Here is a 114,694-nt window from a genome sequence, read left to right as displayed (position 1 = left end):
CCTTTAAGCATATGGGCATTGAATTTGTGGGAAGAGAACCGGAAATAAACCAACACCCACAAAGACGATATATGGGAAGTGTGGATGGTTTTGGTTGTTTCTTACTTTCTTTAGGTACACTGACTTAAAGATTGACTTAATCTATGAGCACTAAGACACTGTCTAGTTGGAAAGGCAAACATTGAACTAAAACCTTCCTCAATGAAAATGACCCTTCCCTAACTTTCTCTCCCATTTCAATATAAAAAAAAATTAAATTCTTATTCTTTTCCTTATTATTGTTATTTTTTAATTTACTGGGCTCTCTTTTTGATCAGTCAAATTGATGTTGCACTTTGCCATCAATGTGTCTGAGGATTTTGGCCCACATTACTGTGACCCCCTAGTGATGTAACCCATGAGGGGCCATGAGCTAGCTGCAACTGCAAGGGTTTTCCCACCATATTATATGTATGTATGGGCTGCTCACAGGCTCCAATCATTTAGCAACCCAAGCTTGACTGTATCTCAACTTACACGCCCAATTCCTTCTTTTTAGGTCACAACATCTATCCTCGTCCCATAACAACATCAATCAGATTGAATGATGAGACTGAGTTGGTACCTGAAGGGATAGGTGCAGTTGTAATCAGATTAAAGCAGGTGGGTGTCAGGAATAAGGGTATTGGTCAGATGTGGGAGGAGCAAGGGAAGGGGAAAAAGGGGATGATTCTTAAGGTAGCTTAACCGATGAAGGTGGATTCAGAATAATTCCTTCCTCCACCATAGCACATAGAGAGATGGGCATCTACATAGTTGGGAAATTAGTGTCTTTCTTGATTCAACTTATGGAATCACAATAATTTGGTCCTTTGCAAGATGGGCACAAAAGTGCCCTTCAAATTATGCTCATTGTGACCACCCATGAAAGAGAATTTTTCCCCCTTTAATCCTTTCTTTTCATGGGTCACCATTGTAAAAGATGTATGGCCTAACCTACTATTGGATAAAGACTGTTTGAAATGCCCATTGCTTGACCACTTGCTGGGTACTGGGCCAAACAAAGTAATCCAATGAAAGTCAACTTATGATGTGATCAGATCAAAATGGAAGACTCCCCTTGTTCATGACTTCATGCAGCCAACGATTTTCATTCATTTTTTTCTATAAACTTTGGAGCTGAGGAAAAGGGACTTGATTCGCTTTGTTGATTGCTGGGTGAGTTTTGATGGGGGTGGTGTCATGTGTACTTCAAATTAGATTTGGAAGTCATTCAGAATGGGAATATGCGAGAATATTTCATACCCTTTTTGTTCCTTTAATGTTCATTTTCTGTTGGACAGGTAGTTATGCATTAGGAATCCAACATAAATATAATAGAAAGAAAAAAAAAAGAATATACTTGAGTAGGAGAAGCATATTGGGCATTATTGACTTTACATGATGTGGGAAAAGGCTGTCTAATAAATATTTAAATTATATGCCACTAACAAGATGTTGTGGTCCTTGGAATAGATCCTCAAATTTAGAAACTATGCTTACTTTCTTTCAAAAGGAAAGAAACCCTAAAACAAGATCACAATGATAATGATGGTGATGATGATCAAACACTACAACAGGGGAAAGGACAGTAGAGATTGAAGATATGAAGATGAATCACAGATACTTCCCCTTTCTTGTTACAGTACTAGTTTGAATCATGGAAGCATGAAATGCAGCATTCTACAGAGTGGGTTTTGGCATTGAAGTGGTATCTAAGGTGAAAGGCATTTTGTAGATTATTTCCAAATTGAGGATGAGAGCCAGCTTATCTTTATTCTACTATATGGGTTGTCACTCATTGTTTTGTCTCATCCCTTTGGTGTAGAGCTTCTCATGGGGCTTGCAATTCTAAACCTTCCTACACCTTTATGTTAATTATTTGATGCCGTCCAATATGACTTCTAACCCTCTTCCACTGGGAAAAGAAAATTCAGGGGAAGGTGCAATGAAGGCCACCAACTTAGACCATGGCATTTCATACCCATTATAGTAATGATAATGAGAACAAAATTATAAAAGTGAAAAGGGTTAACTATTCCATTCTACCCTAATACAACCCTATAAGTTCTCTCTAATAGTTTACTTAGGAGAAGAATCAACATCTAGGAAAAAGAAAAAAGGAATATCAATAATGTGTAACAGTCTTAGTATGAATCTACATGTATTGAAAGAGAGATTAAAGAAGTAATTAAATATAGGGAGTTAATGGAGATTGATTGGGGAAGGTTGAGTCGTGGTTAAGTGGAGGGACTATTGTGACTATGAATTCCATTAGCATAAAAATATTAAAACATAAGTGGAGCACTCAAGGGAGCATATAGAAAAGTTTTGGGGTATAGTTTAAGTAACAAGGGAAGAGGTGGCAGGAAAGTGAGGCCACTAACAAATCCCACAAACCACATGGAGGAATATAAGACTTACAATGAGGAAAGGAAATTCATTAGGGGTGGCCCTGTCTAAGTCACCAAATTTGCTGTGGACAAGCTCCAGCTGTCTGTTGGACATCATTATCTCCACTCACCCTCCCCATATTTGCCAAATTTTATTTGGTATTTCCAACTGTTCTCTCTCTCTCTCTCATTTCACAAGTCACACAACACAGAGAAACACATAGATGATAAATGACAAACACTAAAACATGCATAACATTGATAGCAATAACATGCACCAACTTTGTAGTGGGTTCCAAGGTTTAACATGCCTGGCATGCATGGGGGGTCATGGAAAATAAATAAACTAAATAAAGAGGAGGAGACAAAAGTGAAAAGATTCATCTTAATCCAAGTTCTGGGTCAACCCAATAGACACATGCACTCTGCTGCTGTTTGCTTCCTGCATTCACACCACTCTTTCATGATCCAAAAGGGGGAGAGTGGATGGGACAGTCTCTCACTATTGTTAGTTGGAGATGGTGGAGATGGGGAGTGCTTTTTCATTGTCTCTATCCATACCATTCACTGTTCTAGATTTGCATAATCATGTTCAGAGTAAAAAATTATAACCAAATTTTCTGCTTGTCTTCTCATCAATCACAGTTCAAAGACAGAACACTTTGACTGCTTGAAAATTTCCATCTTACCAGCAACTGAGGTGCTGAAATGGATCAAAATAAGCAAACTTCTACAATGTCCAAGCTTTGGTGATTGAATAAATCTCAAACAATTCTATTCAAACTTGGCTTATGAAGGTTTGCAAAGCTCAAGTATTCCTCAACTGGTCTTACACCTTATCAAGGAAACAAACAGTGTTTAGAAAGATGTGATGCATAAAAGTTGTAGATTCACAGGACATGAACCAACTTTGAGTTCCATATCCATTCACTCTACACATGGGCTAGGTAGAATACCAAGAACCTTGTGCTGCACAAATAGGATAACTGGTTTCATCAAGGAATTTATGATACACAGCCATACGATTATAACAACCCCGTTTGATCAATGTTCTACCAAGTACTTGAATGCCATTTACGGACCAGTCAGTTCCATTTATGAGAAATCCACTAGACCATGCAACTTAAAGTTCATTGCTCATAAAGTTTGACCCTATCAGAAATTAAAAGCATTTCAAAGTTCCATATCACATCTTCTTGAGAGTACGGCCAAAACAATCTATATACTCTTCAATAGCTTATGACCCCTCATGCTAAAGCTCTTTATAGATGATCTAAAAATTCCAAAAACTTCTATGGTAATCCAAAATAAAGTGTACATGAGAAACAATTCAAAGTATAATATAACCCCGCAAAAAGCAGCCCTCCCTTCAGTGAGTGAAACATTCTAGAGATTGTGGCTAGAGTAATACTCTCGAAAAGATTATGACCCTTCATGCTAAGACATTCTTAAACATTCCAAAAGCTTCTAGAGTAAGCTGGAATTAGGTGGAAGCAATCATGAACATTCCAAATGCTTCCGGAGTAATCTAGAGAGTTAAGTGAAAGTCTCTAGAGTGGTATTTATATTATTCCATGTGTAATATAAACATTTCTCTATTCTCCCATATTCATATATAGATTTAGGAAGGCTCTAAGGAGTCTCTTGAAATGTGAGATTCTAGATCATTAAAACCCTCATTTAGGCAAGACATCAATCTTGATGGCATGGAGCCCCAACAAAGCATTTTAAGTGCAATAAAGTTTCAATTTTTTCAAACTCTCCCATGTGATTAAAGCTTCCTTGTTGCAAACTCAAGAGGCATTTCCTTCATTTTTCCCAACTTTCAATTTGCATGGAGAAATTTTCTTTGATCCTTTCTAGCTTTCAATTTCTCTAGCTTTGCTTGGCACATCTAATATCGGATCGTGACAAGGCTATAGAATGCCCTAAGTTGTCTAACTGCCACACAAGTGCAAGCTAACTAAAACACAACGTTTTAAAAGGCGCAAAGTGCATCTAATGTGCACAAGTCTCCTATGGCTTAGGCGCGGCATAAGACGCACGCTTGAGAGAAATGAAGGCTATTTATGATATATAACAATTTTATAAAATATCATCTAAAATTTAATCAAATCAATAAAAAAAATTAAAATTTCAAACATTTAAAAGAAATATTCAACAAAAAAAATATGAAATTATATAAATTTTAATATACAATTAAAAATTCAAAGAATAAAAATGTTCTGAAAAGGAAAAATAAAATAAACCATGTGCACCTCTTCAACAAGATGTAAGGAGAAATTGAACGAAAATGTTGAAGCCTTTTTATTTCTTTGTTTTTCATATATTCTTCACACACATCTTTAGCTGAACACCATTAGGTTTTATATACAGTGAACCAACTTGCAGCTGTGCTTTAACTGATCGCCTAATTGTATAACTGCTGAACTATCTTTAACTAACAGTAGAGAAGCCATTTTGTAACTTTCTTTCAGCTTCAGACACGACTTCTTGAATGGTCTTCAGGTGTAGTTTCTGGTAGACTATCAGCTATAACTAAAAGTGGTTTGTGCCTTGATCATATGGGCACTTTAAGCACACCTTTCACAACTATGCTACCACAAGCCCTGCGTTGTCTAATTGCCACATGAGTGCTTCCTAATTCTTAAAACCTAAGTGTGACATTAAGCTCACTAGCTTTATATCCAAGAAGATTCTATGCAGAGTATACCATTTCCAAAGTATCTTGCATGTAGTTGCAACCATATACATAATCAGAATAAAAATTCAGTAAACGTTGGAACAACAAAAAGAAGCAAAGGGAGGTTATATTTCAAAATCTGGAAATCTTCTCACTAGGAACAAAAGAATGATGGTACTTAAAGGTGTCAACAAGTTAAAACTAATAAATACAAACTCAAATGATCCAATATATCAATCCTACAACACTAGAATGGTTGGATGACATAATGCCAGATATGACATTCAAAAGGTACATTAACCAAGTTAGAAATGAGATCATGCTCACTTATATAACACCTTAAAGTCATAACTTGAAAGGTATATAAGCATGAAAAGCCATTATTGATCATATGTAACCATGAGGAAAATCCCCCACTAAGCTGCAACTGCAACCTTTTGTGGCTTCTTAAGAGCAGCCTTTTCAGACTTCCCAACCTCTGGAATTTCTGGTTTCTCGATTCCTTGAATATCAGTTATTCTCAACCTGGTCAATTCCTAAAAAAGATAACAAGAAGTTAGAAACAATCAACCAAACAACTTATATGTAGCATAGTAAATTTGTCTAGATGATTTATAACATACCTGACGGTGTCCTTTGGTTCTACGGTAATTTTTTCTTCTTTTTTTCTTAAATATGATTACCTTTGCATCCAATGCCTGCAAAGAAAGGAGAACAGGAAAAAGAAGAATCAACTTTAAAATGAGAAACACCACCATAAATTGATGCAATGGATTACAGAGCCTATAAAAGTGTCATTAAAAAGAGAAAATAGAAAAGATAACTAATGTATAGAGGATGACTTTTTTCTTCTTTATTGATAGGTCTAACAAGTAGAGGAAAATAGCATCTAAATCACAACTAAGTCCATCAGTCTCCATTCTTGTGATATAATCCTAGTGTGGAAATAAAAGGACCATGCTGACATGGAATAACTTCTTCACAAGGACAACAACACTTTTACATCTAATGGAGCTGCAATTAGAGGCCCCTTTGGGGTTACTTGTTAGAGAAAAGGCCCTCACGGAATACCATTTACAGGGCATACAAAGAGAAGCCATAAATGCTGTCCAACACTCAAATTTATTTATTTATTTATTTTGATAAGTAAGCACATATAATAACATAAGGCAAAAAAGCCGCAAAGCTTACAGGGAGTATACGGGGCAACTATGGCCTCCCAACCAAAAAGAACAAAACATCCCAACCCCGAATTGGAGGCTAACCACTCCAAGAAACCTATTAGGGAGTTCGACTCCATACCAATGTACACTTTAGCCCAACCCCAAATATTACACACAAACAAAGTTTTTAACTTCTGAACTGCTAACACCCCCCCCCCCTAAATGCTAGTCTATTCCTCTCCTTCCAAATTGTCCAAAAAATGTACAGAGGAATGGACTTCCACAATTTTTTCCCCACAAAAGAGCCCTTCCAGCTACATAGAACCCCTCCTTTACAGATTCTGGAAAGACCCACTGAACACCACACAACACAAGAATGATATCCCACAAACTTCTGACCACTGCACAATGAATTAAAATATGATTAATTGTTTCCTCTTCACACCCACACAAGAAACAACGGCTAGGAAGTTGCCACCCTCTTCTCTGAAGCCTATCAAGAGTGAGGACCTTCCCCCATGCGGCTTCCCATGCAAAAAAAGCAATTTTGGTTGGAACTCTATCCACCCAAACATTGCTATAAGGGAACTCGGCGACAATAGGACTTGCCAACACACTGTACGCTCTCTTGACTCTAAACAGCCCGTCTCCTCCTTCCTTCCAAATCACCGAGTCTTCCTCCAAAGTAACTCTATACTCCCTCAACTCAACCAACAAGTTGCCCACCATATCCAACTCCCAGTCATTAAAGGCCCTTAAAAACCTTAAATTCCACCCTCCTTGACCAAAATTCTGATCCCATGTTTCCTCCACTGTGACATTCCTTTGGGCAGCCATGGAAAAGAGGTTCGGGAAACTTTGGAACAACACATTATTCCCGCACCAAGGATCTGTCCAAAATCTGATTTTATTGCCTTTTCCCACCTTGAACACCATATTTTCTCAACACCAAGCGGACTCCTTCAAGATCTCCTTCCAAACTCCTACTCCAAACACCCCATTTGCCTTCCTTGTCCTCCATCCAAAGTCCTCTTGCCCATACTTTGCCTCAAGCACTTTCTTCCAAAGATCCTCCTTAGCACGCGCAAACCTCCATATCCATTTGCCTAGAAGGGCTTCGTTCAAACAAGCAAGCTTCCTTAAACCCAACCCTCCCTTTTCTTTATCTGCGCACACCACCTCCCACTTGACTAAGGTGGTGTTTGTTTTTTTTACTTAATTCTAAATAGAACCTTAATGCTTAATAGTGTTAAATATTAGGTTGTTTGTTTTTGTAGTATTTTATTTCTATTAAGTATTAAAAAGTAAAAAAAACCAATATGTTATTTTTTCTATTTAGAAAAAGCTACATATTTTAGTTTTTCCTATTTAGTAAAAAGTTTATAATAAGTCATAAAAAAGTAGAAAAACAAACAATCTAAATTCTAAAACTAAATTGCTTTCAGCAAAAAGCCAAAAAAATAAACACCACCTAAGTGTGCTTTTTTCCCCCCATTGGCCTCTCCCCACAAAAAATCTCTTTGTAGCTTTTCAAGTCTCCTTGCCACTGATTTTGGCATACGGAACAAAGACATTTGATACAAGGGAATGCTGGCCAACGTACTCTTTATAAGAGTGATTCTCCCTCCTTTGGATATATATTGGCGTTTCCAAAGGGCAAGCCTCCTCCTCACCTTCTCCTCCACCCCATCCCACATGGAAATGGCCTTATTAGATGCCCCTAGAGGCAGCCCCAAGTATACAGCAGGCAGTTGTCCCACCCTACACCCTATTTCAACAGCCATCTCGTTCACCCCTTCCACCTCCCCTACCGGAATGACCTCACTTTTGTCCAGATTAATCTTTAACCCTAAAGCCGCTTCAAACCAAAAAAGAATCCAGCTCAAATACGTTAAGAACTCTTTCTTTGCCTCACAAAAAACTATTGTATCATCCGCAAAAAGTAAATGAGATATATTGACAGTCTGCCCTCTTCCTCGCCAGATGCTACACCCAGAAATAAAGCCCCCTTCAACGGCCCTCGTGATAAGCACACTTAGCACTTCCATTCTCATGACAAACAAGTAGGGGGAAAGAGGGTCCCCTTGACGTAACCCCTTCGAACTTGAGAAAAACCCAGCTGGCACACCGTTCACCAACACTGAGAACTTGGCAGTGGATATGCAACTCCACATCCATCCCAACCATTTTGGCCCAAATCCCATCTTTTGCATAACCTTTAACAAAAATTGCCAATTGATGCTATCATACGCCTTCTCAATGTCCAATTTACAGATTAGGCCTTTCTCTCCCCTTTTTTGCCAAGAATCTATTACCTCATTTGAAATTAGGGAGGCGTCAAGAATCTGTCTCCTCTTAATAAAAGCATTCTGATCGGAAGATACCACCTTTCCTATCACTTTTTTAAGCCTGTTGGCCAGCACCTTAGCCAACCATTTGTACAATCCCCCTAGCAAGCTGATAGGCCTATAGTCACCCATGTCCTCCGCCCCTCCTTTCTTCGGTAACAAGACCAGAAAAGTATGATTTAGGCTCTTAATGAAGGAATTCTGCTCATGGAACTCCTTGAACATATCCAAAACATCCTCCTTAACAGTCTCCCAGCAGCTTTGCCAAAAAGCCACCGTCAATCCGTCCGGACCCAGGGCTTTGTCCCCATTCATCCCCATTAAGGCTGCATGAATCTCTACCTCAGAAAATGGGAGCTCCAGGGCTTCCGCTTCTGAATGACTAATCTGCTTCAGCAACAGACCCCCTATATCCGCCTTCCAACCCGAGCTTTCAGAGAGCAGCTGCTGATAGGCATTTGCAATCCATTCCCTCACTTCTTGTTCCTTTGTAAGCCTCACCCCATTTAGCTTTATTTTATCTAGGGCATTGACTCTCCTATGGGCATTAGCCATACGGTGGAAAAACCATGTGTTCCTATCCTCTTCCCTTAGCCATAATTCCCTTGATAACTGCCTCCAGTGTATTTCTTCCAGCGACACCCACTTTGCATAATCCTCCTTGGCTTCTTTTTTGCGGCATAATTCCTCCTCTGTTAAGCTTCTCTCCCCTTCCACTAAATCCCAGCGCTCCACCTGCTAAGGGGCTTCAGCTTTATTTCTCTCCAAGCTTCTAAACAACTCCTTATTCCAGATTTTTAGATTTTGTTTCAATCCCTTCAGTTTAACAGCCAACCTGTAGCTAGGGCTGCCTCTAACCTCTATCCCTTGCCACCACCCCCTTATCAGGTCTTTGAACCCCTCAGCTTTGAGCCACATATTTTCAAATTTGAAAGGGGAAGGACCTCTTCTTAGCCCTCCCCCCTCAAGAAGAACCGGGAAGTGATCCGAGGTTGGGCAGGGAAGTCTTCTTTGAGATACCCTACTGTACTGGTCAAGCCAACTGGGAGTCGCTAGAAATCTATCCAACCTAGCCCATAAGTGATTGTTGAGCCCCCCACTCCAGGTAAAAGATCCCTCTTGCAATGGAAAATCAACTAACCCTAAATCATCTATGATCTGGGCAAATCTCCCACATTTTTGAATCTGCAGGAGATGGAAAATTGGCCCTCTTCCCAATCCAAAATCTCCAGTGATCTTTTGTCCCAGCAAATCAAGACACCCCCTGCCATCCCCATAGCATTCAAGACCCTCCAGTCTAGGAATCTCCGCGGACCTAAGCTTCTCACCACCCCTTCAGTCATAACTTGCATCTTTGTCTCTTGAATACAGAACAAATCCACCTTTTGTTTTCTGACAACGGACTTAATTACTTTCCTTTTGGACATATCATTCACTCCCCTCACATTCCAACTCAATATTTTTAAATTCATTGGGCAACTGCACTCTGGTTCCCTCTACCCTGAGTAGGGCCTTTCTTCTTGATGTCCCCCTCATAATTAATAGAGCACTCCAACCTCTTAAGCCCCTTTTCAAATCTTGAATTCTCTAGCAGACCTTTACCATGTATCTTCTCCCTCCTTTTCCTGATTTTGCCCAAGAAACTCAAAATTTCCTTCTCCAACCCTTCGGTTGAGAAACCTAGAAAATGACTGAACTTAACCAGACTATTCTCCTCCCAATTAAGCTGTTTTTCCTTCCTTCCCTCTTAGGTTTCAGTCTGGCCTAAAGTCCACCCCGAATTTCTTTCCAAGGGATCGACACTGTTGACCTCTACCAAGTCCCAACAGCCATCCCCTCTCCCGACGTGTTCTTTTTCTTTTGGTCTTTGTAACCCACTTCCTTCCTAAATGTCCTCCCTTCGCGCCCCAGAATAGTCGTAAAACTCCCTCTCCGAAGTCCGACCAAAATAAAAGAAGTTAGAAGAGGAAGACCCTTGTGCCCTAATTCATAACTAATTCATACATCGCGGCTTCTTCCTCTAGCACCCTATTTGCCATTGAGTGGTGTAAGTTCGGCTGCTGCCTTCTCCCAATTTCTTCTTCTCTGAGTCTGACGAACTCTAACTCTAGGTTGCCACCCTTGCTATGGCCGGTGATAACAGTGGGGTAGGCTTTTAAAAGGAGCCCACTATCAATGTGATGGGCCTGAGACGGGATAGACTTCTCCTTATAAGAAGAGGCCAGCCCAGAACCTATAGCCCACCTCGAGCTCCTGGGATGCAACGGCCCAAACATAACCCCCTTTGAGGCTTCACCCTCTAGGGGCAGAGAAAGCCCATCAGCCCAATTCAAAGCCAAGCCTGATGCCGATGGCCCAGCATTTGGGCAGGACCGTTGCAGCAGACCCACTTGCGCTTGGAAGCCCATCGCATCGGAGCCCACTTCCTGCGCCAATCGTCCAATCCCATCCACTGACTGGCACTGCTCCTCGAACCCCGCACACGCCATCTCTTCCACTCGCGACCCGGCGCGTGCATCCGCATCACCCTTGATCTCCCCACTTGGATGACTCCACAACCCATGCTTCCTCCCCGCTTCCTGCCTTAGCGACGGCACCGCCTCCCACCATAAAGTTAGGATATAGGTCGCCTCCTCAACCCCTATCTCCAGCGAACCAGGGAGATTCTCGCTGTCCGATTTTACTAATATCCTAGCCCACTGTAGTTCCTCCATACTCTCCGTCTGTGGGTCAATGTCTAGGAACCCACCGCACGCATCCCCCACCCTTCTTAGCACAGATGGGACCCATAGCGGGATTGGGAGACCCAAGATCCTCACCCAGACTTCCTTTCTTACCTCGCCTTCTTCCAAACACCCCGACCTTGGGCTCCATCGCGTCAAGTCCAACTGAACTCCTACCACCGCCTTTTTACCAGAGATGAGGACCCGCCTTGCTTCTTCCACGAACTCTAACTCCAATAATGCCCGTCCTTTTTCCAAGCTTGTCAAACCCATCTTGCCTTTCAACTCCCAGGACTTTGCCATTTCCCAACCCAAACTTTCCAAGTCCTCCCCTTTTGCATCGCTAAGGATCCAACTACCAATCAAGCAATGCTCCAATCTGCTAAGATTTCTATTTATTTCCTCCCGTTCCACCTCCACTCGAAGGGTGTTAGAACCCTTATTCCACGATCCCTTCACCGTATCCACAAACGTTCTTCCCAATACCCTCACTTCTTGTTGTTGTTCCTTTTTATCAAAACTATTATCCAGCTTACGAAGAGCCTCCACCATCGCCAGCCAACCCCCCTTATCTCCTCTGCCCTTCGGGATACATATACTGTATCTCTTCATCTCCAAATCAACAACCCCTAATCGCAGGAAACAACCCGCCCTATTAGCATCGTGCACCAAGGAGAAACTTCTCCCCATCTCCTTCCAACCCTTTTCCCATCTTCCTTCCTTCACGTCCTCAATGCACTGATGCAGACCTTCTAGGAAAAACCCTACACTAGCCAACCCCATACGAACCTATGACAACACCCCTTTCTTACTTTCCATTATGATTACTTGGGATTTTCCTCCCCTCTCCACCATTTCCACCTCAAAGACCTTCGACTCCACCCCAAAGCTGCTCGTCTTCCGTTTTCTCCGGTACTCAGCGCGACTGACACTCTCACCGCTGGCAGTCTCTCTCACTCTCTCGCTCTCTCTCATCGCGCTCTAGAAATCATCTATCTTCTTCTTGTTTGCTGTCCAACACTCAAATTCATTCTCACAAAGTAAGAACTTAAAAAAAATAAAAAAAAAATACTAGGTTTCTTATAAGTTAGCACCTAGGGAAATATAACCATGATTTAGCTTATGAGTCTAACCAAACTTCTACATATGAATGTATTAGAGTTTTTGAGGTTACATGTGAATCTCCTCCTCTACAGGAAAGTGACCTATACCAATCTGGGAAGTAGATAATTTGGAAGGATTAACTTCAGTGTTGTGTTGCAGGGTGGAGAAGCAACCCACTACCTACTAGGGCCTTCCTTTGGGAGCTCCTCATAAATCATTAAGGGAGTGGGATGCGGTTGCCAGTAGCGTATGTTTGGTATTTGAAATGTCTTCCTAGTTATATCGCAAATCACCAATTAGTAGATAAAATGATTTCCTTTACTTTTGAATCCCAAACAATTCAATTGAATCAATATTACCTCTAGAGTCCACTTCTTCTCCATACTATGAGTGAAAGAGAAAATGTAAAGATTGAGCTTAATACAAAAAGACTATTGTATGTATATATTTTGGATAGATACATACTCATCTAAATATACAATACAAAATAGCAGAGATTTCAAAAAAGTTTGGTAGTGTTGATGAGGCAATATCCGTCTAAAGGAGGGAAGACTTACTTTGATTAAAAATACATTATCAAGTCTTCCAACTATTTCTTGTCTATTCCTCATTTTGTGAAGGCTAGATAAAATTTAAAGGGACTTCATATAGGGTAATGGAGCACTTGAGAAAAGGCCTTACTTGGTAAATTGGTCTATTGCCTACTTGGACAAAAAGCATGGGGGCCTTGGTTTTGGTAGTCCATCCACTTTTAACTAGGCCTTACTTGGTAAAAGGAGTTGGAGATTCATAATTGAGAGAGATTCCCTATAGAAATGGGTCATAATAGGAAAGTTTGGAGAAAATAAAGGGGGATGGTGTTCGAGGGATGTGATGGCTATGAGGTGCAAGCCTAGAAAGCAATTAGAAAGAGGTGGAAGGCTATTAAAAGGAAAGCTAATTTTATAGTTGGGAATGATAGAATTATTGGAAAGATAGATGATGCAAAGACATGTCCTCATTTTATTCACTATAACAATTGTCAAAGATGATCAGGTAGCAAAGGTGTGGGGGTAGGTTGGGGAAAGGGGTTCAATGGAGTCCTTGCTTTTCAATATGTTCAATGATCGAGAACTTGAGGGAGTGGATATGTTTTTATGAAAATTGCACATGATTTCAATTAGAAGCAATGAGGATAGGATGAGTTGGAAGGAAACTAAGTTGGGTAAGTTCTTTGTTATATCTCTCTATGCTTCTGTAGCCAAGCAAGAAAAAGAGTCTTTCCTTGCAAAGGTAAGCTTCTTTGAATGGGGCATGACATGGGGAGGGATTCTAATGCTAGATCAGCTTAAGTGGAGATGATGGATTTTGCCAAATAGATGTTGCATATAAAAAGATAATGATGATCCAATTGATCATTTACTCCACCATTCCAAAGTAAGCATGCTGCAGCGTCTGGTTTATTCTCTATTTACATGGTATGATTGACAAACTGTGCAGTTAGAGGGAATCTGAGTGGGCATGACTCATTTGTGGGGAAGAAGTAGAGGAAAGTTTGGAAGGTTGCTCCCTTGTGATTCTTTGGACATAGAAGGTCCTTCAGTGACATCAAACATTCGAATCCAACAATTAAATCTCATATTATGTCTTTTTTTTTTTTTTGGAATCAAAGTGTACATAGAGGACCACTCAATGTCCATAATAGGCTTTATAGATTGGTTGAGTTTCAAGTAAGGAGACAACATTTTTTCTTTTTTCCTTTCCTTTGATAGCCACTTGGCACAACCTTGGTGCATCTTCTTTTAGGCGTAATTAGTTTTATTTTCTTTTATTGCCTATATATATATATATATATATATATATGAATCTTCTCCTCCTAATTTGCAAGTTGGAGTAAATACATTCCAGCACAAACTCTGAACTTCCTCACTCCTGTTCCATTGGATTAGCATAATAATCCTATTTTCCAGATTAATGGATGTCATAGCTTCCCTTTTTTCTTTTTCCAAATAGATAAGCATGGTTATTGTTCCATTTTATTAAAAAAAAGTAAAAAATAAAAATTGTCCTTACTTCATACATGTTCTTATTAGCCTTTTTCCTGCCCAATTATAAAATGTTTAACTCACATCAACACCGTCTGTAGGTGCGTTTACTCCTATTTTAGAAATGTCCAACCATCTCAATAAGCTTTTCTTCAATCTATAACTTTTTGGAGATATTTCTAGATTTCCCCAAGATGTGTTTGTTTTGGGCTTCACTATTCTGAATCTTTCCACTTGCCCATCCAACATTTTTATTTTAGGCTAAATGTTATAATGAGTTTATTGTCAACATTTTGCCCCACAAAGAAAGTCTAGTATCATTTTTATTATTATTATTTTATAGGTAAAATCAGGAGTGTATATATAAAAAGAAAGGGGTGCCCAAAAGGCATCCCAAAGCATACAGGAGGTAGTATCATTTTTATTAATGATTTCCCTATTAAATACTTGGTGTACATTGCCTAAAATAATATAATGTTCATAAAAGGGAAGAAATTGAATTTGCTCTGTTTTCTAATTCCTTTTTACCCCTGAAATCATTTCAAATTTAAGAACATAAAAAGAATCAACTTTTTATAGTTTAAATCATAAGACGGATATTGAGTTTTTACCAATTAGAACCTCTAAGACCCTGTTAAGAAACTGATTGTGGTTAGCAAGAAAAAAAAAAGGTGAAGAACTTACATGTTCCTCAACAACTGCATGAACAGCCACATCTGGTAATGTCGGCCTACCAACAATGGTCTGACTAGTTGAGCCAATCAGGAGAACCCTGTTCAAGATCAACTGTAATTGACACCAGTCATGTTAGCATCAAATGAAGCTTAAATTAATTAATTAAACATAAACTAAATAGGCTATCATCAAATTGTAAACAATCATGGCAGCAAAAACTCGAAGTAAACTTATAACCACATCGATGGCATCTTAGTTGCCAAATTGCTTTTGTTGTATCTACTTAGGTAAGCCAGTGGAAGACATTAATTAAAAATCTATTAAACTGGAAGCCATAATGAGCAAGAATATAAGAATGACAAAAGTGGTTACAAACAAGGAGATGTGCAGCATAAGGCAAGTCCAAAGACACACATATAGTTTGCCCCTTTCCCTTGACCACACAACACCAGGTGAGCAGTATCACACCATCCTAACAAGCAGGAAAGTAGTAAGAATTTTTTGCCATACTACTGCCCACATACAAATTGCCACTTTTGGAAGAAGCCAAGAAATGAAGGAACCCCATACTTGATGACCATAAGGTTGACATTTCAATTGTGAATCTACCATTTGTAGGTCCTTTACACATTACCATGTTGCCCTGGTACTTAATTAAAATATATTGTCCTGTGGTCATTTTTTCCATGTGCATTTCTTTTTTATTAATTTTTAGGAGTTGTATTCCTTTGTGTTACTCTCTTTTCAAACTAGCAGGCTGTTGCCTTGTACAAGTTTTGCATACATTGGATGTAAATGGGGGCATGCCTCTTTTGGCAGCATTTTAATGAAACTAATAGCCCATTAAAGAAAAAATGGTTTAGCACCTAGAAACACATCCAGAGCCTTTGAGAAAAAGGAAAAATAAGACTATGCAGGAGTAAGTAGAAAGAAAGCAATTACACTTCTGCAGAGTACTAATAAATCTTAAAGGAAAAAAAAAAGTATATTAAAACTTAACCACTCAATAATACAAATCAAGTTGAACTCTCTAAACAAATTTATACATCTAAATGGGAAATGCAAGCTTCCAAGAGCATTCTTGGAGACAGTAATTCTACCTCCTTTGAGAAATATAGCTTTTCTTCGAGCGGCATGCTTCTCAAAATTGCAAACTGACCCAGAAAGATTCTTTAGAAACTATACGACCACGAAAGTACAAGGTGTTGAAGCATTAATACCAGTATATATATATATATATATATATATATTGATAGGTAAAAGCAATTGTATTACAAAAATAAAAAGTATACACGATGTATACAAAGCAACCAATAAGCAAAAAAGCGCAAATACACAAAAACTAGTATATAATACAGAGGCCACAGAACAAAATAACTAAGCCTTGATATTGGTGCTCAAAATGGTTGTCAATATGAATAAATTATAATGTTCAACATGGCACATGATAATATGAGCCTTCAAATATATTTCCATAATGTTACATCCCAAATTGGAACAATTAGTCTCAGGGCTGATACTATGAACGGAGAATATTGATATTACAAGTTCTAAAAGGAGCACTAAAAAGTGACAATTATTCAAGTCAAATACAAATGCTTAGATGCACACCCACCTTTCTTCTGCGGAGCTAAGACAAGGATGCTGTAATCAATCGCGGAATGTCACATTTTGCATTTAGCAAACAAACTCAGTTTGATACTACAAACATGAATTAAATTTTATTTTAAAAGTGCATCAATAGGGAATACAGGTGAAATTAGAAGGGAGATCTTAGTAGATTTTTCAACAGAAATTATGCATTCTCTACAGAATTAGCTGCTATGATTCTTTGTAAGCAAATTCATGCACAACATACCCTGTCATTGACCTCGCAGAATTTCAACCTCTCCGTATAAATGCAATCTCCGTTGCTCACCTTGAACTGGTGCGAACCAATCTACACATACAAATTCACATTTATCACAACCGATCACAGCATCACAGTGCCAATGCGCATTCTCAAATTTCAAAATAATCAATCCAAAATCGAAATCGAACCTGCACAACAGCGAAGACCGGCTCGTAGGGTTTAAAAACCCGATCAGAAGGCTGGAGAGGCCCCACCACTTTATACCCAATAGCGGCCGCCTCGCGTTCTTTATCCTCCGCCGAATACACACGATTCGACACCGAAACCTTTTCACTATCACTGTTCTCGCCCATTTCTTCATCATCGTCCTCCTCCTCGTCTTCGTCTTCGTCGTCATCTTCGTCTTCTTCGTCTCCGGAGCGGGAGGAGAAGTGGCGAGGATGTGGGGGCCAAGTGGGTTGTGGGATGCGGAGAATGTGAGAAGGTTTTGAGGGGAGGGGAAGGGTGTGGAGGTACTGGTGGTTTACGGTTTTGAGGGGTGACGATGGTGGTGGTGGTTGGAGGGATGGGGTTGAGGAGAAGACGGCTGAGTCATGGCGAGTTAGGGTTAGGGTCAGGGTTCGAAGGCATCGTCTGTTGGCCATAGTTTTGCCACTTACTACAGCGAGAGAGGTCAGTAGTGCTCTAGGGTTTAGTGACACGGTGGTTAGTGCTCTGGGGTTTTACGCTTCCCCAATTTTATTTTTTTTCTCACTTTTTTTTTTTTTTTTCTCATTCTTAAAACAGTAAAACTTAAAAGGCATTTATTTTTTCTCAATAATAAATTCTGAAAATTTTCAATTTCAGGAAAATAAAAACATTCATTATATTCATTTTTGGAGACAAAACGGAGAGAATGAAACGGTGTCGTTTGCAAAGCAGAGAAAAAGAAAAAGGAGAAAATTACACGATGTCGTACGATTTTAATTTTATTTTTCCTACGTTTTGATTCAGAATTCCCATTTATTTGATTTTCCTACATTTTCTCAGCAACCAAATGGAACCTATATGGCTGTATCTTTTCAATCCAATCCAATCCCATTAAAACACTCCCCCATTGTTTTTTGAAAGTATGCTCTTTCCCCCTTTTCGTTGCAGAAATTGAAGCTTTGGCAAAAAGCATTTCCCTACCATTTGATTCATACAGCCGCTTTGCTTTCTGGTTTCCTGCCTGCACACTCAAGCACCCTAGCATTGTGTTTTCCTCTCTGAATTTTTTCCCCATCATTCTCTACTTCCTCAGGTCTTTACCTCTTTCTAAAGAAGCAAGCTACTATAAGTTCTGCACACAATCTCAAAGCTTTGCTTAGAAGATTTGAAATTTCCTATAAAAGCTAATCCGTCCACTATAAAAACTAAGCCCATTTGTAGATTTGGGTAGCTTGCCACGTTTTGATTCCATTGTTAACCTTATGCCAATCACATGATCAATATCGATCAGTTGGATTATGTTTATAGAACATTTCTTTTCCCGGAAAATCCTGTAACATGCATTTGAAAAGTTCACATGTTCTTATTAGGAAGACAACAATTTTAACACATGACTAACAATGGCAGTCAAGGTTAAGATAAGGTGCTGCTGACAACTATTCTTATCGTTTTCTAATATTTAATGGCTTATACAAATAGTTAACATTTTGCCTCAAGAGCCAACAGGACATAAGGCTTTGGGCTAAAGAACAATGGGAATTCGGTTTATGTTCTATAATCAGAGTCATGAAGAAGTTTGATCCAAGTCACAGTCTTGAGATTCATTCCTTCTTATAAGAGTATTACACGGCAATCATGTCTATAACTGTATAAAATTTTGAAACTAGGCTTCAGTCCCTCTTTTTTCTCTAAGCATTCACATGCAATTTAGCAAGAAGGAAGATACATATTTCCCCATTATTGAAGATCCCTCTATGTACACTCTACCAAGTTCACACTCAAGGATTACAGGCAGGACAGAATCACACGACCTCGACAGCAGTACAATGCATATTAGGCAACTTCTCCATCAAATCTACAGTCAACATGGAAGCCTTTGGCTTTGGCAACCGGCCGGAGTCCCCGGACAGCAAGCTGGATGTTGATGTACTCCTTACGCATGTGCTAAGCCATTTGGCTTGCATGTACCTGTGTTTCCTCCATGGACCCATGTGCATTTTCTTCTCTTTCATGCACTTTTTGGCAGCCATACACAAGATCTTAACTAGGGTGTGTAATCTTTCTACCTTTCCCACGAATACTTCAGGGAGTCTGCGGATTAGTCGGTTGTATTCTTCACTGGCTCTTGCCATCTCGAATTCAGCTCGAAAATTCAGCTCAATTATCACCCTCACCTCTCCTTTCTTGGCGCTTGAGTTGTGGACCACATCCAAGAAGGTGTGTTCACCTGCAGAAATAATCGATTTTGAAGCTTTAATTCTTAGCCTTGACACCAAACATAATCTTATTTTTTATGGAGATTAATCACATCTTCCATGCATACCTGATGGGATATTTGGTGAGCTCCTCCATTTTGACTTGCAGATAGCACTGTTGTAGCCAGCATTTCGAAGACGGTCGGAGACTTCTCTCAACAGACAACTCCGGCAACCACCAACAACTGGTCTCAGGCAGACGCAGACGTTGTCATCCATTTGTATTTCCTTCAATGCCTCCTTGGTGGCATTCCGAATCCCTGATTCTAGAGAGCTAGTTCTGCATAAGGTTGTCTGCAAAATTCATGCACATAAATTCATTCATTATTCACGGTGACCGGAATGTTCGACCATGTAAAGGGCACTGTTTGGTTGAATAGAAAATCCTCAGAAAAGAAAGAGACAAAATATTAAAGTCATCACAATTAATATTTAGAGAGTAAAAAATTTACATGTAAAATCTGGTGCTGGGACTCCCAAAAATTCTTGTTCTCTTCCACACTACTAGAGTTCTTCTCCTTATCATCATCATCTTCGTCATCATCCAATGCTCCATTTTCACTGCACCCACCAGTACTGCTAAAGCTCTCCGGCCACCCTTCGCCGTCCTCAAGAAACCCGAACGCCATGTCCGACAAACTCGCAGCTTGTCCGGCGGTAAACCCAAGCTCAAGATTAGCAGACAAAAAGTTCCGGTGAATGGCCGGAATTCTCGCCGTCGCTCTGGCCATGGGCTCCTTTCTGCGAAGGGGTGATTAAGCTCACGTGTTCTCAAAAGGTGTGGATTGGGTTTAGATCTTGAGGACAAGGATTTTATAGTGAAAAGATTTTGACCACGGGGTGGGGCCATGCCTGCCAACGTGGACGAACGAGCCGCCGCGGATGGTCGGGCCCAGATGTCTCTCTTCCGACGTGGCTGATAGTAGTTGGGTGAAGTGCATCAAGACATTTCTAAGGCTGTGGTGGGTCAGGAGTGGTGGACCAGACAGCAAGGATCCACGTCAGATGGCTTCAATGATCTCATCTACTAAAATTATCTGGATATACTCGAATATTCGGAAATTTTATTTTATTCTTTTTACGTATTCGCGCTTTTCTTCCCTATACTTTCCATTATTACAAAAAAACCCCAATTCAAAATCCGCAAATGCAAATTTTTCATAACCGAATCCAAAATACAGAAGAGAAGCATCCGGCGCATATCCATTGGTGGGGGGCGGGCCGCGGGTCCACCGGAAGAGTGATGATACAATGAAATGTCTTGACTCTCGACAACGATGACGACGTGGTAGAATTCGGGACGTCGGAGGGACCCGCAGATGTTGCCTACCTACCGCAATGATTTTGTACCTTATAAAGAAAAATAAATAAATAAATGAAAACAAAAGAATGAGATTAACATGAAAATAGGGAAGTCAGTGAAACGCGGCGTCCTGAGGCGGTTTTTGTTAATGAAGGGGAAGAATCCAAAACTCACATGGGTAGTTTGGTAATTTGGGGGAAGTCACTTCAATTATTATTGGGATGAGGCCATCAGGCCATGGGAGTCAGAGTGAAGTGATGAGAAAAGCGACAAGAGAGTGGGTAGGTGTCTACGCTGATTATGCTCCATTTGCCACATCTCTCTATGTCCATACAAAATGTCCATTGCAAAATTGAACATGTTGTGACTACTGAGTACTGACTAGCCTGAAAGGGACGAATAGGACCAGACCATGTGTGATTGATATATTGGTATGTCGCCATGATGTACTCATTAAAATGTTGCCATCACTGACCATATGATATAATTTGGATTTGATAAGATTGTAAGTAGAGAAAACAAACCCAAGTTCTAATCTACTCTATGCTAATGCCCACATAAATACAAATTAACACAGCTGTGACCTAAGATTCCCTTAATTTTGAGTTTGTAATTTAATAGAGGGGCTCAGCCTATGAACTGTAATTGTGGGTTGGTTCAAAAGATAGAAAGTGGTGGAGGCCTAACTCACATGAACACATGAGGAGTGGTGCTTCAAATTTGGGTTTGGACTTTCCTCTCTCCTAGCTTTCTACCCAGAAAACCTTCCCCTTATTAGGCTCATATCATTATATTTGAATCACAGAGACGATTGTAAAACCCTTCCTAGTTTGGCAACACTCTACCCATAAAAAATGCATACAAATGGATGAGAACAAGGGATAGTGTACATCAATACACATGTTTCTTTATATAATAATCACAATAATGATGGCCTTTGTTCTTCCTAATCCAAATCCTCATCCACTTCTTGTACCTAATCTCCATGGGTTACTCCTTTTCCATAAGAAAATCATTGTGGCTAATATCTTATTACAACTACACCATCTCCTTCTAGATCAGCAGTTCTGTTTTACTCTTCTGGGATGATATTTTCCAAGTCGTCCTCACCAAGTCTCCTTCCCATCAACTCTCAATCACGCTGCATGAATTATTTAAGAAAACCTTACCCATTTAAATAATAAGAATTTGATATTTTAAGATACTTTTGATAACTTAAAGGCCTTTGTTTATTTCCCTGATCAAGACCTAAAGGAAAAGAAAGGAGAAAGTGTTGGTGAAAATTACAACTGCCCACCATGAACACAACCCATTAATTAAGTAGAGATGTTAGAGAAAATTTAAGGAAAAAATCATTTGGGCTGATGTGTTATATGGATCGAGTTATTTTCTGGGTGAGTATGGACGAGAACATATGCACATGGAGGGAGGAGGGTTGAGACAAAAGCCTAACCCCAGAAGATAAGAACAAAATTCAAATCGATAAGGGAGATTATAATCCAAAAGGAAATGAGAGGGGGCTTGACGATAAATGCATGTATTTTTATTTCTACCTTCTGCCTATAGTACGTGAGACTCTTTCTTCCTAAGCGATAACTGATAACACATGACAAGACGTGTTATCTCACAGATGGCTTCTTTGATACTCTCTAGTCTCTAATGGCTTCTGATAGTTGAGTTGCTTGTCCAAGCATGAGAAAGGTAGAAACATGAATCATATAAGTTATACACCGCCTCATGTCACCCATGCGCCGTAGCCAAAAAGTCTACGCAACTTAAAATTATGTCTACATCAATGATTTTAAGGTTTGTGAAAGAAGTTGGTGAGGGGGTAAGATGTGAAATTTAGTTTAGAGAAAAACTGGTATCAAATTGTTTGCATAGCTTAATGGTACGTAATTATCCTTTTTTTTTTTTTTTCTTCAAATCTCGAGTTAAGGAATTAGAATCGATTTCTTATAAATAATTTTTCCAAAATTTCTGCACTTATATTTCACATAAATTCAAACTATTCAAATTTCATAAAATAAAAAAATAAAAGCAAATACATCTTAAATGTCCAACTAAGATTGTGTTTGGTTTTTAACTGAACATAAAAAATCAAAATATTTAGCTTTTTATATTTAGTTAAAAATAACTTGTTAACATCATTCAATATAACTAAACTTAACTTATTGACAATAAATTTACTTTAATTATTTTGACTTTTTCTATTTAGTAAAAAACCAAACACCATCTAAATTTATATTTATTAGAGTTTATCAAGAAAAGTACCTACTAAAATTTGCATTTATTTTTCTAAGAAATCTTCTTGAATTATTTAATTTGTAAAAAAGACAAATTATTAACATTGATAAGAGATATGGGTATTAAGTATTAAGTTTTAAGTATTAAGTCATCAAACTTGTGTTAATTGTGGCATATGAAATTGAAGGAAGGGTGGTTGTAATTTTGTGGAGAGAATATTGAAGGAATTAGAGAAAGATTCTAAAATAAATATTTCTTCGTAGCATTTGAAGACAAGTTCTTAGCCAAATCCATAGCCCCGAAACATGACAGCTGTGACCTGCAACTTTATTAATAGAATGCCTGTCTCTTCCTTTTGAGAAAGATACAGCAAAATACTATTCTTTTTTAAAAAAAAAAAATTATTTTAATACATATTGCCAGGTTGCTCTCTCTTTTTCATGTAATTATCATATTGTTTTTTTTTTTTTTAAAAAAATGGTATCATATTGTTTGCATAGCTTAATGGTACGTAATTATCTTTTTCTTTTTTCTATTTCTTAAAATCTCGAGTTAAGGAATTAGAATCGATTTCTTGTAAAAAAAATTTCCAAAATTTCTGCACTTATACTTCACATAAATTCAAACTATTCAAATTTCATAAAAAAAAAATAAAAAATACATCTTAAATAACCAACTAAGATGGTATTTGTTTTTTTTTTTTTTTGCTGAATAGAAAAAATAACAATATTTAATTTTTTCAATTAAATTAAAAGTAACTTGTTGACATTATCCAACATAACTAAACTTAACTTATTAATAATAAATTCATTTGAATTATATTGGATAATGTCAATAATTTACTTTAAAATAAATATAAAAAATCAAATATTTTGACTTTTTATATTTCGTCAAAAAATAAATATTATCTAAGTTTATATTTATTAGAGCTTATCGAGAAAAGTACTTACTAAAATTTGCATTTATTTATCTAAGAAATCTTCTTGAATTATTTAATTTGTAAAAAAGACAAATCATTAACATTGATAAGAGAGATGGGTATTAAGTATTAAGTATTAAGTCATCAAACTTGTGTTAAGTGTGGCATATGAAATTGAAGGAAGGGTGGTTGTAATTTTGTGGAGAGAATATTGAAGGAATTAGAGAAAGATTCTAAAATAAATATTTCTTCGTAGCATTTGAAGACAAGTTCTTAGCCAAATCCATGGCCATGACAGCTGTGACCTTCAACTTTATTAATAGAATGCCTGTCTCTTCCTTTTGAGAAAGATACAGCAAAATACTATTCTTTTTATAAAAAAAAATTATTTTAATATATATTGCCAGGTTGCCCTTTCTTTTTCATGTATATTTTCAAACTCCACTTATTTTTGGACTATTTGCTCTTCCCCCACATGGGCCTCCCATACCCATAACCCATAACAGAGTCCTACCAATTTCCCCCCTACTTCCTATTCCTTCTTGTGTTTTGATTTTCTTGGGTCTTGTCCAATCACCAAAAAGCATTGATGTGTCAATGGGTTTAAAAGTCAAAATAAGGATGAGACAGAGGAATAGGTAAAAAGTTTTTAACTAAGATGGTGGCTGTAGTTATGTCATGATATCTATATAAATAATGACTTATCATCAATTAAAATATTTTGTGATATGGTCATGCCCCCCACTAAAGTAATTAAAGGCCACCTCAACCTCATGGGCCATGGCTCTCGATCATATCACCTAGTGGCCAAATCTCTAAGATGTAGTAGTTGAGCGCCAAAATGCCACATGCAATAGAAGAATTGGGCGGAATTAAGGATAAAATCTTTAGTCAAAAGGCAATGGAATACATTAGGGTTGTAGTATGACATTGAATAGTAAATTTTTTTATAAGCATTGAAAAGATATTATTTGTGTATATCTATATTTTTTATAATTCTTTTTCTCGGGTTCTTCACGTAAGGGAAAACATTTCTTTTATATAGCGATCATGTGTGGAAAGCAAGAAGATCCATGTCATCACACGTCGTTTGTATGTTCTTTTTTACTAAACGCTAAAAAAACAACACGACTTGTCAGGTGATAAGCTTGACTTAACTTGAAGGTGGTGAATCTAAAGAGTACCTCATCAGCGGTGGTGTCAAACCAACATCTTCCTATTTTGATGACATATTATGATTAAATATCCCCTTCCAAACCACTATTGATGATATCATGTATGTATATTCAAATTTTATTTTTATATATAATTTGATAATGTCATTCCTTAATACCTTATCTTTGTCTAACGACAAAGATTTTACCACAATTTAATAATCTGGATGGAGAATTTTATAAACACTAATTCAACACCATAGTATTTTCCCACATTTTTCGGCTCATTATCTCTACTTGAATCTCAACCCATAAATTATTTCATTTTAAACTTCATTCGAGGTATGTTAGGTTTCAAAAAAGCAATAAAAAAAGAAAAGGGTGTTAAAAGAAAATAGTTTTCTTATATCTAATTTTATTATAAATAAATAAAATAAAATTTATTTAATTAAAGATTAAAATAAGTTTAAATTACTTATAAAAATAACTAATAAATTTTCTATATATTTTTAATTTTTATTTTTTGATGAGCTTTAAAGCTCCTCTAGGTGTCCAGACCGACGCCAAAATCATGTCCTGTCAGTGACTCTTGAGGGGTGAATACAAACAAGTTAACGACAGTGGGGAATACGCGGCATCGACAAACTAACCTTATCCAATACGAAAATGGATCTTGAAAACAACATCAAACAATTGACTGATGAAAAACGAAACCAAATTTTGGATCTATTTGTCCATGTTAATCGAATATGCCTTCATCATGCCAATCAAATTCAACTAGAACTCTCTTACAAATTCAGAAAATCCAATATGATTTACCATCACAATCCATAAGCATTCAGCAACCAATAATCAAGGACACGTGCCTCTCTATTGACAAAGTCATTAGCGCCCTTAATAATCTCATGGGGCTTGTTTATCAGACCACAGCCCATCAGAGGCCATGCCAATATGGGACTTACAAATTTGGAGAAGACGTTAGTGATGGTTTTGAGGTTTGTCATTCAAGCCTTTGTCCTCTTGCTGTGGTTCTAAGATTCACACACTACACCAACTTTAATGTTTTTTGTTATGGGCTTGGAGCCAAGCCCATTATCTTTCTTTATAAAGCAAACCTGGCCATGGGCCCATGGTGTGTGATCCAACTAAATAAAAGCCCATTTTGGGCTCTCAACTAGGGTTCCAATTTTGACATGATGCTATAACACATTTGGAAACAATATGAAATTTAGGTGTTCTTAGGTAACTGTTTTTTAAAACAATTCTAAAAAATAGTTTTTAAAAATTGTTCTCTAGGATAAAAATTTGTTTGGGAACTTAAGATATTTTTAATTTATTTTTAATATTTTTAAATATGTTTTAAAAATAAATTTTATTTTTAAAACAATTATGAAAAAATAAGTGAAAATAACTGAAAAGAATTAAAAAATATTATCTAAAAATATTCTATTTTCTATTTTTAAGAACAATAAACAAAAAATAGTTTCTGGTTTTCTATTTTTTTGTTCTGAAAAACAAAAAACTGTTATAAAAAACAATGGTCAACAAATAGTCATATTTTGGTTTACTGTTCAACCCATTTAATACCTTCATTTATTCATATCAGATTCATTTACTTAACTTCGTCAAAGTGACTTATTTATAACACAATTCATTAATGATTCGTTAAACTCACATCAATTTATTATTTTTATATATTTAAAAATTATAAAAAATAAAAAAATATTTATTTTAACTAATGAAGTGTTTGTTTGGATGTACTTCTTATTTTTAGTTCTCTGAAAAATTATAATTTTTATGTAAGATACAAAACCTCTTAAAGGTTTGAATTAAAATTAAAAGATTTTAAAAGTTATTTCAAAACATTGAGAAGTCAAAAAATTTTCAAACACAAATTTAAAAATTTTTTTAAGTGATTTTTAAAGACATAAGATAAATCTTTACAAAATGTATAAAGTACTCTACCTTTTAAAAAAAGTTTCTAATTTTGAAAACAAAAAATATGAAATATATCAAAATAGATACAAAATAAATTTGGGTTAATTTCACCTGCTTTGATTGACTACATTTGTTGAAATTTCATCAAATATGTAACGAACGAGAGGTGAATGAAAAAAAAAATAGAAGAGGTATTTGGTGATATTTTAAACTAACGAGAATTAAGCATATTTAGTAAATATTTGATGAAAGTGAATGAAATTAATCCAATAAAAGTTTATATATTTATTATAAAAATTTAAAATATTTTATAACTAAAACATTAAATAAAATTATAAATGTATAAAATTAAAAGTTTAATTTATTTTTAAATTATACACATATTATAATTTAAATTTAAAATTTTAAGTAAATATTTATTATTTCTTATTCTAACAAGAAATGTAAACCAAAAATGATGTATAATTTTAATAACATGTGAACTTAAAAACAATTAAAAGTACATTCGATAGTGATGTTAGGAAGTGTTTTTTAGTCTTAAATTTTATTCTTTCAAACATTTTTTTAAAAAAAGTTAAAAACATTTTTTAGAATCATTGCCACAAAACACTTTTAAAAATATGGAAAATACGTTTAAAATCATTATAAAAAAAAAAAAAAAAACCACTATTGTAAACACCACTTCAAAGAATTATTCAACCAAAGATATGGCGGCATTTGAAAATCTAAAACCCAAAAACACATCGATGGGATTATTATTTTAGTGCTTCAAACATGGATCAAATCAAAGTAGGAAAAAAGCAGCTACCAAAAATATTAAATTTAGGGGTAAAGAAGCAGCATTCCATGCAAACGGGAGAGTTTGGTGCCCAAAATTACATTTGGACAGGGATATGAGCCATTGCAATGATCAAATCATGCCCCAAAGTCCCTCCTTCCCATCTCTCAAACTCACTCCTGGCTTCTTACAATGGACCATGGATGAACCGGAATTAGAAACAGAATTTTAATCATTTCCAACGCAATCTAAAATCCCGTGGAGTCTTTTATCATTACAGTGAATTTAATATAATTGTACATCGGCATATCTATCCTTCTGCAAACTTGGAAAAAAAAAGAGAGAAAAAATTAAAAAAAAAAAAAAAAAAAAACTCTCTACAAGACCCAACCCAATAAGCAGTAGGCATGAATGGTAAAATCGGTGCATCAAAATCTGTTTGGGTTCACCTGCCACCCAGAACTGAATCGGACCAAGAGGTCCAAGACGAGCAGGAAGCAAGAGACTGTCTGAAATCTTCAAATGTTGGGTGTGATCCGCGGCCAAAGGTGTGTGGATACTTAGACCACATGGATTTGGATCTCATGCTTTCTAGCAGATTCACATCCGTCTCCTCTCCCTCTGATTCACAAACCTCATTCCTTCCTTCTAAAATCTTCACCACTTGCCTCATTGTTGGTCTGGCACCTGGATCAGGGTATGTACACAACAACCCCAAATGCAGCACCTTCTCCACTTCCTCCTCATCCAATTCTCCTCTGCTCCTTAATCTCTCATCCAGTGCTAGCACTAATTCCCCCTTCCTCATCAACTCCCACAACCAATCAATCAAATGCGGTTTTCCTTCCTCCATTGGTCTTCTACCGCATAAGACTTCTAAAATCAAAACACCAAAGCCGAATACATCGGTTTGGGCTGAAGCTCGGCCGGTTCTAATGACTTCAGGCGCTAAGTATCCCACTGTCCCCACCACCCGCGTTGTGCTACCCACTTGGTCGTGGCCGTGCATGCGGGCTAAGCCAAAATCTCCTAATCTTCCGTTCATGTCCTTGTCAAGTAACACATTGCTGGCCTTAATGTCTCTGTGCAGTACTTTGGACTCCCAGCCTTCGTGTAAGTATAGCACCCCTGAAGCTACGTCTTTGAGAACCCTGATTCGATCTTTGAAACTCAATATTTTGCTCTCTTCACATTCGAACACCCTCTTGTCCAGACTTCCATTTTCCATATAATCATACACCAACATGAAGCTCCCGTTTTCCCTCTTGCACCACCCCCTCAATGACACTAAACACCTGTGCTTCAGCCTTCCAAGGCTCGAGATTTCAGCTACGAATTCTCTCATTCCTTGGTCATTTTCGTGGGAAATTCGCTTCACTGCGATCTCTGCCCCTCCTTCTAAAACACCCTTGTACACCTTTCCATTCCCCCCAGTTCCAATCACATTTTCCTCCGAGAAACCATTGGTTGCCGCCTCGATTTCCTGATGAGTGATTCTGTGAGGCCAGTACTCCAATTCCCATTCTTCCATTCCCTCCCTCCTTCTCGCTCTTAGGCGCTTCCATCTTATCAGAAACCATGAAAACACGGAGCAAAAGACTACACAGAAGAAAACTCCCACTGTGATCCCTGCGATGAACCCTTTGGACTGAAATATTGATTTTTTCGGAGGAACAAATGATGGCAAACCACTTGTAATCAATTCGCTGCTCAAGGAGAAATTAGAATTGCTAAAGCTCCAAGCCAAAATCCTGTGACTTTCAACTAATTTGCCGGTTGCAGCAGTGAAGCCAACATACATGTCATCCAGAAAAACATCAGAGAGATTAAGAGCAACACTCAGTAAAGGACGTTGAGGCCTCGTCTTGCCAGCCTCAGCCATGGTAACATTGATATGAAAATCCAAGTAGTCAATCCAAACTTGATAATTCTTACCATTATTCAGCTGCAGCCTCTTGAATGACTTCTCATCTTCCTCGCTACTGCTATTGCCGCCGCCGCTGCTGATTTTCCCGTTGTCGGGCCAATAGCCCGCCTCATGTGCGCTCATAGAAGTGAGTGAATTGACATCGATGCCAACATGATTATTGCTTATATCGTCGAACTCTTCGTTTTGGAAGACATCGAACTCTACGCCAAAGACATGGTTAATCGAATTCCCATTGTTGGTGTGGTTGAGAAAGCCTAGATTTTGAGCAGAAGTGGTCCCTTTGTAGGGAATTAAACCGAATTCCCAACCCGTGAGAAACAAAATTAAAGAAAACACACGCCAAAGAAAAGATAATCACACGCACAAGACAGTATTTACGTGGTTCGGCAATTTGCCTACATCCACGGAGTTGCAGGGATATCACTATTATCAGGGAAGAATTCAGAGTACAACCTAGCGGCTACAATATTCTCTCTATATATATAACACGACAACCCCACCACACTAAAAAACCCTAATCATAAAGGGTGGTTCCACAATGGGCTAAACGGCCCAACAGGCCTCAATAAATCTCCCATTAAAAAGCCATGCAATATTATTCGGGTCGGGTCGTCAAATTGGATCAAACAAAACTAGGCTCCACAAAGCCCAACAAATCTCCCACTTGGAGACTAGTCCAATCACCAACATCAAACCGCTATCCTCCAAGAAACAATCCCTCATCCCTACAACTTATCCTCCTGTCCTCAAGCTAGAAGACCAATTGAAGCTGCGCACAGCTTCAACTTCTCAATAGTGACACCCTTAGTCAACATGTCTGCAGGGTTCTTAGATCCACAAATCTTCTCAAGTATTACCAGTTTATCCTCAACAAGATAACGGATAAAGTGGTATTTTGTTTGTATATGTTTCGACTTTGAATGAAAAGCCGAATTTTTGGCAAGAAAAATTGCACTCTGACTGTCACTATGTAGAATGCCCATCTCCTGCTTCTTACCCAATTCATCTAAGAAACCATGTAGCCAAATCATCTCCTTTCCAGCTTCAGTTGCTGCAACATACTCGGCTTCTGTAGTAGACAAAGTAACAATCTTCTGTAGATTTGAAACCCATGATATAGCTGTACCACCTAGAGTAAAAACAAACCCAGTAGTACTCTTTCTACTATCAATATCACCAGCAAAATCAGCATCTACATAACCCTGCAATTTCAAACTTGCACCTGTGAAGCAAAGACATGTATTTAATGAACCCTTCAGATATCTTAGAATCCACTTGACTGCCTCCCAATGCTGCTTTCCAGGCCTACTCATGAATCTGCTCACAACTCCCACTGCATGTGCAATGTCTGGCCTTGTACACACCATAGCATACATCAAGCTACCAATAGCTGAGGCATAGGGCACCTTGCTCATATGGTCCCTTTCTTCTTCTGTCTTCGGTGACTGTTCTTTGCTTAGTTTGAAATGGCTCCCCAAGGGTGTGCTCACTGGTTTAGCTTCATTCATGTTGAACCTGCTGAGAACTTTCTTCACATACTCTGATTGTGAAAGCTTCAATGTACCATTAGCCTTATCTCTAATGATTCTCATACCAAGGATTTGCTTTGCAACTCCCAAATCCTTCATTGCAAATTGTTTGGACAATTGCTTCTTCAGATAATTAATCTTCTCAATGTCAGACCCTGCAATAAGCATATCATCCACATACAACAGTAATATGATGTAAGAATTGTCAAAAGACTTAACATAGCAACAGTGATCAGCTTCACATCTCTTGAACCCAATTCTATGCATAAAACTGTCAAACTTCTTGTACCACTGTCTAGGAGCTTGTTTAAGGCCATACAAGCTTTTTCTCAGTTTGCAGACTAGATTCTCTTGTCCCTGAACAATGAACCCTTTTGGCTGAATCATGTAAAGGTCTTCCTCCAAGTCACATGAAGGAATGCTGTCTTCACATCTAACTGCTCAAGATGTAAGTTTTCTGCAGCCACCATTCCTAGTACAAGTCTGATTGTTGACATTTTCACAACTGGAGAAAATATCTCTGTGTAGTCAATGCCCTCCTTCTGCTGGAACCCTTTAACAACTAATCTGGCCTTGTAACGTTTACTACCATCATGCTCATTCTTTATTCTGTATACCCACTTGTTGTGCAAAGCCTTCTTTCCTACTGGCAATTCAGTCAATTCCCATGTCTGATTCCCTAACAAGGAATCCATCTCATCCTTCATGGCTAACTCCCACTTGCTTGAATTCTCATCTTGCAAGGCTTCATCATAACACTCTGGCTCACCGCCATCAGTCAACAGGAGATAATTTAAAACAGGTGAATAACGCTGCGGAGGTCTAATGTTCCTGGAAGATCTGCGAACTTCAACTACAGGTGTACTCAGATCTACCTGTGAATTTACATTCTCCTTATCTTCTTCACCCCCCTTCTGGACAGTACTTTCAGTCAATTCATCTAAGTTGACAAACTTAGATTTCTTTTGATCTATCTTTGTAACATCTGACACTACAGTTGACCTGTCCTTGTACATAACCTGTTCATTAAATATCACATTTCTACTTCTGATGATTTTCCTGTTTTGTTCATCCCAAAACCTATAGCCAAATTTCTCATCACCATAGCCAATGAAAAAACATATTTTTGACTTTGCATCAAGTTTGCTACGAGCATCAGAATCAATATGAACATAAGAAACACAACCAAAAACTTTTAAATGTGAAAACTTCACCTCTTTACCGCTCCAAACCTCCTCAGGAAGTCTGAATTCCATGGGAACTGATGGTCCTCGGTTTATCAGGTAAGCTGCAGTACTAACAGCATCAGCCCAAAAAGTTTTTGGTAGTCCAGCATGCAACCTCATACTTCTAGCACGCTCATTGAGAGTTCTGTTCATGCGCTCAGCCACACCATTCTGCTGTGGTGTCCCAGGAATGGTCTTCTCCATCCTAATTCCCTGTGCAGCACAATACTCATTGAACCCTCCATCTATGTACTCTCCTCCATTATCTGACCTCAAACATTTTACTTTCAAACCTGTTTCTGTCTCAACCATGGCCTTCCACTTCTTAAAAGTTTCAAATACATCAGATTTATTTTTCAGAAAATAAACCCATACCTTTCTACTTGAGTCATCAATAAAAGTGATGTAGTACCTTGAACCTCCTAGGGATGCAACCGGAGAAGGCCCCCACAAATCAGTGTGTACTAGTTCCAATTTTTCAGCCTTCGGTGTCCTGCCAGTTTTCAAGAAGCTTACCTTTTTTTGTTTTCCTAAGATGCAACTTTCACACATGTCAAAATCAATGGATTTCAATTCTGGTAGTTTTCCTTTTGACAACAGCATCTTCATCCCTTTCTCACTCATGTGACCAAGTCTACGATGCCATAGGCTTGTATCAGTACTTGCATCAGCAACTGCAATTGTGTCTCTTGGACATGAGGTCATATACAAAGTACCAGTCTTCTTTCCACGAGCCAATACCCTAGCTCCCTTTGTAACCTTCCAAGTACCACCAACAAATAATATCGCATGTCCTTCATCATCAAGTTGTCCAACAGAAATCAGATTCCTCCTCAGGTCAGGAATATGTCGAACCTTCTCCAGTAACCAAACAGACTCATTAGGCAACGATATCCGGATGTCTCCCAGACCCACAACATCCAAGGCTGAACCATCAGCCAAATACACCTTACCAAAATCACCTGCAACATAATTCTGTATGATTTCTCGGTGTGGAGTGGTATGAAACGAAGCTCCTGAATCCAAAACCCAATCATCAAGTGGACTGTCTACTGCAAGAAGTAATGCATCCTGTACCTCTTCTGTTACAGCATTAGCAGAATCATCTTCATTCTTCTTCTTAGGGCTTTTGCATTGCCTTTTAAAGTGACCTGTTTTCCCACAATTCCAACATTGTACTTGTTGGCCTGATCTAGATTTGCTTCTGTTTCGATTAGAATTTCTGGAATTTGATCTACCCTGATTTGAATTTCTGTTATTACCTCTGCCTCTTGTCTCAAGGTTTAGGGCAGAACCAGATCCTGAGGTTTCTCCTGCATCTCTTCGGCGAATCTCCTCAGCCAGAATTAAATCTCGTATATCATTGTACTTGAGCTTTTCCTTTCCCGTAGAATTGCTTACTGCCATCCTCATTGCCTCCCAACTGTTTGGCAAAGAAGCTAAGACGATCAGAGCACGAATCTCATCATCAAAATCAATTTCTACAGACGACAATTGATTTGTGATTGTATTAAATTCATTCAGATGTTGTGCTACTGATGCATTCTCTGCCATCTTCAAATTAAACAATTTCTTCATCAGATGCACCTTATTGTTTGCGGACGGCTTTTCATACATACCGGACAAAGCCTTCATCAAATCTGCTGTGGTCTTCTCCTTTACAACATTATGTGCAACAGACCTAGACAGAGTTAACCTAATAACTCCTAGAACCTGTCTGTCAAGAAGCGCCCATTCCTCAGCCTTCATACTCTCAGGTTTTGTCCCCAAAAGAGGCAGATGCAATTTCCTCCCATAGAGATAATCTTCAATCTGCATCCTCCAATACGCAAAGTCTATGCCATCAAACTTTTCTATTCCAGACGCCTTTCCTGCTTCCTCTGCCATTGCTCCCACTCAAACCTAACCCTAGGCTCTGATACCAGTTGTAGGGAATTAAACCGAATTCCCAACCCGTGAGAAACAAAATTAAAGAAAACACACGCCAAAGAAAGATAATCACACGCACAAGACAGTATTTACGTGGTTCGGCAATTTGCCTACATCCACGGAGTTGCAGGGATATCACTATTATCAGGGAAGAATTCAGAGTACAACCTAGCGGCTACAATATTCTCTCTATATATATACACGACAACCCCACCACACTAAAAAACCCTAATCATAAAGGGTGGTTCCACAATGGGCTAAACGGCCCAACAGGCCTCAATAAATCTCCCATTAAAAGCCATGCCAATATTATTCGGGTCGGGTCGTCCAAATTGGATCAAACAAAACTAGGCTCCACAAAGCCCAACACCCTTCGATGCCGGTGACTGGTGCAAAGAGGAAAACGATGCCATGGCCGGGAATCATGTCCTTGTAAGGAGCCATGGAGAAGATGAACGAGGTGGAAAAAGGAACCACATGGGAGGAATTCGGGGATTTTGCAGGGACTTTCGATGGGTAAAGAGCTCTACCAATTGCGAATCTGGTGTGGTTTGTAAGAGTAAGAAAGCGAGATTCAATGTCGGCAACACCATAGAGTAGCATATCAGAGGAATTGAAGCCATTGAAGACGAAATCTACAGCGGATGCTAATCCGAAGAAAGTTGAAATGGAAAGTATTAGGAGCAGAAGAGGGTGGTGTATCCTCATATTGTAGCAGAGCAGAAGAATAACGAAGAAGACAAGATATGGCTCTCATGTATGATATTGATATCTGAATGGAGCAGAGACACACGTAGAGAGATAAGCTGAGATTCTGAAGGAGTATTTGAGTTTACTTGTCAAACATTTGAGATTCATGTGATTGTTCTTTTTCAAGTACTCCAATATTTACAAAGGTGGTATTTCCCCTTGTTTATGCTAAAGGGCCCTGTTTGGTTTCTTGAACCAAAATTTTAGTGTCTCTTATTTAAAGTTCGATAAATACCGATTCAACATTTTTGTGTTTTTCTAAATTTAAATATATATAGTCTTTTTGATAATAATTTTAGAAAATTTTATAATTTAAGTATTAAAAAAATTAAATTTTTTTTTAAAATCATATCAAACATACTCATAATATTCTTTTGGATATATTATATGTCATGCTCTTTCCATCTCTCCAAAAGAAAGCAAATAGTCATAATTGACCAAACTCCCACTATGATGTCATTACATAAATTGGGATCAATAAATAATAACTAACCGTTTATCTTTTGACTTTGAATAAGCATTGAAATATGATTTCTAAACCACGTGGGAAGAGTAAAATTAGCAGAAAGAAAGTATTTTCATCAAATATTATATATTTAAATGTAAGGATCCTTCCATCTTATGCTAAGAAGAGTTGAACACCTACGGCCAAAAACTCTAAGCATTACATAATCTAGTTTGAGATTGAAAATTTTCTCTAAGATACAATTTTATCTATTTATTAATTAAACCACTATTACAAAGGCATCATCCCAAAATTTGAAGGGCATAAATAACTAAGTTACGAGAGTACGGTAGATTTGATGCCGCTCAATAATACTATTTTACTTTGACATTCATATGCATTCATAAGGATAGAAGGGTGGGGCATAAGTTGTACAGCCTTTGTTCTCTTTCTGTGGTTCTAAGATTCACACACTACACCAACTTTAATATTGATTGTTATGGGCTTGGAGCCAAGCCCATTATCTTTCTTTAATAAAAGCAAACCTGGCCATGGGCCCATGGTGTGTGATCCAACTGAATAATCCTCTTTACTATTCCATATTTTGTGTGTATAAGTCCCTCTTGCATTTAATTTTTGGTACATGATGTTGGGCTCTCAACTAGGGTGCCAATTTTGAGGGGATGCCATGACACATTTGGAAACAATACAAATTTTAGTGCATTTAAATTAGTTAATTGCATTTGTATCATAATTTTGTCAACTTATATATCTTATTTTATAAACAGATAGTATTTTGGTCTAACTATTCAACCCATTTAATCCCATTTAGTTATTAATGTCAAATATATTTATTTAATTATGTCAAAATGACTTATTTATAACCCAATTCATTAGTGATTTATTTATTTCATATCAATTTACTAATTTTATATATTTAAATATTATAAAAAATAAAAATATTTATTTTAATTACAAATATAAATATCATAGATTTCAAAAAATTAAATAACTAATTAAGTGTTCGTTTTAGATACATTTCTTTTTTTTTAATCAGAAAATAATAATAAGTTTTATATGACATATAGAACCACAATTTTAAAATTTTTCAAAAGCCATTTTTAAGGACATAAGATAAATATTTACTTTTTGTATCATATATTTTATTTTTGTTTTTTAAAAGGGTTTTTATTTTAAAAGCAAAAAAAGGAACCATATCAAAACAAATAGTAAATAAAATTGGATTAATTTCACCAACTTCACCTCAAGTTCATATTAAATACCCTTAATTCAATTTATTTGAAATTTCATTAAACACTTCCATCCTTTTAAGTGAATTGAAATATAAATGAAAATAACAAATAAAAAAAATAAAAAGATATTTGATGATATGTTAAATCAATGTTGTGAGGTGAATGAAATTAATCTACTAAAAGCTTATATATTCATTATAAAAATTAAAAAATATTTTATAATTAAAAAATTAAATAAAATTATAAACATATTATAATTCAAATTAATTAATATTTTAAAAAATTAAAGCAACTAAAATGTATTTTTTTAAATAATATTTTTATAAATTTTGAATAAGTTAAATAAATTATAATAATATTAATAAAAATTAAATGGGTTAGAATCGTATTAACATATTAAAATCATGTTAACAAGTTATTTATATTAATTCATATATGGGTGATTTTAAATCATTTATTAAATGGGTTGTCTTATGTTAAATGTATGATAAATAAATCGGTTTGAAATCATTCAAAGAAAAAAAAAAAAAAAAAACTATTGTAACACCACTTGAATTATTCCACCATATCTACTTTAGATATATTTGACAACATCAACTATACCGATCGGATGCATTTAATATCACTTGAAAGAATCATTCATCCGCCAACAATATTGTAAAAGCTTTGGAAAACACCGGCATCAACCTGAAAACAAATTGAAATTTCAACATGTACGAAGCCCAAAACATCATAAATTCAATTGAAAATATCAACGATATGACCCCAAAACCAACCAATATCGTAATAAATACAGTTGAAAATATCAAATAATTGAATGCTTCAATCATGAATGAAATTGAAGTAGGAAGAAAGCAACCACCAAAAACATTATATTTAGGGGTAAAGAAGCAACATTTTTGGTGCCCAAAATTACATTTGGACAGGGATATGAGCCAGTGCGATGATTGAAAGCAACTGTTCACTGCAAGAATCGTCCAACCAAAATCATGGCCCAAAGGGGCTCCACCCCATCTCTCAAACTCACTCATCTGCCTTCTTACAATGGGCGATGGGTGAACAGGAATTAGAAACAGAATTTTAATCATTTCCAACGCAATCTAAAGTCTAGTGTAGTCTTTTATCATTACAGTGAATTTAATATAAATGTACATCGGCATATTTATCCTTCTGCAAACTTGGCAAAAAAGATAGACAAAATTTAAAGCAAAAAAAAAAATCTCTACAAGACCCAACCCAATAAGCAATAGGCATGAAAGGTAAAATCGGTGCATCAAAATCTGTTTGGGTTTACCTACCATCCAGAATTGCATCAGACCAAGACATGGATATGGAGGAAGCAAGAGACTGTCTGAAATCTTCAAATGTTGGGTGTGACCCGCGGCCAAAGGTGTGTGAATACTTAGACCACATGGACTTGGATCTCATGTTTTCTAGCAGATACGCATCCATCTCCTCTCCCTCTGATTCACAAACCTCATTCCCCCCTTCTAAAATTTTCACCACTTGCCTCATTGTTGGTCTGGCACTGGGATCGGGGTATGTACACAACAACCCCAAATGCAGCACCTTCTCCACTTCCTCCTCATCCAATTCTCCTCTGCTCCTTAATCTCTCATCCAGTGCTAGTACTAATTCCCCCTTCATCATCAACTCCCACACCCAATCAATCAAATGCTGTTTTCCTTCCTCCATTGGTCTTCTACCGCATAAGACTTCTAAAATCAACACACCAAAGCCGAATACATCGGTTTGGGCTGAAGCTCGGCCGGTTCTAATGACTTCAGGCGCTAAGTATCCCACTGTCCCCACCACCCGCGTTGTGCTACCCACTTTGTCGTGGCCATGCATCCGGGCTAAGCCAAAATCTCCTAATCTTCCGTTCATGTCCCTGTCAAGCAACACATTGCTGGCCTTAATGTCTCTGTGCAGTACTTTGGACTCCCAGCCTTCGTGTAAGTATAGCACCCCTGAAGCCACGTCTTTGAGAACCCTGATTCGATCTTTGAAACTCAATAGTTGGCTTTCTTCACATTCGAACACCCTCTTGTCCAGACTTCCATTTTCCATATAATCATACACCAACATGAAGCTCCCGTTTTCCCTCTTGCACCACCCCCTCAATGACACTAAACACCTGTGCTTCAGCCTTCCAAGGCTCGAGATTTCAGCTACGAATTCTCTCATTCCTTGGTCATTTTCGTGGGAAATTCGCTTCACTGCGATCTCTGCCCCTCCTTCTAAAACACCCTTGTACACCTTTCCATTCCCCCCAGTTCCAATCACATTTTCCTCCGAGAAACCATTGGTTGCCGCCTCGATTTCCTGATGAGTGATTCTGTGAGGCCAGTACTCCAATTCCCATTCTTCCATTCCCTCCCTCCTTCTCGCTCTTAGGCGCTTCCATCTTATCAGAAACCATGAAAACACGGAGCAAAAGACTACACAGAAGAAAACTCCCACTGTGATCCCTGCGATGAACCCTTTGGACTGAAATATTGATTTTTTCGGAGGAACAAATGATGGCAAACCACTTGTAATCAATTCGCTGCTCAAGGAGAAATTAGAATTGCTAAAGCTCCAAGCCAAAATCTTGTGACTTTCAACTAATCTGCCGGTTGCAGCAGTGAAGCCAACATACATGTCATCCAGAAAAACATCAGAGAGATTAAGATCAACACTCAGTAAAGGGCGTTGAGGCCTTGTCTTGCCAGCCACAGCCATGGTAACGTTGATATGAAGATCCATGTAGTCAATCCAAACTTGATAATTCTTACCATTATTCAGCTGCAGCCTCTTGAATGACTTCTCATCTTCCTCGCTACTGCTATTGCCGCCGCCGCTGCTGATTTTCCCGTTGTCGGGCCAATAGCCCGCCTCATGTGCGCTCATAGAAGTGAGTGAATTGACATTGATGCCAACATGATTATCGCTTATATCGCCAAACTCTTCGTTTTTGAAGACATCGAACTTCACGCCAAAGACATGGTTCGTCGAATTCCCATCGTTGGTACGGTTGAGAAAGCCTAGATGTTGAGAAGAAGTGGCGCCTTCGATGCCGGTGACTGGTGCAAAGAGGAAAACGATGCCATGGCCGGGAAGAATGTCCTCGTAAGGTGCAATGGAGAAGATGAACGAGGTGGAAAAAGGAACCACATCGGAGGAATTCGGCGATTTTGCAGGGATTTTCGATGGGTAAAGAGCTCTACCAATTGCGAAGCTAGTCTGGTTCGTAAGAGTGAGAACGCGAGATTCAATGTCGGCAACACCGTAGAGTAGCATATCAGAGGAATTGAAGCCGTTGAAGACGAAATCTTCAGCGGATGCTGATCCGAAGAAAGTTGAAATGGAAAGTATGAGGAGCAGAAGAGGGTGGTGTCTCTTCATATTGCAGCAGAGCAGAAGAATAACGAAGAAGAGCAGATACGGCTCTCATGTATGATATATGAATGGAACAGAGATAGGGAGATAAGCTGAGATTCTGAAGGAGTATTCGAGTTTTCTTGGTCAAACGTTTGTGATTCATGGGATTTGGGTTTTTTCTTCCAATACTCCAATATTTACGAAGGTGGTATATTTCCCCTTGTTTCTATTTTTTTAGGGGTCACTCGAAAGAAGTTCCCAAAAGCCAATAGTCATAACTCTGACCAAACTCCCACTGGTTGTAATCATGCCACCTAAGACAATGGATTTTGATAGGGGCAGGGGACTAGGAAAGCTAAAAATAGCAGCAGAAGATGCTTCCCTTGGTGAGTGGGTGACCCCTCAACTCTCGTCTGCCAAATTTGAAAAATTGAGCTCTCACCAAAATCTCATTTTTCCTCACCGACTCCATCAAGGGCATGTCTGGTTATTTCTCAAACAATAAACCCCAAATCTCATCAATTCAAGGCCAAGAACAAAGCTGGCAGCTAGGCAGCTAGGCAGCTACGATCCATTCGACGAAAGTCCCCAAAGAGAAATGAGAACACAGAACATGTAGTTGACTCCCATACCTCATTGCCCACGTAAGAAATTTTGTACGGAGTCAACCTGGCGGCCGCGTACGGCAGCTCTTCCCCTCAATATTAATACTATTTTGACTTTGCCAAATGTGAACTCATTATACTTTACACTTTGCGCTGATCCAAAGCCAGAATTTCGCGTCATTCCAGTTGTTGTCTCTCCAAAATTTTAATTTTCAAAGTTTAAATTATACTTTTCTATGAAGTTGCGTTTAAGGATGGTAGGTTTTGGATTCGGATTTTTTCAAATACTCATCCCTAATAAAACAATTGTAGAATAAATATAAACATATCTAAAACAGGTTTGAAAATTCTTTTATATCTCGAAACTGATTGAGATATGATTTTATCTTATTGGATGTATGAGCCCATTACAATTTTTTAATTTTTTTTCTTTGAATATGTTAACGTACACGTTTGTCTTCATGCAAGTGCAAGTGGAAAATAAAATATTGTCCTACATTGTCAAAATACGGTTGTCATCTTTAATTATGATTTTATTGAACTTTTGGAAGCATATGTTATACAAAATGGGTCACGTATAGGCCAAAAAAATTTCCAATTTAATAAGCCTTCGACCTTACTAATTTTAAACGTACATAATTAAAAAATAAATTAAATAAATTTAAATTTTATAAAATAAGATGTAAACTTTGAAAAACTTGCAAGTAGGGCCATCGTTATTATATCATCATAGTGTTTTGATAACAAAGTTTACAATTAACAAAAGGTTCAATTAAAGAGGAATAATTCTATCATAATAAAGATTTAAAAGAGACAAAAAAAATAATTAAAAAAAAGAAAGAAAGAAGAGATGGTTATAATTCCAAGTAGGTGAACTCTCGAGATCGAGGGCCCATGATAAGGCAGAGTGGGGATAGGCAATTACATTATTTGAGAGGGTCTTTTGCATTTTAATTATGAAAGGTGGTGGGATTGAAATTCATGTCACATGACAAAGCATAATTGCATGATTGGAGCATCTTTCCTTGTAATTGTTTGTGCCTATTACTCCTTTTTTTTTATGAAAAATATAAGACCTATTCAACCTCCGATGTTCATTATTATGTATGAAAGAAAAAAAAAACATTTCGGATTACCTTCTAAAACAGATTGATTATTTTATTGATAAATTTTTCATCTCAAATTGTAAATAAAATTATAAGTACAAAAATCACTTTGTTTTCACAATACAAAAACCTTAATTTTCATTGTCAAGAAGAAAATAAGAAAATTTGAAGAGAGGATTTTTTTAAAAAAAGAAAAATTATTATCTTTTAAATTTTCGCAAAAAGAGAAAGAAAGAAGAATTATGTTCTTTCTATTTTTTTAAAAGAGAAAGATAATTTTTTTTCTTTTTTAATTTATAATAATAGTTTCTATTGATAGTTTTAGAACTCTCAAAAGAAACTGATCCCAGATAACTCACCTGGCACCCATGCCTAACCCCAACAATATATTATACAAAAAATATATATATATACATCAATAAATTAAAATACAAATAATAAGATTAATATACAAAAAATGAGATCATATAAAAAAATAGGATTAAAATATAAAGAAATGAAATTATGGTACAATATAATAATACCGATTGTTCACACTTTTTGATACATATCTCTTTTATACTATTCTCCTAAACCCTTAGAAAATAGCAGGAAGAAGGTGCATTTCGGCCTAACTTGAAGACCAACGTATGAAAGGAGAACATTTTTGTTACAACAATCTGTGGGTGTTTCTCATAACCACCTACTATATTACTTTTCATGGCTTACTCTTCCATGATGAAAATTCAATGCCTGCACTTCTGAATTTTTTTGTAGCTGATGTGACCACAGGTTCATCGCATGTGACTGATATGTGCAATTTTTGATTGCACAGTGACAGATACCCATCCATGATGTACAAGTAATATTGGTCCCACTCTCTTACACAAAAAGGTGTATTCAAAATTAAGGCAATGTTTCTTCCAAAAAAAAGAAAAGAAAATGGAAGTCATGTGTGGTAGGGTATGTATACCTTTAGCTGGTGCGGGTGTAGGAGGCTTTGTTGCAACCAATTACTCTCTTCCCAAGTATTGGAAGGGATAACATAGAAGTCATTTCCGTTATCCTCAATGTTTTAATTACAAGTACTTGATGTAAAGATAACCTTGATATTAATTTGACCAAGTTTTGCTCATGGAGAAAAAGGCTTTTTGTTTTTCTATGGGTCCAAAAGAAATCAGCCGGACCACCCGTTTTTTCTATGGGTCCAAAAGGAATCAGCCGTCCCACTTTGGGTGGTCTAGATACTTAGCCGTATTTGATTATTTGGATTTGGTGCTCAAATTCAAATTGCAAACAATTAAATAGGAGGTGAAAGGTGAAGTTTGGAACTTTGGAACTTTGGAGTAGGTATTCTGTTACTCTCAAATAAGAGGTATGTTAGAGAAAAATTATAAGGTGGTAATTCGAAATTTAGAGTATTGAATGATGATATAAATAAAAGAGACTAAAATATAATGGACTAAAAATTTGAAACCAAATTACCTATTTGGATGGTTGGTATGGTACCATGGTGGGACACTATGCCAAAACCAGATAAGGTCGGATTGGATTACTCTTTCAAAAACCCTCATCGAAAATTAAGTCACTAAATTCAAATAAAATAATAAAATCTATGTGAAAGATGTGAAAGCTTTGAGCCAAATTCAAGCCCACACAAAGGGAGGAAGGGAGAGAGAGTCAAATGCCAATGAGGCTGAATTCATTACTTGCTCAAATGGGAGAATAGAAAGCCCTTTTCGTCTTGCAATAGAAAGTCAATCACGAGGGTTTCTTGCCCTCAATTCAACTAGGTAACAAAAATTTCTTCTACCCAAATGAAAATTTAGTTAAGATGCGACAGTTACATTGCATAAAACATGGAAGAGATAATGGCCAATAAAGATGATGAAAAACTCTTGACTCCTTTAAAATGGTAAACATACACCTCATGGCACCGGAAATATTGACTTGACGGATATCATGAAATGGTAGAATATTATTAGTACTGGATTGTCTCTAAAACCATATTTTAAAACGGTATTTTGTGCATTTTATTATCAATATCATTAAGTTGAAAAAGTCATTAGGTCACTGGTCATTTGTCAGACTGATTCAATGGTTGAGCTAAACAAAAACTAATATTATTAATGTTTTATTTAATAAAATTTAAAATTAATACATTTATATTCATTCATAATTTAATTTGATATATACTACCAATAATATTTTTTTTTCATATTTGATATTATCAAATTAAATTATAGATTAATATAAATGTATTAATTTTAAATTTTATCAAACAAAAAATATATATGGAATTCTCTAAATATATTAATTCCATATTATTCCATCTTTTCCCACTTGTAAATATGTGTGGATGTCTTTAGGAGTTTTTAGAATCTTCTAACACCTCACTTCTCTTCTATAAAAGCTTAAGTGAGAATTATTTTGAGCATATTGTCTCCAATGTTAGTTGGATGAACTATCTATCATATTTTGTAGAGAGATGAAGATAAAAAGGTGTTTAACCTCCACATTCAACCATGGTGCATTGTTACTCACGAGCACTAATCAAAACACCTAATAAGTAACATAATGTTCTGCCCCAAGAAAATAAGGTAGAATTTAAAAATTCAATTGCGATGTTCTCAACCTAAAAACTAATTGGACCAGGATTTGATCAATGGTTGCACCAATTGAACTAGTTAGTTTGGTTTGGCTTTTAAAATATTGGTAATAATTATATTATGGTCATAAACCAAGTTCATCTTAAGAAATTAATTGTTATTATTTTCGCATTATTAAAAAAATTAAAATGTTGTTCTTTCTTCTACATGTGTTGTTTTGTGCAACCTTAATTTCATCTTCAATGCTCATTGAAAAGCTCTTGGTGCACTAAAAAATCTACATAATTTGAAAAGAAACATAAAAGCAAAGTGGAGATGTATATATATATATAGATACTACATGTAGATATCTATTGTCTTTATGTTCTATGCTTGATCGCAAATAAATACATAATTTAATTGAAACTATCCCTTTATATGACTTTGCAAAGGATTCAAATGGTTATTGTAAATTAATAATGTATATGATTTAGTTCAACATGATAGATACTATGATAAATTTTCAATAATTTAAAAAAATAATTAAATAAATCATATCAATTTGTTAGTAGAAAGTTGTTTTATTATGTACTTTTACTTTTATGAAAAGTAAGTTGTAACTTATTAAAAATTAGTCATATCTATTTTTAAAAGTTATATGTCAAGAATGATGTTTGTATAAAAATTAAGAGGGTTAATGAGGAAGTCGATTTTCGACATATTGACATTCAAATTTCTAATTTTAAAGTTCCACATATTGACGATTCCTTTGGAGTAGGCTTAGGTGTTTTATAAGTAGTCGTGCGGTACTTAGCCAGATGAAAATAACTCTCAAGTAGTCATGTGACACTTAGACTATTGAAAATAATCGAGATGGTAGAAAAGCAATTCTACAAACTCTAAAAAGTAGGACATGGAAAATTTGAGAAAAGCCAAAGAGTTATCTTCTAAGACAAATCTACTAGCAAAAAAAAAATCCAAATTATACAAGCATAACATATCTAAAAACAAAATTGTAAACTCAAGCCTAATTTAGCAAACAAGGTCTAAAACCATACAATTAAATAGAAAGGAAATTGTTATATCTATGGTAAACCTAAACATCATGTTGCTCAATATTACATAGGAAGAGAATTGAGAAAGCTAACCCTAAGGCTAATATGGTAGATATAGAGGTAATACCTAATACCTATTGTAGTATTCTCTTAGGGTAGATATGGTCACCAAAGTGAAGGATTGGATGGTAAACTTTGGGGCTACTATGAACATATGTGTTAACAAAAGTGTATTCACTTCCTATAATATTGCAAAGTATAGTAAGGAGCAAATATTCATGGACAACTCTAGACCTTCTTCTATGATTGCAAAAGGAAAGTTCTCCTTAATGTTATCTTTATATGCTAGATATTAGTTGGAATCTCGTGTTAGTTTTTCTACTTAGGAAAGTAGGAGTGAGATATTATTTCAGTTAGACAAAGTTGTACTAACCAAAATAATGCAATTAGGAAGGGTTCTTGTAATTAGGGTTTGTTTATGTTGAACATTTTGAGATCATTAGTCATAATATTTTTTCTTCTACTTATTTAGTTGATTCTTGTGATATGTGGTGTGGTAAATTAGGATATGCAAACCATTCATATGTCAATAAAAATATAGATATTTGTTTGATTCTTAACTATCTTTAGAAAATCGTGATAAATACGAACATGTGTTAAATCTAAAATCCCAAAAAGAACTTATAAAATTGTAAATAGAGAATCATAGTTATTAAGTCCAATTTAAAGTGACTTAGAAGATCTTAAAAATACAATGATTAAGAATGATGAAAGATAAAATACGCTATAGTACCAAGATGGTATGTATCAAATTCCAAATTTAGATTATTAAATATGGTAAAATGTAGGTCGTTGAATGAGAGTGCAAATAATCGATATCAAATTACAAGAGTATAAGTAGATGGATTCCGGCACAAACAATGGAGTGTGAAGATATGCCTACCACCACTTGATTGATTGATTGATAGTAAAAAAAAAGGTGCACTGTAACATTATTGGCGCACCCTAATATATGAGAAAAGTCGAAAATTAAAGAGGTAGGAAAATTAAGAGGCGCTGGAAGACTTGGACGCTTCCAAGTCTTCCACCTAATCAGCAACGATGAACCCTTTGGACTGAAATATCATTTTTTAGGAGGAACAAATGATGGCAAACCCTTTGTAATCAATTCGCTGCTCAAGGAGAAATTCGAATTGCTAAAGCTCCAAGCCAAAATCCTGTGGCTTTCAACTAATCTGCCGGTTGCAGCAGTGAAGCCAACATGCATGTCATCCAGAAAAACATCAGAGAGATTAAGAGCAACACTCAGTAAAGGGCGTTGAGGCCTCTTCTTGCCAGCCACAGCCATGGTAACATTGATATGAAGATCCAAGTAGTCAATCCAAACTTGATAATTCTTACCATCATTCAGCTTCAGCCTCTGGAATGACGTCTCATCTTCCTCGCTACTGCTCATTTTCCCATTACCGGACCAATAACCAGCCTCATGTGCGCTCATAGAAGTGAGCGAATTGACGTTGATGCCAACATGATTATCACTTATATCGCCAAATTCTTCGTTTTTGAAGACGTCGAACTCGACGCCAAACACATGGTTATCCGGATTCCCATCGTTGGTACGGTTGAGAAAGCCTAGATGTTGAGAAGAAGAGGCACCTTCGATGCCGGTGACTGGTGCAAAGAGGAAAACGATGCCATGGCCGGGAAGACTGTCCTCGTAAGGAGCCATGGAGAAGATGAACGAGGTGGAAAAAGGAACGACATGGGAGGAATTCGGAGATTTTGCTGGGATTTGGAATGGATAAAGAGCTCTACCAATTGCGAAGCTTGTGTGGTTTGTAAGAGTAAGGATGCGAGACTCAAGGCCGGCAACACCGTAGAGTAACACATCAGAGGAATTGAAGCCGTTGAAGACGAAATCTACAGCGGATGCTGATTCGAAGAGAGTTGAAATGGAGATTATGAGTAGCAGAAGATGGTAAGGATGTGGGTGTCTCTTCATATTGCAGCAGAGCAGAAGAAAAATGAAGAGAAAGAGAAGCCACACATATGCTAGCATTTAGCTGAGATTATGAATGAGCATTTGATTTTTCCTTGGTCAAACGTTTGACACTTGTTGGGTTATGCTTTTGACCTCCAATTCTTGAATATTTACAATCATGGTATTAGTCTTTTGGGGTGATCTTTTGGGCTGATTAATAGGCGTAAGTATCAATTATTTGGGCCATTGAAGGGTTCTTTGTGTCCCTCTTCTAACATGAATGCTCCGTATACAAAATAAACTTGTACATTACTTCCTATTGAAAATTAGAATAGAAAATTAAGTGTTCATTTAGATACACTTCATATTTTTTTTTTAATAGCAGAAAGTAGTAATAACTTTAATAAAATTAATCTAATATATTTTATTTTTATATTTATCAAACTTTCATAGATTTCGTGAAAGGAAAATGAAAAGTTAAAACTTTTTATAATGAGAATAAATTAAACTTTTTATGATTAAATTTTTTATCTTATAATTGCATTCTTTGTATCAAGATCATATTTTTCATTTCTTAATACCTTAATAACATTTTTCACCTTGATTATATTTTTTGTATTCAAATTACATTTTTCGTATCTTAATCTCTGAGTCACATTCTTCATATAAGTTATATTTTTTTTTGTACCTTTGTACCTAAATCATATTTTTATGCTTATGTCACACTATTCATACCTTAATACCTAAACCCTTTTCATATCTTAATATATAAGTTATATTCTTTATACCTAGGTTACATTATTGGTACATTAATACTTAAATCACTTCTTCTTTTTTTTTGTACTTTAATATTTAGATCATATTTCTAGATCGTATTTTTTTTTTTGTACTAAGGCTACATTATTTGTATCTTAATATCTAAGTCTTTTTTTTTTTTTTACCTTAATATTTAAGTCACATTTTTTTATACTTAGGTCACATTATTTATATTTTATTATCAAGATCACTTTTTTTGGTAGCTAGATGAGGTTTTTTATTTATTTATTAATATCTTAATAATCAAGTCACATTTTTTCTACATAGATTACCTTTTTCATACCTTAATATTTAAGTTATATTATTCATATCTCAATGCCTAAGTCACATTTTTCATACTTTAATACCTATATCATATTATTTGTACCTTAATATTTGAGTCATATTCTTTTGTACATAACTATTTGTACCTTACTAGTATGTTACATTTTTTGTACTTTAATAATTAGGTCATTTTTTTCATACATGGGTCCTTATTTTTGTTCCTTTTTGTTTTGGTACATTAATAAGTATCTTAGTACCTATGGCATCTTTTTAGTACCTAGGTTACATTCTTTGTAGGTTATACCTTGGTAATTAGTTCATTTTTCATAAATAATTCACCTTTTTTCGTGCATTATAGGTCATATTTAGGTAACCTTTTTTTTTTTTTTTTTAAAAAAAAACACTTTTCATTACTTTTATTTATTTTCTTAAAATTTTAAGATTTATATACTTTTGTATTATGGATGGATAAAAATACAACAAAAAAAAAAATTCTAATATAAAAATGATCTTAATATTAGTAACTCAATTTTTATAACTTTTCAAATAAATAACTCAAATTCTAAACTTATATTATTTATTTAGCGATATTAAGTCGTTTCCATTAAAAAACGATTATACAGAATGCTATATCACATTTTTGTTGCATGATGATCAATTTTCTAATAAAAATGTGTTTTTCTGAGTTTGATCAAATAGCCCATTAAGAGTATGTTTGATGGTGGACGTGTTTTTAGAATAATCATTTATCAAGTGTTTCTTCGAATCATAATATAAATAATTTTTTAATATTATAAATGATTTTTTAGATATTTAAAAATATTTTTAAAATTTTACTAAATATCTTTTTTTTTTAAAAAAATTACTTTTTAAACTAAAAGTAACCCAAATAATTATTACTAAATGGTAACATGAGTTGTCACTCTCATTGTACCTTATCCATTTATTTCAATAACTCAAAATTTTGAATTTAATTTTTCAAATTTTCCATTATACTAAAAACAAATATATTTCATAAATCCTTATCCATTTATTTCAATAACTCAAAATTTTGAATTTAATTTTTCAAATTTTCCATTATACTAAAAACAAATATATTTCATAAATAAATATTACAAGTTATTTAGTTCAATTTTTTAATTATATTACACATCAAAAATAAAAATAAAAAAATTTTAAATTTTCAAACTTATCCTAACCGTTTATTTTAATTTCAAATCCCTCCTATTTCGTTGGGACGAGTAGTCCAAGAACTACCATTCGGCAGCCTCAATACAACCGTATAATTTTAAATTTACATCCAACCAATGGGCTATCTTGGATAAAAGGAAGAGTGGGCTGCCTGCTTCATCCTCTAAGGAAACTCTGGTCATTGGGTCATTTCAAGAACCCATTAGAATTCTCGATCATAGCCATCGGATTTTGATTGCTCTGGTCGAGGGCACATTTCTAGGAAACTCCGGTCATTGGGTCATTTCAAGAACCCACTAGAATTCTTGATCATAGCCATCGGATTTTGATTGCTCTGGTCGAGGGCACATTTCTAGGAAACTCCGGTCATTGGGTCATTTCAAGAACCCACTAGAATTCTTGATCATAGCCATCGGATTTTGAATGCTCTGGTCGAGGGCACATTTCTAGGAAGGAGAGGCATCTTTTATATTATTTAGGGCACCTCACATTAATTTTTTTTGAGGGTAGTGGTCCCTTCGTGCCCCAAGTGCTTCCCTCCATGAGGGTATGACCCATTCTCAGGATACTAAATGCTTATCAGACTTAAAATCTTGACCCATGACTCCTCACCTAATTGATACTCCACATGTAGGGTTGTTGATATGAACCGGTGCTTAATTGATATTATTTCCTTCATGTTTGTTACACCCTATCAACTAACTCACTAGAAAAATCAAAATCTTTGATAAATTTTACAATTTTAGGTGGCGTTTGTTTTTAAATTTAATAAAAAAATTCAAAATATTTGATTTTTTGTATTTAATTAAAAATAACTTGTTAATATCAATCAACACGATTAAAGTAAACTTGTTGTCAATTAGTTCATATTAATATATTACTTTTAATCGAATAAAAAAGTGAAATATTTTGACTTTTTCTATTTCGTAAAAAAAAAAATACTACAGATTGTGTTTGGTTCCCAGAAAAATACTAAGAAAAGAAAAAAAATACGAAGAAAAATAATTTATTCAGGTTGTCTTATGAAAATTATAAAGGAAAATAAAATATAATTAAAATTTCATGTATGTTCAAACTCATTTTATTTATTTTAAAGTAAAAAAAAATTATTAAAATTTAATTTATTTTTTATTTTTCTTAATTTTTATTTTCTCTCAAATTTTATGGAACCAAACATAACCTCATTAATTTGATATGTAAGTTGAGTTTTGTTAAAAATTTTATTATGTAACTTGATCATCAAATGGTACATTTTTTAGAAAGTGAAGATTTGTCTTCTTATATTAAAACATCGTATATTGGTTTAAATTTTCAGTGGGAATATATTAAAGAAAATAAGGTTATTTGATTTGAGAACTTGTTTGACCGTTTTAAAAACAGAAAGCTATTTTTTAAAAGTTAAAACACGGTTTGATATTGTTCTTTAAAACAATTTTTTAAAACAAAGTAAAATAGATAATAATTTTTAGAGAATAAGTATATATATATATATATATATATATATATATATATATTAATTTTTAAAAATAAAATAAAAATAGATATATTTAACCATATTGTTCAAAACTTATTTTTTAAAATTCTTTTTAAGTTAAAAGAATGAAAAACAGTTTTTAAAAATAAGTTTTAGAAAATATGGTCAAATCTGCCCTATTTTTTTAAAAAATAATTTTTTTTTTTATATATTGCCATTATCCGATTATTTTAATTAAATATTTTTATTAAAAAAATAGCATTTGAAAGTGAATCAAAATCTTGTCAATGGTAAAAGTAAAAGTTAAAAGTTATGAACAAGTCCAACATATCGTAGTTTGCTAATTATCTCTAATTCCTTATCTTAGTAACTAATAACAACCAACAACAATCTATCGGATTTAAGTATTGAAAATTATTTTGGAATTAAGATAAAATATAAAAGAAGTATAATTATTAATTTAATTTTTAAAAAATTCTTATTAATTTTTTTATTTTTAAATTATTTGTGGTAATATTTGTAACTCAAACAATAATAGAAACTCTTAAATAATGAAATGGGCCATATAAAATTTTCTTAATTATTTTTAAAAAGGGTAAAAAATTAATAAAAAACTAATTTAATCAATTATGATAAACTTAAATTAAATTTCATTAATTCGTTAATAATGCAAAATATGAGTAAAAAAAATTATAATATATGGTTTAAAAATAAAAGAAAGCGGAAGACGGTCGGTGAAAATTTTGAATTTACAGCGGAACATTTATTTTTTATCCATGAAACAAACTACATGTTACCGGCTACCAACCACAATCGAAGATAAAACGTCGGCGTCAGTCTCGGATAGTGCGCACACCGCGCACTTTAGAGGCTCCAATGATTTTCTCGTGTTTTCACTGGGAGTTTCATATATATCGAAACGACATCCCGAAATCGAAAAAAGAACAGGGAAATTCCAAAAGAGGAGTCGGAGGCAAATCGCGATCCAGGATTGATCTCAGAAACCCTAGATTCAAACCGTCTGATAACAAATCCATTTTCTGGGGTTTCTTGAGCATCAACTGACATTCATGCCCACGAAAATTGAGTTTTTTTTTTCTCTTCATTTAACATCAACGTGAAGGAACACTGAGAGAGGAGCGGATCGATCAATGGTGATTGTATCTGTGTGGTTGTTGCAGTGGAGTTGATTGAGGGAGTGTGGGAATTGAGATGAGAGGTGAGTGTTTGTGGGGACAATGAATGGAGGGTCATTGGGTATGCGTTCAGGGAGTTATGGCTCATTGCTGCAGCAGCAACAACAGCAACAACAACTTCAGAACGGTGGTTTGTTGCCCGTTCAAGCGACGCCGCTTCCTCCTCCTCTTCCGGGCTATTCCCTTGGCCGCAAGCCGCCCAAGATGGTCAAAGAGAAGGAGAGGTTTGTTCATTGGATCTGTAAGTTTGCCGGCCGCAAGAAGGTTGGAATGCTGCTGCTTTGCGTAGTCTCTGCCGCGGTTTTCGTTTGGGTTTTGTACGTTGGCAAAGGTTTGATTGCACCCACTTGGTTGTTGTGATTATTAACAGTAGTAGTAGTATTGTTGATCGGTTATTGGATTTGAATATTGCTTTTTTTCCTTGTGCAACAGTGGTTTTTGAATTCCGAGTGATCTGTTTTTGGATAGTCCAACGATGGAATTTGAATTCACAAACACTTTTTGACCTTTTAGTTCTCAGCCGGATTGAATGGTTTTAGTGATTCGAAAAAATTGTAGGGTTTTAACTGTTTCACATTTGTTGATTTGGATTTTTATTGTTGTGTGTTTTGTACCTGTATCTTATTGTCTAGAGGATTCAATTTGATGCCAAATGGATATATTTGCTTTTACTTAGATTCACCTTAACAGAATTGTGTTTTTGAAGTTTCAATTTTGATATCTGTAACTATTCTTTTGTTTTGTTTAGTCTGAGGAAATGATATGATTTATGGGTGGTTACAGGTGAAGTTGTGTTTTTGAAGTTTCAATTTTGATATCTGTAACTATTCTTTTGTTTTGTTTAGTCTGAGGAAATGATATGATTTATGGGTGGTTACAGGTGAAGATGCACGAGAAGTTGATAGTGTGGGAAAACTTGGAGCCAATGGCAGCCCGGCTTTCGTTTATACTAAATCTTTTAGTACACGCTCTCTTGATTTATACAGAATGAACAATAGTTCTTTTGTGAGAAGTGAAAGTGTAGCGCAGCCTCCTCCTCCTCCTCCTCCTCCTCCTCCTGCCCCAGTGTTTTTGGGGTATAACCTTCCTCCAGGGCATCCATGTGAAAATTTTGCATTGCCGCCCCCACCAGCCGATAAAAAACGAACTGGACCACGGCGTAAGTTTTAGTTGTTAAAGCTTTTTGGGTTTTAAAATATAATAATGTGCTGTTGCTATCTCTCACAAACATGTATTTAGTTCCAAGATGGCATCTATGTTGTAGTTTCGTCCTAAGACATATTTATTTATATCAATAGATCTTCAAATTGCTGAGTTCTTGCTTCCTTATGTTTCAGCATGTCCAGTATGTTACCTTCCTGTGGAAGAAGCCATCGCCTTAATGCCAAAATACCCATCACCTTCTCCCTTACTTAATAATTTAACATTTGTCTATGAGGAAAATTTAACCAAAGGTGATTCATTTGGCGGCTCTGACTTTGGTGGATATCCTTCTCTGGAGCAGCGGGCTAATTCTTATGATATAAGAGAATCAATGACTGTGCACTGCGGGTATGATGAAGGTTTTTTTTTTTTTTTCAATTATTTTCTTAACTATTTGTATAATTTCTGGAGGTTGTTTTCCTTGCAAATTTAACTGGACTTATTGTTGCTCTTTGTTTAGTACATTCATGACTAATGATGTGTATCGGATTTTCTTTCAGTTCCACTCATTTCTGTAGTGTGTTTTAATTGGTGCATGTTTTAATCAGATTTGTCAGAGGAGCTAAACCTGGTCAGCGGACAGGATTCGACATGGATGATTCTGACCTTTTTGAGATGGAGCAATGTCATGGTGTGGTTGTTGCATCTGCAATATTTGGTACTGCTCTATATGAATCATTTTAACCATTTTTCTTACCTTTTAAGCTGGTGGCTTGGTTTTCTAATGAGTTTATTCTTGATCAGGAAACTATGATGTGATACAACAGCCAAAGAATATTAGTGATGCTGCAAAAGAGAATGTCTGCTTCTATATGTTTGTGGATGAAGAAACCGAAGCTCATTTAAAGAATTCTTCTGGTTTGGATGACAACAAGAGGGTTGGATTGTGGAGAATTGTTGTTGTTCACAACCTCCCTTACAATGATGCAAGACGCAATGGAAAGGTAAATGCTCTGAATTTTAGCCAGTAAATGAATGAGCAGCTATACTCTAGTATATATATATATATAGATGTGTGTGTGTGTGTATTAATATATATTTTAATGTTTTATGTAGTATAAACTCAGAAGGAATGTAAGGATGATGGACCTAAATCCATGGTTTGAGGTTTTGTAGACTTCCACTATTAATTATATAAGGTAGAACCTGGAATTGAACTTAAAACAATTATGTTGATAGACTTGATGTTCTGGTTTTCATCTTCTGCAAGCCCTTGCTAGATTGATGCTGTCTCCGGAAGACCAATATGATTCAAAACCAAAGTTTTGGCCTTACAGAATCTTATCATGGAAAGCCACTGGCATATGCTTTATGTGCCTAGTGAAGAGAAATTTTTTTCAGAGTCTTGCTATCATACCATCAAATAACTTGAATGAATTTTTTATCAATGAGTATTGGTTATTGTTGAACTACTTTTAGAGCAACATAACATAACTTAGGTAACCATTTAGTCTATAGCCTTGATCTATATCTGATGTTTTGGTTTGAAACCTTTACCAGTTCCACTTCTGGTGGTCAAAGTTAAACTTAAGCTGAAACCTTAAGAAGCATACAGTGTTCCAACTTTTATAATGTTTATGAAACATTAGGTGAAACTGATGATGTGATTATGGTTTGATCTTTTTGAAATCTTGGAGGGAACATCTTATCAGTATCTATGGTGCTAATTGCATCACATATATTTTTTTTGGCCGTTTGAGAATCTGAGACTTGACAATTGATCTACCTGCTATTTCTTCTCTTTCTCTCTGTTTTTTTTTTTCCCTCTTCCACTGAGAACAAGTATATCAGTTAACTCAATTGTTCTTTCATTGCTTCTCCAGATTCACTTGCTTTGACCAGTTTACTGTAATATCACACTTCAAGCTCCTTTAGAAGAAGTCAAGTGATATTACTTGACTCAGAAACAGATTTCTCTCCTTTTTTTTTTTAACATGGATTTTCAGTCCATGCATATGCACACATGTATGCATACACACACATATACACACGCACTCATATATATATACATAGGTATGTATGTATGTATGCATGTATTGATGTACACACGTGCACATGCACACATCCATGTGTGTATGTATATATATCTTCATTCTCAGTTGTCTCCTGTAATCTGAGTTTGTCTCCATTGAGGTTCTGTTGAAATACCCTTTAAGCTTGTGAAAGTGTGGAGCCTTTAGGTCCAGGTGCTTATATACGTTCTTAGCAGGGCTTGTGTTCCTTTATTAGTGGTGACATTCATTGGAGTTCCTATTCTTGTCTTATTTTTCTCCCTTTTTTTTTATTTACTTCCAAAAACTCTAAATCCTGGTTGCTTATATTTCTAGAGCAATGTAAGCTCTTCCAGCTTGAAGTCAGCATATTTCTTTCTTTGTTTTTCCCACAAACCCAATCCTCTCTCTTTCTTTGTGCTGATGTGTGGAGTCTTTGGTGTTTGAGCCTCAAAGTTTATGTTTTTATGAAGTACTTCCAAAATTTTATAACAACTAATCAAAACTAAAAGTAGGGAGTATAACAAGCTTCATAGATTAAAAGGCACAAGGCACACAAAAGGTTCAAAAGAGTCTCCTACAGTTTAGGCATTAAGGCGCAATACAAGGTGCACATACGTCATGACATAAGTCAAGTGAAACGTGATGTAGGATGCATATCAATTTTATAAAATATGATCCAAAATATAATCCAATCAATAAAAAATTTATGATTCCTAACTTTTAAAGAAAATATTCAACAAAAAAATATTGGAACTTTATAAATTTCAGTATGCAATTTGAAATTCAAAGAATAGAAGTGTTTAAAAAGAAAAAGTAAAGTAGCCAAGGCGCGCCTCTTCAATACGGTGCATGTCTTGGCAAGCAAGGCGCTATAACTAGGGCTTTTAAAACTATGACAAGCTTCAAAGCCCAAAAGAAAAGGGAGCTATACAGCTTAAGCATGTAACGAAAATGTACATATGCTCCTTAATGTATCCTCTTTTGGAACCAGAAATAACAGTCATTACATAGGAAAAACTGATCCTGGTCTGATTTATCAACTTCAAATATCATCATTGTTAAGCTAACAACTTTTTTAAAAGCTTAAGCTTTCATGTGCAGTCTCATACTGTGGAAAGACAGGTCAATAGTAGTTATTGATTATAGATAAACAGATGAGGGTATAGGCAGTAGGATAGATAAATAGATGGGGGAATAAACAGTATGAGAGACTCAAACTTGAGACCTATTGTTAATCAGAGCTTTGATGCCATGTTAAGTTGTCAACTTTCCTAAAAGCTTAAGACACTTTTAGGATATGAGCACACAGTATATGACAGGCTAACAATCATTATTTATGGTTGTGCTTCAGCCTCCTTAGGCTATTTATTATGAAACTAGATCAGAATTTATTCCTTAATAAAGGATTGTATCCTGTTGATTTTGTTATTTAATAGTTTAATTTGAAACTTTTTGTAGTTTGCCATATGCATTTGTTGTAAGTGCTTGTGGTAAGTGGCCCAGACTTATTACTTCGGTTATTGACAATACTGTCGATACATAATGATTTTAGAAAATAATGCTTAACTGCATGTGATAGTGTTAGATGATCCATGATCATGGTATAGAGGCGCTTCTCAAAAATTTAAAGAAAGAAAAAAAAAAACAATCATGTTATGGAGGGATTATTGTTGGTCTTAAAGCTGGGTTTGACATGGAGTATGAGACTTACGTTCTATCTTGTCCTTGGTTGGATATCCATGGCAAGAATTTCTTTTTTGTCTTTTCTACTGTACTTGTTGCCATTCCTTATATTAACAGAATTTTGAATAAAGTTCCAGTTTAGAGAAAAAATACTTAGTTGCTAACTTGCATTAATGTTTCATCAAGGTGTATTTTAAACCCCCTTTGATCCAAATGGTTTCCATGGCAGGTTCCAAAGCTTCTACTGCATAGGATGTTCCCTAATGCTCGCTATTCTCTGTGGATTGATGGAAAGCTTGAGCTTGTGGTGGATCCATTTCAAATTCTTGAAAGGTACAAATGAGTCCGTGGTCATCTGCCCATTGATATATCTCTCATTTATGTAAAAGTTTGTTCAAGTAACAAAATTTGGGTGATATAACTTATTATAGTATTCAACATGGCTAATCAAAGTATGATTGACTTATTCTGTCAGTTTCTTTCAAGACCAAGAGTATTTATTTTTTGTCTCGACGTATGCTGCAACACATGGACTATAGATGCATAATTTGGTTCCTTTGAAGTTTAAAAACCTTGTGGTATGAATCTAGATTACAGTTAGTTATGGAAAGAGGTTGGATTTTCAAATGGTGAATAATTTGGTTCTTTAAAACCTTTTACTGTGACTTTATGGATGTAGTTAGGATGATGTCCAAATTCTTCTATTTGAATGAATAATTTGACTGCTTGCATTTGTATGGTTGAATAAAAGCTATGATTTTAGCTTCTAGATGTTCTGTTTCATGACAATTGATGTTTGGGTACCTTAATCCTATTCTTTTCAGGTTCCTGTGGAGGAAAAATGCCAGTTTTGCAATCTCTAGACATTATAGACGTTTTGATGTGTTTGTAGAAGCTGAGGCAAATAAAGCTGCTGCGAAGTATGATAATGCATCGATAGATTTTCAGGTTGAGTTTTATAAAAGTGAGGGTTTAACACCATATTCTGAGGCTAAGCTTCCCATTACAAGTGGTAGGTCCAAGATCATTCTTCTCTTTGTTTTTATTCGGTTTTATCTGTTCCATCTTTCATTCAGTTCTGGTTTCATGCTGGGTTTGCAGATGTGCCTGAAGGGTGCGTGATTGTAAGGGAACACATTCCTATTAGCAACCTATTTACTTGCCTTTGGTTCAACGAAGTTGACCGTTTTACTTCCAGGGATCAAATAAGTTTTTCCACCGTAAGAGATAAGATTAGAGCAAAGACAAATTGGACCGTCAATATGTTTTTGGACTGTGAAAGGCGCAACTTTGTAGTTCAGGTAATCATTTTATCCTGGTTATAGCTTTGTTCTTTTAGAAAGAAAATCACTGTAGAAAAGGCAGGTTCTTTGAGGAGGGGCATTGCTAAGTAGAATTTAATTAAGAAAGTAAATTTGCATTTTTACTTAACTTGCATGATTTTAAATATGATTTATTTTATTATTTCTCATTTGGGTGTCTCATGAGATTGAATTGCTCTATTGCCTTTATGTATTACGATAAGTATGAATCCATAATCATGGATATGCCTGTTATTGAAAATGGCAGCCATCTTCATGGTGATAATAAATTATTTAACAACTGTTTATTTGTTGAAAACTTACATTGGCTACTATGGACATGGATTCCGTTTTCTTCAACAGCATATTCTTGATAATGAGTTTGGACCTTCATGCGGTACTTGAAAGCAGATTTGATCTTATGCAATCTCTGTTAGTGCTGAAAACTAGGTGCCAAGGAACTTGGTCAAATGTGGAAAATGTTTCCCCAGGACACGATTCCTAAAATTTAGGGGGGTTTTGAAATGCATGGAGTACATCTGGAAATCATTTCCGGTGTTCAAGAGAAACATGTTTTGTGACCAATTCTAGTTCTTCTATGTGGGATATTTTGCATATGTTCTTTGCTCCTTTTTTTAAACTTTGCTGCAAGATTCCAACTCCTTTTTTTGCTCCTTTCATGCTTCCAGTGTATTCATTGGACTGCAATTGTTGCTTTTTGTTTCCTGTATGTGCTTTCCCATTGTGATAACTCTGCTCCAGGCATGCCAATAGAAATTCACTGAACATTTCTGTGGAGTGCTTTTTATCATTTTAACTTTCGTTTTGGGGTTTCATGCACTGATTTTTTACCGTTTTCTCATCTGTTTTGCTGACGTTTCATGTTGAAATCTGCATCTTGTTTCCATTTTTTATTTGGGCCACATTGATTGCTCTTATTGTCCATTTTTGCTTCCTTATCTGGTAACGGTGATATGAATATGCCCCCATTCAACCAAGCTTTTCTCCTTTTCCTTTCCTGGGTACAGAACTCCTTGGCAGGCTTGGCTCAGTCCCTCCCAAGAGTCGAGGCCTTGGCCTCTCTTGGGGAGCCACCACTAGACTACAAACTCTCATATTAAGTGTGCTTGGGTTTACTATTCTTTCTCCCTGCCAATTGAGTTTACTATTTCTCTATAAATTTTGTCTGGTTTCACCATGGGTGAATGTACTCAGAAGGTTTAAGTAAAATCAGTGACCTTCATTAAATGTTGTTTTAATGACGCTCTTCATTTCCGAAGCAATCCACTAGGACAATAAGTCAATGTGGATTGCACCCTCTTATGTATATATATATTTGTATTTCTTAACCGACAATTTTTACGTGTGGATACATGCAGGGGTACCATAGAGATGTACTAGAGCACATGGCTTCTTCAGTGGCTCTGCCTCCCCCTCTTGTGCTGGCTGTTGAGCCCCCACCATTGGTTAATAAACTGCCTGTGCCACGCCCACCGCCACCGCCTCCTGAGATCTCAACTGTGAGGGTTGTAAGTAATCCAGTCACAAGGGTCCCAGCAAAGCGCAACAGAGAAAGGAGATCCAGTTCAAAGCGTCACCGGAAAGTTGTGGCCGGTGCTAAGGGCATTGATTCGAGTTAAAATTTTGTTAAGGTAAAATTTTATTCTTTCCTTCCCTGTTTCAAATTGGACGCGGGGCTGAAGGATTCTTGCAAGGATGAGTGTTGTAATTCTGTTTCTTTGCAAAGAGAAGAACACACTATTTCTTTCCACATTAGTTTTTCTTTTTCTTCTCACTTTCTTTAGGTTCTGCAAGTCTCTATTTGTATTCATTTTTTCTTGTATATATACTCTATATTCCAAATAATTAATTATAATATATGAGTTGCCACCAATGGGTATGCTTTTCCATCGACTATTTGGATAAATTTTAGCCCACCTCTTGACTATAATAAATTCAAAATACACAAATAAAAACAAAAAGAAATCCCTTGGAATTGGATAAGGTGCACTTAATAAAAGTGGGACCAACCTACAAAGCAACGCAGGTAGGCTTCGGGACGCGTCAAGTGAAGTGGACCCACCGCAACGACTTTTTAACCGCTAAGGTCACCTGAGGTCCCACCCAACCCTGCCATCCCTCTGTCGGCACTATTAAACATCCGCCACGTGTCCCTAGTCTTTGAATCTCACACTACTACATGTCTACTCTCTCCATCGCTCACAATTCTTGTTCGTCAAATATTATCAAGGAAAATGAAAATTGAGAGGCTAGGGTTCGATTTAGGGTTATGTTTGGGTCGCCATCTTCTTTCTTCAACGGAGGTTAGGTTTTTAGGGGTTTAATCCTGTGCGCCATGCCTACAGTTTCGGTCCTTTGATTTTGATTTTCGTCCCCGCCTTTTTTCTTTTTCTTGGTGACATTTCCATGGCCGTACAATCAATGGGGTCATCCTCGGGGTTCTTCGTGATCTGCCTCCTCCACTCCATAATTGCGCTCACCTGTGGAGGCCTAATGATGTTCTACATGAAGGAAATCTACGAATTCGGGCACGGACCCGAAACTGCAACCAAGCTGCTCGGATCCACGCCCCATGACCAGCTCTTGATCCGGACCTCCGATTCATTTTCGGGTTTGCTTCTGTTCGCAATTGGATTCCTTCTGTTCATGGTCGCTTTCGTCAGGGACCGGGACTTTCAGTCGTTTTTCGCCAAGGGTTGCATCGTTCTCCATGTTTCCATGGCTCTCTGGAGGTTTTATTTCGAACGAAGGGTTGAGGATCTTGCTTTGGATTGGCTGAGACAGATTGTTGGAGACATTCTATTGGCGCTCTCCTGGGTGTTCTTTCTCGTCTACTCTTGGAGAGAGAAGTATGATTAGCCATGTTTTCAGTGGTTAATCATGATTCCGCCCAAGGTATCGTATGCATTTGAGTTTTGTGGGTTTAGAAAAATCGGACACCTGGGGGTTTTTGTGAAGGGGATGCTTAGGCATTATAATGTATGATTACTCGGTCTGAGTCAAAATCTATGAAAATTGCAATTCAGGGCGGCTCCAGATTCGGGTTAGTATGGTTGTTTGAGTTTCATTTTAGCGTTGTCTTAAATGGGTTTTTATTTTCTTGTTTTTATTACATTTGAGTTCCACTTCCCGTTTCTTGAATAGTCTAGTCTGTAAATTTTTGTTTGTCAATTAATAATAACACATTACGTTTTGGTGTTAATTCTAATTTTGTTGAGCATAATCTTTCTAAATTTGTGGGTTGTCATCAATGGTACTTTTGGTGCTCAAAGTATTACAGTACTATGTCAGGGATTTTTTATTTATTCAAATATTTAGTAGATTGAAACTGAAAAAAATTTTCTTCCTAAATTAGATGGAGGTTGGATAGGTTTATCCTTTAAAAATTAATGATGTCAACAAATTATGATATCAATTCAGTTAACCTACCTCAGCAATCAATCTCAATTGAGAAAAAAGAGAAGTAAAAAGATGATACATGTGAATTACATGGAAACGCTGTAAGTTATTAATCTACCTGTCAAGTGGAAAGACCATGGGCTTAGGGCTGCAGATTGCAGAAACTTCTGCTAGTAGAATTAAAGAGAATACACAATTTTACCAAACCCTGAGTATCAACATCCCAACCGTGAAAGCAGCTCTACTTCAAACTTTGCTTCCCTCCAATGCTTCTACTCATTGATGATTCTGCCAACCTTCTGTGCTTTTAGTGAGGTCTGATTTAGAACTCCAGATAAGTGGATTTTTTTTTTTTGATAAGTACAAACTCCAGATAAGTAGATGCCTTGGCCTCCTTTGAACTTCACCAAGGACTTCATTCTTCTCCATGGAAAGTGGTCACAAACCCATTGTGATGAATAGATTGAAGTCGGTATTTTTGTTTCCAAAATATCTGTGGAGACACAATAAAATCCTTGTTTTGAAAACCAAAAAATCTTGGGGAGATGAAGTTGTCAACTCATCTATAGCGTGAACAGGGGATTTCCAATTACAATTATTTTGGACAACGTCTTTGGCATAATTTTTTCTTTTTTCCAAAAAAGGTTTTCAGTGAGCGAATGTCAATGCCAATCAGTATTGATGTTGGGAATTATATAATTTTAATTTGTGGATATTGGGGGAATTCAACCTTAAGGCTTTGTTGGTCCTTGAAAAGGACAAAGAAAAAAATGTGTTAAAAAATGCCATAGAACGAACAAATTCAATTAAAAATACCTAAAAGAGGCACAACCAAATCACAAGTGGTGTGTATGTACTACGCCCTTAGGCATTTGATTTTCTTTTCTCCCATGTCTCTGAGAACCCGATTCAGTCAGATTCATGTCTTTTGCCATTCCTGATTTTCAAAATTGGTTTGAGGTAGCTGTTTGGGAAGGAATGAACCTTTAAATAGAGCCATTAAGGTATTTGGCAATGTATAAATTGGAATTTTGGGACAGTTGGTAACTGCTATCCCACTCTTTGAGATTAGATTGACGAAGTTATTTAATGCGCATCATGAATATATCTACTGATAAGCAGGCTTCAGATTCTGATGGCTTTGAAGTTAAATTGTTACATACATATGCACACATTTATGAATGTTGATCAGAGATAAACAGTTAATTTCATGGAGAATGAATAAGATCAGAAGCACGTGCATAAATTAAAAACCAGCTAAGAAAAGAACGATGAATTTCAAAGGGGGAATTATGTTTGTTGTCACTAGAGTCCTGTTTTCCATTCTCATAAATATTGTTAGGTCATTTCAACATATTGTTTTCTTTGACATCAATGTTTCCTTGAAAAAGGGGTATTGTTTGGAAATTAAATTGTCGAACACTATTCTTTTGACCATTCTCAATAACATGGCTACTGTAACCATGATAGAAATCTCATTATCTTTTTTCTTTAGTAGATAGAAATTATATTATCTTTGAAATTGCTTTATTAAGGGCTTGCAGGGTGTATCTTTGAAATTATATTAAGGGCTTGCAGGATGAAATGCTGGAGAATATGGATGCTTGTGCGTTGGAGGTGCCGTTCACAAAAGAGGAGGTGTATGGCGCGCTGTTGGGATGTAGTGGGGATGAAGCTCTAAGGCCTGATGGCATTTCAATGGCTTTTTGGCAGTTTGCTTGGGACTTTGTGAAGGATGATGTGATGAGTTTCTTCAGGGAATCTATGAACACGGTAAATTTGTTAAAAGTCTAAATGCAACTTTTTTGGTTTTAATACCAAAAAAAGTGGGGGTTCAAGATTTAAGGGACTTTAGGCTCATAAGCTTAGTGGGAAGCTTGTACAAGTGGTTGATTAAGGTTCTAGCCAATAGGCTAAAAAAGGTGGTTGGAAAGGTGGTCTCTAAGGCTCAAGGGGCTTTTGTGGAGGGTAGACAAATCCTAAATGTAGTGCTGATAGCTAATAAAGCTATTGATTCGGTTTTGAAGAATAATGAGAATGGGATTTTGTGCAAACTTGATATAGAGAAGGCATATGACAATGTGGACTGGTATTTTCTTCTCATAGTTATGCAAAAAATGGGTTTTGGTGAGAAATGGATAGGGTGGATTAAGTGGTGCATATCCACTGCAAGTTTCTCTGTGTTGGTTAATGACACTTCTAAGGGTTTCTTTCAAAGCTCAAGGGGATTGAGGCAGGGTGACCCTCTCTCACCTTATCTTTTTGTGATTGCCATGGAGGTATTTAGCTCCTTCCTTAAAAGGGTTATGGATGGAGGTTTTATGTCGGACTGTAGGGTGAAGGGTAGGAGCGAAGAGGGGGTTCAGATTTCCCACCTGTTGTCTGCTGATGACACCTTGGTGTTCTACCAAGCTTCTCAAGACCATGTGACTTACCTAAGTTGGTTGCTTATGTGGTTCGAGGCCGTGTTGGGGTTGAGAATAAACTTGGAGAAGAGTGAACTCATTCCAGTAGAGAGGGTAGAGAATATTGATGATCTCGCCTTGGACTTTATTGTAGAGTGGGTAGTCTCCCGTCCACTTATTTAGGCCTTCCCTTGGGTGGTCCGTTTAAGTCAGTATTAGTGTGGGATGGAGTGGAAGAGCGATTTCGTAGAAGATTGGCCATGTGGAAGAGACAATACTTATCCAAGAGAGGAAGAGCAACTCTAATCTGAAGTATTTTTTCGAACCTTCCTATTTGTTTTATGTCCTTACTGCGCTTACCAAGTTCAGTTAGTCAGAGACTAGAGCAAATTCAAAGGGATTTCCTTTGGGGTGGTGGCAATTTGGAGTGAAAGCCACATTTAGTAAGATGAGAGTTGGTGTGCTTAAGTAAAAAAGAAAGGGGGTTTGGGGGTCAAATGTCTTTCCATCTTCAATAAGGCTCTTCTTTCCAAATGGAATTGACAATTCGCAAACGAGAGAGAGGCTTTGTGGAATCAAGTAATTAGAGGGAAGTATGGGGAAGATAGAGGGAGTTGGTGCTCTCGGGAAGTGAGAGAGGCACATGGTGTGGGGCTTTGGAAAGGAATAAGGATGGATTGGGAGTTGGTGGGTGCCCAGATTTATTTCAGTGTTGGCAATGGGAGGAGGGTGAGATTTTGGAGGGATGGATGGTGTGGGGATTCCCCTTTGTGTGAGTCTTTTCCTTCCCTTTTTGCTTTGTCTGTTGACAAGGAAGCTTGGGTGGCGGATTTTTGGGATCCCTCGGTTGAAGGGGGTTGGGGGGATTGGAATCCTTGTTTTTCAAGAGCCCTAAATGATTGGGAGGTGGAGGAGGCGGAAAGATTTTTGGAGCGTCTTCATAGGAAGAGAGTGCTTGGAGATGTGGATGATATGGTGGTTTGGACTGAAACAAAGAGTGACAAGTTCTCGGCCAAGTCTCTTTACCTTGCTCTAGAAGCGGACTGCAATTATTTGTTTCCCTCTACCCGTATTTGGAATGTGTGGGTACAACCCAAAATTAGTTTCTTTGCAAGGGAGGTTACGTGGGGTAAAGCCTTAACCCTAGATCTTGTTCAGAAAAAAGGATGAGCCTTGGCAAATAGATGTTTTATGTGTCTTGAGAATGAGAAGACAATAGACCATCTTCTTATTCATTGTTCAAAAACAAGGGTCCTATGAGAGTTACTCTTTACTTTGTTTGGGGTGTCTTGGGTGCTGCCCTCTTCAGTTAGAGAGACTCTCTTTAGCTGGCATGGTTACTTTTGTGGGAAAAAAGCGTAGGAAGGTGTGGAGAGCTGCTCCTCTTTACATATTTTGGACAATTTGGAAGGCGAGAAATAGATTGACCTTCAAGAATGATGTGTTGTCAATCCAGAGATTGAAATACTCTTTTGTTTATTCTCTTTGGTCTGAGGCTAAGTTGTTTATTGTTGAATGTCCTCTAACTATGGTTAATTTTATTGATTGGTTGGAATCCTATTAAGGTTGTTTTTTGGGCCAGCTGGATGTTGTTCTCCTTCTTCTTTTTCTTTGGCCCTTTTGGTGGTGGGTGTATAGGTTTGTATACCTTGAGTTGCTTTTTTGGCGTTTCTTTATATATGAAATTCTCTTTACTTATAATAAATAAATAAATAAATAAATTCCTAAGAAGAATAGTCAAGATAAAAATATAGTGTTTAAAGAAGTAACTTCTAGAACATATTTAAAGGGCTTACTTAAGCAGTGATTTCTAGGTAAACTGACAGTAAAATGGTTAAGTGATTGTGAAGATTGTATAAAAGGGTGGGATTTTGAAATATTTGTTTGTGGAAATAACGCTTCAGAACTTTGTGTGTTTTTCCTTTATTTTATTTTATTTTTTTATTTTTTTTTGGGTCTCTATATTAGCCACAGCTTCATAGTTAGTGGTTTCTCTTTTTATTTGTTTGTTGTGCCTTCTCTTTTAATACCACTGTTTTGTCAATAGCCATTCCTTGGTAGTGGTCTTGCCAAACTGGGTTTCTATGAAGGTGAATTGTATGTGGCTTGTTACTACATTTTTTCAATTACTCTTGAGACTCAAAGTGGGGCTTCATGGTTGGGTCTTGCTCTCTAATAATTCCTTTTATTCAGAAAAAAAGAAAGAAAAGGACAAGAAAATTGGAAACCGATGGTGTATGTATAATGATATGTCCACTTCTTTGGTGCCATATCTGCATCCCCTGTGCATGGCTATATCTAAACATCTTCAGAGGTGTCACTGTTTGATGAAACCTTCTAAACAAATTTGTACATGTCAAAGCACAATTCCATGTCTTTTAACAAAACTATCCTTTGTGGTTAATATGAAATCAGACAATCCCACTTAATGCTGCTTTTTATTATATGTACTGCATGACTTTCCACTAATAATAATAATTATTATTATTATTTCCATGTCTTTTAACAAAACTATCCTTTGTGGTTAATATGTGTTATCTGTATATATCTGTACTTACCATAATTAAGTTGTTTCTTTTCTTGTAGGTTGATTCTTAGGGATATTACCTTCCTAATTTAGGACTCTCAATTGTATATATATGTGTATTATTCCTCTAATAAACATACAGTAATTTCTCCAAAATACCTTTGTTGAATTACATGGTATCAGGGCCTTTGGCTCAAATTCTGGGTTTGTTATTTCCGAGTCACTGATTTCCAGTGACATACTGCCATTCTCTGTTCTTCTTGGGTCACGGAATAAAAGTGACCTAGTAGTGTCACTGCCTACGGAGGGGAAAGTGCGGTGTCAGGATCGGCCGGTACCCGAAGTTTGACGACCGAAAGCTGAACGCGTGAAACTCACGGGCCTTGAAAAGCAGGACGCGTCAACTCACGCGCTGGCGTGTGGAGGAGCGTGGTAGCTTCTTGCATTGTAGTGGCGTTCTTGATGGCTTCCAGTTTGGCTTAGATCAACGAGTCCTTGGTCTTGGTGTTTCCTTTAATCAGAACATCGTGAACTCGCAGCTTCACTTTCTCACTCGCTAATCGTCAGAACATGCTCTCCAATTTGCTACCATCCTCAGCCAATCTCGATTCTCTTGATTTTTTCGCTCCCTGCTTCTTCTTCCTCATCCTCCTCCGCTTCATCTTCATCTTCGAAGTTGCCAACGCCGTCGGCCAGAGATTCTTCTCCTCCTTCTTCGTCGCCGTTAGGGTTTTCAGAGATCGCAGTCTCCTCTTGGTTTTCTTTCAGTACGGAGATTAGAGGCAGAAACAGTAATTTTGCTTGTACCAGTTCCATTGGCGTCGCAATCCCGTTTTCCGGCCAGTGTGTGGTGCGGTGATCTCGTTCTTGGATTGTGAGATTTTGTTCTTGGGATTTCAGGTGTTTCTGTTACTATTTCTGTTTGGTCTACAAGAGGTACTTGTCTCTTTCTTTCTTTTTGTTGTGGTGAATTGCAATTTTTGGTCTAGGCTGCTCTTATCTAGGTGTAAAATTACTTTGGAGATTGAATTTTATTGCCATGGAAGAGAATAAGATTTCTATTGTTGATATAGTGCCTGTTGTGTCAAAAATAATTGAACACAAATTAAATGGGTCTAATTATATTGAATGGAGCAAGACGATCAAATTTTGTCTGAGAAGTGTTGCTAAAGATGACCACTTGACTGAGGAACCTCCTAATGATAACACTAGAAAACTTTGGATGCAAGATGATGCATGATTATTTCTGTAGATTAAAAACTCTATTAATAGTGATATTGTTGGTCTGTTGAGTCATTGTGAATTTGTTAAAGAGCTAATGGATTATCTAGATTTTCTTTACTCTGGAAAAAGAAATGTATCTCGGATGTATAATGTATGGAATGCCTTCCATTGTCCTGAAAAGGGAGCTAAATCCCTCACTGCATACTTTATGGACTTCAAGAAGGTATATGAGGAATTGAATGCTCTTATGTCTTTCAGTCCGGATGTTAGAGTACAACAGGCTCAACGGGAACAGATGGCTGTTATGAGTTTCTTATCTGGTCTCCCATCTGAGTTTGAAACTGCAAAATTTCAGATTCTTTTTGGTTCTGACATTGGTTCCCTTCAGGAAGTGTTCAGTAGAGTTCTACAAACTAAGAATGTCCCGTCTTCTCAGCACACCAATGTTCTTGCTGCAAAAGGAGGAAATGCAGAGAATGCAAGGAGGGTGAATAACAGGGGCAGAAACAGGGCATTTGAAAATCGTGGCAATGATTCAAGTACCATTGTGTGTTTTTACTGCCATGAGGTTGGCCATACCAAGAAGAACTGCAAGAAATTGCAAAATTGAAATCGGTGAAATCAAATTGCCAGTGTTGCTACATCTGATACTGCTACATCTTCAGACTCCTCAGACAAGATCGTCACAATGACAGCAGAAAGGTTTGCTAAATATTCACAATATCGGGAAGCACTGAAAGCATCTACTCTTGTTAGTGCTCTGGAAGAGTCAGGTAAAACATGTCTTGTCTCCTCCTCAAATAAATGGATAATTGATTCAGGTGCCACAGATCATATGACAGGTAATTATAAAACTTTCTCTAACTTCAAAACACATTCTGCTCCTCCTGTTACTGTTGCTATTGCTGATGGTTCTACCTATGAGATTAAAGGGTCTGGGACTGTGAAACCAACATCTTCTATTACTTTATCTTTTGTGTTAAACTTACCAAATTCGGCCTTTAACTTAATCTCTGTTAGTAAACTTATAAAAAATCCGAATTGTAGTGTTTCATTTTTCCCTGATCATTGTGTGTTTCAGGATCTCATGACGAAATGGACATTTGGTAAAGGACATGTATTTGATGGGCTTTATATTCTTGATGAGTGGGTACCTCGACTAGTTGCGTGTGTCAGTAATGTCTCTCCTGTTGAAGCTCATTGTCTGTTAAGACATCCTTCTCTACCGGTGTTGAAGAAATTATGTCTTCAGTTTGATAATTTACCTTCATTAGATTGTGAGTCATGTCATTTTGCGAAGCATCATCGTAGTTCTTTAGGCCCAAGGATTAATAAACGGGCTGAGTCTTTGTTTGAGTTAGTACATTCTGATGTTTGGGGTCCTTGTCCTGTTACTTCTAAAACTGGGTTTCGATATTTTGTTACCTTTGTGGATGATTTTTCTCGAATGACTTGGATTTATTTTATGAAGAATCGTTCAGAAGTATTTTCACATTTTTGTGCATTCTCTGCCGAGATTAAAACCCAATGTGATGTGTCTGTGAAAATATTAAGAAGTGATAATGGAAAAGAATATGTGTCTAACTCATTTCAAAATTACACGAGTCACAATGGGATTCTTTATCAAACATCTTGTGTTGATACTCCTTAAAATGGGGTTGCTGAAAGAAAAAACAGGCATTTACTTGAGACGACTCGTGCACTCATGTATCAGATGAAGGTTTCGAAACAATTTTGGGTTGATGCAGTTTCCACAACTTGTTTTCTGATCAACCGTTTGCCCACTGTAGTGCTTAAAGGTGATATTCCGTACAAAGTAATACATCCACAGAAATTACTCTTTCCAATTGAACCAAGAATTTTTGGATGTACATGCTATGTTAGAGATACAAGGCCTTCTGTTACTAAACTTGATCCTAAGGTGTTAAAGTGTGTTTTCTTAGGGTACTCAAGACTGCAAAAGGGATATAGATGTTTCTCGACTGATCTCAATAAGTATCTAGTATCAATGGATGTTGTGTTTTCACAAGACATATCCTTTTTCTCTTCACCCACAAGTTCTGCAAGTGAGGAGGATGATGAAGAATGACTTATGTATCAAGTGGTTAATTCAAGACCAACTGTTGGGCAATCAAGTATAGTTGATTCTGATGTCTCTCTTGTTCATTTGGGTACTGTTGTTGATGTTCCTCCTGCTCCAGTCAAACCACCAATTGTACTGGTGTACTCTCGGCGCCCAATGACAACAGATACATGTCTTGCACCAGCTCCTTCGTCATCTGATCCTTCCAGTGATCTCGACCTTCCTATTAGCCTTCAAAAAGGTAACAACAATGCAAATCTACCTATTCCATTGCTAACTTTGTGTCTTATGATCACCTGTCATCTTCCTCGAGTGTTTTTGTAGCCTCTATATATTCTGTTTCAGTACCTAAAACTATTACAGAGGCCTTGAATCATCCTGGTTGGAAGAATGCAATGCTTGAAGAAATATGTGCATTGGAGGACAATCATACATGGAAACTTGCTGATTTGCCTCAAGGAAAGAAAATTGTTGGATGCAAGTGGGTCTTTGCGATAAAAGGTAATCCTGATGGCTCTGTGACAAGATTGAAAGCCAGGCTTGTAGCTAGAGGATATGCTCAGACATATGGAGTAGACTATTCTAATACTTTCTCTCTAGTTTTCAAACTGAATTCAATTCAACTATTTATTTCTATTGCTGCTTCCCAACAGTGGATGATACATCAGTTAGACATCAAAAATGTTTTTTTTCATGGTGATCTAGAAGAAGAAGTCTATATGGAGCAACCTCCTGGGCTTGTTGCTCAGGGGGAGTATGGGAAGGTTTGTTGTCTGAAAAAAGCTCTCTATGGATTGAAGCACAGTCCCCGTGCTTAGTTTGGAAAATTTAGTAAGGAGATTCAAGCATTTGGCATGAACAAGAGCAAGAAAGATCATTCCGTTTTCTGCAAGAAATCAGCTGCTGGTATCATACTTCTTGTGGTTTATGTTGATGATATAGTTATTACAGGAAATGATCATGCAGGAATATCTGATCTTAAGGCATTCATGCATTCCAAGTTTCATACAAAGGACTTGGGTGAACTGAATTCCTGGGATAGAAGTATCAAGGAGCAAGAGAGGGATGTTCTTATCACAGAGGAAGTATGTGCTTGATCTGCTTGAAGAGACTGGTAAGATAGAAGCAAAGCCATGTACTACCCCGATGGTTCCTAATGTACAGCTTATGCCAGATGATGGAGATCCCTTCTACAACCCTGAGAGGTATCGGAGGGTGGTTGGGAAGCTGAATTATCTCACCGTGATGCGACCAGATATTGCATATGCAGTAAGTGTTGTTAGTCAGTTCACATCTGCGCCTACAGTAAACCATTGGGCAGCTTTAAAACAGATTTTGTGCTATCTGAAGAAGGCTCTTAGTCTAGGCATACTATATAGTAGTCAGGGACACACTCGCATTGAGTGTTTTTCTTATGCGGATTGGGCAGGTTCTAAGTTTGATAGAAGATCCACTACAGGTTATTGTGTGTTCTTTGGTGGGAATCTAGTGGCTTGGAAAAGTAAGAAGTAGAGTGTTGTATCCCGTTCGAGTGCAGAATCTGAGTATAAGGCCATGACATAGGCTACTTGTGAAATCATATGGATACATCAACTCTTATGTGAAGTGGGAATGAAGTGAACAATGCCAGCAAAGCTTTGGTGTGACAATCAAGCCGCTCTTCATATTGCTGCGAATCCAGTCTATCATGAAAGAACCAAACACATTGAAGTCTATTGTCACTTCATTCGTGAAAAAATTGAGGAAAATCTAGTCTTTACTGGCTATGTGAAGACTAGAGAGCAACTTGGGGATATTTTTACAAAAGCTCTAAATGGAACTCGAGTTGAGTACTTTTGTAACAAGCTGGACATGATCAACATCTATGTTCCAGTTTGAGGGGGAGTGTTAGCTGTATATATCTGTACTTACCATAATTAAGTTGTTTCCTTTCTTGTAGGCTGATTCTTAGGGATAATACCTTCCTAATTTAGGACTCTCAATTGTATATATATGTGTATTATTCCTCTAATAAACATATAGTAATTTCTCCAAAATACCTTTGTTGAATTACAATATGAAATCAGACAATCTCACTTAATGCTGCTTTTTATTATATGTACCGCATGACTTTCCACCAATAATAATAATAATAATTCTTATTATTATAGTGGACATTATAACTGATCCTTCTTTAAAGTTGGTTGAAATACCTTTTTAAAACACCTGGATCTCTTATGCACTGGGAATATAAATTTTTTTCTCATTTTTCATGTAATGCCTTCTTTTGAAGTTGTTGAAATACCTTTTAAAAACACCTGGATCTCTTACGCACTTGGAATATCAAAATTTTTCTCATTTTTCATGTAAGGCCTTCTTTATTTGTATCACTTTAACAAAAGTTTGGGATTGGAATACCACTTCTACTGTGCTTATTACAAAGCATGCTCATGTTTTAGAACATAAGATTATTTTCTGATTAGTTTTGTGGAAAGATGTAAAATCATATGAAAAATGTGTATGATTCATAACTTTGACTCTTCCCATCGGATTGCAGGACGTGATAGTCTGATAGAGCACAAGGTTTCTTTGAATCAATGTCATTTTTAATTTTAAAGAATGGGTCGATTTTAAAGAATAGGGCAACATCTTATATGGTTTGTTTTTCATAATCAATATGCTGATGGAAAGGGGCAAAAGTATTGCATATTGATTACAAAACCAATAAGGAACATAAGAATATCTGGTTTGCTTTTTATTACAGGAAGTCGAGGGGTTTGGTTCTACTGGAACAATTGTTATTGCCACAGCCTACTTCTGTACCATTGTTTATGACATCCTTGAAAGTTATTTTCTTTTCTTCATCCACTGCTAGTTATGTTTAGTTAGGTTGAGGAAGAGAGTGAAACACCAAATCATCTAGGCTCCTCTATGATTCCCATCTCATAAGATAGTGAGTTGTGATTTCACTATTTACACACTGCATTAAGGTTCTTGGGAATGCTCAAACAAAGCTTCCTTTCAGGTCTTGGCCTGCCTGGGTTGGGCTGACTTTCTATGGTAGTTTATTTCGTTGGTTTCAGTTGGCCTTTGTGGTATTTTTCTTCCCACTGCCAGCAAATTTAAGGTGTAATTGATAGGCAAGGGCTATGTTCAGTGGCACATTTACTTGGTTTTTGTAGCTCTTATATACATTCCTTTTTCTGTTTGATGAGTTCTTACTCTTAAGCTGCAGGTGACTTTGTCTGTCCAGTGATGACAACATCTTCTAATATAGAAACATTATATGCATTATCCAACAAAAGGGAACTGGACATAGCATACAATTTAGAGGGAGAGCAGGTAGCCTTTGCCTATGAGAGCAAAATTATCAGGGAAAGTGTTTCTGAAGAGGAAAAAATATGAAGACAGCATACACGAGAAAATTCTTAAGTGGATTTTTTTTCTTTAAGGGGACAATTTTGAGGTAAATTGGTATATGTTTCTTCAATTGGTGGGGTGGATAAATGCAGTATAAGCTGTCAAAACAATGAGAACGGAGCCTTTTACTTTGGGTGGCAATCATCAAAAGACTTGTTTTTATTGAATTTACATCGTTTTATATGTTTGAAGTTATTGTGAATCTAAGCAGCAGTTTCCCTCTTTCTTGCTTTCACAATGTTCATTTCTGCTGCTGTCTTTTGGGATTTGTTGATGAATGAACAAGATCGGGATCAATGGTTTCTAATATCAATTTCAATGTTCAAATTTTTAAGGGCCTTTTGGGGTTTGCAGATCCGTTGTTGCAATTTTCTGTTAAAAACTCATTTTTCTTGATGAAGCCCCTCTCTGTTTGTGTGTGCACATATGTCTGTTTTATGTATGTATCTCTCTCTCTCTCTCTCTCTCTCTCTCTCTATATATATATATATATATATATATACATATATACATATATGTATATATTCATTTAGGAATTCTGCCTGGTTAATGATGGGATGACTTTAACAAGCATATTCTAGGGTTGGACAATATGCTGGGTGAGCTGAATGGTGTAGTAGGATTTTTGTACCTAACCCCAAGTAGCTGGGAAGAATCCTTTTATCAGTAGAATTAAATATCTTGAATACTCTGGATTTCTTGAGGAAAGGAACCATCCTTCAATTCTAGCAATTAAAATTGCCCTTGAGGCCTGCTTCAAGTGGTAAAGGGTTGGGGAGGGTTGTGGGTAGTTCCTGGTTCAAAGTCCTAGGATAAACATTTACTTATCAAAATAAATAAATCTAGCAATTAAAATTGGTGGATGTGGTGATTGGGGTTGGGGGAAGGAAAGGGAAAATGGTTTTTGAGAACACACTTTCAAATACATCTAGAGGAAAATAAGTCCTACAAAAGTGCAGTCCAACTAGCAGATTCTCCTATTCCATGTTCCTTTTAATGTGCAAAACACATTAAAGATGCATATTGATGTAGCATCTCACCTAAATAGCAGAGTTATAACTTATGATTACTAAATGAAGCGTTTATTTGGATCAAGACTTGAAAATTATGGGTTGGGTGACTTTTCTATTTAATGCCTTATTTATCAAAAAAAAAAAAGAAAAAAAGAAAAAAAAGAAGAAGAAGAAGAAGAAAAAAAAAAACGAGCCTTGAAAGTTATGAGGAATCTGAAACCAGAAAACTAAATTCCCCAAGAATTTCTGTTTTGTTGTTTGGATATGTAGTTCAATGGATCAGTGGAGTGCGGTAGTATTGCTGATGGCAGTGAAGAGTTGGAAGTAGAGTGAAATGGTTGAGGTGGCCAAGTAACAGCAGCAATGGTGACAATGCATTAGTAGCAGTGGTGGGACAGGAAATGATGTAGGTTTGTAACCAAATCCTTACAAAGGAGGACCTAAAAATCAATCTATTTAGTTTAACGCTTCAATTTGACTATTAGAAATAGTGAGACTGAATGTGTGCTATATACATTAATAAGGTGCAAAGCAGCATTGTTTGCTTGTTTGTTTAATCTATGCTAAGAACTTGCTTGAATGATGTCCATAAAGATTTTTTATCAATAGTTGAGTGTTTGAGTCTTGTTTTGGTGTGATAAAAAAAATGAACAGAAATTATGAACAGCGTGAGGTTGAGGACTGTATCATAGGAAGGGTCGGTAAATTAACATGATTTTCTACTTTGACAGGTATAAAATCCAGACTCAGTGGATCAAAAGAAGGGGACACCAGGAATTGTATGGCAGGATCATGGATCTCTCTCCAGCAGTAGATATCTCCTACAACCTACCAACTCAAAGGAGTGTTCAACTAAAAGAATTTGCAGGTAATTTTTTACTTTTGCTCTCTCTCTCTCTCTTATTTTTAATTTTTTTTTTTGTCTATTTATGATTATTAGAAACATAACATTTTCATTAAAATGGATTAAAAGTACAAAAGAAGGATGAGAAATCCTTCTCACAATTGCAAAATCTGATCAGAACAGAGGTAGAGAATCCCTCTCCAAAAATACATTGGAAATGATACTCTGTTAATTTTATCCACTTGATCTACATGACTAAAGCCAATCAATTTGTATGATATTGAGCGGAATGCCTTTAAGAGTGGTAGTGATAGAAGCCTAAAAGGAGGAATAGAAGTAAATTAGATCCCATGTCATCTTAGAAGTCCTCCACTTATCCTCAAAGATCCTTGCATTTCTTTCCCACCATACTATCTAAATCAACGCAAGGCAAACAATATGCCATAGAAACTTTGCCTCTAATGGAGTTCTCCAATCCCCTAAAAGAGATGGTCGTCATATCACTAATACTTCTTGGAGAAACCTTATCCAATCTGGTTAACCTAAATAGCTTGTACCATAGCTCTAAAGTCAATAGACAATGTAAAAAAAAAGAAAAGAAAAAAGGTAACCAATTGATTCTCCGCTTTCCATTTACAAAGTGAAACAATTAAGACCAAGGGCTTTGAAGGGTCTTCTCACCTAAAGCAAGTCATTTGTGTTAACCTTCTTATTTTCCACTAACCAAACAAATGCTTGATGGGGCTTTTGATTTCCGAATGAATTTTGTAGGAGAGAAAAAGGTTGGAGTAGATTGACGGGATATTTCCTAATTATAATTATGCAAAATTAAATTTAAAAAATTTGATAAGATTAACCAAGTAATGTTACCAATATTTAAGATTACATTATTAGTTAAAAAAATATAATTTAGTATTATGTATTATAATATAAATTAAATAAAAATTACCATAAATTTAGTTTATCATAACAAATTATTCAAATTACCTTCAACATAAATCTATTTTTAAAATTGTTACTTATATAAAATATATTATATAAGCAACATGGAAATAAATGATTATAAAAAGGTTAAGAAAAATGTTGAAAGTGACACTTAATAAAAAAAAGTATTGATAAGGACAAACCTAATAGAGATAAAAGGGGAACAAATAGATAAAAAATTTGATGGTAAGATAAAAATGCAGCTCTTGGTTGTGGTTTTATTGTTTAGTTCTAAATAGTAAACCATAGCCAAGCCCAAGAGCTTATAAAGGGTAAAGAAACACAACTCACAACTGTCTTTCTATTTTCTTTTAACAAATAAAAAAATAAAATGCCTTGGCCAACGTGGATGTCCACGTGGCCAAGGCACGCTAAATAGAGAATTTTTTATTCAAAATTATTTTGGCATTTTTTTTTAAACATCTGTAATGGGCCAAAACTCTTTGTTTACTTCATATTTGTGTGGTACATTTTATTGCTTTGATGAACTTTTAGAGTTGGTATTTGATGATTAGGATTATTGGATTCTATAATATTATTTTATTCTATATCATTCTAAGTTTCTTTTGATCATGCATCCTCATTCCAACTCTTGGCTCACTGACTGTTACAATGCTGTATTCTTTAGTAATTTGTCCTTATTGTTCTGTGGTCATTGTTTTCCTTAGGTTGCACTGTTCATTGGCAATTCAGCTTTCTATATTCAGTATCAACCTCAGCTCTACTTAGCAAACTTCCTTTCTCATAGTTCCTTCTCATCCTACAGCACCACTGTTTGTTTATTTTGTAATTAGATCAATGATGTAAACATAAAAACCAAATAAAGAAAGAGAATTTTCTACTGCATGTCTTACATATACAAAGAGCCTTTTTCAATGTGTTTGAAGTAGCGTCTTGTATGGAGGTTAGCCGGCTTGAGGGTGAGTTGTATTAGATGAGGAGAGAATGGAGTACTATGAGAGGAAGGTAGTGTTGGAGGAGTTGGTAGTGCACTCCAAGGGTTGGAACGTTGAGGATTGACTTAGATAGACCCCTGACTCTGAACTTGATACCCTGACAGAGTGGTTAGGGGGGGTTCTAATCCTCTATGTCACTGCATTAAGACAAATAATGGGTCTTGTTGCTTTCAGACTTTGACAGCCAGGAGCTTAGGGCTGTAGATTTGTTTTGTAACAGGGCTGACAAAGTTAGGTGGCATGTAGTTTGTACCATGTTGGGGGTGATGCCTGCACATGGGACAGAGATAGATCCTCAATTCCTCTCAAACAGGTCAAAGCAGGCTCCATGCATGCTATGCACATGAAGCTCTGTTTATCTCCATAAACCTCTAGCTCTAGCTGTTAAGTCAAGATCCTCAAACCACCCTAACAATGGAGTAATGGATCATAATGCTTACGACCTGTGTGTACTATATTGAAACCACTTGGACCCTGCTCACTGTTTGAGCAGGTATCTAAGCATGAAGGGTTTGGGCCTTAGGCACCTTCGAAGAAGGTAAGAGATTTCCCAGGGGGAACTTCTCTGGGAAGCAGCTCAGCACCAGCATGTGGGCTTCTAATTGTGCAAATCCACCTAAGGAGTTGGTGTCTGCACTGACATGCCATCATCCCTTGGCCCCCTTCATGGGCCTTTGGGGTTTTGACCCCCCTTTCATGGGCCTTCAGAGGTCCATATGTTATGACAGGTATTCAGTATTACTAGTTAGTAAAATAAATAATCTACAGAGTGGCCACAAACAATGCATGAAGTAAGTAATCCAATAAAAACCTAAGAGGGGCAAGCCCAAGAATAACTGCAATTACAAGTCACATCACAAAAAAGAGGGCAAAAAAGTGTAAGGTTGCAAAATAAGACTAAAGGAAACCAGCACCTTATCACCAACTCCAGCTCCAAACATGTGTTGGAAGAGTCTTTTGGGTAATAAGTCATCAATTTGAACAAGTCTAAATTGTGCTTCACAAGTTTTGATTTTTGTTTCTGACTTTCTCCCAGTGATAGATATTAAAGAAATTGGTTTCTTGATGGAATGAGCCTATTCATTTCTTAATTGACGTGCTAAGATAGGGGAGATATAAAAGGATGCACCTGTAAAGAAATTAAATGCATATAACATATTTCTTTTTTCCTGTTGCTGCCTTCTCTCTAAAAGAGATTTATTCTCACTTCCTAGTTCCTACATAGTGAATACAATCAATTACTGAAAAGATCTGCAGAACAGGTGATCCTTTAGTTCAATCACACTGTTATACTATTTGGTATGCCTTTACTAGTAACCCCGGGCCCTGAGCTTGGTATAAGCAGCTTATATGGTGAAATGCCAGCTCCACATCTGTTCCTACGGCTTGTATCAGCATTCCTTTTCTCAATCTCCTTCTCAATCCTTCTGATTTCCACTGAGAATCTGTAGAATGCTTCAATGATCTCAGTGTCACCTGACCAGGTGGACAGGTCTCTTCTTTCTCCAAGATACTCCTCATCGGGTGAGTGTGCAGAGATTATTTCAATCACAGCCATGAACTTTGTTGCTTGAAGCAAACTTGGCAATGATGACAGAAAGTAAGCCTGCGGGTCTGCAATAAAATCTACATATACAGGATCATGCTCCTTTGGCACTAGTTGCCGCATTAGTGGTGGACGTGCAGGGATGAAGCCACCATATGGGTACTGTCCAAAGTTAACTGCTGCGTGTTGTCCTGACACAGTCCAGATGATGGTGGTGAGAATGGATGTAAGATCATTTGGAGTGGAGAGTGTGGGCCACCAGCTAGCATGGCAAAGATCCGCATGGCCCACACTTCTAGACTCATTGTACCAGGCCTGGAGCTCTGTGTCAGACTCAATCATTTCTGCATCTGAGTAGTAGTAATTTACGTAGGTCTGGACTAAGCTCTCAATGGAAGACCATATTAGGAGGCCATCATTGGCATAAGGATAGTCTTCAATGAGTAGTCTTAACCCATGGACTTTGGTTGTGTCTGGTGCTGCCACCCCTCTTCATAAAAATGAAACTAGAGTTAGAAAAGTTCGGTGACTTAAAAACATTTTGGACCAGCCACTTTGAGAATTCCTTTTTTTTTTTTTCTTTTTTCCTTCATGCTTTGAGAGAAATATTTGTTTGACATAGCAAAGAGGAATATGGTCGATGACAAACCTTCTAATGAGATCTGCTGGAAGGCCCTCCAAGTCAAATCGCCACCAATCTCGGTAGGCAGCACAACTAATCTCCATACAGTATTTTCCAGGAGTGAAGAAGCTCTCAATATTCCCTCCAGCATTGATGAGACTCTCTCGAGCTAATGCATTTATTTTCAGCGTATATCGCATGTGGGGCTTGAGAAGCTTGAAGATAGGGTGCATTCCACTCAGTTGCCGATGAGCTGCTATTATAAATGGTTCAATGCATGCATGGGTCCTCAACCTGTTGGATCACAGAGAAAGCTTTTTTCTATCAGGAGCATATTTTGGTGATTTTGCTTCACTCATTCTGCTGCTTAATAATTAAATACCATTACTTCTGTGAAGTTGAAGCAGGGTGCATATAGTCTAGATTTTAGATAGATAGCTTCTCTCATGATTAGCGACTAGTAGGACTAGGCCTAGTTGAAGGAAAACCTATGTTCCATGACTGAACATGTGCTGATTTAATTTACAGAGATGTGCTAGAGCTAGTCCAAACTGGAGAATGACCAGGAATTAGTTCCTTGATTTAATCTTGAAATGGCCCACTGCCAATATGAAACTCATCCTTATTTATTTATATGTTTTCCTTTGGGACCAATGTCCACCAGGCTGTCTGTCTAGAGGAAAACCCGGTTGTTCCTTGGAACCTACATGGTTTTATGTTTGTCTAGGAATTCTATTAGCTAAGCAGTTTCATATGTTCATTCCTTTGATTGGTAGTCAATAATTGTGCATTCAACTCAAAACTCAGCTAAAAGGATTAAAACTAAAATAAAATATTTTGGCTTCTGCAATTCCCATGAAATAGATAACTGAGGTGGCTATACATGGTTAGGTCCACTCAAAAAATAATTCTTAGACAACCCTAATGTAATGACCCACTCCCAACCTTATAGATATTATCCTCTTTGGATCCAAGGGGCCTCAATGGTTTTAAAACATATCTATATGGTTTAGAAGAGTTCATACATATATAGCACCAAAAACTTCTTCCTCATTTCTAATGTGGGATATCACAATCACCCCCCTTCATATAGACACAACATTCTCATTGTATCGTACAATATTTCGAGGCAAAACAGATAGACATTCCTTGCGGGGCCAAACAAACTCCCACACCAAGGTTAGGTGTTGGCTTTGATACCATTTATAATGACTCACTCTCACATTGGATAGGAGATAAAGTTCTTGAAACTATATATGTATGGACTTCCCTTAAACTTGTAGACTCGTTTTAAAACTATGAAGGTCCCTTAGGTGTAAAGTAGATAATATCTACACGGTTGAGAGTGGATCTTTACAAATGGTATCAAACCCAATCCCTGACCCCGGTGTAAGAGTTTGTTTGGTCCTACAATCTCATGGGGCACAAGGATGTTGTGTTTGCATTGGGGGGGTGGAGGTAATTATGTTATCCCACATCGGATAGAGGAAAAAGTTCTTGACACTATATATGTATGAACTCTTTTTAATCTTATAAATGTTTTTTAAAGCCGTGAAGGCCTTTTGGGAGCGGGTCATTACACTTGTAGTTGTTCCCTTATATTGGCCTACCCTAGTTTTTTTAATTTGGGTTGTTGGTTTAAATTGACCCATGGTTGTCAATGCATACCAGTGGTGAGTAAGTTGATGAACACCCGCATCATTTGAGCAGACATGAGCTTTGCCAAGTTGCCAAAGCCAACTGGTGGTAGCATCGACAGAAGGGGTGAGAACCTGCTTCAGCGGGCAATTTGGGTCCGTTGGTGGAAGGCTGAGCTCAATTGCAATGGGCTTAAGAGTTCCTACTGTGGTCAGGAAGAAGAGCGTGCGTGTTCCATAGGCTTTCCGGTCATCAAGGGCATTTATCCGATTGAGAAATGGAAGATAAATGTCGTGATAGTCCAGTATGAACAACTTGTTTTCATTGAGTGCCTGAAAAAAAAAAAGGATACCAAGAAAGTTAAACTATACTATGTGTACTAAAAAAATGATAATTTTGTGATACAAGAAATTAATTTCCCTTGGGAAAATTATGAAGTTTGACCTATTATTGTTTGTGTTGGTAACTCTAGAGAGCTCTTGCTTACTGTTAACCATTATTATCAGTTATTCATGACAAAGCTCCATAATTTTTTCTACCTTTCCTTCTCGAATAATCAAACCACCCCATGTTTCTGACATTTTCGGCAACCTATCCAAAGGTTTTGGAAATATTGTCCTTCCCTATCAGATTGCATAAGTCAAAGGTGATATTTTGATTTTGGTCTAAAAAGGAGCCTAACCTTCTTAGTTAAGCTGATGCTTGGAGTATGATAATGTTGATTGCCTACAGTACTTTTTTCCTTTCTTTTCTTGTTCTTTCACTGGAGCATGTTATCATTGTGGGACAGATTACCTGTCTTCTTATGAATGCTTAAAGACGCCCAACTAGAAGATATTAGAAGAATACATCAGATCAGTGTTAAAAGACTCATTATTCAGAGTTGATCCCTCTTGAAAATAGCCTCCAGTTTCCATGAGCTTGAAATGGTCTGCTCACCAATTTTGAGAAAGAAAAGGTAAACTTTTTGGTGTGTGCGCCCCATATGGGTTGCACAGGAAGTTCAGATTCCACTCAAGAACATTTTATTTCTTTTGTTTCAATGTTGCCAACTGAGGGCATCATAAATATATTAACGAAGGGGAGCTTATCTTCCCATACCTGTTGCACAGACATTCCATCTAGATGGTGTATAATATGTTCCTCTTTGATTGCTGACTCTTGTGGACCGTAGATAGAGGGATCAAGTTTGCTTATAGGTGGGAAAACCTGGAGATAAAATGCACAAGTTGGTATTGCTTTTATTAATGGAAAAAGGAAATCTAAAGGTTATGTGTGGTTCTTGGAAAATTTAAGAGAAAATGTAAAAGAAAGAAAATAGAGAGAAAACATATGAGAAAAGAAAAAATAAAGAAAAATAAAAATAGGGTTAAAGTTAATAAATTATTTTTATATATTATTTCAAACTTATTTACTTATTTTAATTCTTCCATGTAAATATATAATAATTTGAAAATGCATTAGAGTTAATTATTTTTGAATTTTTTTTAACATTTTTATAGTACAATCAAACATGAGAAAATATATATTTTTCTTAAATATTTTTTGTTCTTTCTTTAGTAATCTCCAGGACCAAACTTAACCAAAGAAGATATATAAGGACATAAAGACCCCAAGAAAAAGGAACATTGCTAGAGGAAGTGTCCTTGCTCCTTTGCTTATACTTACCTCAAGCCTCTGTATGGTTAGAGGGTTTATTCCCGCAACTGCTTGACGGCCAAATTCATCATCTCGCAAGCTGCTCAATGTGTGCCCTGAGAGTGAAGTGATGTTCCCGAAAAATCATTAGTTTCAATAATGTCACTGTTTACTTCATTTTTCAGAGATGCAGTGGCTGAAAATTTATGCCTGCAAACTGTATTTTAAGAAAACAGAAGTTCCCACCTCCCAAGGTTTGAGGAAACTTTTTGTGAGGCAGGCAAGCAGCAAATCATTTTATTAATGCCACTAAACCTTTTTATAGATTTTTGTTTAATGGCAATTACTTGTGTTAAGATTTGAAATTTTTTTAGCCTTGATTGAAAAGCTGATCATTATATATTAGAATATATTTGACAATGATTCTTGGAAGTGTTTCTAACCTTTCTAATATTTGAAAATGTTAGAAACGTTAAAAATCTTTTTTAAAATCACTGTCAAATGCACTCTTAATCAGGATGTTTTTCTTAAGAGTGTTTGGTTCATTAATCACGAGGTAAGGAAAAAAAAAACATGATACCTTCAAACTTGAATGATGTTTCAAATATCTAAAGTGAGATCATTTTAGTTTGGCTGCCTGAGATAGTGGACACCAGAGATGAGCTAGAATTATTATGTACCACCTTTAGTAAACCTAATACTAGATTAGTAGAAAAAGAAAAGATTTTTTCTTTTCTTTCTTTTCTTTTTCCCCATGGTTATACAGGCAGTTTAAGTACGTTTATTAAGATTTAGGAATAGTAGACAACTATGATTAGGCCAGAATGAGAGCCAGTCAGACAGAACGCTGTCCAACATTCCAGCCCTGAGTTCCTACCTGCAAACAAACACTAGATATATTTAGAAAGGAAGCCTTTTGTATATGCATCTCTGCCAATTTTTTTAAAAATAGACTTAACTCTCTTTCATTTGTATCCTGAAAAATATTTAAATTATGAGTATGATTACAAAAGAGAACTAGCTTCCTGTAGTTTTCCTAAAGCACATTGTTCAAAGATGAGTTCTTTTTAAATTGTATTTAATTAGAGTAGTTTACTGTAGTTTTCAAAATGAGCTCTTTTTTAAATTGCATTTAATTCCCTTAAGATGTTAATGATTTTTAAGGATAAAGAGAAAGCATGAGTGGTGCTTACCAGAAATGACCTTTGGAGGCTCGAATTTGAAAATTTCTTCTATGGGCTCTCGGATTTTTCCAAGAATATTTTGCAATGAAAGTTTCTTGAGAAATTCATCCTGTGACTTGATTTTAGGAAGTGGCCTGTCTTTATAGAGGTTATCGATGCCTGAATACTCCTTAATGACATCATCTTTAGTAGAGATGGTAGCTGTTAGAAAGGGAACCATATTACGGAGCACTCCCTTCAACTTCCCTACATTGAAAGCTTCTTGCTTGGATTCCCCCAGTGCTTCATCTCTAGGCACATAAATTGGCGTGACAGCATGCTCTCGACTCTCTGCTTCCACATCTGTGACAATTTATGAATATAGATATTTTAGATGTTTTCAAACTGATCTTTAACTCATCAACAACTCTTCTGAATTCAAATGATTAGTGCGCTTTCCCTATTTTCTAGTTGAAAACATGTAATGTCCACACCCCAGTTTCCTTTTCTTTTTGTAAGAAACAGCATGTTGATAGGAATAGAATGTACTAGGAAGGATGAATGGTCCTTCAGAGAATAACCTAGGGAATTAACAAAGTCTCACCCACCAAAGCACCCAAGACTGCCACCCAACAGAAACCCTTAAACATATCTGAACTTGAGAGGAGAAAGTCCACCCACAAACTGAACCTGGGAGGAAGCTCTCATAGCTAATTGCCTTCCCATATAGAGGACCTTGAGAAGACTTTTGATCATGTTAATTGGGATTTTTTGTTACCAGGCTTAGAAAAAATGGGATTTGACTTTAAATAGGTAAGGTTGATTAAGTGGTGCATTTCTATAGCTCGATTCTCTATATTGGTTAATGGACCCCATCAGGTTTTTTTTTTTTTTCAGAGTATCATCGGTTTGAGGCAGGGAGACACCCTATTCCTGCACCTTTTCATTTTGGCCATGGAGATCCTCTCTTGTATCCTGAGTGGGGCTAAAAAGGGTGGCTTCTTAGTGGGTTTCTCAGTAGGTGGAAGAGGAGTAGATGTGAAGGTGCCCTATCTACTTTTCACTGATGACACTTTCATCATCATTTATGATGCCTGTAAGGAGCATATGAAGCAGTGGAACTGGGTTCTCATGTGGTTTGAGGCAATGATATGTCTAAAAATCAATTTAGAGAAGAGTGAATAGATCTTGCTGGGGGCAGGTTGCTGATGCAAAGGACCTTAGGGTTCTAAGATGCAAGGTGGGTGTCCTCCCTACGAGTTTTCTAGGCCTACCATTGGGAGCCCCTTTAAAGCTTTTTGGGTTTTAGATGAGGTAGAAGAAAGATTTTATAAACAGTTTGCTAAGTAGAAGAGACAGTACTTATCATAAGGATCAAGAAGACTAATTGTGTTAAAAAGCACTCTCTAGGCTCCAAATTCATTTCATGTCATTATTTGTAATCTCGATAGATGTTAGCTTAAGGTTCAAAAAGATTCAAAGGGATTTTTATGGGTGAGGGAGGTGCTATGGAGAAAAAGCTTCTTCTAGTGCATTGGTCAACAATTTGCATGGACAATAGGAAGGGGGTTCAAGCATTAGAACTCTATCTAACCTCAATAAGATGCTTTTAGGTAAATGGTATTGAAGATTTGCTACAAATAAAGAATCTTATTTAAAGCAGGTGATTACAAGGAAATATGGAGAGGAGGAAGGATGGTGCTCAAGAATAGTTAGAGAAAGGTATGGAGTGGAAGTGTGGAAGACAATCATAAGGGGGTGACAAAATGTCAACCATAAAATTGGTTTTAGAGTGGACAATGGGCTCCCCCACATGATAGTGGATAAGAGGCTTGTGGGATTAACGCAAGGGGGTAGGGATGACTAGAAAAATAGAGCATCTTGTAGAGGTCTTTGCTAATGATTTTCAGGCAATGCTATGGTTGTTCACGAAGGGTGGAATTCTGGAAGGATAAGTGGTGTGGTGAAGTTTCTTTTAGAGAAGCTTTTCCCACAATGGTTTCCATAGTCACTACCAAAAATGCTTAGGTAGTTGAGTTGTGAGACTAGGAAGGGGAAAGAGGATGTTGAAGTGCTCATTTCTCAAGACAGTTCCATGAATGGGAGCTAAAGGAAGTTTAGGCTTTTTTCAGGAATTTGAAAATGGTTTGGTTGACTGAGCTCGATGTGGTGGGTGGAAGTTGTGTTTTGTGTATCCCTCCACTTGGTTATGCCCTTTCGGTATCTTTGTATACACTGTGTATACTTAGTGTGCTTTTGTTAGGTGCAATTAATATTAATGTTATTGCATATATATTTATATATAAAGCTATTCAGCTTCCTAGGAAGCCCAGAATATAAGTTATACTTTAATATTGCATAATATACATAAATTGCATTGCACTAAGTTGGCAGTAAAACCTCTCAACCTACATCAACTCAATTAACTTAGTTTGATTTTACTCTGATTTATGCATATTTTTAGTTCAAGGATGAGAGAATGAAAATAGAACGTAAGAGTAGGTGTTGCTCCATAGACGTCAAATTGGGATGATAGAATGTAAATTGAAGCTCCACATGGAAGTGCCTTGAGGGTACTCTTGCACTTCAATTAGTATTTCATTTGAGTTTATGGTATGTAAAGTAAGCTTCAAGTGATTATACTCACCATTCTTTGTAGGAGGACGTCCAGTCCGGCAACGTCTGGGATGTGGGTTTTGCCTACCTCCAAGTGTTGGCCTTGCATATTCAACGCCCTTATCTGGATCCCCCAGATCATTGTACGTATCATAGTCATATATTCTATCAGATGGTATCCTGAGTCCCATTCCATCACCCCTTAGTTCCATCAGTTCCTTTTCTCTTAATTCTTTCAGGCCCTCCGGTGTTTGACATGGTAAATATGCCTGGAAAAAAAAAAATCAAAATCATAACAAAAAAAATAATAAAATAAAAAAGTTGGAAATGTTGTTTGATTTCCAGTTGGTAGGATCACAAATCAGGTTTTAAGAATATCCAATACAACTTAGATGCATTAGACGATTCACTATATTTTTAACGCTCTTGAGCTAGACATGCAGGAACTGTTATCGCATGATCATGCAATAGTTGCAAGGGTTTTAACCTCATGTGTAGAATTGTGGTGGTCTTTCCCAGTTTGTAGGATCACATCAAACTTAAAGAATCCAAACAGATTTAGTTGGAGAAGGCAATTCATTGGAGGGCTGGTTTTAGTCTCTTGTACTTCATTTCCTATGATGCCATTCAAGAACTATTTTTGCACAAAGATCCTGTTTCAGCCATATGGGTGATGGTATCTTATGCCAAGTAGCAGTAGGTTTTTAGTTTTTGGATATTGTCAAATGCTAGTAGACTGATAGTTGAATATTTTACAAATGATGGAATCACATGTACAAATTTGATAAATGGAACATGGTTCACATCCCTAGAAAAAATCTTTCACTAAATGAACACTGAAAGACTTTATCAAATTTCCTTGTCATAGCTTTAACATTTGTGTTGATCAGGCATAAGCACATGAACTAAACATGTCACTGGACTTGTGAAGAAGGGAATTGAATGTCTATTTATCCTTTGACCCTCCCACAGTATTGGATATTAAGTAAGCTTATGGTGGGCTTGACTCGGTCCAATCAAGCTCACTATAAGCTTTGAGTGATTATCTGTTCTCATAGTAAAAGCTACTGGAACTTTGAGTGATTATCCTTTGTACTCTGAATTAATTTTACCTTGTTCGCAAAGAAGATCCTTTTCTTTGTATTAACCTTTTCTGGTTGAACCCAAGAGTTGCAGGCAAAATGGACAAGTCCTTCAAACGTGATGCTTTCCAAGAAGAACTCCTCCTGATATTTGTTGTTAACTGTGATGGCTCCTGGCACACCAAAGTTCACGACCATAAATTCAACTCTGTAAGTAATCCTATCAGCTGTAGTTTCTAGGGTCTTGGACCAGTCTAACACTGCTTCATTGCTCAGCTTCGGCTCCAATGTCTCTGCAATATAAGAAATGAAAAGGAATCACTACTAATTAAAGCACTGAAAAAGGAGAAGAGTAGCTTCCTTGATGAGGACGATTGGGAATTTTGTGCACCCGGGATTAAAAATGACATCCATAACAAGACTGGGCAGTTCATCATCATGTGATCAAGTGTAGTATAGATCAGTCTGATTTGTTGAGCTGTAACAATCTTATGTAGATATTCTTTATGGGACTTGATTCTTGGCTGTTATTAAAGTTTTGGTCACAGGCAAGTGGTTTCTTGTGCTTTGTCTGGGAGGTCCTGGTTGTTGTTTACTTTTTGTTATGATTATGATTGGTATATGGTGAATTCAGTTTTGATCCTCTCTCCTTTTCAGGCTCGAGTATATCTCACAGGGAGTGTTGTTTCCATAAGCTCTACAGGCACTTGATGGAGGATGGATTGTAAATGCCAAGATTTTGAAGGAACTCATAGTTTGGTTCTGGAAAGTATCAGGAAAAGAAAAAAAATATTGAGAAAAATGGTTTTATCATGTTTAGTTTTATCAGGAAAACATGCAAAAGAAGTCTTATATAATTAAAATTTCAATAGTCCCACATCGGAAGAAGATAAGGACTACATGATCATTCAATGTCGATGTGCACATCATGGTGCCTGCTCAATGGGTGGGCTGGGGCGTCTTATTGAGTGGGCCATGTGAACTCCTTATTGAAGTAAAGAACAAAAGGAAAAGGCAGCCCCAAACCGGTGTTCCGGTTCACCGGCTCAGCAGTCTAACTGCCCGTCTGTAAAAAGAAAAAAATAATTTTCAAAAAAATTTATTTTAAATAAAATATTATTAATCATTATTATTATTTTAACTATTATTATTTATTTAAAAAATAATAATTAGCCAAATATCTATTTTTTTTTTATAATATTTATTAGAATAATATCATTATTTAATAAAAATGCATAATTCATAATTTTATTATGATATTAATATTCAAAATTTTGCTAAAAATTATTTATTTTTAATTTATTTGTAATAGTAAAACTATTTTTATTTTTATTTTTATTTTTAGTTGGACTTGAACTCAATTGAAATGATATTAATAGAAACTGTATTTATAATTTCTTTAACAAAATCAAAATAAAAAATTATCTTTAAAAGTAAGTAAAATTGAATTTATTTTTTTTAAAAAAATCAAAATAAAATTTATTTGAACTTCCATCCTATTCATGACGTGGAAGAAAATCTTCTAACGAATCCTCTCATCTATTTCTTTCCTTTAAAATTTTTTCTCACATTTTTTCATGGCATCCAAACATAAAAAAATCTCTTCACATTTTCTTTTCCCTTTTCAAGAAGAACGTGGTGTTGGAAGGAAAATGCATGGAAGAGGAAAGCAATTACTTACTTGGATCAAGTTGAGTGCTCACAAGCTGCAGCACGACACCCCCCTTTGTAGGAGAAGTGAAAGCATCCAACCAATGGAGCGTCATCTCCTTCATGCGCTCCATATGGTTCTTCCTCACAGTCACCAGAGCTACAACCTTGAGTGCCACACCCTGCTCCTCTGCACCACATTCAATCAAAGGCTCCTCAGTCAGAGCCATTACAGGCGCTCTCACCCTCTTCCTCAAATGCATCATTCCTCTTCCCTTCTTCCCGAAAGAAAACCATATGGGTGACAAAGGAAGCTTGCTCCACTGGTTTCGGAAATGGCATTGAAGAAAAGACTTTGAACTAGGGTTTAAAGAATGCAAGTTCAGCACGGAAAACCCCATAATTTTTGCACCTCCTGCAACCATTTCTGCAGCCATAGCCAGCTCTTGATATGAAGAGGAGGAGGGCGAAAGACGTGGGTATAATATTTGCTACTAATATACTTATATAGGAGAAAAGATAGATGCTTGACGTAGTAGCACTGTGAATTGTGAAACACGTTTGGATATATCCATGCAGGGTGTGGGCCTGGATGCATATAAATCTTGCCACTCTTAAAGAGTTGGGTAAACGTCTTTCGCACAAGGATGTCCTATATGATTTAAGCTCAGAAACACGTTCGGTCAGCCAGTCATGTGGCATGCGTATAGGTCCGGAACTCCTAGACGGATCTGCCAAACACAGCAGCCCAGTGTGACAATTAACTCAATGGTAAAATTCCCAAAAGGTTGGGCAGGTGGTGATAATGACAGGAAGGATTACTCAGTCTGGTCAAGTCTTATAAGGGGTAAATATACTATCCAAAAGTCATCTATGTAAATAATTATAAAAATACTAAAAATAACCTTCAACTACCCAAAAAATAACGAGACCCACGTGGAACATTTATAAGATAAAGATACTAACATTACAATATGTTACGATAATGTTTAATATAAAAAAATTTAAATTGTTTTACATGATAAACATAGCATGCTTTCTAGGGTTTTTTTTTTAATTTTATAAATATCATTAAACAATTTTAAAATCATTAAGACGATGATAACACATTGGTATGATGTGTTGATATTAAAGTCAATAGGGTATTAATGGGTATTTCTAAAATTGTTAGAGATAATCACTTTCTCTTAAGATATGACATACTAATGGACTACTCATTGATTGAGAACGAAAAGGAAAAAGTTCACTTGCACATAGACGGAGTATAATGAATTCATTAATATGCACATTGTTCCAACAATGTTCATCTTCAAATAATCCCAATGAACCTTTACTAAAACATCATACTTCATCTGTCCTCCATGCTTTGATAAATGATATCACAAACTTTATTATCATTGAATATCATAAGTTGTCTTAGAACTTTCTCCTATATTTTGTCATATTCTCTAAAAAATTGTAAGAAGACATTTTTAAGTTATTATTAGTCCATACTTTCCAACAAAATATGTACTTAATTATTTCTTTAAAAAATCTGACCTACATTTATATATATGTAAACTCAAGATTTATAGTGTTTTGACACAACTTGACCTGCATCTAGTATCCTTAAGTGTCTATATGAGTAAGGGTTCAACTAATTAAAACTCCCAAGCCTTTAAGCTTTACAATTGAATTATGGTTCTAATAAACTCTTTTACATACTTATGGCTCCTAGCACCTTCTTGGATTATGGTTCCACACATCTTTTACAATTACCTCAAGAAAACAACTCTTGAAAAACCCAAGTGCTACACTATATTAAGAAACCCTCAAGTATTACCCTATACTTGAGCATATCTCACAAGATATGCAAGAAAGGATATGATAAGAATATAACTCTTTAGTTTACAATTTGACACATTTCCTCAAGGCTTAAATATTATTTAAGAAATGATTTAGAACTCTTCCTTATTCACTATAAGAAGATTGTAGTCTTTATATAAGAGTTGGAAGTCCAAACTAGCCGTTAGACACAATTTGGGTTTGATTGTTGCTATTAGTTGTTGGGGTTACTATTTGCCCAAACGACTCAATTGATTACTTAAATGGTTGAGGCTTAGCTTAGATCGATTGCAAAAAAGTTCTGGTAGTTTTGATTGTTTTTTTGCTCCTTTTGCCTAATTGAGCTTAATCTCCTTAAATGATTCCTTTGTTACTTAATCGGTTGTATTGAAAAGTACTTATTTTTAAGATAGGATTAAGGTTGAGAAACATCGGCCAATGGCTCCTTAATCTTTGAAAAACCTTTAAAAAGATGTTAGCCACATTAAAATTTAGGATTTTCCTCAAATCAATTTTTTTTTCATCCAATTTATAAAAGAATTCAAAATAATTTAGCACTTGGATAATTTTATGTTCTCAAGTAAAAATGGAATGTATGATCATAGTGCACTAACAACCTTACAAAGTGATTATATATAAATCGATTGATATTCTCTTTGAAGTTTTCTCTTTTTTCTTGATTTTTCTTTATGATTGTCATTTTGAAAATCTTATTGTTTAAACATACTAATTACAATAAATCATTAGTCTAAACTTTATTTCATTATCATAAAAAACAAGATTAATCAAATCTTAGTTTCACACATGATTTTAAATTTTCAGTCTAAGAGTTCAAAATAAAAAAATAATCCCCATCAGGTGCTCATAAAAAGTGAAATCCATGGAATACCAAAAGTGCTCTTAAACTGATCTTTACTGTTAGATACTCCATTGTGATCATCATATTAGACTTTGATGACCATACTCCAACAACTTCTCTTAACACATTGAAGTCTCATCATGCTTCCCTACCTCAATAGAAAATTTGGTTCCAAATCTCTACATTCTTTCTTATTCTTTCATTCCTTATCCGTTTATTTATCTCTGCAATAAAAACAACTCTATTTCAATTTTCTCAAGAAAATGTAAGAAAATATAATCTCAACAAAGAAACAATGATCCATAAGAGATATTCCTAAATCAAAACTAGTGAATGAAGCTAGCCCCTATGATTACAAAAACTAAAAAAAATATATGAGAGTTTATTACATAGTAGGAAAAACAAAGAAAAATGAGCAAATTTACTCGATAAAATATTCATTTTCTTGAGAAAATAAGACAACTCCAAATAAGTTTTTCTCACTTTCTCACCTTGTAAGATGTGTTTAAAGGCTAAGGAAAAAAACCATCACTCTTGTTTTTTCTTCTCTCCCAAGGTATCTCACCCAAATTGCATCTCTCTTCTATTTTTATTTACCCTATTTTTCTTCTCCTCCAAAACCCAACCTATAAATCAATTGTCTTTTCCAAGTAAGTTTTCTTTCTTCGATTTTTATTTACCCAATTTTCTCAACAAACAAAAAAGGACCCATAAGAGATATTCCTAAATCAAAACTAGTGAATGAAGCCCCTATGATTACAAAAACTAAAAAAAAAAAAAAATATGAGAGTTTATCATATAGTAGGAAAAACAAAGAAAAATGAGCAAATTTACTCGATAAAATATTCATTTTCTTGAGAAAAATAGGACAACTTCAAATAAGTTTTTCTCACTTTCTCACCTTGTAAGATGTGTTTAAAGGCTTAGGAAAAAAACCAACACTCTTGTTTTATTTTCTCTCCCAAAGTATCTCACCCAAACTGCATCTCTCTTCTATTTTTATTTACCCTATTTTTCTTCTCCTCCGAGACCCAACCTATAAATCAATTGTCTTTTCCAAGTAAGTTTTCTCCCTTCTATTCTTCTCTTCCGGGACCCAATTGATAAATCAATTGTCTTAGAAGTGTGAAAGTCAAAGATACAATAAACATTATAATGACTCACACCCATTGTCTTTTCCAAGTAAGTTTTCTTACTTCTATTTTTATTTACCCAATTTTTCTTCCCTAAGATTGAGGTCAACTATGAATACCATTATAACTATCTGCACCCAACTGTGTAGATATTATCTACTTTGAGCCCAAATGGGTTCTCATGACTTTGAAAATCATCTACATAATTAAGAAGAGTTCATGCTTATATAGCATCAGAAATTTTCCTCCTTATTCCATGTGGGATATCACAAACATTGTAAAGAAATCAAATTGTTTGCGTATAGATAAGGTGTTTGATAACTTCAGTTAGAGATGACAACATGATGATTTGGGATGGAGCATCCCTATCCCATTCTTGTTCCAATTATATAATCCTTCCTCATCCCCATCCCAAACCTGGGATGGGGCATATTGATAAAAATAAATAAATAAATAAATCCAATCCCTACATCGTCTCAACCTGATGTGTATTTCTATGTGGATAGGTAAGATGATTTTTCCAAAACCAACAATATTACATGAATCGACAAAATTTTCAATGAATAAATTCACAATCTTTATGGCTTTGATACACTTTTATGAAAAAACAAAAAAAAATACCACAAAAATTTTGAGAGACCACAGTGGCCTTCAAAAAGAGAATGTTGGTAAAAAAAATGAAAGGGTTTGCAACTTGAGACAGATCCACACTTAGAACAGCATGAGATGAAAGTTGATTCATTAAACCAAAAATTAAAAAGAAAAAAAATCCAAAATTTCTTCAAAAAATCTAATATCTCTATACAATTCAACGGGATAAAACCCTAAAATATGACTAAGTGACCTAGTGCCTATGTGATTGACAATTGTTTGAAATATAAATTGTCTTTATGAACAAAGGGAGAGAATTTCTTCATGTTATATAATGTCACAAATATAGAACCTAAAATTATTTAGAATGATTAATGCATAAAGTAGATCATATGGTTGAAAATGATATGAGATCTAACCCTAAATTTGTCTTCTTTTTTGTATTGTCCGTTAAATGATCTTTTCAATGGTACATCAATCATCATATAAGTTGAATTAATAATGTTCCTAGAAAGCTTTAATACAACTATTTTAATCAGCATACTTTTAGCTGTCATTATGAAATTGTAAAGTGAAGTAGACCACACCTTAAAATAATTTAAGATTTTAGACATTTAAATTAAAAAAACGTTTTTATAATGAAAAATATTAAAAGAAACTTTCAAATTAATTAAAGTTATATATGATTTTGAAAAATCACGTGTTCTTTTAAGAAAGCATTTTAGAAAGGACTTGTTGAATACATGCAATACCCCATCTCATCAAAAGGGCAAAAATATTAAAAAAATAAAATAAAAGAGTTTGTAAATATTCAATTTAAGCAATGATCTTTTTAATCTTATCTAACTTTTATTTTCACTCGTGTTACATGTAGTTGTTGGATATAACAAAAAAAATTAAAATATTTCTTTAACCTTTTAAAATATGATTGATAAAAAATTGAACTTTTATTAATATAAATAAATAAATAAATAATATTTTTACACATTTCATAAAACATTAAAGAGAAAAAAATTTGTTTTTTATTTTTTATTTTTTATTTTTTATTTTTTATTTTTTAACTTTGAATTCAATTTCAAGAAGATGTAAAGGATTATATTGGATCTTTTAAGAAGTGAAAGAAATTAAGGTTATGTTTGGTTCTCTAAAAAATTTGAAAAAAAAATACAAGTGAAAGAAAATAAAGAAGAAAAAAAAAGGAAAGAAAAAAAAATGAAGAAAAAAAAAATTTAAATAATAAAATATTTTTATTATGTTATTTTAATCTCATTTCATTATGTTAACTCTTCGATATAAAAATTAAATAATTTAAAAATATATAAATTTTTAACTAATTTAAATTATATTTGATTTTTTTAGTGTTTTTTTGTTATAAAACGAGGATAAAGAATGAAAAGTCTTTTTATAGTTTCCAAATGACTTTATTAAAATTCTCATTAATCAATATTAATTGAAATCATAAATAATATCAATTAACATTCATAAATATTAATTAATATTTAATATAATAAATACGGTGACATTTATTACATCATTTATAATATTTTCCACATTATAACCAAATATAGCCCATGGCCAAATGGACCGTTCAAGGGTCGTCGATTGATTTGACCAAAAACTACTTAGGTTCGTCGATCGATTTGACCAAAAACTACTTAGGTTATCCACTTGTTTAACCCAAACTCCTTTCTTCTAAGCCCACTAAGAAGTAAGAACCTTGCATTTGTAGAAGGCTTTTATACCAAAAATTGGTTTTTTAACATTCTACGATGTGGGAAACGAAACTTTGCTTGAAGTGGGGCTTTTAACCATGGACCTTTGGTTGACAAAACAGGATATCCCCTAAACTATACCACCAGTTTGTAAGATTATACATCAAATATCTATATATTTCCTTTTCAAATTGTTATTATATAAAACATTTAAACAAATATAACTACATTTATTATTATAATAATTATTAATGATAAATATGAAAATAATATAAATTAATTAATATAATGATTTTTAAAATTTTAAAATAACAAAATACATAAATATATAGATAAAATTAAATATTATAATTTTTTTTCATCTTAAATATATTCTCGTCCTCATTTAATATTAATAAATTTATATTTATCTTTATAATTTAATTTGATATATCAAATATAAAAAATAAAATATTATTAAAAAAATTAATTATATATATTTTTAAATTTTAATAAAATATAAATTATATTTTTATAATGTCATCAATTAAACAATAATTCAACTACTAGTTTGACTGTTGAACCATGAATTGGTAACCTTTTCGGTTCAATGATCAATCGATTTTTAAAACATTGACTTTGCCTACCACACTAATAGTTAACTAAAATAGCATACTCTGATTAAAATGCCTAAAAATGGCACTCCAATGAACAAGCTTGTCTTAGAGTCACTATTTTTTTCTACAGGAGGTCCTAAATATTTAACTATCCCCATCTTGGGCACTCTTGATTACCCCTTTTTTCTAAATGTCAGTAATCATCCAATTTGATGGCTCGATAAGAAATAGACATAACACATGCATTTGTCATAGCAATGAAGCTAGAAAGGAAGCTTAGGGGGGATAGGATATGAAATTTATTTTAGGGGGGTGGGGGCGGGAAGGTCAAGATATCAAATCCCTTTTCTTACACAATTTTTTCCTAAAATTTCAGGGGGCATTTACCCCTCTTGGGAACAAAGTGGCTCCGCCCCTGGCTGCAAGTACAAGAATAGTCAAATATTATGATTCTATGCCTATAAAATTGTCAACCTACGTAGTTTTCAAAAATTATTTTTTTCGACTGTTTTAAAATACAATTATCAAATAAGGTATTAGTCACTCAATGATGATACACGCCCAAACATGGGATTCTATTGATGTGTCTGAGTCATCTTGCATGCATGATTAGTAAAAACCATAGGTTAAATAAAAATATTTCATAAATATTAGAAACTTTTAACTAAAATAACATGGGGAAAAAAGTTGTTACTTAAACAATCGATCAATATAAAATAAGCAACCCATGGACAAGCTTATGCTCCAAACCTATCATTGGTTGTTTAAACAAATGAAGTTCAACCTTCAAATTTAAGGCAAAATACTTTCAAAGCTTAGATAACTAAAATTTGCCTTGGCTTGGCTAGAGTTGAGTAGGCTATGAAATTAAGGTAGGTGTCTTCCAATTTAAGATATTGTTTGGTGAATCAATTAAATGACTTGATAATTTAATTTAAGTTAGTAAGTAGATTAACTATGTTTAATAAAATAGTTTAATGTTATAATTTAAAGTTATTTTTAACTTTTAAGTATTAAGTCAAAATAGTTGACTTATTTTTAATTTCAAATTATTTTTACCTAATTTGCCCACATTGGATAGAATATATTTTAAAATTAGGATTTCATATTTATGACTTATTTTTTATAATATATATTTTATTATTATTTTACGTTTTTACAATACTTTAAATATAGATGTTTTATAAATAAATTTAGTACTTAAAATTAATGACAATAAATACGAGTTAAAATCATTGACAATAAATATTAGTTAAAATCAATAAAGATAAATATATCAATTTAATAAATTAAAATTAATTTTAAATTAATTTTATCAAATAACCTTAATATTTAAAGTAATAAGTTTTAATTTAAGAATTTAAGAACAATTTAACTTAAAATCAACTTAAATTGTTAAATAATAATTACTAAATTTTATGAAACACCCACTAAATCACGACTTATTAGAAGCTCACTACCAACAACTAATTAAAGGATTGACGCTAGCTTTACAAAGTTTTTCTAGGACGAAACTATGCTGCACTTGCTAATGTTCTAAAGATGGGTATTGCATCCCAAGCAAATAAATGATGGACTAGGCTTTTAACAAGCCCAATCTTTGTAACCCCAGTGCCCACTGATTCATAACAAGCCCATAAGAATTGATCCGTTGCTTACCCCAAAAGCAAAGAGCCCAAGCCTAAACAGTTGCAGAGAACCTTGACCTATCTTCAAAGAGATAGGGAAAATGTTCTGTTTTTTTTTCCCAAAAACAAGATTTGGCCGCAAAAAAACTTGTTCCACAATGCCAACATGAGCCTCAATATTTGAAAACACATGAAATTTATCAACATTATGCATGTTTTGGGAGTTTTATCCTAATACTGGAAGCGGCCAACGGTGGGTTCCAATTCACATGGGAGGCAGCGGCTGACCCCATGAAAGGGCCCATAGAATTATTAATACGACATCGGTGCCACCAGCAAAAGTCTTAGTGAGAGAGAAAATGAAGGAGGCTGCAGCATGCACGCAATGATGATTTGGGACAATGATCATGAATATTTATGCAAGTGGGGATACAAGAAGAGCATGTAGCTTTGAGTGGTACTTTTAAAATAAAGAATTGAAGCTTATCTGATTGCATAAAAGAGCTTAATCATCCTTCCTTCACCGTGTCTTTTAAATGGATTTTATTGCAATTTGCAATGTCTATCTCCTATAGGTAAAGCTAAGGTTGACAATTTGTTAAAAAATAGGTATTTTATTATATGGATCAACTCAAACCCAATATAAATAGTAATTGATTAAAGACAAACTCAAATATTATCTGATTTAAATAATTCATTTAACCCATTTAATAATTAATATTTTAAGCATATTTATAATTCAATTGATTTATTTATTAAAAAATAAATTTAAAATGAATGGGTTAAATAGTTTAAAGTTATAATTCAATTGATCAACATAATTATTAAATAGTTGTTATTAGAATTGAAGTTACTAAATTCGAAAGAGTCTGTATTAATTTTATGTCCAATTGCTCCATATATAATTCATCGAACCACATTTTGTTAAACGAATTAGTGCTGGTTTGAATTGATCTGGTAAGAAATCTGCTATAGAATGAATACATCTATTTTTCAAATGCTCGATATTGTCAAATATACTCATTTCAAATTTCATTCCAATAAAGTGATCCGCAACCGTTAATATATCTTATAATAACAAAAATATAAGTTGATTCGAAAATTATCTACTTATCATACAAATTATGCAGGTCGATATGAATTTAATTCAAACTTAATCATATTTAACCTAAATCCATTAAATATGTCTGATTCAACTCGTTTTAGTGATTAACATTAAACTTCCTCACCCCTAAACAAAGCCATTAAAAATAGCAAATTGTGGTGTCAAGTGAATAATACCACACGTTCAGCCAATTAAAGGGGAAGAATATATGACGAAGAGGTAATTAAAAAGCCCTCAACCACACGATACTCGACTCCGTTTTCAACTTCTTTTCTAAAGGTTAAACACCCCATTGGTTGGACATGGTAATCAAATTTTTGGATCATTGTTAGATTTAGTAGACTGCAGGCCTCAAAAAGCTATTGGTCTAGTCATGATCGGTTGGTCACTTGGCCTTACTTTTGGGGAATCCTAGACTTCGAGTACTAAAGCCCACACACAACCAACCAAACAAGAATACATCACTTTGGCTATAAGTATGTTGGCCACATACTAAAGCACTTGACATGTTAGCCATACACCCACAAACAAGTACACGGCTTAAGACAGCTGACACAAACCATACATAGTTGATTTCATACGTCGGGTCTAGGTTTGGATCAAGCCTGGTCGTGTACGCACATTTGATCTCGTCCATGAATTTCCTATCCAGAAACTTTTAGCTTTTTCGATTATTTTATTGACAAACTTACTATTTTCAAAAAAAAAAAAGAATCGTATATGTATTCTGTAATGATAATTTCTAAATAGTTTTAAATTTATCATCAACTGTTTTTTTATTGGATCGGCTTCGATCAACCCGTTTAGACACCCAAATCCAATTCCAACACCGTTGAATTGATACCAATTTTCATTTTTTTTTTTCTTTTGAATGTTTGAATGGACTGCATCAGTGGCATGTCCTTCACGTGAAAAGCTTTCTCACCATGTCATGGGAAAAATGCATCTCTCATTCCAAATTAAAATTCAACTCAATTAATGATGTCCACACCACTCCTGGCTTTCTTGTTTGATTTCTCCTTCCCTTTCATTGGAGAGGAGAAGAAAATTGCTGTTAGCTTTATTGAATACTATAAACACGTTGGTTTTGGTAACTTTTGTAGTTTTGTTTGCTTTCGGAAGTGGGGAAGATGTGGACGAGACATGTCTTCTGCCCGCCCTCGGTCTGTACTTCTTGTCTCCATGGCCAAATTGAAGTTATTTTTCTGGAGTTGAACAGCCAGCCTGGTTTTGGAATTTTGGGTCAAATTAGAAAGACACGGTTTGTATGGGAATTAAAATTATATTTTAAAGAAAATTTTAAATTTTGGAAAAATGTTTGGTTAGAGATTGTTGGTCAATGGATATTTTAAGAGCCAGCCAAACTCCTGGCTTTGCCATTAGTAGGAGTTGGAAATTGGGGGCATTGGTGGCTGTCTGAATTGAAGGGCGCTTTATGGGACACTTCATGATTGAATGGGTCTAATGCAACATCTTTTGACTATTATGTATTCAATTTAATTGCTCTGTTTGGTTGTCGGGTATTTTAATATATTAATATTTAAACAACAATTTTCCACATTTTGCCATCTTTATATTTATTTATATAAAAATGTGTTTGTGTTTTTGTTCAATAGAAAAAAAAGTAATATATATTTATATATATATTTAGTTATAAGTAATATATTGATATTTATTAATATAATTAAATTAAATTTATTGATGATAAGCTCACTTGACACGTTAATTAATATCAATAAATTATTTTTAATTGAAAAAAATAACTAAGAGTCTATTTTGTCACTGTTTTTTAAAATGATTTTTTATTCTATAAAATAAAAACCTATAAAAACATATTTGATAATAAAAAATTATTTTTTATTTTATGTTCTTAAGAACAAAAAAATAAAGTGTTTGCAAAAAAATATCTTTTAATTATTTTATTTATTTTTCACTTATTTTATGATGGTTATTTTAAAAAATAATTATATAAACATGTATAATGATTAAAAATAAAATACTATATATAAAAATTATTTAAAAATACTAAAAATAAATTAAAAATATTTTAGATTTTCAAACAGATTATTATCATTAAATAACAATTTCAAAAATTATTTTTTGAAACTGTTTTAAAAAATAATTATCGATTGTACCTCTTTTCACTTTTAAATTCCAACTTTTAATTTAAAATCTCGTACCTAACCTAAAATGTGAGGGGTGTATGGCACATGAGTTTTTTGCTAGAACATTATACTAATAATTTTTGGGGGCTTATAATTTTTTTTTCAAATGTCGAGGGGCAAACCATGAAAGGCCTGAAAATCTCTTGGGAGTGAATTTTTTTTATTAAAAAAATTATAAAATGATTTCCATATTAAAATTTCATTCATGAAAATGTATGTGATTCTTGGATTCTTTAATTCTCGTTTCGCCATGAAATTTTATTTTATTTTATTATAAGTAAGGAAAATATAAAGAAATATTTATCCAGTTTTGATATAAATATCATTTTCTATTTTAAGTATTTATATGTAGGTTTAAAAAAAAAAATGTTATTTTTATAAGAAAATAACGAGAATATTTTTGTTCAAATGATAGCAAAAAAATGATGAAAGATTAAATTTTAAAAATTGGGTTTTGAGGGCGTTTAATAAATAACCCAAATACAAACGTGGGTAACAGGGTGACTTGGTCAAAATGTTTGACCGATCATGATAAGGTATGGAGGACAGTAGTAGAGAATAACCACCCCAAATAACGGGGACGGGCAGCCCAAAAATACGAAGCCGTGAGTAAGAGGAGAAGTGGGAGGCAGAACGTGGCGGGATGATCCCAGCATCAAGAAAAGGGAGGTAAGAAAAAAAGACCAGAAAAAGAGAAAAGCCTGTTTTTTTCCATTCGAGTCCAACTGCCTTACCATAGGAGGGTCTGCCCGAAAAGCCTAGAAGAAGCCAGAAGGGAAAGTTATTTATTTTAATGGAAAAAAATATTTTTTTATGGTGTATTAGGACCTAAAAATAAATATGGATTTTAATAGGTGTTTAAAAAAAATTAAAATTTTATAGTAATTTTTTTTTTAATAATATCTCTTCAAATATCTTGCACCACGTTTAATTGCAGTTATAGACAATGTCATGAACAACCTAATACTTGAATGATACGATGGGAATACCGAATACGGCATCAAATACGCTTTACTTACGCGTGCGGGCCGTACGATTCACTGTGGGGTGGGTGGTCCGTACATCATTCGTTGAGAGGGACGGTTGGATTCTCCTTTTTAAAATCAAAATAAAAATCATTCTTTCTCTCTCTTTCTATACCGTCTTTTATGACTTTGGGGAGGTGGGCACCACCACCACCACCTCACCCTCGAGACTTCACCAAAAAAATCGGGTCCATTAAGTCTACGGTCACCGGTTACCTCCGTATTCCATACGTATAATCTTCGGATTTTCTCCTGTACTCTTTTGGAATTTAGGATCATCACAGGGTTTCTCCTCAGGATCCTCATTTGTTTTCATGGAATAATCATCATTCGACGTTATCGGTAAGCTTTTTCCTTTTTTTTTTTTTTTTTCTTTTTTAATTTTGTTTGTGATGGTTTTGACACAATGATTGGGTTTCTTCTGTGTCTAATGGGGTATATAATCATGGGTGTTTCTTTATTTTCACTGTAATTGGTATTCTCTCTTTTTTAAATTGTGATTTGTTTATTTGGGGTCTGTTTCCAGGTTTTTACGGAAGGTGGTATTTGACTTTGAAGCCATAAAGAGTTTATTGTTCTGATGGAGGTGGATGGGTCTATGTATTTGGTGGATTGATGAGGTAGCGGCTTGATACAGCTCTTTTGTTGGTGGCTTTTTGTGATTTTGAATGGGTTTTTTATTTTAATGGAGGCGGAAAATTGATTTGTGTGTGTCTGATTTCTAGTGGTTTTTTTGTGAACGGGTTTTGATGGGTTTGAAGGGAATTCCTGTTTGGAGCTTTGCAACATTAGGATCGTTTGAGAAAAAGAATTCTGATCTGAAGGGCTGTTTCTGTGCTGAGGACGAAGGAGAAGAATAAGGAGGTTTGAAGTTGTAAAGCCTTTTAGGGTTTTCAGGGCGCTTCTGGGGCAATGGAAGACGCTAATTCTTGGATTCGAAGAACAAAGTTTTCTCATACTATTTTTCATAGGTTGGATTCGACAAGGTTGGCCTCCTTCCCTTTAACCATTAGCCCGGAAAGAAATTCGGGTTTGAAATCGAGGCCGCAGAGAGGTTCTCTAAATCTTAAATCGGAACCTAGTGATCCACAGGGTAGGAGAAATGCTTTTACAAACAAGCAGAGGTCTTTATCGCCCCTCCCCGAATCCAAACTTTCTGATGAGTTTAAGGAAGCTCGGTCTGATCGGAAGAGGTTCTCCACTCCAGTTCCTCGAAGAAAGGAACACGAAAAAGGAATTATGGGCAAATTGTTTTCCAAAGATTCACAAGACCCCAAGGCAAGCAATTCAAATAAACAGTCCAATACTAGCCCTCTTAGGCACTTGACTTCTACCAAAAATCATGATAAAGCAAAGTTCAGGAAGGAGCCATCTTGGATAAAGTATTTCGATCATGGAGGGGGGAGGGTTACAGCTGTGGGAGCTGCAGATGAATGGATGGCTGATCTCTCTAAGTTGTATCTGGGGCTTAGGTTTTCTCATGGGGCCCATAGTCGATTATACCATGGGGTTTATGAGGAACAACCTGTTGCAGTGAAAGTTATCATGGTGCCAGATGAAGAGGAGAATGGGGTCTTGGCTTCTAAGTTAGAGAAGCAATTCAATGGGGAAGTCTCTTGTCTTTCTCGTCTCCACCATCAAAATGTCATAAAGGTAATCGAACTCTTCTATTTCATTCCTTTATATTATGTGGTCATAACTGGTGAATCAATTAATCTTTTTTCTTAATTAACGGATGAAATCATGATACTTCTGATTCAGTTCTGTTTCATGTGTATTCCTGGATGCTATCACTCTGTATTATGGTGCTTCTTGTTGAAATTCGGTTTATTCAGTAACAGTCTAACCCATTGTAATTTTAACTGTTGGATACCAATCTTGAATCACAGTCAAATATTCTATTGTGAATAAGGATGCAACTGCTGCCTCTGTGAATTCCTTCTTACTGTACTCACATTTGGATCCAATTATGCAGTTTGTAGCAGCATGGAGAAGGCCACCTGTTTTTGTTGTCATCACGGAGTATCTTTCAGAGGGTTCATTGAGGGCATATTTGCACAAGCTTGAACATAAGTCTCTTCCCTTGGAGAAACTAATCACCATTGCCCTGGATATTGCTCGAGGAATGGAATACATCCATTCACAAGGCATCATTCATCGGGATCTCAAACCTGAGAATGTCCTTGTTACTAAAGACTTCCACATGAAAATTGCAGATTTTGGGATAGCTTGTGAAGAAGCATATTGTGATTCTCTGGCTGATGATCCAGGGACTTATCGATGGATGGCTCCTGAAATGATCAAACATAAGTCATATGGACGGAAGGTTGATGTGTACAGTTTCGGACTTATCTTATGGGAAATGGTGGCTGGAACTATCCCTTATGAGGATATGGCACCCATCCAAGCTGCTTTTGCTGTAGTGAATAAGGTATTGTCGTGAATTCCATGCTTCTTGCCTAGATATTTATATAGATATCCAACGGTGCATAGCTGACCCTTTCTGTTTCTGTTCTTTGGCTCTACTTAGCACATGCATATTGTGTTGTAAAAATTAATAGTAGTTGTTGAAGTTGTCATTTTAGCTTCAAGTTTATTTTGTACTACTCCTCCCAACTAATCCGAGGCTGGCCCCTTTACCCTTCTTTGCTTTGCCTTCTAGAAGCGGTTGCTATTGCTACTTGCAAGTCTTTATGAATGAACAACATGAAGTCAAATCACAAATTAATTATGTTGAAGTACTAGGTATACCAAAAGACTTGTGACATGCAACAAGGTGACCACTAGGCATGGTAACTGCACCAAATAAATATCTTGATGAGTTTGGCATGTAAGATTTTTTTTGTTTTTCTTTACCTTTTTTGTTGTTGACTTCATGATGCTGGTGTTATTTTCTCTATGCTATCTCTTGTTGCTATTAATTTTATAAAATTCTCTAGACTATTTTTAATTAGAGTTGATATTAGATTTGTGATGATGAAATAATTTCACCGTATTTTCTACAGTAATTGTTGGCATCCATATGCTTAGTAACTAGATTCAATTACAAAAAGGAATCAAACAGGTCATCTCTAAAAGAGAGTTGTCACCACTTTTTCAAATTTATGGATGATTGTATGCAACTAGTTGGATTCACTTAAACGGACAAGTAAAAACAAAATAGAATTAGTTGGAATCTTAAGAGAAGTGCAGCATCTTAGGTTGTATTTCTTTTTTTCTTTTTTCTTTTTTTAATTCTTATTCTTTTTTGGTTCTGTTCATTTTCTTTATTTATTATTTTCCTTTTTTCCTTTCTGTCATGGAGCTTAATGGCATTTGAATTTTATTTTTATTGTTTACATTTTCCAGAACTTAAGACCCGTGATTCCAGTTGACTGTCCCCCTGCCATGCGAGCTCTGATTGAGCAATGTTGGTCCTTGCATCCAGATAAGAGACCTGAGTTTTGGCAGGTTGTGAAGGTATTAGAGCAATTTAAGTCTTCACTTGCTCTTGATGGAACCCTGAACCTGGTACGATATGTAACTTGTCAAGATCATAAGAAAGGCCTTCTTCATTGGATACAAAAGCTGGGTCCCGTGCATCATAATACTTCATCCATGCCTAAACCTAAATTCACATGAATCTTCTGTATGGCCTGGCTTTTGTAGTTTCCCAGGGTACAATGTAATTAAAAAGGTTCGTCTTTTAAGCCTCTTTTAATTGTATTCCTCTGTTTCATATTCATGCCAGCGTGAATGAATTGATTGGTAAAGTATGCATTGAGATCAAATTCACTGCATTTACAGTTTACATACACAACACATGATCTTTAAGCTGGAGTGTCTTGAACAGTATAAAATAGTTGGTTGTCTTGAACCTTATAAAATCATTGGTGAAAATAATTTTCATTTTTCTAAATTGATTCATTTTCTTAATCTTCTTTACCTTCCCAAATCTTTGGATTTCCAACATAGTGCCCCACTGTTTTAAGTTGTCATGCCCTACCATCCTATAAGCACCTTTAGTGATACAACTGCACTATTTTGTTGGAATTTTTGCAGGGGTGATTCTCACTTGTTGGTGTAACATTTTATTGTTACCATTTACTATCTGTAACCGTATTTGTTAACTATAGTAATGAACAAGCGCTGTGTGTTGGATTTCCCATGGAAAGTAAATTTTATTAATCTTGTTTTGATTAGTGAGTAGCATTTGAAATGAGTTTGCCTTTTCCTTTCTCTAGAGTAAGATAATCCAAGGCTTAGTGTATAGGCTAGAGCAATTTCAATAAATGGCTAAGTATGGTTTCATTTCTACATGATCTCCAACCTCCTCTTTTGGGAATTGTCCTTCTAAACCCTCCTCCCCCCTCTTGTTGTAGAGAATAGTTCGTGGTTGTTGCTCAGTTTTAATCTCTCTTGAAAGACACTGTTATGTTTTCCATTTGGGTTTGCCTGGACTTCCTAGTGATGCTCATAGATCTTTATTCTCAAGATACCAGCCTTACCAAACTACTTGGAATTAGTAGATTCGTTTCTGACGTTTTGCTTTCCGAAGTGTGTGCCACCTCATCATTTCAATGAAGTTTTATCCATGTTATGTTTGGGATGTTATTAATCCACTTTACACTTCCTACCAGATTTTATTTGTATCCATGTTATTATTTGAAGTCTTGTGCACTATAGAACCATTTCCTCTTTCTTCTGCTCTTAAAACCTCTTTTAACTTTCTTTAGATGCCATTCATTTTCCATAGTTCCATGTTTTGCCATTCATGGATTATCACTCTTTACATTTCACTGCTATTTTCTTTCTATTCTTTTCTTATACTTGGTTGCATGGATTTATGGATAGAAGAATTGACAAAAGAAAAAAAGGGAGAGAAGGAAAAGAGGAAAGAGATGCTCTTACTAATGCCCACATTCTGTTGATGGGTCAGCCTCTTAGTCTATTTACATTAAAGAAGGGGCAGGTGGGATCATTATCTGATCATGGAGAGAGAGAGAGAGAGAGAGAGAGAGAGAGAGAGGATATCATGGTGTATGCTCCATGCATCTCCAGAAAAAAGAATCAGGAAAGAAAAAGGCATAAGGCTGTGCAAGATGTCACACTCCTATCCCATCATCATTAATTAGACTTTCTCGAATGTAGGGGGTCAAGCCTCATTTTTTTGGGTAATTCACTAATTTGTTTAAAAACATAACCTCATAAGGAGTAAAAAGCAAGGAAAAAACTGTTTAAATATTGATTTCAACTAGGGGAGATTTAAATTTTGTGAATCTTAAAGCCCATTTGTTGCCTTTGCAGATACCCAAAAGAACAAAGATCCCTACTGGAAAGCTCCATAGTTGGTGGGCCAATTAGTTGAAAAAAATCCTGTCTAGAAATGCTTAGAAATTTGACTAATGAAAGGCCCACACACCCCTCCTCATTAGTGGGTTCCTTGTAGTTCACCCTCTTTACTTCTTGGATCAAAAGTAAATGAAGAAATGAAAACATTGAAAAGAACCAAGAAGATTCGACATTGGGCATCACGGCTTCCACTTTGGGTAAGCTAGTAAAATAGGAATCTAAAAACAGTAACCAGAAAACCAATTAAGAAAACAGCCTGATATCTGGGGCTGTACGAATCTTAATCATATTTTCTTTGGTTCCTGTCCCTTTATATGCTTCAATAACAAAATATCTCACCCTTTCATGAATTGCTCATAACTAGGTGGAGTTCTCATGCACAAGTTAACCACTCTGTGGAGACTTACCCAATCATGACTGGATCAAGCTCTTCCTGCCTTTCATCCGACAGACAACTGGAGACAAGCCCACCCCTGAATCAAGAATCAAGGATCAATATACATCATGTGATTCAAAACTCAATACATTATATATCAATACAAATGTAGAACATATATCATGTGATTTAACGCTCATGTATTATTATGTGTGTTTGCTTAGTCCATTTTGCCCCCTAAAAAAATTATAAATCTTAATACAAATTGAAAAATAAGATAATGAATTTTTTATTATCCAAATTCCTATAGGCTATGTTTGGTTCCCGGAAACTACAAAGGAAAGAAAAAAAATGTTAAGGAAAATGATTTTCTCATGTTTGGTTGTCTCAAAGAAAATCAAATATAATTAAAACTAATTAAAAACTTATGTATTTTTAAATTATTTAATCTTTATATTTATGAGTTAAAATAAATAAAATGAGTTTGAAGTAACAAAAAAAATAATTTATCAACTTTTAATCTATTTTTTTATTTTCCTTCTACTTTTCCTTTATATTTTCTTTCCCTCGCATTTTCCCTCAAATTTTCCAGGAACCAAACATAGCCATAGTATATGATAGGATTAGGAGAAAAGTAATTTCATAATTTTTAAGTGAAATTAGCAAAAAAATAAAAAATAAAATGAATATTTTATAAAATTTATTAAATAATTTTTTAATTATAGTTTCTCATCAATCTTGAGATGTTTAAATATTTTGGACTTTGATGGCAGTCGATTTACATTGACATGATCATGTTATAGATAATTCTTCCATAAAAGTTTTATCTCTCAACTAATTATATTAACTATTTGAAAAAATTATTAAATTTATAAAAATTATTGAAAATTTTCCAATTATTTTGAAATTTTCTTTAAAATTTTATAAACATTTTAATAAATTTGTTTTTTTTTTTTTACTTAAGTTTTCATGTTTTGTTCTTTAAAAATTTTCTAATTATTATTGACGCTTGTTTTCACATCAGTGTCTTTTTGTTCTTTTAAAAGAAAGGGGGAGACAGAAAATCTTCCTATTTACAATTATAAGTTTTTAGCAGTCGCCCCTCCCGTCAATCTGTCTGGCAAGGATATGAATTTTAGGGCGACAGATTTCTTTCAAAATTGGCTGTGATTTGACATCATTTTCACGCTATAATTGTGTGTTTGGGTCCACTGACTAGGTCTTGGGTCACACCAGTGCATTGATGATGGACCTCACATTTGGATGGGGTTGGATGGACATGGTCCATGCCCATATCACCCTCAAAATAATGGTGTGTTTGATTGCGAGTGAAGGGTGACACTTTCAGGCCATTCATTGGACGCTGTGGCCGGTGGGCAAACCCACCATCCTCCGCTTCACTGCCCTGTTTTTGGTTTACTCATTTCGTTGCGGGTTGTATTCGGATTGGTTGAGTGGATTGATCGGATTGAATTTGATTGATGGGATTGATTAGTTTGCATGATTAAAACACCGTTGATGGTGGTTTTTTAAATTATATATATATATATTAAAATTTAAATAATAAGTAAAACATAATTTTAAAATAATAATAAGAAGTGGAAGTAAATTTATATATTTCTAAAAAATTGAAAAAATATATAATAGGATTATAATTTGATATTTCTTTTAAAATCTAAAAAGAAAATAAATATCATTACAAAATATAATAGAAATTATAAATATTATAAAAATATTAAATCGAATTTGAGTTAAAATTAAATTGTTTAAATCGAATCCAATCCAAATAAAGTAAAACTTAACCAAAGTGTTGAAACTTCTTGTTCAAACCTATTCAAATTTTAGGTTATATTCAGGTTAAGTCAAACCAATTCAATCCAAATTAAGTTCTGATTGAGAAAACTCAATCCTAGTTTAACTCAAGTATTAAAAATACTTGTTCAAATTGATCCAAATTGCATCCTTACTAATTCGGATAAAATTTGAATTATTCAAATCTTAATTCGATAGATGAGAAAACTTAACTCAAATTTAACCTAAATATTGAAACTCCTTGTCTAAACCCATTCAAATTTTAGATTATATTCGATTTACTCAAACCAACCCATCCAAATATATATAAAAAAGTAAGATTATATATATTTTATTAAAAAAATTGACATCACAAGATTTTTTAGTAAAATTATTTAAATACTTAGAAATTATTTTTCTTAATATAAAATAACAAAATCGTTTTTAAAAATTAAAAGAGTCAGCATCCTCTACCATGTGAGGAAGAGATAAGACAAAATCTTCTTAAGATAAATGACATGTGAAAAATCAGGATATGAAGGGTTAAGAGTACTCTTACAAAAAAACCACACATGGAAGGAAAGGAATCAACAAATGATGTGGGGCTCAACCCCGCACCCTCGCTTTCTACCCCCTTTTTCTTTTCTCCAACAAATGTTCATTTGTTGCAGAATATTTGCATGGAAGATGATTTATGTGATTCCTTTAATGGTGCTGCTGCTTTCCGCAAAGTAGGGGATGGGCCGACCAACATATACCAATATTCTGCTTATTAATAATAATGATAAGTTTATGATAATATACTCTCATAATCTTGTACTTTGAACATGGGAATAGGGTTAATTTACTAAAATATTTAATGAAAAGGATGAAATAATTTTCAAATTATGAATTTAATTTTTCTCATATTTTTTCTTAAAAAGTAGGCGATTTTCGATATAAATGTTTTTTTTTATCATTTTAAGTATTTACACATAAGTTTTAAAATAAAATGTTATTTTTATAAAAAAATAACGAAGACATTTTTATTAAAATTGGATAAATAAAAGACAGGGTTAAATATCAAAAATTGGTTTTCGTTGGCTTTTCTAATTAAATAACCCTATTTTATTTGTTTGTAACTTTTGAATAAAATATTTAATTTAATATAATTTTTATTCATCAATGTGTGCGGATTATTTTTTTGGAAATAACAATAAAATCAGATATTCATGCTTGTTTTTATAGTATAAAATGCTTAGAAACTTAATGGTTAATAATGTTAAATATTATAATGTTTGTTTTTATAGTATTTTATTTATATTAAGTATTAAAAAATAAAGAAAAATTAATATGTTATTTTTTTATTTAAAAAAAAGCTATATATTTTGATTTTTTCTATTTAGTAAAAAATTTATAATAAGTCATGAAAAAGTAAAAAAAATAAATAATCTAAATTCTGAAAACAAATTATTTTCAGTAAAAAACAAAAAAAATAAACACCACCTAATTTTTTCAATTTGGATTAGAGTATAACCGGATCATATCAAATATGATCCAAACTTATATAAATGAGATTGAGTTGAACTTGATTGAATGCCTTGGATTAAAGGTTAGGTTGAATTGAATTAGGATTGAGGTAACCCTACCAATCCGCTCAAATAACGGTCCTACATTTTCTTCCCCTTCCCATAAGGCTAATCCCAGAAATTCCAACCTTACTCATGGGGGGTGTGGTTTTTTGGCTTACTCTTATTCTTTCTTAACTTTTTCACCGCGAAAGAGAATGAAAATTTCTAGTGAACAAAACCTAAATCGAACTCTTTCCCATCTTCTATCTTCATCTCCAATAACCCAACAAAGTTTAACCCCCCAGAATTCCCAGATACCAATATTATTCTCTTATCCAGTGGATGATTCACTAGATTTGCAGTTGCAGGTGATGATGGCTTCAGAAAAGGTGGGTGGTTATGGGGGATTTGAAGGAGATGGTTGTTTCAACATTCAACAGAGATGGGTGCTTAAGTCTAGAGATGGCATTGATGATGAAGATGAAAATTGAGATAAGGATTAAAGACGAAGAATGATGTGATTGCTGTCCTTCAATTGTTACCTTGGTCCCCCATGGCCCTAGTTGTGTAAAAGGATGGAAAATGTAGATGCAGTGGACATTTGGCTTCTGGCTTCTCATAATTAAAGGAAAGATGGTTTAGTTAAGTTGGAACTTGAAAGATGCTGATGGAAATTGGGATAAGGGTGAGAATGTCACATCACAACTTGGGAGGATAAAAAAGAGCCAACTAGGAGGTTAATATATATTGTGAATTTTTGTTTCCTGTAATTTATTAATTATTAATTTATATTTCCTTGAAAATTTAAAATTTTTTAATAAAAAATAATATATATATATATATATATATATATATAAATGAAATGTAAAGTATAAAAAAGAATAAAGAGAAATATGCAAATACTCTCATAAATGAATAAAAGAGAAGAGAATTGAGAAAAATAGAAAGAACATTTCTCCCTCAAAATGCCCAGTGTAGAATGGAGGAGAGATCTTTTATAGGCTTTATAAATGATTTCCTTTTAATATTTATCTTTAAGATAACCCTTTAAATGGGTACCACATTAAAAAAAAAATGTCTCATTAAAACCTTATTAGAAAAAAAAACCTTATAAGCAAAACTTAGTAAAAGAAAAAGAGTATAATATTCTTATAATTCTTTAAGTCGTTCTTAGTCTCTTATGAATGTCTTGTTAAAAATCTTGTCAATAAAACACAATAAGACAAAATTTGGATGAAAGGAAAAATATTATGATATACTAACATCATTTTATAAATATGCTCTTCTTCATATTGATATCCTTGAGTTGATGTATTATAATCTTGTGCATTAACCTCTTGAATGATGAGATTGACAATGACTTTGTGAATAAATCTACTAGATTATCATTTGAAAGTATTTGTTGAATGTTAATTTTATCAATCTTTTGGAGTTCATGTGTATAAAAGAATTTTGGTAAAATATGTTTGGTTCTATCTGTTTTGTATAATCCTCATTTATAGGTGCAATGCATGCAACATTTGTTGGGAATCCCGAATTACTTCGTTTATTGGCCCTGGATCTCGTAAAGTGCATGCTATCCATCCTTAGGACTCTCTAAATCTAACATAGTAGAAAACAATGGTTTCAAAAACCATATTAAAACCTAGATCTAGAGATTAAATGCTCAAACTTGTGATTTTGATGTTCCCAAATCGAATCTCATCTAATGAAGATGTAAAATTATGGTAGCCATCGTAGAACCTGTCTACCCAAGGATCTTGTAACGCCCAAGTTTTCTTTTAAAGGGTAATTTAGGAATTCTTAATAATGATATTAAATTAATTAATTAATTAATTAATTTAATAAAATGGAAGAGGGGTGAAAAGGTAATTTTACGAATAATACCCTAGGTATAAATAGAAAATTTTCTTCTTCCTGTTCTTTTTTTGAATCGTATTCCTGTTCGTAGAGAGTTTCCAGAGAACATGAAGTTGAGGTCAGATTTCAAGGTTTGAAGAACAAACCTCTATAGGTAAGTTTCTAACCCCTAGATTATTATTTTGGATTCATTGATTAATTTCAAACACATTAGATATATTTTTTTTTTAAAACCCCAAATCTAGATTAGGGTTAGATTATTTTATTTTTAATTCGTTTTAATATCAAAATAATAAAAATTTAAGATTTTGATTTTATTATTGGAATTTAGGAGATCTTAAATTTTATTAGATGAAAAAAAATAATAATAATTCCTTGGAAAGTTTCGATTTTAGGTTAGGGTTAATTTAAAAAAAAAAAAAAAATGGCGTACATGTACTGTGCTACTGGAAGCATGGAACAAAACAAAAGGAAAAAAAAAAAAAGGAAAACGCGTGTGCACAGTATGGGATGGAAGGGAAAAAAAAAATGGGCGTGTGCCCGGATGGAGGGAGGCTTATATATATATATATAATGATTCATTATCATGATGATGGCAATGGGAGAAAAAAAAAAAACCTTGTTTTGTTTTTCTTGGTTTGGTGTACCCGAGAGACATGAATGGCTTTTGAATTGTTTAATTAAATAATAATAATAATAATAATAATAATAATAATATTTAGTTTTAGATTAATAAATAAGATAATAGTAATAATGGTCTTTTTTTTTTTGTAATAAATAGAACGAGAGATTTAGCAATATATATATATATATATATATATATATATATATTATAGAGAATTTTATAATGAAATAAATTTGTAATTTAATTAAATTAGTAATGTGTTATTAGAAACAAATTGAGAATTTATTAATTTTAATTAAATAAGGAATAGAGTAATTAAATTATTACTTTGTTAATCAGAAATATTAATCTTAACATTTAGAAATTTTTAGGATTATCAGATTTATATTTTGAGGTAAATAGTAATAGTGGTCTTTTTATTGTGTTAGGTGAGAAGTAGACTTTTCAGGGTTATTTTTCCTTCAAGGTCTTTGCACATTTTGAGGTAAGGGAAGTTAATGTAATATTTATAAAATTAAATTATTTTATATGTTATTTTGAATTGTGAAAAAGAAAATGATATTTTGTTACCATGCATGGATCAAACTGTTTTGCACTAAATATTATGTTGGAATATTTTGTTTTATTTATGACACAAAATATGGAGATATTATGTTGTGTAAATTTGAACACTTGAACAAAAACATCACTCTGGTTTATTTGGCCCTTGTCAACGGGATATAATAGTTGACTATTCGGCCCTGTCAACGGGATATAATAGTTGACCTTTACATTTCATGGTGGGAATGTAATTGATTTGGACCCCAGCCTCTAGGGGTTTGGTTAGAGGTTACTAGTACTAGTAGTGTTTGGTTCCTTCCACCAGGAACAATTTGAGGCTAGCCACCCATTTGAAAAGTCCCACCTAACTGGGCATTTGATATTTGATAACCAGAATAATGAAAAATTGAATGGATTTGATTGAATCTTATGTGAAAGTGTTTGAATTTGATATGAAATTGGTTGGTTGAATTTTGAGTATATTGGTATTTTTGAAACTCTGATATTTGATGAAAAAAAAAATGATATTATCCTATTTGAAATGAA

At 35.2% G+C, this 114,694-nt stretch overlaps 8 protein-coding genes across 19 annotated transcripts; 3 read left to right on the top strand and 5 right to left on the bottom strand.

The window, feature by feature from the left end:
- Positions 1-5,205: 5,205 nt before the first annotated feature.
- Positions 5,206-17,697, bottom strand: LOC117923980 (50S ribosomal protein L21, mitochondrial-like). Its single transcript, XM_034842512.1, has 5 exons — positions 17,172-17,697; positions 16,990-17,070; positions 15,141-15,242; positions 5,718-5,792; positions 5,206-5,630 (listed from the first exon to the last, which is right to left on the bottom strand). The coding sequence occupies exons 1-5, from the start codon at positions 17,625-17,627 to the stop codon at positions 5,511-5,513; spliced, it is 834 nt and encodes a 277-aa protein (XP_034698403.1). The 5' UTR covers positions 17,628-17,697; the 3' UTR covers positions 5,206-5,510.
- Positions 17,698-18,695: 998 nt separating this feature from the next.
- LOC117923010 lies at positions 18,696-20,199 on the bottom strand. The gene is made up of 3 exons (XM_034841272.1): positions 19,880-20,199; positions 19,496-19,721; positions 18,696-19,399 (listed from the first exon to the last, which is right to left on the bottom strand). Exons 1-3 carry the CDS (start codon positions 20,156-20,158, stop codon positions 18,975-18,977), a joined length of 930 nt encoding a protein of 309 aa, XP_034697163.1. The 5' UTR covers positions 20,159-20,199; the 3' UTR covers positions 18,696-18,974.
- A 7,811-nt stretch (positions 20,200-28,010) lies between these two features.
- Positions 28,011-35,132, bottom strand: LOC117923421 (L-type lectin-domain containing receptor kinase VII.1-like). Its single transcript, XM_034841691.1, has 2 exons — positions 34,751-35,132; positions 28,011-29,973 (listed from the first exon to the last, which is right to left on the bottom strand). The coding sequence occupies exons 1-2, from the start codon at positions 35,086-35,088 to the stop codon at positions 28,212-28,214; spliced, it is 2,100 nt and encodes a 699-aa protein (XP_034697582.1). The 5' UTR covers positions 35,089-35,132; the 3' UTR covers positions 28,011-28,211.
- A 2,540-nt stretch (positions 35,133-37,672) lies between these two features.
- LOC117924267 (L-type lectin-domain containing receptor kinase VII.1-like) lies at positions 37,673-47,558 on the bottom strand. Of its 2 annotated transcripts, XM_034842862.1 has the most exons (2): positions 46,992-47,558; positions 37,673-39,641 (listed from the first exon to the last, which is right to left on the bottom strand). In XM_034842862.1, exons 1-2 carry the CDS (start codon positions 47,524-47,526, stop codon positions 38,119-38,121), a joined length of 2,058 nt encoding a protein of 685 aa, XP_034698753.1. In that variant the 5' UTR covers positions 47,527-47,558; the 3' UTR covers positions 37,673-38,118. The 2 variants fall into 2 exon arrangements, with proteins under 2 accessions (XP_034698753.1, XP_034698752.1); XM_034842861.1 differs by lacking the exon at positions 46,992-47,558 and having other exon boundaries at positions 37,673-40,675.
- A 4,590-nt stretch (positions 47,559-52,148) lies between these two features.
- LOC117923588 lies at positions 52,149-88,364 on the top strand. Of its 9 annotated transcripts, none has more exons than XR_004652643.1 (13): positions 52,149-52,777; positions 53,327-53,605; positions 53,784-53,997; positions 54,198-54,307; positions 54,394-54,593; positions 57,556-57,659; positions 58,151-58,338; positions 58,428-58,627; positions 60,007-60,279; positions 74,969-75,108; positions 75,430-75,566; positions 87,882-87,997; positions 88,064-88,364. XR_004652643.1 is itself a non-coding variant. In XM_034841949.1 (10 exons), the coding sequence occupies exons 1-9, from the start codon at positions 52,489-52,491 to the stop codon at positions 60,265-60,267; spliced, it is 1,845 nt and encodes a 614-aa protein (XP_034697840.1). In that variant the 5' UTR covers positions 52,149-52,488; the 3' UTR covers positions 60,268-60,279; positions 69,285-69,695. The 9 variants fall into 9 exon arrangements, 2 of the variants coding, with proteins under 2 accessions (XP_034697840.1, XP_034697839.1); XR_004652641.1 differs by having other exon boundaries at positions 87,874-87,997; XR_004652647.1 differs by lacking the exon at positions 52,149-52,777 and adding an exon at positions 52,806-53,229 and having other exon boundaries at positions 87,874-87,997.
- LOC117923589 lies at positions 60,767-61,856 on the top strand. The gene has a single exon (XM_034841950.1). It carries the CDS (start codon positions 61,055-61,057, stop codon positions 61,505-61,507), a length of 453 nt encoding a protein of 150 aa, XP_034697841.1. The 5' UTR covers positions 60,767-61,054; the 3' UTR covers positions 61,508-61,856.
- LOC117923587 (linoleate 13S-lipoxygenase 3-1, chloroplastic-like) lies at positions 78,639-89,850 on the bottom strand. The gene is made up of 9 exons (XM_034841946.1): positions 89,469-89,850; positions 87,818-88,080; positions 86,737-86,974; positions 84,120-84,452; positions 82,957-83,042; positions 82,390-82,497; positions 81,319-81,620; positions 79,678-79,944; positions 78,639-79,518 (listed from the first exon to the last, which is right to left on the bottom strand). Exons 1-9 carry the CDS (start codon positions 89,836-89,838, stop codon positions 78,762-78,764), a joined length of 2,724 nt encoding a protein of 907 aa, XP_034697837.1. The 5' UTR covers positions 89,839-89,850; the 3' UTR covers positions 78,639-78,761.
- Positions 89,851-102,220: 12,370 nt separating this feature from the next.
- On the top strand, positions 102,221-108,005 carry LOC117923694 (serine/threonine/tyrosine-protein kinase HT1-like). 3 transcript variants are annotated; one of them, XR_004652672.1, is made up of 5 exons: positions 102,221-102,417; positions 102,602-103,728; positions 104,051-104,506; positions 105,424-105,751; positions 107,771-108,005. XR_004652672.1 is itself a non-coding variant. In XM_034842111.1 (5 exons), exons 3-5 carry the CDS (start codon positions 102,988-102,990, stop codon positions 105,694-105,696), a joined length of 1,470 nt encoding a protein of 489 aa, XP_034698002.1. In that variant the 5' UTR covers positions 102,221-102,417; positions 102,602-102,695; positions 102,837-102,987; the 3' UTR covers positions 105,697-105,957. The 3 variants fall into 3 exon arrangements, 2 of the variants coding, with proteins under 2 accessions (XP_034698002.1, XP_034698001.1); XM_034842111.1 differs by lacking the exon at positions 107,771-108,005 and having other exon boundaries at positions 102,602-102,695; positions 102,837-103,728; positions 105,424-105,957; XM_034842110.1 differs by lacking the exon at positions 107,771-108,005 and having other exon boundaries at positions 102,602-102,695; positions 102,801-103,728; positions 105,424-105,957.
- The last annotated feature ends 6,689 nt before the right edge of the window (positions 108,006-114,694 follow it).

This window comes from Vitis riparia, chromosome 10, assembly GCF_004353265.1.
Source record: "Vitis riparia cultivar Riparia Gloire de Montpellier isolate 1030 chromosome 10, EGFV_Vit.rip_1.0, whole genome shotgun sequence".
Lineage (NCBI taxonomy): Eukaryota > Viridiplantae > Streptophyta > Magnoliopsida > Vitales > Vitaceae > Vitis > Vitis riparia.
Note: the sequence above shows the minus strand (reverse complement) of the source record. Positions and strands in the feature narration are given on the sequence as shown.

Bases quoted from the DNA above. Each gene is read 5' to 3' on its own strand.
- LOC117923421 (XM_034841691.1), bottom strand. From the start codon at position 35,088: ATGAGGATACACCACCCTCTTCTGCTCCTAATACTTTCCATTTCAACT. The intron at 29,974-34,750 runs GTGTTGGGCTTT...TCCCTACAAAGG, and splicing joins CCAGTCACCGGCATCGAAGG to GACCACTTCTGCTCAAAATC.
- LOC117923694 (XM_034842111.1), top strand. From the start codon at position 102,988: ATGGAAGACGCTAATTCTTGGATTCGAAGAACAAAGTTTTCTCATACT. The intron at 103,729-104,050 runs GTAATCGAACTC...CCAATTATGCAG, and splicing joins ACCATCAAAATGTCATAAAG to TTTGTAGCAGCATGGAGAAG. The intron at 104,507-105,423 runs GTATTGTCGTGA...TACATTTTCCAG, and splicing joins CTTTTGCTGTAGTGAATAAG to AACTTAAGACCCGTGATTCC.
- LOC117923010 (XM_034841272.1), bottom strand. From the start codon at position 20,158: ATGGCCAGAGCGACGGCGAGAATTCCGGCCATTCACCGGAACTTTTTG. The intron at 19,722-19,879 runs GTAAATTTTTTA...TGAATTTTGCAG, and splicing joins CCCAGCACCAGATTTTACAT to ACAACCTTATGCAGAACTAG. The intron at 19,400-19,495 runs GTATGCATGGAA...TTATTTCTGCAG, and splicing joins CTCACCAAATATCCCATCAG to GTGAACACACCTTCTTGGAT.
- LOC117923588 (XM_034841949.1), top strand. From the start codon at position 52,489: ATGAATGGAGGGTCATTGGGTATGCGTTCAGGGAGTTATGGCTCATTG. The intron at 53,606-53,783 runs GTAAGTTTTAGT...CTTATGTTTCAG, and splicing joins AAAACGAACTGGACCACGGC to CATGTCCAGTATGTTACCTT. The intron at 58,339-58,427 runs GTAGGTCCAAGA...CTGGGTTTGCAG, and splicing joins TAAGCTTCCCATTACAAGTG to ATGTGCCTGAAGGGTGCGTG.
- LOC117923980 (XM_034842512.1), bottom strand. From the start codon at position 17,627: ATGGCCAACAGACGATGCCTTCGAACCCTGACCCTAACCCTAACTCGC. The intron at 15,243-16,989 runs GTATGTTGTGCA...TGTCAATTACAG, and splicing joins TCTGCGAGGTCAATGACAGG to TTGATCTTGAACAGGGTTCT. The intron at 5,793-15,140 runs GTAAGTTCTTCA...CTTTCTTTGCAG, and splicing joins ATGCAGTTGTTGAGGAACAT to GCATTGGATGCAAAGGTAAT.
- LOC117923589 (XM_034841950.1), top strand. From the start codon at position 61,055: ATGGCCGTACAATCAATGGGGTCATCCTCGGGGTTCTTCGTGATCTGC.
- LOC117923587 (XM_034841946.1), bottom strand. From the start codon at position 89,838: ATGGGGTTTTCCGTGCTGAACTTGCATTCTTTAAACCCTAGTTCAAAG. The intron at 88,081-89,468 runs GTAAGTAATTGC...CTTATATTGCAG, and splicing joins GAGCACTCAACTTGATCCAA to AGACATTGGAGCCGAAGCTG. The intron at 82,498-82,956 runs GTAAGTATAAGC...TTTTATCTCCAG, and splicing joins TAACCATACAGAGGCTTGAG to GTTTTCCCACCTATAAGCAA.
- LOC117924267 (XM_034842861.1), bottom strand. From the start codon at position 40,215: ATGAAGAGACACCACCCTCTTCTGCTCCTCATACTTTCCATTTCAACT.